We start from the raw sequence: 144,179 nt of genomic DNA on the forward strand, positions 1-144,179 counted from the left end.
TCGAATGTGCGCATGCGCTACGAATCTTTCCGCACCGAGAAATAGAGCATATCGAATGCGCGCACGCGCCAACTCTATTATTCAGGAATAAGGCACTCCACGCACGCTGCACGACCCTCGAAAATGACACTTTACATGCAGGTGTTACAAAAAAAAATTAACGCTATTTCAATTTCATCGGCCGAATAGCACATTGTCAGTCAAAGACGGTCGATCCATCCGATCGTCGTTTTGTCGCTGTGCGAGGCCAGGCGCTCCACCACACGCCGCGTCCGCCCGGCTCCACTACGCTAGCCTCGCGCTAGGCTCGCGCGCCCGGCTCTGTGGCGGTCTCCCATCTGCACCCTAATTGGTGAACTTCAATCGGCTCTAACTCGAAAACCGTTGCTTAAAAAAAGAATTTTCAAGAGAAATTTTAGTTTTATTTTTCACAAGGAATCCGTTAGTGCCCGGTGGTCCCCGGGTACTGAATCACCCTGTATTACGGACCCTATACCGAATTATATAAACCTTATGAATAAAACTGAAAAGTAATCACCGAGAGTGTCATCAAATCAATTACGCAAGTTGGATTCAATCTCTAAACTTCTGCACTGCACCACGAATGAAACCACTGCAACGACCAATCAAAATAGACACCTTGAAAATTCACTCAGAATCCTCACCTAAAATTAACATGAAACATGCCTGATACAGAAGAATTGTAACTCGGATTAACCGTGATTTCACTTATCCGTGAATTCTCCAGTCCTAAGTAGCCCGATTAATCGGGGTTCTACTGTAGTGTAATTTAATAATATCAACTTACCTGTTCATACCTGTTAATCCGGTAACAGGAACCAGTTGAAGATCGTCAACCTAACTTTTTCTTTTTTCTTCTACTCTACTCTCGATTAGTGTTGAATTCGTGGTGAAAACAAATGGGCGGGGATAAAAAAAAGTTTAATTATTTATAATTGAGGGTAGTTTGGACTTGATATCAATTAGCAACTCATCCACGATTTGTTTGTTTATATATTAACTTTAATAGAAAATACCTTTCATTAGGAAAACAGCTGAGTGTAGGTTAATTTTAGTCGGGGTCTTGCACTAATATCAATGGTTACACTGAAAAATTCCTGTACTCTACAACACATAGCTTACGTGACTAAAAATTGTTCCGACAAACGCCTGGCCCGAGTTTGAGGATTAGTAACTTGGTATTCCAATGCTAACGACAACTATCGAACGATTTATATACGCTCTTGCTTCAACTTTCTTCCAAAAGATACGTTTATTCTCGACTCTACCATAATGATGCCTTTTCTATCTGAAAGGTGAGACGAAAGTGGTATACTTTTCCCTCACAACATTCGAGGGAAAAAAAGTAGACTTCTCCCGCATTTGCGGCAAATATGATGGAATATGTTACAAATTGATATGTAACATCTTAGCTCTCGGTATGCGGCATTTGGTGGGACTGATTTCGTGAATGCGAGTACAACAGGAAGTAGGGGCAAGCGCAAGCTATTCAATTTATTGTAATATGATGTTTCAGTGCGGCCTTAGTGATTGTTTTGCAGCGTGTTATTCAGCAGAGCCAAAGAAGATAGACATTGAAGATAGGCGTACAATCTTCAATGGCAGAGCGAACACAAACGTCTGAGAGCGAGAGAGAGAGAGAGAGAGAGAGAGAGAGAGAGAGAGAGAGAGAGAGAGAAATATTTTGCATTTTTAGGAATGAATTTTTTCGTGTTAATTTACGTTCTCAATTTTGCAGCCAATATTGCGAGAGATGTATTGATTCCTTATTTTGAAATCTACAATGGGGTCTGTAACACCGGAATGAAGATCGACTATTTCCTTGGGTGATTCCTTAAACCCACCTACGGGAACAATCTCAGACTTTATTCCCTTGTTACATAATGTACTATTTGATATCTCAATATAAAACATTTTTCAAAAATTGAAACCTTCAGCCGAAGGTGTCAATTTGATGCACTCGCACCCAACATGCACAATAACATCACCCCATAATTTTAGAAGCAATAAAAAATTATCTTTGGAGTGGATGGTCAACAGTTGAGATCCGATTCAACAAAAATAACAGCTATTATTAGTACATAATACTAATAAATGCAATCAACTGGCATCAATGGAACAATCTGAAATTATTAATTGATATTTTTCTTACAGCTGGGTTTTATTCTTGAAGTCATTTTAACTTATAAAAGAAAATTTTTGAGAAAAATCATAAATTAACCATATAACAAAACTATTGTAAATAGCATCTGATTACTTTAATAAGAATTTCCAAAGAGCATATTACTGGAGCCTTCAAGATTTACCAGCCATCCAAAAGTATGCAATAAAATGCACTACATTTTCCTAACGAAAAGTACAAGCCATAAAACGAAAGAAGCCATCACTTATAAGATATAAAAGAAATATCCTTCATAATTTTTCTGCCATCAGTCCCGACTGTATGTATAAATTTTCAAATAGTGTTAAATTAATGTTTATTCAATTAGCAACGTAAAAGAACTAAAGCAAATTATTTGGGGGAAACATTGTACCTTAAGAAAATGAATAAAAGATTGATTGGGCGCCTAAATCGAATTCGTGATCGTCGATTATATAATATCCTAGCAGAGGCTTTGTGGCCAGACTTTTGTTGTAATTGCTTACTGAAATACTTTGAAATGGGCCTTGTCTTGCTGGATCCTAATCGCCTCTCAAATGAAAAATGCCAAGTTTAATGGTAAGAACCCAGCAACCGAAGTTGGTCATAAGGATTTTTTCTACCTATTCTATTTTTTTTCGGAGCAGACCTCTGAACTACTATTCCAATGAAAAAAAAAATGCCAAACAGTTAGGATTGAAAGCTGGGTTATTCGGCATGGGGGGCAAAGTTATGGGCATGTCCACTAATTATCGGCAACGACCATTTTTGTAAAATTTTTACATCTTTTAGTATGAGCTGAAATGTAAAAATCCCGAAGGTTACACATCGATAGCTCTTACGGTTCTAGAGAAACATGCTGATATTTTTATCGTCCTTATTGCAGAAAAAATTATATACCAAAGTTGTTTTCCATGCAGATAATTCTGATTTTCTTAATTATGAAATCTACACTAGGTCTTTCTAGATCTTTAGGAAGCGTAAAAAACATGTTTTTTCGCAAATGTTCCCCAATTTTTGTTTCCTCAACTTCGACATTTTTATATGAAAATTTCCAGTTTTGCACATGAAAAACACAGAATTATAATGTATTTTAGAAGGCGTAAAAGTTTTTGGTTCCGTCAAAACATTTGCACCGTTCTTGCATTTATAACACAATATCTTCGTCATATTTACATTAGTAGCAATATATCCCACTAAAAATTAGGGCTGTGCGATTAATCGATGACTTCAACTCATTGTTTTTTCAATGAATCGATTAATCGCACAGCTTTGATTTTATAGTGAAATATATTGATAGAAATGTAGATAAGATATAAATATTCTGCTAGAAATATGAATGCAGTAAAAATGTTTCACTGAAACCAAAAAGATGTTACGCACTACAAAATGAATTATAGCTCTTGCTATGATTCCATTTCCAGCATATTCCACCAATACGAGTTTTTCATGACAGTTTTCAGACGAAAATTTCAAGTTTGAGGCAGAAGTTGGGAAACATCAGAAAACAAATTTTTTGTCGTCACAAAAAAACTTTTTTTACGCTACAAAGAAATTACCCAGAAACAGATTCCATAATGGGATACATCAGACTTTCGATATCGAAAAACTCCTTGGATCATACGGTTTTTTTTTGTGATGAGGAAACAATAAAATCTCGAATATGAAAATCGGTTTTATCAAAGTTAAATAATTTATCACCTAGAGCTAGAGATTTGAAACTTGCAGGATTTTTATATTTTAACAGCACATACTTTAAGATATAAAAATTGCAAAAAAATCGAAACTACAGCCCCTAGTCGATGGCCAATAATTATTTATGAATTTCCGCATATATATGTACGCATTTCATCTGCTTTACTAGAGAATTTTTTATTCTCCGTTTCATCGTTCCCTAGTCAACCAACTCACTGACTTTAATCTGATTGTCAGTCGGGTTGAGGACTAGCAACAAACAGCATATTGTAAACTTCTGTATGTACGTTTTATAGCTTAGTTGATACTTCAATTTCAATCATTTGTTAGAATGTTTTTATATTATTTCTTTCTTTTCCCTAATTTGGGAAATGGTGTTGCAACATTATGAAGTTGACCAAATCACCCGCAATTTTAACATGGTAATACAAGACTGTCTATGAATTTTCAGAAAATAATAGTCATAAAGGACAATGCAACAATCCTCTTTAACCTGTATTTTAATTATTCACAATAAAATTTTGTGGAATCACTTGTCAACAAAGAAATAAAATCCAATGTCCTTCTCCCTAGTGATAGCTGTTAGCAAAAAGCTGTTCTACATACTATACAATACAGCTATATCTAATTTACTTTATTCAACATCAAATTGAGAGTAGTTCGAAAAATTGTAATTATTAGCATGTAATTACAGAGTAAAAACTGACAATTTCCGTCTGATTCCGTTAAATATCTCTACCAAAATCTATAGTATACTTTATAAATTATCCAATGCCACAGCAAAAGTTGATAAAGTATTTTGCTTGTTGATGTACGAAAAAAAAAAACTGTAATTTCGGTAAAATTCATTTCTAACTTTCACTGTGTCTATAACATGGGCTGAGCCGGATGTCCAAACTGGAAGATTATTTCGTATGTTTAATGAATTTTCACAGTTGGAATCTAAAATGTCACACTCGGACATATGCCAACAGGAATTATACAAACCGTTAAACAAAGCAAAGTAAAACAATTAAAATACCAAAACAGATTAATTTGTAAGCTCAAAAAAATAATAAAAAAAAAACAAGAAGTTATCAGATGATGTGAAAATCAATCCGAATTTGTCGTTCAATTGATTTGTAAATGGGTCAACGGGTTTGGTTTTTGTCAATTTTTTTAAGTTTGAATTGTAATACAATTTCAATCCGATCTAATCTGCAATACACGATCCTGTCTCTCTATATTCCTATTCAATTCTTTTGTACAAAATATTATACACCTTTATTAAATATGTACAATACGAATTAAAATATTCAGGGTGAATTTATCACAATTCAAACATAGAGGAATGGAAAAAAACTGCTTGTTCAAGCGTGAATAAATCTCATAAGAATGCTTGCATACTTATATTTACATTTTGCTATCAATGGTGTTTACTGTAACTATACATATAATAAACTGAAATCAAGTCTCGCAGTGCTCAAGCTGAGAAAAAGGCGTGATTCTTCATAAAAACAGTGGGGAAGGGGTAGGAAACCAAAATACTTGTAGTTATTCAAAAAGTATAAAAAGAAATCAATGATATGCCATTCACTTGATTTAGTAAACTTATTTCGACAGTGATCTTTCACAATATCATAATATTATTAATGATAATAACTATACCAATGGCTATTTGTTTCCTGAGCGGCTTTAGTTATCTGAGTAACATTCTCGGATTCACAGTTTTTTAAAAACGGTGTAATATGGTAAAAATATTGCATATAAGTTACTTTCACTATCTCTAATTTAAATGAATAATTACACAATTTATTTTAATTTATATAGATCAAGAAAGCAATGTGAGAATTAACTAACAAGTATTTTTTCATTTGGATTACATTTCACAAGGCTTTATCAATTTTAATTATTCAATGTGTTTGCAAATACTATTATTGTTTCGCAATATTTTTCCAATTATCCTAAATAATAACAAAGTAAATAACGTGATCCAATGAAAAAAAAGAAAACATTGATATTTCAAGACTTATCGGAAATATCTACACTCTTGAACAGATTTTTAAAACTGTCGGATACACTAAAATTCATATTAAGTTGACCAAGGGCTATCATGAGGAAAAATCGATTTTAGCCTAGGACCTTCTGCTTCCTGTTCACATTTACTATCGCGCTATTGCAGATCCCTCACGCTTATTCTCTTGTCATTAAAACCCGTTTATTTATTCATTCTATTACACATCATACCACTTGGAAAATTCATCCAACATGCTGCACGTTATTTTATTGAAACAAAACATATATGTGTTCTTATTTACCCAGAGTCCATATCATACAATATTATCCACTTACACTCACATGCTCCCTATTTAATATTTCAAGAAAAATGCTTCTGCACATTTCAAAGTTTCACCATGAAATTACTGGACTTTAAGTACAGTTACAGGTTTCCTTGAAATATTATTATATAATAGAATAATTTATGTGAAATGGTAAGACACATGAAATAAAATACTGAAGAGAATAACATCCAGTCAATTTCTATCGTACAACGCATTGAAAAACATCTAATAAACTAAAGAATTCTGGCAGTGCATAGTTATAAAACCATTTGACTGTTTTGTTCATATCCCTTCATTTAAAAATGATTACTACCTGATTCAGTTCAACTTGATGGTCTATAGAATCTGGGAACCGTAAGCAATGACTCATAAACACCGAGTGTCAGCCTAAGCTCTGATTCACTCACTTAACCCGTATACAACTGAATAACATTTCACTGTAAAATCTTTGTACCGTGCTAAATCAATGTTTTGTCAAAGATCACTCCACGATTTACGGATTAATTACGTTTTATACAATGCCTGAGAACTAAGGAAAGAGTAGCGACGCACTATTATGCATATTTTTCACATGCTTTTTATCTACGCTGCCAATGATCGCGCGAATGATTGTGATATTTGTAATGTGGAGGTCGGTAGTTGCTCCCGTGTCTGGGTCTATTACTAGACACATTGTAATAAGCTCTCCTGTGATAACCGCTAGATCGACTCCAACTTTTGCTCATTTGGTATTCCTGGAATGGATTATAGTCAGGATTCGCTCTATCCTTATACTCTCTATGACCTTTTACTTTTTTCATGCGACCTCGGTCGATTTCCTCTTCCTCAGAGTCCAGATGACGCTTACGCTCTTCTCGACGTTCCGTGCCAATCTCTCTTTCGAGGTGCGCTCGTCCTCCGTTCCAATTTGACACTGTGGACATTTTTATTTTTAGTGACAAGTCTTTCAGAAAAAATAAGAATATCAATTGATTAGATATTAAATTTCGAAAATATTATTCTATGATTCAAAATTTTAATTATAAGCTTTTCTTCGTAAAGAATCTCTAAGTTCTTTCAGAGACACACATTTGTGTTTTTCTTTTTTTGGACAGTTAGATCCGGCTTACATTTTTACATTTATGTGGAGCTGTTCACTGCAGACATGGATCAACGAGGATCAAGCTCAGATTGGGAAGGCGGTGGGTCATGTAGACAACTATCCTGACTATCTTAAGAGTGTCATAACTAACATAACATGACTATTAACTGTTCCACGCTAAACGTTTCGTAGTTTGGAGACCAATAATTATTCTATTCAGCGTGATTAGTGTTCCGTAAGACACGGAAAACTGTTGGTAATATCTGTTATAAAACTAGGATGTTTGATCTGTTTCTTAGAATGGCATGAAATCTAGTTTTGCTATTCGTATTTCAACTAATTTTGTTCCGACTATTCTAACTAAATAAATTTGTCTTTCAAACGTACCAACACCCGTCATACAATGAAAAAAATGGGAATAAAACTCGGAAATAAAAGTCAATTTCAAACCTTGTTTTCTAACGCCATTACTATTTTCTTTTTCAAATGTATGACGTGCTTGAGCTGTCTAATAATGAACGCTATTGTGTTTGGCGATTGAAACATGATGCGATTCGATGGCATGATACAATTCATGATGTAACTCTAATGTGAAGGGAGGAGGGTGACTCATGCCCTTGAATTATTATGCATACCATGACTGATCAATAATTGAACACCACAGAACTCAGAAATATCAATACAAATGTATTTCGGAAATACAAATTGGTGGAAGAAATTTTATAGACATTAATGAAGCCAGTGGTTGGCTGGTAAATATCTGTATCCGAAAGCCACCGGGTCCGTCCATAATACTTTTGAATCATTTTCAGAAACAGCAATAACACTTTTCAGATGAATATTTCTACCAAAATGAATTGCTTATCATTTCAAAACTTGAGGTATTTTTAATGAAGTAAAACTTCCAAAAACTTTTGGCTTAAAAATTATTTGTCGTAAATATGACATGAAAGCAAACATTCTTGGGATTCTATAATATGATAGTCATGCTTTTATTATGTACAAAGTTTATCTCAAAATTCAACTATTGATTATTTGAAAATGAAATAGTGGAATAGTATATTGTTTTACATGCGGAAAGTGGGCAATTTTCGTCAAGTATGAATTTTGCAACATGTGCCCAAAGCTAGTGCTACATTCACACGAGTATGAGTGCTGCAATTGCACGAGCCAGATATCAACCATCTGCACGTGTGATATATCCTACTTTCTGCACCACCCGTAGAAGAAAGTTTGATCTGAGAAGCACCGAAGTCGCCGTTGACAGTACTCAAAATCAAGGTTGAGTAACTTATGCTTACACACAGCACGTATAATAATTGGGTTGTCTGTAAGTGCATATGCGCCGAATAAAACCCTAGTGTGTAAATATAGAATTTCAATTGTGCACATTTATTAAATCAATACGCACTGTGTCGTTGTGCTTAGATTGTCTAAACCCAATTTCACGTGCTGTTAGTGGCACTTTCGGTGTTTTGCAAATCGAATTCTCCGCGCAGGTTTCGCAAAAATATAGTGTGTGACACATGCGAATAGGCGAGATCTAACTTGTGTGATTACAGCGCTTGCCTTGGCTCATGCCGCTAGTACTTCTGCGATTGCAGCACTTGCCTTTTGCTCGTGCCACCAATCTCGCATTCGTATTTGCGCCAATACGAGACTTGCCTTTGGTATATGCTGCAAGTTTCAAACTTGTCGAAGAATGCCCACTTTCTGCACTTGTGACACAATATACGATTCCGGTATGGTGGGCCAGGTGACTCAAAATGCTATAGGACAGAAAGTACATGATACCGGAACTAGAGTTTTGAAAAACGTCAAAAATAATATCTGCTGTTTTTACACGATTAATGAATAGCAGGCAAAAGTCTCTACACACTATATTTTCAAAAAAGGTCGACATACTAGAACTTACAATAGAATTGACTTCAAAAGAGTCAATATTATATTGAGAAAATATCCTTACTTGGGGCTTCTGGCTTCCAGATACAGAATCACAATGTATATAAATATAATATAAATCATTCATTTGTTATAAATCAGATGATTTTAAAACATGGCATGGTTGTAATTTTCATTTTTTTTTTTTTTTCACCTTCATCAAATACTCTGATATTCTATGTTTTTTTTTATCTGTATCTACTATACACAGTACACTCGTAATATGTACCGTGAGTTTTTGCTGACTTTGGATACTCAACATCCTACAGTAGGCCCAACATAGATGGATACGCGAATATGAGCTACCGTGGCACTCCTACTGCAGCGAATCCACTCCAAACCAAGCCTTATGCATGTCGTTTACACTCGTGTTGGACTAGCTACAGAACGTGAGATCTCTCAAATCATAGAAAACTCACGGTACATAGACAGTGATCAACACTTTTCCCCAACATGTGTTAATTGAGGTAAACGTAATTTGGACTTGACATGAAATCTTCCAACCCCAGTCAAAAGTTTTCTCTGATCGTTAGAAGTTGAAGATTTTGTAGCACCAGCTGATACAATGCTGATAGACTTCGGCTTAAGTTTGGCTTTTACAGGAATCTTGTTCAGATTTGAATCCAGTCCACATGGCGTCTTTACTTCAGAATACTCAAATTCAAGGATTTTATTTGGTTTTGAGCCATGAATGTTTCCTCTTTTTTGTAAGAATGGTACATTTTGTCTTCTTCTTGACTGATTACAGGGGACTTGTCTATTGAGGTGCGAATTCAATGTGCAAAGGATAGGCAGAGAACTCGGGAGGGATGCCTTTTTTTTTGTATACTGACCAGAAGAACTGCCATAACCTCGGTGGGACATTTTCAGCAGATGTGATACTGTGTCTGAACGATTCGTGCCGCCAAAGTTTCGGAGCGCAGCTGCACTTGGTGGTGCTGTATGGTGGTTCGCTGATCTAGTGGCATCTTCCCTGAAAGAGGCAATTTTTTTATATTGACAGATTCAGCATCGGAAAATTATCAAATATATCCATGAATGAGATAGAAACTCTGTGACTATTCCAGGTCTTGAGATTTTTCTTGGTTTCAATTTAGGAAAAGGGCCATAACATCCCACCCAAAGTTCAGAACAAGATGAATAGTTTAGATAACTTCCAGCACCCAGTGAAATGATTCTGAACGAATTCAAATAACACAGATAACAAAAATTGAAAATTCTCTGTCGACCAAAAAGAGCAAACTGAATTCCCAGTTTTTCCAAGTTTCATAAAATTAGGCACTCGGATGTTCTGGAAACACGAACAGCTCATAAACGAAACAATATTCAGCAAAATTTTTGTTACACACTAGTGCGTACTTCTTGGCAAAACATTTCTTATGTAATACATGTACAAACGACTACTTCAAAAAATTGATTGTACTAGATTCTCAATATCTAATTATTGGTAAACGATCAGGTGGTTAAATGCAATATGTTATTATGTTGACTGTCGTATGGAAATCCTCAAATTCTTAGACTTTTAGACCTTATTATGTACGAGAAGCACGCTGGAAAAAAAAGCTGAACCCAACTATGAATTCCATTTTTGGATACGTCTGTAAATTGTCTGTAAATGTTTCTGTGAATTTTTTTAAAAGGTATACGCCCGTATAAATAAAGTAAATAAGTCAATCAATAAATAAATGTCTACAACATTGCCACAAACAGAGACTGCAAAATTTCCGTATCTCACAGTATACGTACAGCTTTGAAAAAAATTGTAGCCAAATCAAAATTTTGGCACCAGCGTATATACACATAATTTTTCTACAATTCATAAGGCGATACGTGATTCATTCTGCAATGGTTTTTGACTTTACTTACACTGTATAGTCTAGGATGGCCAACGAGATCAGACTTGAGATCTACTGTCTACTGTCTACTGTCTAGAGTCTGTGCGATCTACAAATCTCAACTCTTTACTATAGAATTAAATGAAATATTTTCTAACAGAGTCATCTATTTTTCTTTTCCTTGTCACTATAGACTGGCCTAATAGCCACCTAATAGCCATCGACCAGTCAGCTATCCCTATTGTATACAATACCCGGTAAACTGTAAACACTGTATAAGGGTCTTCCATATCGAGTCGTCAGACTTTGTCAGGCGTTACTCAAAATTGTATTAAGCTTTTAAGGTGTTGTGATACATTTTTCAAGAATACGAACACTGATTTTCAGATGTTTCTATGCCATCTTTCGATGCTTATGTAATCATAAAAAATCGACAAAGTGGAAAAAAGAAAACGGAATTTCAACGGAACATATTTATTTTACTCAAATAAAAATATGAACAATTTTTCAAATCTTGGTGGTGATATCGAAAATTCCCTGGGTTTTAGGATTTCTAAAGTGAAAAAAAATTCAATAGTAACTCCAGGAATTTAAGGGTTTTCCAAACTAGTAGACATACTGTCGTTATTTCATCATTTCAAACTTATGTATCAATCATAAAGCTAAATATACTCATATTTTGCAAAGTGAATTGCTTGAAATTCGTTTTAAGGTTGCAAAATAGTGTAAATTTTCTTCCAATGATGCTTTACAATAATGTTATTATATTATTAAATTTCTGTTGTTTCCAACTGTATAAAAAATCAGATCATTTTATGGATTTTCAAATGAGTGAAATTACAGGTTTGATGGATCATAAACGGCTTTTTTCATCCTAGATCTCTAGTCTGCCAAAAATGTTTTTTTAACTGCAACTGTCAATTTAATTGGATTGGTTGATTCTTTGCATTGTTAATATACGCAGATTTGTAAATGTCACCTGACTGCTTTCTAAAGTGTTTCTGAAGATAAAGAAAATCAAAGTAAATGCAGGAAAAGTTCGAAACATTGAAATTGTGGACCTTTGAATCAATCAGATAAAACACAGAGATTCGTGAGAGTTGTGTAACAGTTTAGCCTGGTTTAAAAAATATCAGTCAAGTTATAAGCAATGTGTACTCACTTGTTGTCAGTAACAGACCAGCCATTGGGTGTAGTAGCCGCTGTGGGAGAAGGTGTATCCTTAGATATCTGCCAACCCTTAATACTGCTTGCACCAGCTTTTGTAGGCACTCGTTCCTCTTGATCAGTCCTAATTCTTGCAGAATTGTGTAACTTCTCTTTTCCATTTATCTCTGGTTTAACATTCACCTCTCCTTTGACAATTTGGGATTTGAACGAATTTTGAACTCCATTGTTTGTCGTAATAATCTGATACTTGTTACCTTGCAATGTTATATTTTGGCTGGCTGACTTTGAATTTGTATTTATAATTGCGTTTTCACTTCCTTCAACAGTTTTCTGTACATCTTTCGACTTTGCCACAAACTTAGGGGAATTCTCTTTGAATAAAGATCCCGTCTTGTATGAAACATTTGTCGAATTTTTCGTCGAGGTTGCCAATTTCGAAACAAGGTTGCTGTTTGGAAGTGTTGGATTTTTGATACCGTTTGTACCGGTTTCGTCTTCTTCGCTTGATCCGTCATATGGTACTAAACTATTGTCGTTTGAAACTTTGCCATTCTTGAGGTGCATGACTAGCCTAGGATGAGATTTATCTAGCAGCTTTTGGGGAAGCTGAGGGCCAATGAAGTTGGCGCTCTTCTGTGGTGGAAGCTGCGGACCAATAATTTTTTGTGGAGGCAATTGTGGTCCAATCACTCGATCCTTTGATTCCTGACGGTTTGCAGATGAGTTTATTATTCCATTGAGAGGAATTATACAAGAGGTCGATGGCTTCAAACTGACTGTTTTGCTTGCACAACCGTTAGACAGTGGGGACAAATTTTTCGTTGGCACTAATCCATTCAATTTTGCTGGCTGTTGATTTTGCAGCTTCGTTTGGAACTGTGACTCCATTTCAAATATCATTATATAAGCATTTGTACTGAGTACATTGCTCAGACTCGTCGGACGCACCTGTGTGAAACGATAAGGAGAGATAAGTGTTTGTATTCTTTAAAACTTTAACGGCTATTCAATTATTATTAAAATTAGTTCATAGCGTATGAAAATTCAATTAAAATGTAGGTCAAGGGGATACGTGAACGCTTGCTTAGAAATACTAATAAAATGATTTTCGTCAGAACTCTGAAGAATTTGAGTATATTATTGCTTATTGTTACACTTTTCACCGATATTGGGTTTGAAAAGTTGAATATTTCCAGATTTTTATGCACAAAATAAGGTCAATCTGTGGCATCTTCGTTTCTTTTTATCAGCGGTGAACATGATAATTATTGGCCCAACGTTCGCAACGTGAGATTTGTTCAGATAATAAGTGAAGTATGATTGAGCTTGCTACAAAAAGTGCTTTCAATGCAAAAATCCGTGATTTTTAGTCACGATCTGCTTCGAAACACGTTTCAGTACTCACACATGTGTTTCATTCCAACGCATGTATATGTGTGGACGTGCGTATATGCTTGTATGCAAAGAAAATTTTGTATCCTGATTTCGGAAAAAACGGCTTTATTGACTTGGATTGGAGTAGGGTGGAAAATCGAGTGATTGGTGAAAATGATCCATGAAATTCTTTAAGCTTCGACTGATCTCTATTGAATTGGACAAAATTTAAGGGGCCTTACCAGTGTAACCCATGAAAAATTAGGCGATTTTCAGGAATTTTTTTAAAAGAAAGTACTCGATAGAATGTTTTGAATTTTTTTTGAAATAATAAAGTATATTTTAAGTTTTTTTTTTTTTTTTTATAAAAATATTGAAAAATAACGGAGTTATTTGCTGTCTTCGGAGGTGCCAAAAAAAAAGTTCCCCAACTGCTGACATGATTCCGGCCGAATGAGTAGCTCAAACAAAAAAATTCAAAAAGGTCGTTGAAGTTGAAGGTATTTCCTATACAATGACCTAAGATTTTTGAAAAATATCAAAAATTAACAGAATGGCGTAGTTCTGAAAAAAGTGTCGTGTTTTAGAGTGAGAAAATGGTCGTTTTTTTAATGCCAAATTGACAATTTTCAACCAATCAAAAAGATCGTACGTCATTGTATAGTAAATATACTCAAAAATACTCAGTTTCATTTTGAAGTTGATCGGTCAATTTCTCTTTGAGTTATGATGTCAGCAATTTTGAAAAATGTCGTTTCGAGAAAAACGCGTTTGAAATAGGCAAGTGGAGCGGCTTATACCTGCGAGCGGTCGCTCTTTAGAACGCTGTCATTCAAAAACTATTCAAGATACGACCTTGCCGCTCTCACAGGATATTCTTGAAGATATAAACTATCGAATGAGCCAAAAAAAAAAAATTCGATTTTTTGAAAGTGTCACACTGGTAAGGCCCCTTAAGTGTTCGGTAGAGAGATGTCACCAAACTATTGAAACCTCTTCTACTTCTGGTTACATATATCCCGAGTTCCGAAGAAACGGCCAAATCAATTCAATTGAAATTACGGAGAAAAATTAATTATTCAATGGAGACAATTTTTTTTCACATCTATGACTTTCGACTACAAAATGTTACTCGGTCAGGGTTCAAAAAAATTTATTACATCCGTTTCTTTTTATTAATCTGTTAAATTTTTTGCGTACAGCAATTTGTCCTCGTCTTTATTGTTCGTATACCTAACAAATTAGACTGAGCTCTTAAAGACTAGGAACACAATAATCTTGACATACCAATTGCGAAAAAACTGGTTGTTCAAGTAGTAAGTAAAGTTCGTTTGTTTATCTAGCTTTCTATTTTTAAGAACGTCGAAGAAATATCATTTGATTCCTTTCACAACTTTAGCCATCTAGACCTTTCACTTTTCAAACGATACAAATGTGTATCTATTCAAATAGTAGTTTTTGTACCTAGGGTGTAAAGTTTTACACCGTGGTGTGAACAATATTTTTCGTCACAGTAGGTGGAGGGTATGCAACCAAGGTCGGAGGAAAGAGCATTTGTTGGAAAATGAATTCAAACGAATAAAAGGAGGAATAGTGAGGTCAGGGCGGGGGAGGGGATGCATGGGGCGAAACCCCTGTCAAAAGGTAGGAAAGGAGGGGGGGGGGGGGGGGGGGGGCAAGCCCACCCACCTAGACAAAAGTTATCTGCAAAAAATGGAAAAATAGGTAATGAGAGAATAAAAATAAATCAAATAAAAATATGTATTGTTGAACGAAAGAAAATGTTATTGGATATAATTCATATTTTTATTGGCAGCCGCGAGTAATTTCGCAGTGATAAAATCATCACTGTTTATACTTTGAACTTCCATAGTAGCTATTTAAAATCGTGACAATAACTAATTAAAAGCTACTGCTATGACGTTATGACACGAACTGCAAAGACACGCCAGCGGTCATTTTATCGTGCGATGGGCATCGGGATAACTTTTTATTCACTTGAATTAAAAATCATAATAATATGTTTAAATCCTTTAATTCGCGTTAAATCGAGCATTTTAACAATTTATCACTTTACGCCCGTAAATGTTGCTTAGTCCAGCATACTTTACGCCTACTATGACGAAAACTTATTTTTTGAACCACTAGACACTTAGAAGTATAGTCAAACCTTAGTTTTAGGTAGTAGGGCACACATGAAAAAATGTAGAATTTTTCCAAAAATTTCTAAAATCTTCTATCATTTCATTTTTATACATAATTTTGGGTGGATCTGGAAAATGTTTAATTGAGTATATTTAATACTGTCGCAGTTTCTGTGATTTTAAATGCTATACAAAGCAATCTACCTGAACTCGATCAGCTCGAAACGTTGTTAGCTCATACGACTTCCTCTATGTATTTGTCAATTTTAAGTCCAAACATTTCAGTTAACATGTACAGTTTGTTAGTTACTGTATATATTATATACAAATAACGCTGAAACTACTTGAGTTCGGATAACGCTCAAAAGGCTTCAGACTGAGAATATACTATATAAATACAAAAAATAGATTAGATGGTTTATTATAACGAAACCTTTCCGAGTTTAATTTCTTTGAATTATGACCCATGAGTAAAGAAGTTGAAGGAAAATACTTTTTCATGGCACTTTCAGATTCCAAGTTACACGCGTCCGACAATTTTTTGATTAAGGTATTCAGTGAAATATACTCTATACAGTGTGCATTACAAGTACCTGAACTCCTAAAGACTTTTGAACTTGTACAGCTATCGAAATGAAAGAGCTTAGCTGATTCAGTGTGTGAAAAGTGCCCTTGCTGGAAACCAATCTTAGTCTTCTACTGCTATCTGGATCAAAGTTATTTCATAAAACGTCATTTTCTGTATTCATGAAACGTTAACGTGCAAGTCAAAACTCTCATCATAAAAAAATTCGACGCATCAAAACACATTGAAGTTTGAAGGAATGGGAAGCTCATTTATTTGTTGTTTATCCAATTTTTTGTTGAACGGTAGCGCGACAAATATTTCCTCATGTGCTTCAAATGCCTTAATACGTCAGATTTTTTATGACAGCAGTTGTGAAGTACGCAAAGAACTTGATAGATACAGAAAATTAGGCTATTTCGTAATAATCTTGATGATTAAATGGCGACAGGTCGCTGAAACTCCAACTTCCCACAAATGCAACTGAGCAACAGGTACTTCAAACAAAGCGGAGAGAAAAGGAAGCTTTCCAAACTGTATAGTACTTAACACTTGACTTCAAATACATTTAAACATGGCTTTTCCAGTTTATTGGGTATTTTTAATTTTCGTTATAAAAAAAATGTACAGTATACCTCGAAAATTGAAATTGAATAACTAAACGTATAATTTATAATGAATGCATTAAAACTACACCAGCTGATTGAAATACAAATCTAAAGCTCCCTTTTCGAGTACCTCGGCCGGAATGGCTCCTAGTAGAATTTAAGGCGTTCAATGGAAAAATGCCGCTTTCGACCCAACTACTATTCTTACACCGTGCATATGACACTTAATTATAAGAAGTAATTCAAAATACAGTGACTCGCTAAGGAGCAGCAGCACGGCCGAAGGGCTGTACCTATATCTAAAATAATTTATATTCCGTTAGACGCCCATTTGGATTTACCACATAAATCAAACTGAAATTCAGCGAGCATATTCAGCTTATCTTGACCTTGAATGAAGCCGACACTCGAGCACCCTTGTCCTTGAAGATTATCACCCCATCCTCCATATATTCTCTCATAAATATGGGCGGAATTGTTCACCCTTCCAAAAAATATATTTTACTTTCCCATCCATATTCTACAGATTTCATTCCGATATCTGGGTCATTCCATGTCACAACAAACATTTTGCAGGTAAAATATCCATTAAAAATTTTAATTTACCTGAAATTTTTCTGATGCATTTTATGGTTGAAACAAAGAGATACGTGTTCGACAAAATCAATGTAGTATCCATATTGGCGATTTCAGAATATAATTTTCAATTTTAAATTTGGTCTACACCTCTTCTTTTATTAGCTATATCTTCAAAAGTAATGAAGAAAATTGAACGAACAAGAAGGAATCGCATACGTTTTTTGCCGGAGACTATCAAATTGATAATTCTAGAAAAATGTGGTTGCATACGTTTACTAATTGTACATTGACTCATTAATTTTGAAAATGGGCCTACAATGGGATCTTTTTGAAAGAATTCGATCTTCGTGCCTTATGACGGTATGCACGAAGGTATACATGGTTCCTTTTCAAATTACCGCCATTACAGCCAATATTAAATTTATGCTTTATACTTGATCTGGTTGTTAGATATATTGGAATAAAAAATTTTCTTGTGATGAAAACAAATGTTTCAAAAATAAGTACAAACGAATGATATGATTGAGTACCTTTAACGGCCTTATCATTGGCTTTCTCAAATCTATCATTAAGGTGCTTATAAAGACGCGTTGTACATCTCGAAAACGTGGGGATGCAAAACTTCTATACCGCTCGAGCGATCAGAGTGAAACTTAGGCAGTGAATGCCTTATTTTGGCAAAAAGTGGAACATATTTTTAATTTTTCAACATTTGGAAAAAAATTTTACAGATTGGTTACCACCCACAGAAATTGGCCAAATTTTCACAGTTGCACTGAATGGATCGAACTCTCCAGTATGATGCCACTCGGCGGTGATGAAACACACATTTTGAACCCAGTCCCATGAGATTTGATGGTGAAATGACGAAATGGCAGCTGATCTGGTTTTTGATTACGAAGAACACCGAAATCTCATTTTGGTGACATTTGTCGGTAATTTTTTACCGACACTACACGCATACATTATCGGCATGCGCGTAATGTCGGTAACAAATGTCGCCAAAATGAGATTTCAGTGTACTTCGTAATCGAAAATCAGATCAGCTGCCATTTCGTCATTTCTCCATCAATCAAATCTCATGGAACTGGGCTCAAAATGTGTGTTTCATCACCGCCGAGTGGCATCATACCGGATAGTTCGATCCATTCCGTGCAACTGTGAAAATTTGGCCAATTTCTGTGGGTGGTAACCAGTCTGCAAATTTTTTTTCCAAATTTTGAAAAACTAAAAAGACGCTCCACTTTTTGCCAAAATAAGGCATCAACTGCTCAAGTTTCACTCTGATTGCTTAAGCGGTATAGAAGTTTTGCATCCCCGCGTTTTCGAGGTGTACAACGCGTCTTTATAAGCACCTTAGAGCAGGTTTTTAATCATCAGCTAAGCCAGCTAATCTTTTTATTTTGTTATTATTAATAATGGAACATTTCTCAAATTTCGACGAGGTTTTTTTTTTGTGCAGAATTCATTATTAGCATTATCTTTTATGATTATTTACTAATGATGCTACGAGATATTCACCCACATACATTTAGCCATATGCAAATATCTCTTAATAGGTCAGAGTTAGGAAAATTCTATCTAAGTACTTTTTTTATAGATCGTGAAATTTACTAGAAGAAACTGTATCCAGATAGTTTATAAATCAAACCGTTTACCAGAAATATTTTGCAATTTTCCGATTTTCTACATGTTATTTAAATGGTAAATGGAAAAAACAAAACGAGCAACTCTGAATATTAATATTAAGAGCTCATATTTGGATGAGATATACTACTGGCGATGCTCTACCAACATTTTGATGCACGTTTGTTAAAAAAAAAATTTTTTTTGGCTCATGGGGATATACTCGATCAGGTATAGCAGATGTTGATAGTGATGGGATATTTTAGGGACGACAATTTGTACATGGGAGGTACCCTTCCACCATTCTTAAAGTAATCAGGAGTAAGATGTGACATATCGGTACTGTTTTTATGAAATATTGATGCTAGAGAAAGTAGATTACGATTTTTAATGATCTTCGAAAAGAAGCCATTGACGGCGACCGATTGCGAGTTTTGAGTTGGCGCGTGTTATGTCGAAAAAACCAATCGAAGAATAAAATATAATTTTGAATATTTGCAGAGTTATAATTTAAAAGATAATCCTATACCACACTGCGTACCGTCATAAGTCAAGATGGAATTCCTTTAAACGATGGCATCACAGGTCCATTTTGACAATAGATGGGTTAATGTTCAATGAGTAAGCGAATACAGCCATAGTTTTTGTCAATTACTTTATAATTAGCTGTCAATGGTAAAAAGTAAGATCAAAGAATTCAACCAATGCAATTCACGGTCAAATGACTATACAAAAAAAATCATATCACACTATTTTGACGGGTATTTCATGACATTTCCGATGTTTTCTTGTTTGTTCAATTATCGTCATTAGTTATGAAGATATAGCCATCAGAAGGAGAGTGTGTATGCTAAATTTAAGATTCGACATTGCATTCTAATATCAGAAATATGGATAAACATAAATATCTTTTTTCATTCGTAGAATACATTTAAAAAATTTCGATTAAATTAAAAATGGCGATAAATCGCGATTGAGTAGTAACTGAACTGCACCCGTTCAAAAGTTATTCAGGGGTCCCGATACTTTTCACGCAATCTCTATACAGGGCAAGCAGCTTCAAGTGTTACGCAATAGCTTCTCGGAGATAACTTGAGGCGCCGAAAACTTAGGCTGAAAAAAATCGGTGGCAAGGGCCGTACAATAAATAAAATGGATTTTTGTGAAAACAGTATCACCTGAGAAGTTTCAATTTTATTGTAATTACTTTAAATGTGAACCATCTTTTCAATATCCTTTATAATACAGTGCAGATTATAACAAATCGAAAAACAATCAAATGTAATTCTTTGACGTGTTGCGGAAAAAATTTGCTTGAATTTCATTAGAATAGATCTTGTTGCAATGTATTTGTCTGCTGCATTAGTCGGAAACCTTCTCTGACTAACGTACGTGAGCTAGTCTGTAAATTCCGGTCAACAATCATATCTCCAAGATTTGATTTTACTACAATTTGGACATATTATGGCGTCCACTAAAATGTAAAAGTCCTCCAATTTTTAGGCTATCAGGCTTTAACGTCCACGGGAGACCCGTCGATTGATTTTACCGCTTTTTGGAGTTTTTTTCGTCGAAATTTTAGAATTTCTTGTCCTTGGAAAAAAAATTGAGTTAATATGTTTACTTTCCAAAAAAACTCTCATCTGTCCGAATCTTAAATCTATTTTGGTCGAATTTTTTCAGGTTCCGCATACGAAAAAAAGTATTTTTATTATTTTATTTCAAGGCTGAGAATTTGGCCGTAGAGATCCTAGTTTTTCAAGGTAGTGCGATCATGTAATCGTCATCAAGCTGTATTTGTGTAAATAGTGCACACATCGCGTCGTTTTACGCGTGGAATGACTCGATCCGAAAACGGCTGTAAATAGAATGTGATTTTTTTTGTTGAGTATTTGTCACGTACATACGTCGCCATTGCTAAGTTCAGTCTAGTGTTATTGATCAAAAACTCCTTTTCGTTCAAAGGATCTTTCAAATTTTAACCGCATTGGATTCGCAGCCATATTCACGTCGCGTCACTTTATCCGTTAAACGTTGAGATGTGTGCACTGTTTAGATAAGCTTAGTTCAATAACGATCCCATGGTTCTATGTAATGGTATTATGTAAGAAGGAGATAAACTCGGTCTTTTCGGGCCACGTGTAAGTCTGCAATTTGAGTCGTAGGTGAGCATGCGTGCAAAAAAACCGTTACCTCCTTGTTGCACTCGATTCTTTATACAACAAAAGTACGTTACGCGTTTTTTCACGATGCGTGGAATTGAGGTTAGAGCCGCATAATGTCAGATTTCTGTACACCGCGCATGCACATTCGCAGACTCAATCTACCGTCATAGAAATGGGTACTTTGTGTATGGAAAATCCACATGATAAAACGCGTGAGTATACTCGTGTTATATAAAATAAATTTTTCCAACACCTGCTTGGACTTTGTTTCGCGAAGTTTGTGGAGCATGCGTCAAGTGCCCCATTTCCGAACGTGCGATAAAACAGCGGTAGTGCATACATAAAACTGGAATGCTCAATTTTACACACTTGGGCTTGCTTGGGTACGTGCGCACTTCCGGTTAACTTAATTTTACGCACGGCTTCATCCAGCGGAAGTTATTCAACCTCAATTTTACGCGCTGTCCGTGTGACTTTCGTTGGTTCACAAATGAAACTTTCTTTTGCAGGTAATAGAACAAATAGCGCGTGTCCTACATGTGGATAGACGATATCTGATTCGTGTAATTACCACAGACTTAGAGGCATAGACTGCTATAAGAAACAGGTTTAGTCAACAGTTCCAATACCTATTTGAAAAAAACAAAATATGTAACCTATGCATGATTCGTGCGTTTTTTAGATCTATCGAGCGACCCTGAGGTGACTTTTTTTTACCAACTCGAAAAAGTGGGTAATAATCAAATATTTTTGCCCGCTTTTTTGAAACGTTAGCAAAAACGACCGTATACGCACATACGCGCGTGCACATACACGCACACACACACACTTTTTCCTGTTGAAAAAATTCAATCTAATTGTACCGTAACTATGAGGTGCCGTGTCGAAAAAAGGTAACCTTTGTGCCGCTAATATGCACATAAAACGCTGAAATCAATACATGTGTTACAACAAATGTGGTGTGCACCACGAGCTAAGTGGGATTTTTGACCTCATGTGGTTGCAGTACTGCTGGTTTAAAAAAGCCCACTTTACGCCCTTCGTACACAATATACTAATATTGAGAACTGTCCTTTCATTTAAGTATGTTTTCGAGTGGATACAGTGCAACTAAAGTAGTTACAAAAAAGATGTACGTAATTGTTGTTCTCATTTCCAACATTAATTTCTAATTCGGTTTAGAAAAAAATACTGATGTTCGCCGAATAGTCTCAAACGTCATGAAAAATAGATAAGCTTAGTACCTATTAATGCAAAGTTGCATACTTGAGGATCATTGTGTCCACTGTGTAATGGACATCCAATGTACGTGCTAACTTATTGTAATGTATAAATAAAATGGAGTAGCAGTGAATCTTTTTCTCCGCTGTACTTTCATCTGTTACATGGTTTCAGTATGAATCTATAAGTCATTTGCTTGAATTTGATAATAAAACAGAAGCTACACGTTGCAAAAATTACACGAAATTACACAATATCAACATTTATCGTGTAAAAAACAATGTTTATTTGTGTTTCGCAAAAGAAAGGAAATGCTTTTATAATTTCCACACTGTATAATTTAGACAATTCTTTTTCCATGATTTCTGCGAAAACTTTATTTGGAATTCTTTATGTTACGTAGAATAAAATACTATAATTTCTTTGTGAGAAATAGAAGATGTATTACACATGTTCATGGTACGTATATGCATGAAAAATACATATATTTATTTAATGTGTACAACGTAACTGCAAAAAAAGATACGGTATTCAAAGAACGTAATTGAAAGGAATAAGCCTTCATGTTGGATACATTATTTCTATCGATTGGTCATCAATTCTCCGGTTTCAATATTTTTTGTCAATCACCAATATGTTTTCAAATTAATTAATCACCTAATTAAGCTTTCCAACTTCATTAATTTTACAATTTTACAATAATAATCCAAATAGTGATAAAAAGATGAAACTTCAATTTTTTCAAAATTTGGGGAAATTCTCAAAAACTCAGATATCTTAGTTGGAAGATACAGAATCGAAACACGTTCAAAAAATTTTTTTTCCGCTATTCATTTCTGAAAGGGTGTTGCGTACTGCCGAGCAGCGTTTGATACTTTACCTTGTAATCAAGAGCAAGTTATATGTATGTTGGAATGATAGAAAATAAAAAAATAACAATTTTTTTCCGCGTAAACAAGCTTAAAAGTTTCGTTTGGATATAAAAGTGAGTCTGTAAAAATTTGAGCTCTTAATATTAATATTAAGATGCTCCGCCTCACACTTTTCTGTATTCCATACGAATAACACGGGAAAGATGGTTTTTGCTCCTTCTGATTTTGATAACTAGCTAACGACGCGTTGTGCAGAAAATTCACGGATACATTTTTGTATGAAATTGAACGCTCTACAAAAACTGTCTCTTGTCATTTTTTGATAAATCTACTCTTTCAAAAGTTATAGGGGGTCAATTTTTGATCCTGAATAACTTTTGATAGAGTAGATTTATCGAAAAATGATAACAGATCTTTTTGTAGAGCGTTCAATTTTCTAAAAAAATATGTCTGTGAATTTTCTGCACGACGCGTCGTTATCGTTATCTACTTATAAAAATCGCAAGGAGTAAAAACCATTTTTCCCGTGTTATTCCTATGGAAAATAGAAAAGTGCGATGCGGAGCATCTTAATATTAGTATTAAAAGCTTAAATTTTTACAGGGTTAATTTTATACCCAAGAGAAATTTCCAAGCCTGTTTCGGCAAAAAAAATTTCATTTTTTTATTTGAATCACCCTGTGTATATACCCAAGTATATCAGAGAAATTCATTGACCCCGACCGTCTAGCTGTGACCAGACTGGGTCTGGGATGGATGAAAAAAAAGACAACAGTCTAAAAGTATAAGTGTTGTTTCTAGTTAACAAAGGGGTATTACTATTCAATCATCATTTTCAACGGTGAAAAATATTTGAAAGTTTAAAAATCTGTAGTAGATGTCCAATTTTCAATAATTTGTAAGTGAAATCTGAAAGTAACTGAGAACTTTAATCAATGAAAGAGTTTTTATTCTTCACTGAGAACAACGATAAGTTCAACGAGGGATAACTTCTGCAATCATACATTAATAACTCATCAAATTACATACTAAGAATAGACGAAAACTGGACATTTTTAGTTTTTATTGCATTTTGCACTTTACAGTTAAGCTAGTAATGATTATTAACTTTTGTAGCACCTAATTCAATATTACTTTGTTACCCTTCTTTCTGGCGAACAGAATTTTTACAAGAACTAATATAAAATTTACGACTCAAAACTCAATGATATAACACCCTTTTCAATTTTTCGTGTTGATAGTGGGAGTAAAAAAAATTTAGAATAATCGACATTGATACTTGCAACAGTGTCCGATCTAATACGCTCACCAAATTGTTTTCAAATCACTTCTGACCAGGAATCGTCAACAACGAATTTGTTCAACCAAACTGCTTTGGTACTGTAGTAGAGTAAGTAATGAATTAAAACTCAATTCTATGGAAAGCTTATGATTCACATATTTTTACACAAAATCTCAGGATGTTTTCTCGTGGGTTAGCTGTTGTACTTAAATTGCGTAACGCATTTAGGGTTATTTTTTTACCCCTACCACCCTCATGTAACAGACGGTAACAAAATAACAAACTCCTCTCTACCCCCTATGTTGAAGGGAATTTATCAATTCTTTTTTTTCAAATTCAAAATTTCTGGTATTCTTTAAGCATTAACTTCTATACTAAGTTGGCTGACTTGTACCAAAAATCGCCGCATACCACTACTATCAGATTTGCTATTGGGATTGTCACTTTGCAATGCGCCATCTCCTAGAAAAAAAACAAACTAATTCAACCAGGCTGACTGCTGATCATTGACTGTGTTTTTTCACGTGTGGATAGTAAAACAGGTGTATCACGATTACGTTTCATTAATTAATGTGACATGAGTCATTTGAAACCCCAAGAATTACGATTGGCCTTCATTGAAAATAAAAACTCAGGTTATGTGGTGATAAAATGGCGCTGACAACCAGACTCAGACATCATGAAGACATTTTCCAGCAGGCAAACTCTGGCGCGCCAAACTTAAGTCAAATTTTATTCGCCATCGCTGTAAAGTTTGATCTTCACTTCTTTGATTTTGATAAATTACGTACAAACGTTAAAAACGCTCTCCCCTGTACCATAACAAATAGTAACAAATTGGTTTGACTCCCCTCTGTCTCTAAAATTGTTACTTAATTTAGCCCTAGAATGCATGTACGGGGTTGTTAACGATCCTAACAGTCCTTTAAACTGCGATCTTAACCTAAAAATTGACACTATCGGGTGAGGACCGTGACCATAATGAGGCTGCGCACTGGTCATTGTGCAAAACAATTGAAAAGAAGAGCTGGTTCACTAACTTCCCCCCCTCTGTAGCTGCCGTTGGTGTTTTGTGAAAGTGAATTTTACTTTTTTACTCAAATGAAAATATTAATTTATTATTACGTAATTTAAGCGTCAGTAGTCACATATAATATTTAAAGCCATATAATTCACATGCCGAAGTAATTTTCTCCGCGAAGTCGGACGCTTTGTAAGAAATGTACGCCAGAGTATCTCATTTACGTGAACTGAGCAGCATCGTATAAAACCTATGCTATTTCTTACGCAGAAAATTGCCGAAAGATACAACTTTGCCATCTGCGAGGAACACCGAACGTGCATTGTTGCCTTTGCACTACCGCAATCGAATGAGTAATACGATTCCTTCCTGAATTTATTATTAATAATTAAATAAAATTTTTTTCATAAAATATATTGACAATATACGAAAACCCCTTACAAACCCTTTTTTGGTACTTTTTTATTGACTTTTTTCGTATTTCCGCATCTCGTATTTTTCCCATTTTCATATCGTGAAATAAATATGCTTTTCCAACCGGACATAGGCATAGCAATTTTTTCTTGGTAGTCCGAGGTCCTCTCCGAAATCACGTGAGGAATTTGGAAATCGGTTCATTACAAAAAAAATATGAGATTTTGTTCGAAAACTGCCGTCCTTACCGTTTTTCGCACTTTTTGGTAGTTAATTGAATTTTTCACAAACTAAAGTTCAAGTTCAACAAAATTGGATTTGCTCTTCACTATTAGTTCCTTATTGACAAACGAAAATATTTATGTACTTACAAGTCCCATTATTGCTTTTAGAATAATTTTACGAATGAGAAACGCGTGGAGTTGTTAAGGTGCCTGCCCAATTGACGAACTAAAAAACAAACGTTTTTTCAAGAATTTTTTTAATGAGCTTCAACTGTAAATATTGATAAAGGCTTTGATAGGCTTAATACACTCTCGAATTACATAAAAGAATTTTTTTATTGATTTTAATCACTTTTTAAATAGGCAAATCGTAGTTGAAAATCAGTCTGAAAAAGGTAGGTCTGCGGAGTCGAAGATTTCTCGGAGATGGTTAACCTGAAACTAAAAAATCGAATCATTTTAGATTCAGCATGTTAATGGCCTTGGAATGAATCATACGATTTTTTATAATTCCAAAATTAACAAAATAGCGTCCATTTTTCGAAAAAGTTGAAAAAGACTACGTTTTTTACCATTTTTTGCAAAAAAATGGAGTTAAAACCAAAATTTCGAAAAATGTATGATTCATTCCAAAGCCATTAGCATGTGTAATCTAAAAACGTTCGATTTTTTAGTTTCAGGTTAACCATCTCCGAGAAATCGTCAACACCGCAGACCCACCTTTTTTTCAAACTGATTTTCAACTAAGATTTTCGTGTATAAAAAATGATTAAAGTCAATTAGTCGCCGAATTTCCAAAAGTGAAGTGTGGTAAAAACGTTTTAAGGTTTTGTTTACTCGAACAATTTAAGCACGCGTTTTGTCTATGCTTACACAGAATCATTGATGCCAGGTCCGTAGAATAAACAAATCTGAAAAATGTCTAAAGCATCATTCTGCTGTTGCCTGCGTTTCATGCTAGCTTCCTATTTACTCTCGTACGCAGCTTTTTGATCAAAACTGAACGAGAGGCACGGTCCCTTGAACCTCTATAACTCCGTTAATTTTACTCCGATCTTCATGAAATTTTGACAGAATATTCTTAAGGTGTTGGCCAATTATAGAAATAATTTTTTTTTAAATGCAAAAAAAAAAAAAGAATTTTTAATCCATAGCCCTCCTTAACAACCCTACTCATGCGTTAGTAGAGAAGATAGAAAAGAGATACATGGGTTCTAGGGTTAAGTACGGCCCCTTATTGACCTGAAATAGATAGTGTTTGTTTGAATGGGTGTTCATTTTCAGTTCAATTTCATTACAGTAGGTGGGATGAGAAAAAAAGAGCAAGCATGAATGGCATGTAATATTGTCCATAGAATGCAATGGCTATATTACTTCATTTAAATCCACTTTTCTCATAACTTAATTTGTTTGAACAATCGATGTTTGAATTAAAGAGTAAAAAAATATCGTTTCAGAAATTGCTCTTTTTATGTTCGATGTTGAAGATGTCCCAGTGCTTTCTTTTTTGGCCAAATCGATAGTATATTAGACTAGATGGGTCGTAATGACAGTGTATCGAATTAAAAATACTACATGCTGTCTGCGCCAAAATAAAAATGTGGACCATGTTATTGCAATAAAAAAATAATGATACTGTTACGTGCTCAGTCTCTCTTTGCACTCACAACTCATTTTTCGTCTCTTTTATCTGGAAGCCTCCTCATATCATTAGACTAAACAATCTCTTACACATCGTGTACACACCTGACTATCAGTTCTCATTTCCAGAACCCTGATTTTTCAGTCTGTTTTCTACACTCACGCTTCGTTCTGGTAATTCCAAAGTCACTTTGCATCTGCCTTCTACACTGTACATTTATACTCCATCTTCCAAGCTAATCGCCTCAAAATAAACATCAAACTGATATTATAATCAGATCTACATTTATTAACCCCTTCCCGGTTAGTTCCGTAATGTAGGAGGGAATAAAGGAACCGAAGTCATATCGATACAACGATATTTAGGAATAGTATCATACTGTTCGGATCACACGTATGCACAACTTGCACAAGCATAACATACGTAACTCTGTAATTTTGGAAGATGTTGCCATACTAAAAAGTAAAACAGTTGTAAATTCACGTTTCTCCAACTTTAGCTAATAGCACACGATATAGATAAATGATCTCTACCCCGTTTTCAGATATAAAAGTTGGAATCATTCTAAGTAGTAACATTATTTCTGATTTTCAAGTTGGAGAATTTTTTCTCAGGTTAAATACCCACACTAGTGTTTTGACCAAATGGATTTTCTGCAAAAGGACCGTGCAAAAACACTAAGATAATTATCTGATTTTGTCATTTATGTTATAATTTACTAGAACATTTGGAAAAATCAAGAGATTTAACTGAAATGCTATTCCAACAATCAAACTTGGGTGAAATCTTACATTGTGAACTGAAAACCACTATTCGACCGTTTATCAACGATTTTCAATGCATCTTTGGCATCTGGAAATGAGGATCAGTCTGGAAGTTGTTTGAATGACGCCTATGGACAAGCAGGGCTGGGTAGTGTTCAAGATAGTTTTATTTCAAATATGCAGTTGAAGCGCAAAATGGTATTTTGCATTTTCTATTTCAAACAGATTTAAAAATTTGTATTGTATTTCAAATATAAAAACGTATGCCTCTAATCACTTGTCAAATGGATCTGTTCAAATTTTTTAAAAACTTTTCGAAAAATTTCGTGACCAGTATTCTCGAACGATATTCTCTCAGACATGAATAATGTTACAAATGTCAGGTCCTGGCTTAATTTTCAACTCGAAGACAGTCTATTTAGCAATGCATCAGTTCTTTCGCTCGAATAAAGTAGCGATACGATAAATATTTTGAATACACCTATAGCATGCATGAATGCCAAATATGTCTCTTGTAATCTCTTGTTCCATAGTGTCCGGAGCTTTTCAAATGGTATTCTACAGATAAGTAGTCTCATTATGTGTTTACAATATTTTTTCAATTACTGTACGACTATAAGCTGCATCTAGTAAGAATCTTCAAAACCGTAGTCTTTCACAATTATAAAACCGTTTTTCAGATAGAATACTTGTCCACCACCGTCTACACCATTTGCATGATTATTTGCACACACAGTGGAATACTAGTATATTCAATAAGATACGTCAACGACATAAGGTAATATGAAGAACTGCAGTTGCTTGTCAAACATAATAATGCATGTGCAACATAAAATGACAAGCATAAGATGGCATATCTCAATTATTAGAAAAAATATAATGATTTACAGTACACGATATATCATTTCATATTTTGTAACTCATTTTAAACGAAATTGCGCAAAGCATTTCCATTTGTCTCTTTGAATAATATTTTTATAAGCATTTGTTATTCTCTACTTTAAATGCATTTATGAAAGCATTTTACCCAGCGCTGCCTACAAAAAAGGTAAGCCACATATCATTCCGAATCTGAAATTTGATTTCGCATGTTTTACATGTTAAATTAATGTTACAAGTCTTCAATTCCAGTTTAAAATAGATTTGTTGACTTGCTATACACTACAGTAAATACATCGCTTATTACCAACTTTATAAGGGATAGTTTCAAAAACATAAACAAGGCGAGGAACATAGTCTAAAGTCATTACTCTAAAACATTTTGTTCAGATCGAGATAGACTAGTTCAAAAAACTTATGAATATAACCACGAAAACCCATTTCAGAATGGAAGTCAACAGTTTGGTAAGAGCATCAAACAGCACAACACAATATAGCGCCTATATGCCATCTGACAAGCAATGAATAAAATTATCTTACCAGCACGGTTTTCAAATTTCATATTAATAAAGAGGGAAACCCATGCGACGTGCTGAAAGGAAGGTGATTTGTAAGAATTTATAAGAATTTTTTCTAAAAACAAACTGTACGAGTGATCCTAGCAAAATTGCTAGGGTATTTTATGATAAGTGTAATCGAACAATATTAAATTTTTTTGTTATACAAAAAAGATTATGACAGTAATTATAAATTGATTTGTTTCGCGGGAAAATTTTCGTGCGATGATTGACGAGCATGATAACATCTCAATAAAGAATTCAAACCAATTAATTTTTCCAAAAAGTAAACGCATGATTTAAGCCTAATTTGAAATCAAAAATGCCAAATTGTATCAATGGCGAGCTTCGGAAGAAAAAAAAATACGATTTTGCTGAAAAATTTTCACATTAATTATGTAATTACAGAAACATAACCAGTCAATATGATTATAAATCTTGGTTCAAATTACGCGTATACTTTTTGAGACAAATTCTTGTTTTGAATTTTTTATTTCGGATGAATACAACAAGCGCTAGAATGCTCGCCAAAACATCGCGCCAACAGTTTTACGCCAAAGAGATACCAATAAAATTTTACTCCGTTCACTTAAACTTCAAATAAAATATACTAAAATTTTGAAAGGATCAATTGTTTCTTTAGAAAAAATCCTTAATAATCACCTGTTTTTCACCGCATTACACGCGTTTCCCCCCTTAAGGTTTTTTAGAATTCATGATTACTGTAATCACAATAACTCCGATATAATTGCAAATGATTAATATTTTTCAGAAAATACTGTTAGATTGCAGACGTTTTTATGATTGCAACGTGATTACAAAATGACTACAGAAAGGGGTGACACGACGACTGCTTTAGTGGTTAACCCCTTGGTAATACCCTGGAATATTCGTTCCTGAGGTTGTCTGTTAGATAATTTGTATGCTGCTCTGTGCTCGGCTCTGTGTCTTTAAGGCGCCGCTGAACTGGCTTACATTTTCGCAATTCGTGACGTCGTAAGCACTTACAGTGCTCTTAGACGTTCAATGGTAAACTAAATGACATAACTTGATTGGTCGGATCTAACGGAACAGGCCAATGAAATCGCTTAGTGTCGTATTGGCCATCGTCAATGGGCTCCTGTCACCTGAAACTTTCCTGGTCGAAATATGCCATATTTACGTAAAGCTAACCGAGGCATAGATTTTCCCGGATTACGTGTATGCTTTTATACATTTCTATCTCCCAGTCGGAAGTGAAAGAAATTCTGAAATTGTAAGAGCGGTGAACACTCAAATGGTCGGTAGTTTCGATCGGTCATGTTTGACGTGACGTGATTTTATTTATTTCATCGTTATTCATAATAAACATCATCAGCGATCTAGGTTAGCGATGACTGAGATAGAGACGAACACTTTTTTTCAAGCTACGTTTCAAATATTTTCCTCGTCAGATTCGGATCGTTGTTCTCGCACGATTCAATAGGAAAATTTTACTGCTCTTGACGTCACGAAATATACATATGACAGATGAGGTCAGCGGGGCCTTATGTGGATGCAACATATGCCCGATTACCTTGAGGTACAACTAATTAGCTTTACTTGAAAAAATTCTTTTACGTGACTACTTGATTAAATACTTAATCGAATCTAAGAGTTACGCCGACGCTCGCACCTGTACTTTGTGTTTTATTTTACCACACTGAAGGCTTCTGCTCGTGACCATTACAACAAACAAGTGAATGAATAACTTAGTACTTATTTTTAATTCACTTGATTTACCTGAGTAGTTTTTTCTCTTCAATGGCGAGTTTGGCGTGAAATGGTCTGATTTATCAGTAATATCGTTTCAAGTTTCTTTGTATTGCAACTTTTTCAGAAGATTTTCAAGTTCTCTAATTTTGTATTTGTCAACAAGATATGGATGCCAAAAAAGCTGCATTAGTTTATCTCCGTTGACGTGCTATTTATGTGAAAAATTGTCACATTTTGTGATAATGAAACACCCTGACAACTCGAAATCATCCTTTTCGGGGTGATTATCTGTAAGAAAATTCTGAGTTACGAGATTTTGTCTAAATATATGAGAATTATAAAATTTCGGAAGAATTAACTTTTAGTTTAGAGTACTATGTTACACCAATGTGATTTGGGTGAAACACGTTGAAGTTGGTAAATCATGGTCACATGTGTTTTGAAAAACCTTTGGTGAGTATATTTCGATAAGATGCTGTTGAAATAAAAATTTGAAAAACTTGACAATTTGTCACACTTATATCATAGCGATGAAAAATTTGAAGAAACATTATTATTCTTCAGTTTAAGCCACAAATGTGATGTCATTTTTAAGTGCGGGTAAAAACGTAAACAGATTAGACAATAGAGGTATCGCAAGTCTAGAAGATCTATTTTAGAGAATTTAAAAAAGTAGAAAATTGTCAGAACGAACAAAAATATAGCAATCCAGAACATAGAATCATCAGGATTCTAACGATTCTATGTTCTGGGTAGTTATACTTTAGTTCGTTCTGACGATTCTGTAATTTGGATTTTTAGATTTTGACCTCGACATATCTTGTCTCTTTCAAATTTCGAGTTTTTACGTTTGGAAACCCTGTGAAATAGATTTTGGTATCTTTGCCGTGTCGATATTCCAGCCATTCTGTTTGATCTTTTCAAAATTTTAACCCAACCCCAGTTTTTTAAAACGAATCCGCTCTCTCAGAAAAACAAGAACATGAAAAATTTAAATACATGTTCTCGATTATGCCTACAATAGATGCAAGCAAAATTTTAATAATCGACATAAATTATGGTTTCAATATAACAGAACTTTAAGCCAATTTTCAGCGAAATTTCGGTCAATCAAGCAGTATTAAACGTTTATTCTCGAACAATTGTAGTAGGACATTTTGCAAATGAGGAAAGAAAAAAATACGTAATATAAAAATGCAACTCTGCACGGTCGCAATTTTTGTGAAAAATAAAAAATCTACTATAATATTAAGTTTTACTTATTACCTATATATAAACCACATTTTAAAAATCCATTCAAATTTTGTGTCTCCGATCATCCGACATTGAAGAATGTTGGTCGCTGCGAATCGTGTCAGCAACGGACACAATTGATAACGACTCAAATAAACATGCTTTGTTTGCATAAATTTGCATTCAGAAAATTTCCAACTGTACCTCGATACACCTACTTCTGAATACAAAAACCCTAATCGAATTGAATAAATTTTTATAGAGATAAAAATTTCTCAACATTAAAAGAATTCCAAGTAGTCAATGCGATATCAAATCAAGGTCTATTCGATTCTGTCAAAGCCTATCCCTAATCCAGAGGACACCGGCACTTTAGAAATACAGCAATTTTCACTTTCGGTTTTACCATAAAAAAAGAATCTCACGAATACAACATATTTTGACTAGATTACAGTATTACAATCAACTTGCGAGTATTTCGATTATTCAATATTTTCTACATGTTAGTTATATCATTGGCAATAGTGTGAGGTGCAGACATGTTATAAAGTTCAGGTAATAAAAACTTACACATGAATCGTCGAACGTGTAATATTGTCCAGTAGAAACTTGGGCAACGGCGGTGTAATGGCCACAGTTGACGGAAGGTCCCATATGAGTGACGATAGACGTAAGCTTGTACGTTAAGGTACGCAGTGGCTCTCCTGGCTCCCGCCACAGATAAGGGCCCATGTCGACAATCTGTTTGAAACCAATGTGCCTGGAAATTTTTCCACCCAGAACACTGAACCGTTTTAGCTGGACACAAAGGACTTTTGGAGGACGTTCAAGTGTGAACTGCTTTGTTGCTGGTACACGCCGTTTACAAGCCTCACATTTGTAGTCATTATTATCAAGCTGCTCCCGGCTGAAGTAACTCGAGAGTGCCTCATCCAGAGTACTTGCTTTTCGAATATCCACCAGGAGATCCTAATGAGTAACAAAAACGAAGATTAAAGCAAAACAATACATGGTCAATTATAGAAATATCCATTATCGTGTCCCCATAATAATATGACACAGGAATGTGATAACGAATAAGTAAAAGATTTTACGTGGTTTTGGAAAACTTGAGACTTTTAAATTTATACATTTTAGAGTACTTTTCAAATTTTCTGCATACAATACTAAAACCTCTTATATATCAACCCTTCCAGTCACAGTGAGATGCTCAGCATGCCACCTCAAAAATGTCCATGTCCTAATCTGATTACAGTTTATTTACAACTTGAAATGATCTTTGTTACTTCGTATAACCCTAAAAAATCCCGAATAACAAGTTTCGGTCAGAATCATCGAATTTTAATAGTGTTTTTCGATTTTACGTCCGTTACATTGGACCTGCCATCTGACATTTAGAACTTATCAAATTCTGACTTCAGACTGAACTTGGACATTTAGCCTACTACTAAAAATTTCATAATATCTATCTCATTTGCTAAATAAACAATCCCAGCAAAATCCAAAAATCAAGTTCAACAAAATTCGGAGCTTTCTCAATTGTTTTCCAGCAAAAGGTTAAGACAAAAGTTTAAAGGGTGATTCGGAATCAAAATGATAAAAATAGTTGTTTTTTTTTTCACAAAAAGTAACTCCTGCATAAACACGGAATGCTACAGAAGAGAGAAATGCCTAACAGGCTTCCAGTGAAAATATGGTTCCCAAAATTCAAATATTTGGTGGCGCTTTTATAGTCAAGACCTCTTGACTTCCGCCGATTCAATATGATATGAGCTTCATACTGACACATACCAGGACATTACGCGGATGCCGATCATAAGGACTCCTGATTATATGCAGTCCACGGTACACATACACTCTGAGCAGAGCTCCGAATTTCAGATATTTGGATTGTTTATACGGAAGCTGCTAGCGCGCGGCTGATATCACCCGGGCGAAACTCAGAGCTCCTCAAAGTGGTTCTTATGGTGTGCGTCCATATAAAGTCCCGGTATGTTCATGTCTGCAAACAGGAAGCAGCGGATCCTCTGTAACTGCAGGGCTATCGAACAGTGAAAACAGCTAGAACCATCTCAGTACCGAAAGTTTCCTCCTCTCTGTAGTCCTGCGTGTATGCAACTGTCCTGCTCTGAGAGGGTTCCATTGTCTTACTTGATATTCGTGAATAAGAATAATCTGCTGCAATGCTTCATTGGAATCTGTTTAACGTCATGTGCCATAAAACAGACTATTGAAAAATACATACTTAACTCTATCAAATAACTTAAAATATTTATTTTAATTTATGTAAGTTTTAAAGGTGGTGACAAAAAGTGAATCATTATACAAATAACAAATTGCGTGATCTTGATTTTTGTCAGCTTGTAAGCGATCTATGGTTTTGATAACTACTTTGTTTTGCCTACATACTTGTAACACAATTGTTACTAACTTAGACTTCATGTCAAACCATGATCAAAAAACTTTGATATTTCTGAGATACATTGACATAAAGAAATATTATCCAATCTAACAATACTGTCTAAAACGAACAACCCATTCCTGTATCTATTATACTCGAAAACATGCAAATAAATGGATCAAAACGGACACCCCGATTGTCACTCCTTAGATTTTCTCGGAGCTTTGAGCACTGCGTTGTAATGACTTTTTATTCGTCCCAACAAAAGTAAACCTATCAATAACAATCGGCGTAGCTATCAGCTGTCACATGTCAAAGAAGCCAAGTACTAAGAGATTCGACTCGTCAGAAGACAAACATGGTGTAAGCATACCTCTATCAGAGGAAACAGCTTGAAACAGAACTCGAAACAACTCGCAGGCTGATCAGACAGTAATCTGACTTGCTATAAAACACGCTGGTAATACACAAGGCGTAAGGTGCCGCTGACCTGCGTGTCGTACATACATTTCGTGACGTCAGAAGTGGGGAAATTTCTTCGTCGAATTGTGCAAGAACGCGGGTACGAATCTGACTAGGAAAATTTTGAAATCGTAGCTCGAATAAAAGTGTATGTCCCTGTCTCAATCATTGCTAACGTAGATCGCTGATAATGTCCATTACGAATAACGATGACATAAATAAAAATAAGTCACATCAAACATGGCCAACACACAAAAAGAATCCCCAATGGACTGTTCTCTACAAGCCAATATCACCAAAAAACTTACTGAATGATCATTACCTGGAAATGTTGGAACGTAGTAGATATATGACGGCACTGCAGGCACTTAACTTCAGTGCGTATATACCCGCCGAATATTTGATTTACAGGTGTTGTTTCTTTAGAATAATTATCCAATTTGGTCGCTCTATGCCTGGACAAATATGCCCTCTCCATACCTTCCAACAGATAGCGTAAGAATTCGTGGGCATCTTCTTGTTGCCCAGGCACCATCGTTCTACAAATAACTGTAATAAAGAAGTGATATTAGAAAGATAATGTTGATTGGGATTTAGGAAGAATGATCGACTAAATAGTTTTACTCGCTAAAAAATGATCCTTGAGTAATAAACTATTACACTCAACAAGTGACTTGTAATTATTAGATTCTCAATTTCTCGTGTTTCATTGAAAGTAAAACTGTAATTACACTGATCTCACTGTCAGAACTCTGAGGAATGTGTAGTGTTTGGTGAAATGTGTATAAGAGGGCGACTTGATAGTTTTGGAAAATGTTAGTTTATGTTAGTTAAGTTGAAGTTAGTAACGTTAGCGTTACAAAACATAAAATAAAAAAAATCACTATTTTACAAATTTAGAATGATTTTTGAAGAAGTTAAATTTGCATTATATGAGTATGTTCTATTTCATTATAGTTCATCAAGTTCCAATCAATCCTAACGTTGTGAAGTAATGAGTGTTTCAACAATTGCAAAGTATAAGACAGATAATTGCTGTTACAATAAAATTAAGACAAACAATCAACAAGATCACACATCGTCATTTACACATTAAATAGTGACGGTTAAACAAGGAGAAAGGCACAGTTCTCTTAGATTCCTAAATTGAAAATTATGCGTCAAGACTTCAATTCCCATAAATTTAAACATTAGAACCAAAAACAGTTTTCATCAACCATCTATTGAATGTAAGTTAAGAAAAATCTCAAGCATTAAGCAGAGCTACAGAAATTTGAATTGTTTCACAGAAAATCATAACGCTTGCTGGATAATCAAAATTCTATTACGCAATCGTTATTGCACTTTGATCCAATAGGGATGCGTGCTTGATGTATAAAGACTCAAACTGTGATTTATGGCATAAAAAATGCCTTTGATAGCTGTCCTTCTTTGTTACTCTTCATTGAACATTTCACAGACACTTTTTTTACAACTGTAGCTGAGTTTATGTTACTAGATGCTTCAATTGACTTCATGAGTTCAATGAATATGTTTTTGAGTACATTTGAAGTGATTCACATATGCAAGTACCCTTGAGTTTGACTCACCACTGATCTAGGCAACTAATAATTCAATTGAATAATCTGGAGTCAAGATAGTGAAACAAAAATTACATAAACTGGACACTAATTTTCAGTTATCCTATATTCATTATACCTTTTTGTTATATCATAACATTATAACTTTGATGTACCAAGCAGAAACGTTTAAGGGAAGTGCCTGGTCAAATTACCAAGTCTGGCATTGTTTAATAGAACTATGTGCGCATTAGATTACTTATTTTCAGGTCTTAAAAACCACAAACAACCATCTCAAAACCGAAAAAATGTTTTGAGTAATGCATATTTCGATTTTTTATAGGTGCACAAATGTTTTTCCTGAGATACAGGTTCTGGAAAAAATTTACCGATGCTAGTATTCTTCGGATAAATCCTAGGAATACAATGAAAAATTGGAAGTTACGAATATTTGATTTGACGAATATAACACAAACATCGCAAAGGAAAGGGCAAAATATGGGTCTAATTTTTGTTCTCAGATTCAAGGTAAAAAAACAAAAATAAAAGCGGTCCTCAGCATTTTTCATATGGATGCTAGTAATCCAAAAAAAAAATCGATGTGACAGCCCGACATCTTGCTCAAGATGAAATGAGAGCAAGGTAATCTGGAACCTATCGAAGATCGAAACACGCATTACCAAAAATATTTTTTCGGTTTTGAAACAGTTGTTTGTGGGATTTAAAGCCCAAAAAGTAGCAGTCTCATGCGCGTTTAGCTCTACTGAAAAATGCCGGACTTAGCAATTTCATCGAGGACTCCCCTTAAGTGCGATTGAATCGTAATTATTCAAATGGTAGATCAAGCTTGTTAGACCGATTTAATAAGTCAGATATTATTTGTACTTACGCTTCAACTTATTATAAATGTAGAAAGGCTTGATGGCGTATCCAGATTTCTGGTGACTGAACTGCAACGTTTTCGCCATTGCACAAGTAAGACATTCTCCAGCTCCATCTAAAACTAACCTATTATCAAAATACCATACAAAACAATCTCATAAAAATTTTATGTTTGGTTTAATCAATCTTATGTCGAACCTAATAATATATAACTGGGGTGATGTATTGCGATATTCATTTCCAATGACCAGCCTTTTGTCTTACTACAAAAATGAATGAAGTTGAAACGAAACAACAGATTAAGGGATACACTTACAGTCGGGTGAGTCGATAAATTTACTAAGAAAAAAACTCTATCATTGGGAAAAATTTTTAGTTCAATTTTAAAAGGTGTCGATGGGTGTTTGAAATTTCCCATTTAAATAACATGCAAAACAAATTTTTTCATGACAAATGTTACAAACAATGAACCATTTGAGATAAAAAAAAAATTTCAGGCACATTCTTGTAGGGCATTAAATTCTCTAAAAAAAGACTCTGGAGTTGATTTTTTCAACTTAAAAATTCGTGTACTCACGGGCTGTGAAAGTTGAAGAAAAGCAGAAATATGCAGTTTTAGGGTTCTATGATTGCAAGCATCCATACTAAATGGAAAAACTTAAGCTCAGATGAAATAAGGTGTGTGAAAGATGCTGTTTATAAACTAGATATGTCAAAAGAGTAGAGTTTTAACTCATTTATTCATTTTTTATTGCATTCTTAAACATAAAACATAGTTTGTTACAATTAGAATGGCGATGTAATTGCACTATTTGCAAAATAAATTGATTTTGTTGTTAATTTTTCTAAAGTTCGATTATAATTTTGTATTACTGCTATCTTTGTTCGGCAATACTATTAACACATTTAATACTCTTAATAGTCTCTCAGCACGTTTTGTAGGAGTCATTTTCTTGCCAATATCCGGCTCAACACTTTTAAAATCTGACATTATAACTGAAAGTCGTTCAAAAATTCTAGCAATCTCTTCGTAATAAAATCACTGATGTCGTTTGAACTGATCGTGTCCAGTTGACTTTCAAGTAATACGATGTTTTTTTTCATCAATTTTGTCCTCGTCTTTTTTTGTAGCGTCGATCAATTTTAATTTAATTTCTAAACTTACACTAGAATCAAAAAACGATATTGCTGCAAGTTGTTCTGTAAGATACCATAAATTTCACGAAAATGTTGTTACAGTGGTGTTTGAAATTTTTTCGTTAATATTGTTGTTAATACAAAATTATAATCGAACTTTAACGAAAAATAAGGAACAAAAACAATTTATTTTGCAAGTAGTGCAATCACAACGCCAGCAATATCTTAATTGTAACAAACTAACTTTTATTAACAATTAAAAAGAACATAATTGTTTAAAAAAGCAACAAAAAAAACAATAAATAAATTAAAACTTTACTCCTTTGACGAATCTAGTTTATCACAACACAAAAATTACAGCATTTTTAATGGAATAAATTTTTTTTAAATTGAGTTAAAAATTTTCCCCAACGGGAGAATTTTTTTCTTAGTAAATAGGCTTTTTTATGACCATAAATTCGATAGGTTAGTTTTTCATTGGTTCACCCTAACCTACAAACATCTTGTTAGTATTATTGTTATATCAGTGTATGTAGTTCGTAACGTTCCAAATATAAACAAGTTAAATTCATCGTCTACTTCTTACAAGTGTAATATCTCTTTCACATAGTTTTTCCTGTATCGATCAAACTGCACATTTCTTTATTTATTTTCTTTCTGAAAGACTAGCAACAACATGAATAGCTTAAAGGCATTTCCAATCATAGAACCCTAAAACAGCAAATTTCTGCTTTTCACGGCCTATAAGTATGCGAATTTTCAAGTCTAAAGAATCAACTCCAATTAATGCATGAGACATAATTTGTAAGGAGTAGAGAATTTGATGGAAAACTTGATGACGCATTTCATCGAAATTTTCACAGGTGATTACACCTACTGAGAGGAGCTTTCACGATGTTTTTCGATTTTTTTCATTCATCAACACCAGAAAACTTTTGGCGGCAAATAAACGAAGTATTATATAGAAGATATGCTTTCATAGTTTACCAAAAGACGAATCAACTGATATTCTGAATAATTGGATTAATACAAGTTCTTAGGTTCCGGTACAGAATTTTCAAAATTTCTTTCGTGCCTTTTTGGCCTCAAATTTGATATACCCATGTAAAAAGGTAGATATGCCAACTTTCAGGCCGCAAGGACAAAAAAAAAAAATTGACCTTGGAATAGCGATTTGCAATGACAAGGATGTTTCCAGGAATTTTCACACCATTTTCCCATATTCAATGCATAAAATTTTCCCTCAAAAAACATCAAACATTATGTGTTCCCTGGTTGGTCGATATATCCACCACTCCCGCCATTAAAAGGTTAAGCTTGCAATGAAAAAGTCTTTCTGTACTGGTAACTTTGAAATAGACTAGTCCATTTAGTTTCAATTACTTGTTTATTACCATCTACACGCCTTACTAATATATTACTAGAAGATTAGTTGCCTATGGGAATGAATAAAAAAAAAAAAGGAAAATTATTTTGACAAGGCTTCAAATATATCACGATCAGATAAAATGTATTCAGACCGATGTGCAACGCTGTATTACATACGAGGAATGTATATTATTTCTATGGAAAATTTTACTATATTGATACTGGCTATTACATAATATCATACAACGCTAAAGCTAGCACCTTGAATTAGCAGGCCGAACATGTTAAACTTTCTGGAAATAGAAAAATGCAGTTCAGTTTTATACTCATAATTCTATTTAAAAGTATTGGGGGTTCAAGGTATTTCACAAAATTGTGATTTTCGGACTTCATTACTTTATTGGAATGAACATTAAAACTTTTGACTGCTAATTCTGGATGCTAGTTTCAGCCTCATCGATATCATCACTAATATATGTCCAGTACCATGATAATTTATCGTAATAAGAACGGTGGAGCTCTTTCTGGATAGATTCAATTCATGAAATAAGTGAAGCTTTTCAATTTGCAGTCTTTGTACAGTGACTTCAACATTTACCAACATTTCATTTTTCAGAAAATTTTGTAGTTTTTTATAAATATTTTCATATATACTTCCATAAGCTGGAAGAAATAATTGAAAAATCAATACTCAGAATTGGTATGTTTTTCAATTTCCACCAGCCCTGTTATATAGCATGGTTCGAACATACACACAGATAGGAAAAACAATACTCACTATTCTGTTCACATTTCGACATGTGATGTTGATCTGCCAATAGCCAATTCACAAGTGCAGGTACATGGAACAGCGCTTGCAGTGTGCTGTTGAGGTAGCAAGTATTACCAACATTGTACATTCCAGCTCCAACTGGCAAGGTGCCCTTCCAGCCAAGAATGATTTTTTGTGCAGGATAGAGTGTCACTGCTGGCTCTGGCAAACTGGGTCCCATTATCTTGTCCTCTCCTTTTTTCGACGAGTTATTGAATGAATTGTCTTCGTTTTGGCCAGACTGCGATGGATCAAGCTTCTGCTGTGGCAAACTCAAGACTATATATTTCGCTTTGAGCTGCTCCAAGACTGTTGTTTGATAACTGGCGACCTCTTCGTATTCTATCTGTGACTCGAGGATCCGCGATGCATTTGCCCCAACTGTAGCCGACAGATCGTCGCTCGATTTAGAATGGCTAGACTCCAGGGAATGACGGAGTGCAGCCGCTACTGGATCGCACACACTGACTGCAGGCATCACTGCGTCACCTTGCTACCCCTTTGGTTCAATTAGTTTCTTCAGTCTGTCAAATAAGGAATAGAACTGGTTACATCAGCATCATGTTGAAAAAAATATTAAAAATTCGCATTTTGAGATTTTTTTTACTCTAAGAATTGACGAAATTGCTAAGCCTGTGGCAAAAAATTTCTTAATATCTGTTATAAGAGAAAAATTGAATACTGAACAAAAAATTCATAGTGTGGAATTAAGGATCTCAGAGGAAGACATATGACTAATCAATATTTGACAATATCACTGAATAAAATCCTGAGAAAACTTAATATTTATGAATTTGCAGGCACATTACTGAGTTGAATCAGGTCTTATGTGGTTGAGAAACATGTGCTTCCAGGTTCCTATCTTGAACTGTATATCCCAGTCCAAGATTTTACTATTTGCTGACAACCTTAAAATGTATGAACCTGTTGGTACGTAAGATGTGTCTTGACTTCAGAGCCGCATCACCACTGTTCATTGTTTGCACCAGTCTAATGGTCCGAGTTTTAACGTTAATAAGTGCTTGTTCGTATCTTTTTGAAGATCAAACGGATTGGATATTAACTATGTTCTCAATGACTCGCCACTAACCCATCTTACTGCTATCACATATTTTGGTATCACTCTTGACAGTCGCTTAAATTTTGAGGCTCATGCGCAATTTGTTAAAGGGGGACTTTGGTGAAATTTCAATGGTGTTTTGTTTTTCAAATGACTGAAAAAGATATAATCAAAAATTCCTTCTGACAAAATCTAGATTATGGTAATATGTGTCCCAAGAAAAAATTTCAATCTCCTGCGATGAAAGTTTAAGCGCAAGGAACTTTTTTTTTAGGACAGATACTATCATAATCTAAGTTTTGATGGGAGGAATTTTTGATCACATCTTTTTTAGTCGTTTCAAAAATAAAAAACTCGATATTATTAAAATTTCACTGTAGTCCCTCCTTAAAAATAGGTCTCCGAAGAAGTTATACTTCATCAGTTGAAGAACAAAGATTTGAAGCAATTGAACATCATTAACCCTTTCGCTACGGCAATGTGCTCCGTCAGAGTGACACTGCTGAACGGGCCACCGCGCCGCCGGAGTAGCCGCACTGAATGGAGCACTGCGCTGAAAAGTGTGCATATCGCGCTTAGGTAAACTGGTGTTCGGACTTATATCTTTCGGCGCAGCCTTGTCATTCTCCTGATCGTACGATTCTTTAAGTTTTATACAACAATAATTGGAAGATTTTGCAATTATTATCAATAAAAATGTATTTGAAAAAATATTAGCCACAGACAGCTTGAAGGAGACTGGAGCGTAATTACTTCTCCGATTACTCCACAAAAATGCATGTATATATTTCGCTTGTTCAAAACAAAAGTAAACAGACCATAAAATGAGACAAGTGTGATCGATGTGCAGTATGCGTAAAAATAAAAACATCGCGGGTCTCATGGTCAGGTGATATCACCCTGATGTCGTCTATAGGCGACGATCGTAGCGAAAGGGTTAAGACACTCGTTTCACCTTAGTTCGTCAACTACTAAAATATGCGTCCAATAATTGGTGTGTTGAGCACAAATTCTGGAGTTAGATTATGGAAGCCGACGTCTGTCCTAGACGACGATTACGAGGTACCTAAGTTAGCTGATATATGCACCCTTAAATCCTGTATAAAATACTCAGATGCTTTCTTGCTTTTCAAAATTTTCAATCATTTAATGGACTATATTGAGCTAATTGCTAAATTCAATTCCTGTGTCTCGAGCATAATTTTTAAAGGTAACTACTAACATTTTTCCATACCAATATTCCATCCTAATCTTGCCCATAGGCCAGTCATAGAAGGACTTGGTGTTTTGGTAAACATAAACTCTAAATGCCTAAAATTATTCAGCTGCATTATATCTGTCTTTGAAACCACTTGCAACGTTGCTCATTTATAGTTAATGCAGGCTTATATTAAGCGTGTCATAATTTTCCTTGATTGTTATTCGGGCCATTTCGCCTTCATTAATTCTACACTGTTGTATTTGTGTTACCTGTATTATTATTCTACGATCTAATGGGGTTATTGCTTATGTTCTTGTATTAAAAAAAATAAATAAAGAATTATTTTCCCTGCTCGCCGGATTTAAAACCTAAGGGTTGAGAAAAGACAATTCAAAGTAAAACTCAATACACACGGTAACAAGTTATTTGTCAACTGATTTTTCCGTGTTTTAAGCACAGTACTGATTTAAGGTAGTGCATAGGTTCAATCGGGATTTATAAGGGCTAGCTTCACACCTCAAATATGGGTACGATGAAATTTACTTCAACATACGGGTTCATTTGATTCAACGGTAGAGCGCTTTGGTCTAAAAATGGGTCAATTCATTAAACAGAGTTTCAAAGAAAGTAATTATTCACAGACGTTTACCATTCTTGGGGCAGAGCACTCTTCCATTATACTAAATGAACAAAATATATGCAAGAGGAAAATACAATGAGACCCACATCTTAAAAGTAAAGCTAGCTCTTCTGAATCCCGTCTGAACTCATGCACCACCTCAAGGTGCGTTGTACACCTCAAAAACGCGGCGAACCAAAACTCCATTACCGCTCAAACAATCAGGATGAATATTGGGTAATCGATGCCTTATTTTGACACAAAGTGGAGCGACTTTAGAATTTTCGAAAATTTTGAAAAAAATTTACAGATCGGTTACCACTTACCAAAATTGTAAAATTTTTCAGTTGCACTAAAAGGATCAAACTATCCGATAAAAAATGTCACCAAAATAAGATGTCAATGTTCTTTGTAATTCAGTATATTGTAAAACCAGATCAGCTGTCACTTTGTTATTTTACCATCAAATCTAATGGGACTGGGCTCGAGGTGTGTGTTTCATCAACGCTGAGTGGCATCATACCGGATAGTTCGATCCTTTTAGCGTAACTGTGGAAAGATTCTCAATTTCAGTAAATGATAACCGATCTGTAAATTTTTTTCCAAATTTTCAAAAAGTAAAAAGTTGCTCCACTTTTTACCAAATTGAGGCATCGATGGCCCAAGTTTCATTCTAATCGCTTGAGCAATATTGGAGTTTTGGCTCGCCACGTTTTCGAGGTGTACAACGCGACTTTGTCAGCACCTTAAGAGTATTAACAAGACTGCGTCTAATACGTACTCAAAATTTGTAATCGATTTGTTATTTCATGTAATATTATCATGCCATTGTGTAGAGTACACTACGGCCAGCTAGTGCTGAATAAATATCATACAGATTTTTAATCTAGTTATTTTGCTTTGAGGTTATATTTTGAAAATTATTCGTTTATTAATTCATATGATAATTTATCAGGTCTGGCTGACCAGAGCCCACTCCCTAATATCTGAACAATCATACGATCATAAAAAATCAAAAATCGAACGAATGTTTTACGACCGAATGGAATCGAATCTCATAAATACATTTAAATCCGTCACGTGACTCCATGCTTAGAGCACTTTCATAATTAATTCTCAACGATAAAATGTAAGTTTATAACTGTGATTTGGCAACGAAATTCACAGGATTAAGGAGAGACACAAAGATGTAACTAACAAGCAAAGCTGACAGCTAAATAGCTTCAATGCAAGATTGTCAATCTAATTCCTGAAGCTTAAGACTCAGCTTATTAGTTTTCGCTGCTAGTTCCACCGTCGTATGACAGACGTATGCCCAAATATTTGTGAGGCCAGATTAGAGTGGATGATATTAAGAAATGTGCACAGAAATTATTAAAATTTCTATCAGCCGCGGCTGCGATTAAATCGCGGAGCGGCCATGTGCTATTGAAAACACGATCGTTCCCCTGTCAACAAAAAATTATCATTAATGTCTAGGGTAGTAGAGGAGAATAGAAAGATTTTACGCTGGAGTAAGAGAGAAGAAATAAATTTTCAGCTGATTGGCAAAGACGGACCGTGAAAGCGCGTAAAAATTGAACGAATTATCGATTCAGAGTTATCGCGCGTGCCGTGCCGCCGGACCTCACGGGTAGACGCGTGCTCGTCAATCGGTAAGTATTACATTCGGTTGTAATACGTTGTATTATGTAAATTTACCTTGGATATTATCCATGCGCGGCGAAGAACTCTGTGATCCTGCCAACAAATCACTTGTGTAACACAACCTGAACAACGCACGCTCATTCCGTGTTGATAAGCAGAAGCAACGTCTGTTCTTCACCGTGACTGCAGCCATTTGCAAAGTAAGTCGGAAGCGGTGAATAACAACCACGATACCAATTGACAACTAAATTTATCACATCCTTTTCATCTAGAAATCATTTCACAGAACGTCAAAACGCAAATTATCATATTTCTTGATTATAAAGTGTAAGCTGGTGTAATATGTGGGATGAGCTATTTTTTTACAGATACGAAGTTGATTTTTTAACTTCATGGATACGTTCAGCATCGTTTCAGGCAGTCATCTCTAGCCACTGCTCCCGCGGGTATGGATGTGTGCACGCGTCATGAGATGGAAATTGATTGAAAGGAGGTTATTTTACCATTTCTTTTTGACCTAATAGAAGGAGGATACCTGTTGATAAGAAAAGTTGATGTCAATCGCATAAATTTGATATGATCATTTTCATTTCAACAGTACCGTAAAACTGTTCATATAATTGTGCGATCACCTGTATTTGATTTAAATTATTGCGCCGGCGTGTGCATGCATACGCGCACATACTTTTGTATATGTATATACATGCAATGCGTATGCGTGTTTGTATGTACATACATCAGACGCAGGTGTATATATTCCGTACACTGAGCAATGTAACGTGAAGCGTGCGTCCTGTATAACCGTAATAAAGACTATCGTCACTGGTAAATTAAGTCAACATATGTTTGATCATGCCATGCATTGCCAGAAAATGGTTTGTGTGTATTGTAAGTGTATGAAAGGAGCAAATTTGACAGGTCCCATGGTGTAATGGCTAGCACTCTGGACTTTGAATCCAGCGATCCGAGTTCAAATCTCGGTGGGACCTAAGGTGGTCAATATTTTAAAATGTTTACAAGTCATAGCTTAGTCAATTTTTTTTTTTTCATAGAAAAGAAGTATGGGTATGTTTTTCGAATTCAATTTATTCATGTCATTACGATACTTTGAAATGAATTTAAGATCACGTATAGAGGTGTAGGAAGACGGAATGGGATATAAGTAAATCGTAAAACTGGCTATCTTTACATCGAGTACCTGCGTAAGAGTACCAAATTTCGAATCTAATATGGAATTTCTCCTATAAAGCTATTGTACGATTGGTTTATCGCTCAAATGATCTTACATTGAAGTGGCGTTGGAGTCGTTTTAAGCGCTTTGAACACACGCAGAACTATGGTTGACATAGTAACACTGGATTTAAAAATGCGTGTAAGTGACGCATTACGCCGGATACAATGGATTTACACGCGTTTTTAAATCCAGTATTACTACATTGGCCAAAGATTGGCCATAGTAAAACCGGAAAACACCAGTGCCTGAAAGTTGCCTTTAAGATGTATATTTTCAGATAACTTACGAAAAGATTAAAACTCGACTTCAAAATAACTCAACTAAGATACCCACTGTGAAGATACTTCGAAAAAGTCCGCTAGAAGTTACCGTCATAATACTAGTTATCTATAATGCAACCGATCAAGACCCTAGAATAGAAATGGTCCGGAATTCGTTCCGGATAGAAATCTAGTTACTTTTTAGCGCCAATCAGAGGCGTTCCGGACATTCCATTCCGTGTGCACTAACGACAGTTGTGATCTGTCCACGGTCTTACATACAGGTCTGGAAACTCCTATGCTGGGAGCCACGATTATTCGTGTCGCTTAGCAAGTGCAAATTTCGATTCTAGCGGCACCACCAGTTGTCGCTGCGGTCTAGTTACCAGGATAACAATAACCTCAATAAATACGACCTCCATACAGTTAGCCCCCCATGTGTGTGGATTGGATTAATTCTTTTTGCAATCGTTTGTCGGTCGTTCGTCGGTCAATGATGGACTAATCCGAACGTTTGTCGGTTATTCCTCGATTAGAAAATAATTTTTCAAAATTAGCATAAAAAATTTCTCTAGTTGGCCCCTTGACGGAACTGTTTCCGATTAATTTTGATGGTAATCGATCTAGAATCGTTTGTCGGTGATTGATGGATCATTCTCACATAGTAAATTTGAACAATTTCTACAAAATCGTAGAAACAAAAATCTAATCCGGTTATCTATTGCTAATCGCTGCGTGGAAACCTACCATTATGGCGGCGAACAAAATCAATTTCTTAACGTCGCTCTACGGCCATGCTCTACGGTATCTCTACGGTATTCAAAATGATTCATAAGTGTGAGCTCGGAAAAAAATGTGACTCAAAAATTGAGGTTAAATAACCAACTAGTGGATAATCAACGCTCCGGTGAGAATACGACGGTAGGGTGGGTCAAATAAAATGACTATTTTTTTTCCCCTCGATATAATGAAAAATTGATTGTATGGCATCTCAAAAAGGCTGTAACCGTCGAGGTTAGGAGAGTCTTTTTGGTACATTTCTGTAGAACTTTTGATGCTCTACAAAAAAGCTCTATTGTATCTAATCGATAGAAGTAACCGTTCAAAAGATAATCGCTGTTAAAGCTTGAGTTTCTTAGAGTTTGAGTTTCATCTAGTGTTTAAACTAGTATTCATGGTATAAATAATTGAAGAACTTTAAAGCGATTATTTTTTGAACGGTTACTTCTTTCGATTAGATACAATAGAGCTTTTTTGTAGAGCATCAAAAGTTCTACAGAAATGTACCAAAAAGACTCTCCTAACCTCGCCGGTTACAGCCTTTTTGAGATGCCATACAATCAATTTTTCATTATATCGAGGGGAAAAAAAATAGTCATTTTATTTGACCCACCCTACGGTCGTATTCTCACCGGAGCGTTGATTATCCACTAGTTGGTTATTTAACCTTAATTTTTGAGTCACATTTTTTTCCGAGCTCACACTTATGAATCATTTTGAATACCGTAGAGATACCGTAGAGCATGGCCGTAGAGCGACGTTAAGAAATTGATTCTGTTCGCCGCCATAATGGTAGGTTTCCACGCAGCGATTAGCAATAGATAACCGGATTAGATTTTTGTTTCTACGATTTTGTAGAAATTGTTCAAATTTACTATGTGAGAATGATCCATCAATCACCGACAAACGATTCTAGATCGATTACCATCAAAATTAATCGGAAACAGTTCCGTCAAGGGGCCAACTAGAGAAATTTTTTATGCTAATTTTGAAAAATTATTTTCTAATCGAGGAATAACCGACAAACGTTCGGATTAGTCCATCATTGACCGACGAACGACCGACAAACGATTGCAAAAAGAATTAATCCAATCCACACACATGGGGGGCTAACTGTATGGAGGTTAAATACGATGAGTGAGCGAACACTACGGTCTGTCTGGACCCCCCCGACCCCGCCAAGGCTGTTGATAAGATCGCAGCGAACCCAGTGGCGACTAGTGAACTACCAACACGGCTTCATCAAGCGACCTACCCCCTCCAATGGAGTTTCCAGACCTGTATGTAAGACCGTGGATCTGTCAAACCCACGTCCAGTGTATGTATGTATGTATATGTAACCCAAATAGTGTTTAAGCGCCTAGGTTAAACAAGTAGCCGTCAATAGCCCCTATGCAATTGAGGAGTTTCATTTTTCCTGAAATCTGCAGCTACAGTTTTTCAATTGTCTGTATTCGGTATTAAGAATACTGAATCTTTCAAATGGTTCCATATCTCGGTACAACCTTCTGCTACAATTTTGGAGACAGTATTGTGTCCAATCCGAAAGGCATAGGGTATAGAAGTCATACTATCACCTGATGCTAGGTAACGTAAAACGATTTGCAGTCGAGTTTTAGCAGGAAGCGGGTCACGAACCGCAGTTTGTTTTGTCAGGCCATCTGTCTAATTAAATTGGCACTTGCACCCTCCAGAAATCGATTCTCTTCAGTGAATATCGGGCGAACCCAAAATTTACGGTTATCGCGATCTTTTTCTGATTCCAAATTATCGTAAATGAAGAATAATGCTAACAATTTGCGGTGCATAATTTATCTCTGTCTCAGTTGTTTAACCGCTTTCCATTTGATCTGCACAGCCGCGATGGATAACAAAACGGTTTCAGCATTCATTTTTACGGCCACAATATTAAATTTCTTTTCCGAAAAAAGATAAAGCGGGAAATTTAAACATTCATATGCTTGTGTGGGTGATCTGTATTCTGGATCTCTATTTATCCCGTGTCCCATGATCCGGAATTCATGGACCCGGAACCGCTGACACCCAATCATAGCGGCGCATTTCAAATTTAGCGCCAAAGGCAACTGTTGCGATTTACCGGCGATCGTTCTACCCGTAAAAATTCCGGATCATGGGACAACAAAAGAAAAGTCACCCGGAACCTGTGAAGTCTAGCTAAACATCCGCGATAATCTCTAGTGGCAGCTTTGAGGAATTTTCGTGGAGTGCCGCTCCGACGTCACACGTGCAAGACCGAGAAAATGAACAGTAATGTTCATCGATGCATGCACTGTGGCTAACTTTATTTTTTCAGTTTTTGTTTCTTTTCTACTCGTATTTTATGTGCCTATGGCCGGTGAAACAGTTGCACAGGAGAAATGGGAGAAACCACGACGACAGCCTCTCAGTGCTGTCATCCATGTAACCTCTGAGATCGCGAGGGCACGAATAACCTCTTTCACAAAGTGCATAAGCCGTCAATTTAAGACTCGACGAATATATAAATATGATAAAATTAAATATTTATACTTAAAATTTAAGACTCGACGAATATATAAATATGATAAAATTAAATATTTATACTTAAAATGACGGCTTATGCACTTTGTGAAAGAGGTTATTCGTGCCCTCGCGATCTCAGAGGTTACATGGATGACAGCGCTGAGAGGCTGTCGTCGTGGTTTCTCCCATTTCTCCTGTGCAACTGTTTCACCGGCCATAGGCACATAAAATACGAGTAGAAAAGAAACAAAAACTGAAAAAATAAAGTTAGCCACAGTGCATGCATCGATGAACTGTACCTTATTATTCCCCTCTCTGTTCCGGTTTCCACTTACACGGAAGGGTATCTAGGCTGCCTCCATTGTATATGCTCTAAGCTTCTACCCTTCATTCCGTTACCGGCCACAGGACAAAATCAAAGATCACATGGTACTACATGATGGCGACAGGTAGAATAGCTAATTGTTTTCCAAAGGTACTGAACGTCAATCGAACGCCAAGTCGACCTAAGAAACGGAAAACTGTTAATCTAGTGTTCGACGAAGAAAAAAGACGGTAAGATGATTGACGTAAATTGTTACACTTAATCACGTTCGCGGAGTCAATCATCGCAAAACTTAGCCTGACCTAACCTAATTCAATTGAAGCCAGAAACATAATTTAAAATGATTTCAGCGAATTCTTGGGAGGTTTTCACAAGCGAAAATTACAGAGACAGAAAAAAGCTCAAGAGGAGTTGGAAAAACAACTTAAAGAAGAAAGGAAAAGAATCAAACAAGATGTAAGTATGCAGAAAATTTGTACTACTTGTTCAGCGTTAATTTTGCTCTATCTCAATTCACACAAAGTTCATCGACGATTGGGTACAACATTGTATCTTAAGATCTCGTTGGGTTTCGGTTCAACAACATTGTATTTCAGGATTCAATTTAACAGCATATTTCAGGATTATATTTGAAAACATCATACATAATGTATTTTAGAATATTTTTCGGAATCATCATATGTCCGAATCGATTGAAAAATACTGTATCTACGAATTTGTATGAAATATATCCTACCTTAGAATCTTGAACGAAAGACGTAGTCAGACTTGCAATTATAATACTTGCACCCCAGAAGCCGGTTTATCCACCTCATGTCTCAAGTGACTGCCGGGAACATAATTTTTGACAGAATCAGGTTGTTGGTCAACTGATAAACTGTGATCGCAATTTAACATTTCTTTATTCAATTATAACTCAGTTTCCGGGCGTATATATGCTTATATTTTCACGTGAAATATTAACTTTGTTTTATGAATTACTTATCAATTGAAGTTTCAAATTTAAAGCATCAATTCTTAGGTAGCAGTTTAGTTAAAAAGTAACTGGAGTGATTATATTGAAAACTTATCTAAATAATTAACAATTTTAATAATTTGTTATTATTGAATAATCATCATCCGTTATTCAATATAATGATGCAAAAGATTTAAGGTTATCATTAAGGCTTGTGTATTATGTTGTATACTCAAAGAAACGAGTAGAGTTAACCTACCAGGAAAATTTGACCATATGATAAAAATTCCATCACTTGATCCTTAACTAAACTACAAAATGCTTCAATAGAAGAATTACACACTTTTGGCAATCAGTTGTTCTTTGCAAAAATATGCTAGATCAGCTTCTTTGGATTACATAATCAGGTATTCTCAATTTATAAAACAGTCAATATTTACATGAAAAAATTTTTTTTTCTCAATGTATCGTTGATTTTATTTTTGATTATCTCCTTATCTCGTCGCTCAAAAGTTTAATCTTGTTGGTTAATAGTATGTTTATTATCGATCATGAAATAGCTGTTACAGTGTGCATTGCTGAAACTTTTAGTCAAACAGCCTGAGCACACAAGTGCAAATTAATTGTACTTGATTAAGGTATGAGCATCGGTTGATTCCTTGTGTATCATATTATACAAACACTGCTATTCGTATGTCGTGTGTTAATTCGATTTTGAAACTAAAATTTAAATCAAAAACTTTATTAGCAACTGACATATCAGCTGCTCAGAAGCCCCTAAATGTTAATACAGTTATAAATCTTGATATGGTTTCAAAGACTCGTGGTTTCAATAATTCAATAAATTTATGTTAGAATGCATTTGATTTTCTGAAAAAAAACAGCAAAAAATCTTTTTCAACGTCATAACCAAAACTATAATGTACAACAAGTAAATAATAGATATTTCATAAAGATTTTTTTATTTTCCAGGCACGTGAGAGTTACAAGAAGATGCTGGTGTCTCGGAGAAGTATTCCTGAGCTAGATGAGCTGCTTTCTAAGGAAGAATATGAGGTTGAAGGACATACTATTAGTGTCTTGGAGTTGAACGCAGCTGATTTAGCTGAGAAAAGTAACTGGATTGGTGAAAATAGAGTTTCACATCTCAACGAGGAAGAGTGTAGTGATGGCGGAACTGAGAGAGATTGTACTGATGCAGAAGATGAAGTCATAGGCATGGAATTGCGAACTAAGGAAACGGTTCCTAAAAAACAAGATCAATCCAGTGAAGCAGATGTTAAAAAACCTGATTTGCATATGAAAAAGACAGTAAAGCGGGTGATCAGACATCAAGCAATGAAGCAAGTACAGAAAAGCAAAGTCTTTCAATTAAAACAAAAAATAGAACGGCGAGCAAATAAGAAGATTTCGTTACAAAAAAAAATGTTGCGTGACAAAGTTGATAAAAAGAAAAAACATGGAGGGAAGGTCAAACGAAATACACGTCGCTAGAGAACATTTTCTTCATATTTAATAATGAATCGTTATAATGATTTACATATTCTGATTTATGAGCATAAAAAACTATTATATAAATAAAGTCTTGGTTGATATAATGTGTTACTGTCCAATATACGTACCGATGATAACATTTTATTTCTTGAGAATCACGTATTGGGTATTTCGTTTCTGGCAGTCCACATTTTGAACATAGTCATAGAATTTAGCATCCATCTGCGATTCAGTTCCCAGCCATCATTGCAAGATTAACCCCTAGTTGTAGCTCTATATTGAGTAGTTCAAGAAATATTGGAATTCTAAATTTTACAAAAAGTTTTTGGTACTTTTCAAACCAACATATATCTTGCGTTCTAATTATTGTAAATCAAAAGACAAACAGTGCTTTTCTTAATAACAATCTATGTATAACAAGTATTCTCTGTAATTTTTAGAGATTTCTTGTTGTTTTTTGTTTTGAGTGTATTTTTGACAAATAGTATTTTCAATATCCTTGGAATTTTTATTACTGTTTTCTTCTTTCTGACGTTTCTTAAACGAGCCATAAAAATAATTTTCATTTTACTTGAATTATATGGTTCACTTGTGTCAACGACTGTTTCACCATTTAACCCTTAGCGGCATAGTGGCATTCCTGAATGCCACCTATTTTGAAACACGTTTTTGCGATTTTAGAGTAGTTTTATTCGATTTAACCGGTTTTTTTTTGTAATTTTATGATCTTGATGTGTTAGAGGATCAAAGTTTATGTTCAAATTGTTTTTATGTTTCGTTAATTTGTTTATATAAATCAGAGTTACAAGACCTGTATAGAAGACCGTGCTTTCGTCAAACGAGTTTTTGCACGTTTGGTCCACCATATTGAATCCGCCATCTTGAATTTTCAAATTTTGAGTGCAGATTCGTAATCAGCGACCCCAAAAACACTCGAGTACAAAACTTCAAGTCGATAGTACGTAAGGAAAGATGTGTGCCGCTAAGGGTTAATTAACTTCTGTAAATGGTCCTGGATTTTCATTAACTCATATGAAGAGAATGACATTTTATCAAACTTGTTCACTTATAATTAACGAAAACACATCATTTTTCAACTTACCCTGACCAAAAAAATTGCAGTATGTACGAGAAGTTTAATGTACTTCTCGGCAAAGTGGGGCACACTCGAAATAGTGACAATTTTTTTTCTCCAATATGCTTAGACCATATGAGTTTCGAAGTCTCTGCAGCATGACTAAAGTCCGTATATTCGAGCAGTGTGGTAGATATTGGCGCATGCGCATAACTGAAATGCTCTATTTTTCACATCAGTGCTTTTTTTCATGCATGTGCACTTTCGAATAACTCAATTTTACGCACTGCGTCATTCAGCGTAAGTTACCTAACGCCAATTCCACACGCTGTCAGTGACATTTTCACTGCTTCTCAAATCAAACTTTTCTGCACACGTGTTGGGAAGAGTAGCGTTTATCACACGTGCGGATATCTGACTCGTGTGATGACAGCACTTGCCTTGTAACTATGGCCACCAAGCTAAAAATATTCGATGCATCGATTAATAGTCCAGTAAAAAAAAATAATTCAACACGACTCAATGGAATCGGTGAAAATTAATCGATTAAACGATTATTTCGTATTTTTTTTTAAATGATGCATATGAAATCGAACTTTCGTAAATTTCAGCATTTAGTCTTGTGGTGGAAAAGTTTTTTGATAATTTATAGTTTCATTCAAAATATTTTTTAATTTCAGGTGAAAATATTAATTTATCTTTTACTCAGTTTTATTTAATGTTACCCTTGGGATTTCATGGACTTCCGTTCCACGTACAATACAATAACATACATGATCTTCTTTATCCTTATGTCTATTTTACATTTCCTTACTCTTATCTTATCCTACATTTACCACTACATTTCCTGCACCTTACACTCCCTACCTTGCCCCCCTCTCTCTCTCTTGCCTTTTCACTCTCTTGCCTGCTCTTACCACTACTTCTTATTCTCTATCTTCTGTCCTTGCCTACATATAACCCATTCTTTCCTTAGGCACTCATTCCCCTCTACGACTTCCGTTTCTCATTGATTTCCTCTCATCCTCTTCCACACCTCTTGCTCTCTCTACTTCTCTCATCCATCCTTTCCCTTCCCCCTCTTCCCCTAGCATCTGTCTAACCACATCCTGCCAGCTCTTTTTTCCTTCTTCCCCGCCTACACATCCCTCCCATACGTGCTCCCGCGTCTCCTCTGCCATCCTACATATCCGACACCCTCTTTCCTGTATTTCTTCCGAATATCTGGCTTCTCTTACCTCTCCTCCCATTCTAAACCTTGCCACTCTCCTCTACCTATTCTCTCCCCACCCCTTTCTGTAATACCTCGGCACTCCTCCTTTTATCTCTCTGTACCATCCGTTATACCTGGATTTCGTTATACTTTCCCATCTCTCCTCCTTCTGCTTTTCCGTCTTTGCCTCGATCTTCAACTGCTTCATAGTCTTCTTCTTCTTCTTCTTCCTTATGGCTATGACTCCACGAGTAAGTGCCAATGTATGTACTCTGGGTTTTTCCTGAATCTCAAGAGTTCAAATTCTCTGATACACCCGGTATCTCCAGGTGTTTCTGAGTATAATGATTTTGCAGGAGGTGAAGAGAGTATCCAAATATAACCCCTTCTTATTAATTCTTGATGCAATTTTGACGTAAAATAGGTTAGGAAACTTGACAAAGACAACGTGTGGACGGACACTAAAACATAGAAAATTAGTATTTTGGTTGTGTTACATGGGAATATCATTTTTAAGTATAAAATCTGCAAGAACTAGAGTGATTTTTAAAAAATTTGTTAAAAACAAAACTTGTAAATCAGATCCGGGTATAATATTGTTTTTTCGGAAGAAATCTTTGAGTTTAACCCTAGGAATGGTAAAATACGGACATTCCCTAAACAAATGGTTAGGTGAAATATCAGAGTAACCACATCTGCACTCCTGTTGAACCACGAAACCCATTCTGGCTAAGTGGTAGTTTGTGTTGGTGTGATAAGACTTGATACGATTAATAACTGAAATCTTCTTCCTAGACAGTGCCAGGCCGTCAAACCAAGGATGGCCAGAGAAAGGACCCGCGTTTGAACAGAAATTGACCCCTTTCGATCTCCCTATATCCAAAATAAAGGCTTGAGAGGCGGTAATGGATGAACTTTTTGAAAATTGTTTTAGGTCGGCCCAATATATTCTATTATTAAATTCAGTTGGTCCATCGCCAACCGATCGGGCCGCAGAATCAGCTAATTCGTTGCCTAGAATACCTATATGGGCGGGGATCCATACCAATATACAATGTCCACCGTAAAGATGAATATCATAAAATTTTTGCTTAATCTGTATCAAAATAGGATTAATCTTATTAGAACTGATAGGATGCGCCAATGCAGATACGACACTTAAAGAATCTGTAAAAATGAGTGTATTGGAATAAGAATTGTTCCGACAAGAATTTAATTTTATTTCAAACCCCCTTTTTTATTTTCGTATGAATTTTGTTTTCTAATTTTGTCAAAGAAATTTCGCCTTCTTTCGTTTCCTTATGTAAAAACCACGTTTTAGTTCATTACCTCTTCCTCCAATCAGGAACAAATAAATGTAAAAATGAAACTCATAGATTTATTTGCTCTTTTCCGTTCGTTTCCTGGGTAGCCAAGAAGCCTAGCCGTGTCGACATAGGGTCGACAGGTCGCACAGGGCGACCAGCAGCTAGACCTAGGAGGGCCGAGAAGGCTAGCCGTGTCGACATAGGGTCGACAGGTCGCACAGGGCGACCAGCAGCTAGACCTAGGAGGGCCGGGACGGCTGATCGTGTCGACATAGGGTCGATACGTAGACCGTTCCCACCTCTGTACCGAATCAGGTCTTGATGAACGCCACGAAGGGCTTAGTAGGCAAAACAAAAACTTGTAAACACTGTGTAGCTGGTATCGGAGGGAGCGTCGGATACCGATAAGTTGTCAGTCTGGTCTCAGCCACGGGCAAGAGCACTTGTCAGCAGATTTCTGGCTACGTGCAATAGGCTGGTGTGTGTGTGTGTGTGTGTGTGCGCGAGCGACTAGAATACTACCTGAGGTTGGAAATAAATACGATCGTTGATGAACCAGTTCTGTGTAATCCGTTAATCCCCATCCCATGACGAACAAGAATTGTCAAGGATAAATTCTAAAGCTTTCAGAACCCCAAGGGCTTTAGCAGAAAAAATAGAAGATTTAACGTTCAAACTAAATTGGAGAGAACGACCCCGGTCAGGTGTAATGACGGCTGCTGAAACCATGGAAGGCGAGGTAGATTTAGAGGCGTCGGAGAAGATGTGTATAAAATTGGGGAACTCAGAATCACAGATTAGTTTTAAACTTAGATCAGGAGATGAGTCCTGTTTAATTGCAGATCCGATAGCAAAGTTAACCGGAGTATCTAAAAAGATGGCAGGGTAGTCTAAATTATAGCAAAGAGGCACCTTGGAGGACATAACCCATACTAAAAGGTTCCTGATAGAAAGCCAAGTTCTAAAGAGAAAAGACCCAGATTTATCTTGATTAAAGTTCCTTCTTTCCAAAATAATATCAATAAGTTGAAGTTTAGGGATGATCATGTTGCCCTGAATGGAACAGCTTCTTAGAATGTAGTAGTTTTTAGTAAGTTCCTGTCTTCTAAATTGTAAGGGAATGATACCGCTTAGATGGTGAGCAACATTGTTGGGGGTGGATTTGAGGCAGCCCAGACAGATCTTAATAGCCATAGACTGTACGGCATCGAGCCTTGCCAAGTGGCATCTTGAGGCACTACCAAAAAATTGGGCCCCCCAGTTCAAAATGGCCCTGATAAGCCCTTTATAAATGATGAGCATAGTGGAGGGGTGCCCACCCCACGAAAATCCAGAAATAGTTTTTAAAATAAAAACAGCCTGGAGGGCCTTAGACCTGGTATATTCGATATGCTTTTTACAAAGTAACTTTTGGTCAAGGAAAACCTCAAGGACTCAAGGAGGTCATGAATAGGTGAGTTTTGAAAATTGATAGAAATAGGAAAGTTATTGATATGATTCTTAGTAAAAATACAAAGTTGTATCTTCTTACGACTTACGGCTAAACCTCTGTTTAGCAGCCAAGCAGAGATGGTATCTGGAGAAGATGAAACAATCTCTAGAGCTGTATTTAATGTCCGATGAGAGGAGTAAATGACCACATCATCGGCATAGGTTATGGTTTTGGAATATGGCCCAATATTATTGAGAATTTGTCTGATGTAAAGGTTAAATAGGATTGGGCTCAGAACGGAGCCCTGAGGAAGACCGAGGAAGGTAGACCTGACCCCGAGGTCTGCCCCCTGTGATTTACCGTGAAGAACTCTGAACCAGATGACGTTACCAATGAACCTAACGAGTTTGTCAGAAAGTCCTAAATCTGCAAGATCTTGAATTAAAATTTTAGGAATAACGTTATCGACGGCTCCTTCAATGACTAAAAAAATTCCGGCAAGATATTCTCTCCGTAGGAAACTTAAGTAGATATCAGAGGTAAGAACCGAGATATTGTCCGTAACCAATTTCCCCTTCCTAAATCCGGAAAAACATTTTGGGAGAATGTTACGGTTTTCGACCCACCAAAGTAGTCTGAAGTTGATGATACGCTCTAAAGTTTTCAATATGACAGAAGAAAGAGAGATAGGCCTAAAGCCCTTAGATCCGGGCTTAGGAATGAAGAAAACAATGTAGTGTCTCCATTCCTCTGGAAAATCACCTGAATCAAGAATTTAATTAAATAAATTTAAAAGAAAAAGAACACCCGCTGGAGGAAGTCGTCTCAGCAATTTATTTGTAATTAAATCCATGCCGGGTGCTGAGTTCGGTTTGGAATGAGAAATTGACCATTACAGTTCCTCTAGAGTTAGGTCAGCATCCAGGACTTGATCGGAATTTCCAGGATCAGGTAAGGAAAATTTTTCCTCAGCATAATAAACGGAAACCTTATTGAAAGCATCAGCAATACATTGGTCATCAGGAGAATAGCATGTGATCGACTTAGAAATATGAAAACGCCTTTTAAATGCTTTTATCGGACCCCAGATTTTAACAAAAGAAGTTTGAGGACTTAAAGTAGAGCAGAAGTTCCGAAAACCCTTCCTTTTGGGTTCTTGAAGAAAATTTTTAGTCTCTTTAGCAACGACATTATACTTTTCCAGGTTTTGGGGGGTGGAGTGATTCCCGAACTCCCCCGCAGCAGCCCTCCTGGCAGCCACACGAACCGAGCATTCGGGAGTCCACCAGGGAGCCGCCGGAGGAGAGCGCCTCTCTGGAGGTGAAGGCTCAGGAAAACCCCCACCTGCGTCCTGAAGAGAGTCAAATAAAACAATAAAAGTTACCCTTTTGCGTATCCACTTTGATTTTGGTGGGAATATTTTTGGTTTTTGCTACAGAATTTATGTAATTTGTGTCACAATTTTAAAAAATTACGCAATCATTATTAAATATCATCTATGGATGATGGATCCAAAACTGGTGACAAAGCAGTCAGAATGTGGTGTGAGTGAAAAGAAATCGAGCATAGAAAACACTGAAGTCACTACACGATCTGTTACAGCTGAGAAACCTGTTGCACGTTTTGCGTTGGGCGATATGTAAATACCCTAAACAATGCGAAATTACCCACATAGATTATAACGTTATTGAGATACCCTGTTACTTCTGTAACCCTCATTCGAAATAAAGATAAAGATAATACGAGGATAAGGATGTAGTGTAGCTCTAGTAGAATGTGTAATGTAACTCACCGTATACGAGTAAATATGTCTCTTCTTCCGGTATTGCACAAAAATCTTGTCCGGTGTCGAATGTGACGTATTGCGACATTTGGGCATAAAACAATATTTATAGAACCCTTTTTAAGGGGGATTTGCAGTTTTGTTTAAGCAATTCACTTGGTCTGCGCGTGTTGGCATTGTAAACGATTTTGACAAGGTAATTCGTGACGTCATGCGCAGCTGTGTTCCGTAAAAGCGTTATCACGCATCAATCAAATGTACGATTTTGAATCATTTGTTCCTCAAAAACTGGGCACGAAAAATTCATGAAATTACAATTTTTCTTAATTCAACCGTCAAAAGTTTCGGAAAACTTTTTTTGTACCGTGAGTAGATTCTGCACAGTAACAATTATTGTAGCTTCTCTGGTAGCGTTTACAGGTTATATTCAATTTTGATTCACTAGGACAACTTTGTTTCATTGTTTTTCAAACATACTATCTATCACACGAATATTTTATATTGAGGGAAAATGACGACGTTCACATAAATGTGAAGAGTTGTTCCTATTCAGCTATTTATTTAAGCTTAATTGCGATAATCCAAAAATCTGACATTTATGGAGAGATTCATATACCTGTTAGTTAATTGGTATCCATTTTTGTAAGGAAACCAGCCCGTATATACATGAATGTACATACGTGTACATAAATTCTACATAAACAAAATAGAAAGAGTTAACGTTAACTTTATACATAAGACATATTTTGAAGTGGCATGTGATGTTAGGCGAGACACTTTTTTGACCGATCATTATCGATTTTTATCGCCACCAGGTATTTTGTACTTGGGATGTGAGTCTACGAATGGATGTAAGTCTATGAGCCAAGCCAAATGCCACTGCGCGATTTGGTTGGCTACCTACTTGAGAGAAAAAAGATATTGGTTTCATGTGCAGTTTCTTCTTCCGCGGCTCATGCTTGAGTTATTTGTAAAGCAAAAGAACCACCCATTTTGAAAATTTTTGTCTTAACTTCCGAAGTAAAACAAAACTTAAATATGAACTAATAGTTTTAAGATATCTTAAAAAATTTGATCTATTCTTGTAAAAGGGCAAATGTGTTCCTCGCATTCATTCCAAGTACTAGAGAAGGAATTTTTTTTCAACCATTTTTTTTTCATCATAGATTTCTTAGCTTTATTATAATAGACACTAACCAGTACATAATTCACTTGGCCATTTATGGTATACGCTGGGCACATTTTTAGCATTTTTTTTATAGACAAAGCAAAAATGTGCAATATATATAACTTCAGAGAGCGTTGTTTGATATCACACTTATTTTTCAGTACCATCTTATAGTCGCGTAGGAATGTGAGAGTAATATTTCGAAGGCCCGCGATTAGTTACAAGAATCACTCTTGACAGTTAAGCTTACCTTCTGAGATGTGAGCCAAGTAAAAATTGACGGCGCGTGAAAACAGCATTTGGATTACCTCGAGTGGGTAGCCAAACGTATCGCGTCCTGGCCTGTGGCTTGACTCATTGTCAGAGACTTACATCTACGGCGAACGGCGATGGTCGTTCAAATAAGTGGCTCCCTTGTCGTAAAAACGTCACAGCATGTATTCCCACTGTTTATTATTCACCTGCGGTAAATGGGACTCGACTAATTTTTTTACTGCAATAACACATTAGAACAATAGGTACACCTGGAAAATATTTCTTAAGGTATACTGAGTAATGGCACGAAGTCTCATCGGCGTAAGTCAATTGGAATCACCATTAGGTAGTAATTTGTTGGAAGAATGAATCACGTGATGTGAATCTATATCCTGATTCTTGTCGATGTTCATTTTACTTCGTTTTTGGATAATTAGTATTTGGTCTGACCTGCATGGGCGTTTCAAAGATGCGAAGTTCAATTTAGTCTGAAAATAAAATATATTACTTGGATAAAATGTTGAGAAATGAATATATGAGGCAATTAAGTGAGCACAAAATTTTCATTTTCGCTTAGGCTTTTCGGAAAAAGATAATTTGAACCCTTATCGTAAGCGTTGACGAGAGGTTTTCGAGTTTAAAAACGAAATTGATGATTCCTAAAATACACGATTTTTAATTTTGATGTCTTGTTGACGAAGAAAAAAAAAAATAGCAAATTAAACAAAAATTTTGAACCCTCACTTGATATGGGATGAATCTTTCTTGATTTATTATCTATTTTCCAATTAATACTAGCTAAAATGCAGAATAATTTGTATGAAATATAACTTCTGAACGCCAAATCCGGTCATCTGCACTCTGCAGTCTAACCTCTCGACAGTACCTCCCTCAATAGTTTCGCTCTTACTACTTACAGGATTAACCGCGAGCTCGGATTTCGTCAACCTACATAGTTCTGTTAGCCGAAACTTTTTTTTCTACAAGTGCCGATACCTAACTGTTTGTTTTTATAAGTTGCGATTCTACAAGCTTGTTTTTCCCGAAGAGTTCGTTTCTCGAAGTTGCAGTCCGGGAGAGGACCGTTTCTGCAAGTTGCGTTTCAACAACCAAGCGGTTTGTTTCTACAAGTTCGTTTCTCCAAGTGGCGATCTTACAATCGAGCGGTTCGTTTCTACAAGTCCGTTTCTGATACATTTAATTGTTTATTTCGTACATTTTGATTTAGTGAAAATTAATCTAATTGAATTCTTGAAATTTTATTTATCGAAAACCCTCGATTGCAGGCTATCAAAGGCAAATAATTTTCAATTTGTGTTAATATAAGAAACTAGAAATTTCGAAAAGAAACTTATCAACGGAAGATAAATACTTTATTACAGTCCTATTCTAATTTTGTATGATACGTGACACTACGAGGTTATGAATCTTGAAGTCTTTTGAGTTGGAGAACACATTGACATGAACTATATTTCCATTTTGAAGACAACCTATTTGAAACAAAAGAACAAACTTCTTAGTGATCGTCTCAGCAAACTCGACAGTGAGGTGCGGAACCTTAATGTCGAAGTGAGAAACACATCGTGTTCTACACTATGTATCTCCGCGCTTGCCAGCAAGATTTGTGCACTTACCTCTCAATAGTTTTGATCACTTTTATGCTTCAAATTACAAATGAAGAAAAAGTTTCGGCTGACAGAACTATTGAAAAGTAGGTTCACAAAATCCGAGCTCGCGGCTAATCCTCTGCGTAGTGGGGGAAGCACTTCGCGCATAAAACTTGGGAAGCGGAACTATTTGGTGGTCAAACCGTATAATAAGTTTCCAGACACAGATGAAGTTGATGGAGGTACAAATATACTAGTAATATTTTTAATTCAATAAATGTAAATCCTGAAGTAACTGACGAAGTCCCTCTTAGTCGTAAAAAGTTGTTTCTGTTTTTATCGATAGGTCAATATATGCGTACCATAAAGTAAACAATGAAAACTTATAATGAAATTGAATGAGAATATAGTCATCACTTATATTAAATCTCTGCGTTTGTATACATTTTTTCACTGCATGTGATTACAATCCCCCCACTTTGGCGTCCCCTTTCGGCGGTCTTCTTGGCATTGCAAGGTTTGATTGAGTGTGCGCTGAAGGAAGTTGTATGCGGTGTTTGTAGGAGCCAGGTCTCACTAACACACATGCAAAACCTCCATCTAGTATAATTTTACGTATGTCATCTTTGTTTTGAAAGCCGGTTGAGCCCCAGAAGACAAATCATAAGGAATTATTTGAAGGCGGTGATTGCTATTTAGAGTTGATGACGCCCTTTTTGCTGTTTATGGGCGTTCTGCTATGGAAATGAGAAACTTTTTCTGTGATTTATCGTTTCAGATACGTGAAGAGGGAAGATTGAAGAACCTCCACTTCTTTTCGTTTTACTCATTTTATACTCAATGCAATGGAGATGTCTGACAATGCACTAATACTATCTTCGTCCTTATTCTTATCAGTGTATTTGCGTAACTCTTGTGTAAGAACTCGTCCTCAAGAAGTTTTACAAGTCAGTACTTCGAAGTAAAATAATAATAGCTCTAAGGAAAGTTTTGTATGTGGTTTCGCGTGAACAGGCTTGCTAACAAGTTTGAAAGAAGTGCTGACAACATATGAACCTAACCTATCTTGACGTATGCTTACGCAGAATCTCAGAGTGCCAAAATTAGTAATCCTCGCAGTGCTTGCTTCAGTGAACGTAGAACGGCAGTAAACATTACGTGAACGTTTAGTGATCGACTGACTAGTTGACTATTCGTCGTACCTTCCGGCTCACCTATCATCATGGACTTACCTATCATAGTGTCGGTTGCCGACTTACACGGTGCTTTACCTAGCTGTCAGAATTGTAGGGATCCTTCGACATTCTTTTTCATTTTCGATATTTTTCTAATATTTTTTGTTGTATTTGCATGATCTTTAGTCTCAAGCATCCAATAAGCGTTTTCATTTCAATTTTTTTCTCGTTAATTCTCGATAATTCACTATAATTTAAATAAGTTTCAAAAAATTCCGATTCATTCTTTAGTATTTTCAATTAATTCAACTTAATTTTTTAATCTCGATTTAATTTTGTTTTCACTACAAAGAAATAATTCTACCACGAATCCAAATTAATCAGACTTAATTTTCCATAATTTACTTATCTCTCAGTTAATTCTCATTATTTAAGTTGATTTTTTTCCGTCACTTTTGATTGAGCTGTGATCCCCCGCTGCTATTTCACCCACAACAATTTTTAATGAGGACTCATTTCATTACAAACGATTCGAAAAGTATTCTCTAGTCTTCGAGAATTTATACCGAGAAATTCACTTATACGTATGAAGATGTGTTAGTGTCAGGTGAAATACTCTTAATTTGTTAGATTAACCATACTGATTTACTGGAAGGTAAATTTCTAGTATGTGTACAAACGCTCATCAAATGGACAAAAGTACCCAGTCTGTTGATAATTGAATTTTTGCGAATTGTTGTCAAAATCGTTGAAGTTAAGTCTTAAGATTTCATCAATTGATACTTATGAAAAAACAACCGACGCTCTCAATCGAATCTCAACGAAACTCAGAAAACTTTATGGAAGTGCATGCCCAACAATATTTAAACCAAAAGAAATTGACTAATGTTTTGAGCAAATTCAAAACTCGTTCAAAATCGAGATCAACAAACGTTTCGAGTTTGTGCTCGGGTATTTCTGGCCACGTTGCAAGACGACAGCAATAATCATATTCAATCACATATTTTCTCGATACAAAATTCACATATTGCAAGGAACTCGCACCGTGTTATCTTGAATAAGTTGATAGTCAGCATGATCATTCAAAGGCTTGATTCCGTAGCATTTATAGTCCAGTCATTACGCCGAAAAAAACGGGTTAGAAATGCAAGTGAACCGAGAAAGCTGCTTTTTAGATGTTGCGTGGGGGGAGAGGGCGCTTAGAAAAGCTCGGCTTCAAACTGTCGACCAAGATTTCCTATGCACATTCTTCACCATCTTGGAGAAACGGGTTAAATTTTGTTTTTTTGCAATAACCCGGCTCTCCGTCGAGATACGAAAATTGCGATCGCATACGTTTTTGATTTTTTTGTTACGCTCTACAATTTAGGTCATATATATTTTTCACCTAGCGTTCATCGTTGTTGAGATATTGAACGAAAAAGTTCAAAATTCAGGTAGTGAACTTATTTTTTTGCTGTTTTCTGCATTCTCGTGATAAGTATCAAAAAAATATCCAGTATCAAACTTGTAGAGCATGTTAATACCTGCAATGCCGTTTTTTTTTATTTTTTTTTTTTTAGACAAAAATTACGACTTTTAGCGCGCCGTAAAGTCGGTAGGTCCGTGCGCAGTTTCGATTTCGTAGCTCGCACGGTTGTTTTCATATGTCATAACGGATTATCGGTTGTTGAGAGAATTATTGAGGTACAATATAAAAAAAAAAATCTAGAAAAATTATAAATCACACTCATGAAATTCATTATGCAAACAACTTTTTTTTTTGTGTCGTAAAAAATAAAATTAAAGGAGGTCCGTTTTTTATATTTATACTTTTCTTCGTTCCGATGGTCCTGGTTCAAAGTGTTTCTCGGAATACTCATTAACGTTTTGCGATTCCACCGCTTCGCTAAGTCAATGACGAAAAATAAGTTGAACCACCTCTTACTACTCCCACCAACGAAAAGCGTAGTCCGCCCGCATATATGCCCCACGTATCTGCAGGTGCAAACATGGTTTGAATTTTACGAGGATCCTCAGGAATGGGGTTGGCGATGTACAAATCATGGGCTTAAACCAGTTATCAGCTGAATCCACTCCACCTGAACTTTTAAATCTCATGTCGTGCAAAGGGAAATGTGAAGCTGCCTGTGAGTACATAAAAGCAGTGATTTCTTGCTCCATTATTTGCCTCAATTGCAGTGGGCGACATTCTGCTTAACGACGACGATGATGATGATGATTCCACTATCGAAGCATTATCTCGTGTGGTTGAAAAATCTCCAGCACTCGGTGAGTATTCCGAAGAGGAACACTTTGAACCAGGACCATCGAAACGGAGAAAAATATAAATATAAAAAGCGGACCTCCTTTAATTTTAAATTTGACGACGCAAAAAAAAAAAATTGTTTGCATTATAAATTTCATGTGTGTGATGTATATCTTTGCTGGTTTATTTATTTATATTGTACCTAAATAATTTCCTCAACAACCGTTAATCCGTTATGACATATGAATACAACCGTGTGAGCTACGAATTCAAAACTGCGCACAGACTTACCGACTTTACGGCGCGCTGAAAGTCGTAATTTTTTTCTGAAAGAAAAAAAAAAAAATTACGTTTCAGGTATTAACATGCTCTACAAGTGTGATAATAGACATTGTTTCAATATCTATCATGAGAAAGAAGTCAACGGCAAGAAACAAGTTCACTATCTGAACTTTTTACTTTCTCGTTCAATATCTTAACAACGATAAATGCTAGGTGAAAAATTTATATGACCTAAACAGTAGAGCGTAAAAAAAACAACAAAAACGTATGCGATCACAATTTTCGTATCTCGATGGAGAGCCGAGTTATGCAAAAAAACAAAATTTAACCCTTTTTTCAAGATGGCGGAGAATTCATATAGGAAATCTTGGTCGACAATTTGAAGTTAAGCTTTTTTAAGCCTCCCCCCTCCCCCGCCTCCCACGCAATATCCAAAAATCAGTTTTCTCAGTTCACTTGCATTTCCAAATGTATACCTGGAATGACTGAATCATTAGTTGAATCATACGAATATTACTTGACTCGAATAATCCTTTCCATCCGTGTATACATCCCCTATAGCCCGAGTCTCGGGTATTGCGAAATTATTATTATTAATTAAAAAATAAAGTTTGTGTTACGTCCCAGCCGATAATTACGGCATCGGCCTCTCTGTACTCTAACTTACTGACATGCAATTACCACGAGCGAGCATCATACGCTCATACCACACATTTAAGATCTACCGGGACCATCTCTAGAAACTAAACAGGAACTGCGCATGCGCGAATTTAAATCCGCCGTCCGTGCAGTCTGGCCACCCCGAGACCCTGCTGTCAAACTCTGTTTCTGTCGGCGATGTAGTTCACATGCATTTTTGAGGTTAGAATCTCAAGTCATTGAGATAGTCACTCGGAAAGGCTTGGGAAGCATTTGTTATTGAAAATTGATTGTTCAAAGAACGGTCGGAATTTAATGCTGATGCTCTTTGAAAATTCGTCCTATTCGATTGAAACAAGAAATCTGTTCAAATGTTGGGTGCTTGGAAGAAACGAAGCAGGTAGGTGGGGACAATTTATTCAATCATTTTCATTACTTCATACATTATGAATAACAATGAAATTTTTTTCTTTCAACAGAAAATACAGCCAAAATAATAGCATCTCTGCTGTTAGCTGATGTCTTCTCTTCCCATTCAATTCGTGACACATGCAGAGATCATCGGCCACTTTTGTTGGTTGGAAAAGGAAGTTGTAGATCTTACGGTTTCTTTCAATTTCAAATCTAATCTAAAGAAATCTAATCCGAAGAGTAAAACTCAGAAACATTCTGTGACACAAGTTAAAAATCAACATTTTCAAAATGTGCCTCAGTAATTAACTTTAAGGATAATCATGTTTTAGAGTAATGTTCAGAACATTCATATGAAAATATTGACTTATCGGATTCAACATTGTACCCCTTGTTCCTTTGAAACAAATGAATATCTAATTTTCACTGAAGTTCATGAAAATATTTACTTAAACCTAAATCCAATACAATATCTTGTTCATAGTGCTCCGAACATCATCCAGTAACATGAATATCCGGAAGGAATCCCTCTGTCGCAGAAACCGTTATAAGGTTCTTTGTTTTTAACTTGTGCCACTAGATAACTTTTGCATTGCAGATTCCATTTCCAATCTTAGGATGAGATTTTTTGTTTCGAACAGTGTTAACATGGGATGCAGAATTAATTGTAATAAATGGAGATTCACAAACTCTCAGTTTCAATGAAGGACCATTGTAAGAGTATAAAATTGAATCTGGTTTCAAGCTTTCAATAAGTTACCGGATGACTCCCTGATAAAGATTCATCATAAAAAAGTTAGCCAGCAAGTAAGTCCTATTGTAGACAAAGTGATCATTTGTAACGTGTACTAGTAAGTGAATGCATTCCTTAGACCTTGCTGGGGTTGAACGAGGCTCAAGCACGGATGTTAGCTGCAACTAGCTAGTCAGATGATACTGTCGATTAATATTGATTTTAAAGACATTTTCAACTGAAGTTATCCAACATTTTTAGATTGAGATTGGTTCAGTTTACACATCAAAATTCATCCTTGGAATATGATTTAACACTTGAAACACTATTCATCTGAATTGAATACCAAGAGAGTGAAAAATAAAATATCAAAACTGCCGAAAATAAAATTTGAAAAATAATGCGGGCCAATAATACTGCTTGGATTACAATGGTGCACGGAATGATTGCTCTGTAAAATTAGTTAGCAGCAATTGTTGAATAACAAACTTATTACTATTGGCTCGATAGATCTAAAATGATGGAATATTCAAACACCATGATCTGTAGTGTGTCGTGCTCTTCAATTTTGCCACGACTGATGTTCAGAAGGTGGCGATGACCAGAAGAAATTCCTTCGGATACCTGTTGTCTAATGGAACAACGGAACAACCAGGTTCGATGGTTGGAACGGTGGCACCAATCGAGAAACTAGGGTCCTAGCCACCAAAACGTTTCGACCATCAGGTAAGGTATGATTTTCATCCTATTATCCAAACTTGAAACTTCAAGTCTGTCAGAACAAACGAATTTTATCATTGAATACATGTGAAAATATTGTAATATGCAAATATCATAGTATCAGAAATTTACTTACACGCTTCAACGCCTGACAACTTTAGTCTCGCTTCGATGATGTTTGTTTCCCACATGAAAATATTAAAAGATATTATCATCAGACAAGAGCTTCTAATTGTTTTGAATACCACTAATTTTCAATAAATTGCGACAGAAAAACGAATTGCTACTTTTTGTACTCCTAAGCTTTGTGTTTCAAGATACACTATTTCTTTTATTCCTTGTTACTGATTTTATTTTAATATTTCATGTTCATTGGCACTGATTACTGGCTTCCGGAGCACTGCACTGTAACAAATTTACTCTGGAGCAACCCTCTACTGGGTTTCAACAATCCATTTATTTTTAATTTTATGTAAATAAAGAATCTGTTTGAAATAAACAATATTTTTACTTACCTGCCTCAGTTTGTCTAGACTCCCACTCGTTGATGACGTTCCACATTTAATTTCAGTTTTCTTCTTTCAATAAATAACTGATCCAATTTCTGTAGCTTTTGATATTTGTTTCTCCATTGACGCCTTTATTGTGTCGATTAAATATCTGCTAATATCAACTACGGTATTGCTGAATGACACTTTTCTTAGAAAATTCACGATAAGTAGGAATAAATAACAACCTAACCTCAATACGCTACTTTACGCGCGAGATATTCAGAGCCTTGTCACATTTCGTGTACGTTGGTCGCCTTGGTTAGCTGACGAAAATTACTCCGCGGGGCAATTTCGCTGGCCAATGAAATTGAATCATTTGGCGCATGCGCAGTTCCTGTTTAGTTTCTAGAGATGGTCCCGGTATATCGACCTAGATTTAATTAACATCTCTGTACGCATCGGTCCTGCACCGACAACCTGCATATAACATACCATCCGTCATATTGCAACCGAGCTTACACTTGTGTAATGTTACATGGTACATATGTTGTTTTCATTACTAATTTCGTATGTTTAACTATAACACACATATAGACAATATATATATAATATATATATATAATCAAAATTCACAGAATTTAAGTTCGTAAACCTCACTGACAGAGCTTGAAGAACGTGAGGAAAGAAAGGATAAGTAGTTCACAAAGTATCATTCTCAGAATGCAAAAATGCATTCTTGCAATTAACTATCTCGTCAGCACTGCACCGATTGGTCTCTTCAAGGCCAATCGTCTTGCACTGACGTTTCTAAAATTCAATCAGAGTCTCTTCAAGACTCCCACTTCAAATCAAACTGGTCCAACCAAGAATCATTCTTCAAACACCAGAATCATAATTAGAAGAGAGAACCAAATCAAACGTCAAAAAACACAGAACTAAATTCAAGCTTGAAGCAATCAGAGCCTCTTTAGACTTCAGACAATTGCGAACTCTTCGAAATCGAGCACAGCTCATTCTAAATCATTGATCGCTTATATTCAGAATCTCCGAACTCAATATGACTAACTAAGTGAACAAGAACATCACTGTGAAACCAAATCTCTAAGTCGGTTACAAGAACATCTCATTGTTAATAAATGTGTATTTCGATTGAAGTGTTGTGTAAGAATCATTATTTCGATCACGCATAGTGATAGTTGGCACGACCCACAACAACATAATTCCAGATTTATAGAGGCTATACGAGAAATCATACGAGCAGATCATCAAGATTCATGAACCTGGACATCACAAGGTTTGTATATCCAGTTTGAACAGAATATCACACAGCAAATCAAAGATTTCTCGCGATGTTCTCTCCAGAACGTAACATTTGGAAAAAAATAGGGCAGAAAATTAACTTCTTCTTCAGACGGTCGCTATTTTTTTTTTATTGAAAGTTTTGCCATAATAATGAATTCTCAATGAATAATGACATTCTTATGAATTGAGAAAATTAGTTTTATTTCCGTTTCGGATGAATAGCAGCATTGCAATCATATCTTCCGTCTCAACCCGTTTTTACTAATCGTGATATTTAGAGGCCCATAACTTATGAATTATTATTTTTTTTATCACCAATTTTTTTTGTAAGTTCTTGAAACATCAATAAAAAGACTGTAAAAAATTGATGATACAAATTTTTTTTTGTTTCTCTTCATCATCCCACCAAACGCCCAAAATTTGGGGCTCTAGACTAGAATACTCTCTTAAATATTCTATGGTTCTCGTATTCAAAATGATCCAGTACAATAAAGTGCAATTACTAGTTCTTTTGATGCTATATCCGAACGCGGCGCTGTTATTAATTTATGTATTACTTATAGGGGCTTCGCCCCAGCGCGCTTCGCGCGCCAGCCCCACCTCGGCGCTACGCGCCTCATTATTAGTGCATATTATTCATTTCATCATTGAAATGTCATTTGAAACGATCAGAGCTGCTAACTCATCACAGGTTGGCGCATTGTACCGTCGTCTATCGTCTTCCTTGAGTGCAACAAAGTTTAATCTCACCAGGTTTTCTCCCTTAACAAATCGCTCGTACAGTGTTTCAAAATTTGCTGCATAAGGATTGATATCTATTTTATCAGTCTACCAATAATTTGTAACAGGTTTTCTCTTCTTGCGTCATTTTCTCTCAGCGCTAGCTGAGTTTGTGCGTCGTAGATGTAAATTTGTCCATATCTCGTTCTGTCATTGTTTGCGGTCTCTACACTTGTAGATATTTTGTAACTCACATCCCCTATTATTTTCATCACATATGATCCTCGATTTCCCAGATCTGCCACGGTGCAATTGAATGATGCAAACGCAAACGCGTCATTATATGATCGTATATGTTGTCTGAAGTGTCTTGATACTTCGTCATTCCCTTTTCGCAGACGTTGAAGTACATCAGGATATTCCGTTAATGGTGGTAATTTAATTTTTCCTCCATGACAACAATTACTTGTCACCTTTCCTGTTTCATATTTGAACCTTTCTGCATTGCGATGTTTACATTTTACTTTTATTTCACCGATGTCTTGTTGCTCCACAGTTTTGAAAATGCCTTTTTCAATATCCCCGTTGTAACGATGCTCAGCAATGATTCTTAGGCGAGTTCGCTTAGAAAGTACTGGTTCACTATTCATTGCTTCCACTCGTTCTCTGTTTCTGTCTAATTCCAACCTGTCTCTGCTATCTTCTATTGTTTGGCTGAATACAGACAGTTCCTTCTCCATCGATGTCGACGTATCACTGTCACTTAATATATCTTCACAAACATGAATTTCAGATACGTTATTTTTGCTCACAATTCATTAATACACTTCTTTTTCGTCTGTCGTTCCATCTACTCGTTGTCTCTTGCTGTCCAGTTCAATCCCTTCTGTGCTTACTTTTCTTTTTTTAATCAATCTAAGCTTCTGTTCGTTGGTTGTAAATTGGTGTTCCTTCTCCATTGATATCGATCTATCTCCTTGACTAATTGATATTTCTTCACTCTCCTCGAGTTCTGTTTCATTACTTATGCTGACATGTTTGCCAGTATGATATTTTTTGTTCGCTTCCCTATATTTTCGCTGCTGTTCTCGCCGTCTAATTATTCTCTCTTCTATGTCCATAGTATTGGTTGATCGTCCTCTTGATTTATTTTCCAAATCAATAATCACAATCGATTCTTCTAATTCTTCGACACCCTTCGCTGAATTATTTTGGCTACCACTCACCATTGCTGAATTTTTGCTACCGCTTTGCCTGTTATTCTCCAAAATCACCTTCTTTATATTATTTTTTTCTCTATATTTGCGTTGCTGTTCACTCCGGAAAACACCTATTTCTCTTGTGGACAACATAGATCCTGGTCGTCCTCTTGCCTGGTTATACGAATATTTGTTTAATATTATTCTGTGGCTTATTTGGTTATTCGCATTTACAATTTTATTTTCCTTTTTCTTTTGTGATACGTCCGACCATCCACCGTCTCCATCTCCTTGTCTGCTGATTGAAACTCCTCCTTTCTCCATTGCCAACGTAAATCCTGGCTGTCCTTTTGACTGTTTGGTGATATATTTAGATTTGTACTATAATTTGCTTGTTACTTTTGATACTTATTACTCACTATCTGAATTTCATTTTGGTTCTGCAAAAGATCAAAGTGCCCACTGTCTCCGTCGCCGGTGAAGAGTAGCGAGAATTGTCTTTCATCTTGGGATCCGATTTGGTGTGGACGAATTTGTTCTCCGCAATATACGATTGAACATATCTTAAAAATTTCCGCAGCTGCAGCTAATTCTGCTTCTCCCCCGTAAATTCCATTTTTATTCATGTGTGATTTGTAATCACCAGGTGACCTAATCACGGCACGGTTTGACTCATTACCTGTAATAAGACCCGTAAATGTAGACCAATTATCAACTATATTTGAAACGATATTCAATCTCACCTTTGCGTGTCGATCTTGAGTGCCGTGTACACAATACGCCAGCGCGCTAAAAAGACAATTCCCGTCGGGAATCAACTTGATAATTCTCGTTTGCATATTTATTTTTTGTGTGTCATAAACCGATAACTATAAAGATATTTGTCAAAGACTGTCATAAACAGCCGATGACAGCTGTCAATCACTTGACACTAACTTCATAGCAACAGCAACTTTATTATTAAATGAGTTTATTTGAAAATACTCCACGTTCGACATCTCAGCGTACATCTTGTTATGAACATAGTAAGTTTTGTTTGCTATATGCTTTCTGTTTTGTTTTCGGCATCTCACCCAACCGCCAACTTCATCCGTATACTTTTGTTATTATAATTTTTTTACCTGTTGCTATGCGGTACATGACTTTTTTATTAGATAGAGAGAAACTTCGAATAGCTTGTCTATGTGGAACATCATTAATAACTACTCACACTTCACTTTTTTTTTATCATGACTTCTTTCGATAGGAGTTGTGACTGTAGGTGACTCTAGCATTGCAAACTTATCTACGATTCTTTTGGTATGACTATATTAATTCAGAAAACTAGAATCATCATCCAAACGAGTCACATGAATCCCGTGATGAAAATTCAAATTCTTAACTATAAGATAATCCATAATAGCGGCACAGTAAAAATTGAACAAAATTGGTAAACTGTGGTGCATTGGACACTGCTAAAGTTAACAACAAAGCTAATTCTCCATTTTTTTCTTACGCATTTAATATTCTTTCACAATCAGGCCGTGCTTAAGGCGGTATTCTGGTCTGGAGGCCTAAATTTGAGGCATTTTTTAAAGTAAGATGAAAAAAAAAGAAAAAACATTTTCATCATTCATTTTTTCATATAATATTTATTGACATTTTAAGAACAGAAAAAAAAATCAAAAATTCTTTGAGTTACAGGCTGGTTAAGTGGGGGCTACGAAAAAGGGTGCATCCTGCTTGACGTGATTTAAACCCTTACAGTAGTTTGAAACAAACAAACTTGATAAATTTTTAATTAGTAAAGATGTCGCTATGGTTCAACGCTTGGAGAAAAAAAAATCAAGAAATGGCGACGACATGAAAAAAAAAATTTCTTTACCCGTTTTTTTCTGACCTTTCCGAATTTTTTAAAAATACAAAAAAAAAAAAATTTCTCTAAATTCAAGTGTCAAACTATAGAGGGATATATAAAGAAGATTTCCACCAAATTTTGAGAGAATCGTTCGAGTAGAACTTGAAATATCACGTCGACCAGCTTGAAAAAAATAGTTTCGAGAAAAGCGCGTTTTAAGATTTGTTCCGGCCGGACCGGTTTAGTTGGTGCGTCACAAAAATAACTGTTACTCCCAAAACAATTTGAATTTCCATGAATCCTCTTACAGACTTATTCTTAAAGGTCTAAACGTTGAAAATGTGGAGAGAAAAAAATCGATTTCTTTAAATTTCTCGACCAGAATACTCCCTTAAACGCTTCCGAAATCACGAAAACCGCCACAAAATAGAATTTGGTCAATTTCCATATCTGAAACTATACTCAATTCGAATAATCTGAACTCAACTAACGAGCAAAAACACACATACGGCTTCCCCAAATTTTTGGATTGGAGTTGAAAAGAAAAACTATTTGAATAATCTGTAAATGCGTACTCAAATAAGGGCTGCATGATAATTGCCCTGATAAAGCCTGTTTTCCCGTCTTAAATAAGCGGGGTGTTCAGAACTGATTTTCAAATCATTGAATGATGCATGATGATTTACAGGTAATGATTTTATTAACAGGTTGTTCAATATACATGGTATGAAGTGATGTGATTTTTTTAATAATCTTTACTACTGTGTCTTGGCAGTATGGCATCTATCAACAGTCTGATCTCAACTACGTTTTATTGTGGCGTGAACTATCCAGTTACCCCCTCTTCACGTCAGTGTTTCCTGTTTGCTTTGTAGAAGCCTCGCAGTGAGCATCAGTGGAAAGAGAAAGCCTACATTCGAGTCAGTTCAAGTCAGTTGCCTTTGTCAGTTGCCCGAGGTAACTGCGGCACACAGTTGTCTGTGTGATTGAAAAGGAACGGTTGCCGATACGTCAAGTGTGAAGTCGTGTAAACCATTGAAATTATGAGAATAGCAATGAAGAGTAGTAATAAGTTGTTCCTCGTCATCATCATCGGTATCATTATCTACGGTAAGTAGAATGAAACATTGAATACAATTCTTTGTGGTCCCAATTGACACGGGATTTGAAAATTTCAACGCCAAGCAAATGAATATTTCAGTTTATTTTGACGTTTAGGTATATACAGTTTGCGGTATTAGGCCACTCGGAACATCTAATTTAGTAGTGCGTGTAGCTGATGTCAACTTTACCAATCGCCGTTAAGTTGTTTCTCATACTTTCACTTATATTCTCATACTTTTCGCAGAAAGATTTCTAGAAACATGGTTCCTGCATGATCCGTGAATCATTCATTATATTCTGTTTAAGCCAGTGTCCCGCAGACGATGCAATGTTGCCACGTTTGGCATTAGACTTCAGCCATGAGATTAATTGACGGTTGTTCACCTACCTCCTCTTTGGCAGGCAGATACAAAATCGTCACCATATATTGTATCGAGTTGAGATTTGTGCAGTAATTACAATTATAGGGTCTTGTTATTACCGAAGGAGAAACTTATTCGTGTACAATCACACACAAAGTACACTTATATCGTAAGTATTAGCGGATGTTACGCAGTTAAAATTTTGGCTCCTTCCACATTTATAAGGATGAATTTGTTTCATCAGTAAAAATAATTATGGAAACGATCGGAAAATCAGCACTACTGCAGGTAGTGCAAAAATGGGGGACTAGACAAACCGGTTTATTTGATTGCAGTGAGATTATCCTCATTTCTCACATTAATCCTGACCCTTGAAATATTGACTTAACACACACTCAAACAAAAATTCTTGTGCATTTGTTTCGAAACAAAAATACTTCATCCAATAATGAACCTGGTAAATAATTTACTTGGCGTAAGCGAGAAAATTCTAATTCATTTGATAGAAATTTATTTCAACCCAATAAATCTCTTTGCAACTAAACAAATCTTCTAATAAGATTGTATTCAAATGACCATTTTTTCTAGGCAGTACTATATTGATAGATGTGCATGAATTCTTTCACATAAAATTGGGATATAGGTTCCTACATGAATCTACAGTAGGACAAATATATGCGGCGACACATTTTACGTAATTATATGCGTGGCACTTTATAGAATGTTGATGGAAAATTGAATCTTGGAATATCATCGAATCCGAGAATAAAAGTCTACTATTTCGTAATGTGATTTTTTTCACGACTGCAACATTTGTGCTAACATATTATTCACACTTGTTCTTATTTCTCCAGTAGGATAATATAATTGATAATCGTGAATACTTTTTTCACGTTCGCTCAAGTTTCTGGTGTTTCATTTATGTTCATGTTCTGATAGTTCAGGCATGTTAGTCATAAATACGGCTTCTCTTCGAAATAAATCGGAGCTTCAATGTGGTTTTTTCATCGCTTCATTTTGACGTTCTAAAAAACATATTAAAAATCGAGAGCACAATCCCATTCGCGTTAATAACCATTCAACGTCAAAGGTTAAAAAATCTGTTTTTTTGCGAATATCTCTGTTCCTATTGCTCGGAGACGAATTGAGAATCAAATTGAAATTAAAGATTATAAAATTTTACGCAAGAAACATTCTGTTCATTTTCGACGTACAGTGGACCATCTACGTGATATAGAGCGACGAATGTCCATAGAACGTGCGTAGTGTCCGTTTCCGCACCACCTTTGAGGTAGGATACAAGGCGCGTTGTTTTATATGGTTTCTCCAGTAGGCCTAATCCATATTAAGGGGGAAGGCCACTGTGACGGCCGAAAAAATGATCAATTGTTAAGACTTTTTTTCACAGGGATAAGTAATGAATAAAGGGATCGGGTTACTGGTATTTCATTGAGTGTAATCAACTTATTTCATGAAAATTTCGATTAAATAATATTTAAAATTAATTAGGGATATGCGTCTTGACTTAACGACTAATAAAAAACTTTCTCTCCGTCGTGACATTGATATCTCGGTGAAGGATTATCTGAAAATAAGAAAAGTAATTCGTACAATACCTGATGAATGTAGCTATTGTTGTATATAGCTTTTTATTATTATTGGTGTTGTTGTCGTTGTCGTTGTCGTTGTCGTTGTTGTTGTTGTAAAAAGTTACTATTACAATTTTTTTTTTCAATTTACACTCGATAAAATAACAAAAACTTTATCCCGATATTAATTGGTTATCCCCGAAAAAAAATTCTAAAACGGTAATTTTTTCGACCGTCAATGTGGCAAACAAAAAGTATGTCTCGTCTTCGTCGTCGCCTATATCTATTATATACATATAGGTATAGATATTCCGTGGTCCTGTTCTTCGCCAATGCCATATGTTTGCTACATATAAAACAATTTTCCGTCATTGCGGTTATCAACGTAACAACTACATGCGTAAAATATGAAAACACAGGGAACACGAATATTTTCAAACTGCGTCAAATCAAATCACAATGCTGCTTGGGTCGCTGGCAGATAGAAAATAATGGTCAAACCGTCCTCGCCGTACAGCTGCATCAGGGCTTAGACCTACCGGGGGAAGCCGGAGAGGAGGGCGAACCAAAGTTATGGTCATGGGTGCGTGTTGCGCAGAAACTTCTGAGCACTTTTTTTTTAATCTAAACGGTTTACTGTACGTGAAAAATGCACAAAGTGTTTCTTGCGTGAAATTTTATAACCTTTAATTTCGATCTGATCCTTAATTGGTCTTCGAGCCACAGAAAGCGAGATATTCGCAAAAAACAGAATTTGTTAACCTTTGACCTGGAATATTTATTAACGCGAACGCGGTCTCGTTCTCGATTTTTAATATAATTTTGAGAACGTCAAAACGAAGCGATCTAAAAAAAAAAATTAAAGTTCCAATCTATTTCGAACAGAAAACCTAAAATGCCAGGACTATGAGTCTTCTGGCCTTGTGTTCCTCTTTGCGTTTTCCAGAAGGTTGGACCATGACAGAATTATGTTAAAGAATAAAAGACCACGGCTTTACCCTAGTTTAACGTAAAAAGGAAAACTTACAAGAAGAGTACCAAACCTCTAAATCACGGATTCTATCAAAACTTCTAGAGGTGTTTTTTTGACCCAAAATATAGAGCTTCTGATGCCTAGTTTCATCTGTTGTACATTTCATCGCTTAATTTACAATAGATTCAATGGTCGAAAATTTGCAGTTCATACTTTATTATGGCATTGAGATAACAATATATTCATTTAATACATAAGACCTTGTCATGAAAGGAAATTAATATTTAAGACAAAAATACACAATAGGTTCATTTATTATAGCATTTCACTCGTGAAACTGCTAATATAAACAATTTTATCCGAAGTGTAGAGATGCCTATAAGATCAAACTATATATATCTCATAGTTTTATTTAGAGTTGCTTTTTTAACATTAATAGAACGAAAAGTTTTAGGTTTAATTCAAATTCGTAAAGGTCCTAATAAAGTAAGAATTTTAGGAATTTTACAACCTTTTTGTCAGATTTCATATTTCAGGTCAACAAAACAACCTTGAAAGTTTGAACAGAATTCACGATCTAGAAGTCTGATACTCTTCTTGCTAGTTTCGGTAACAACACGGACGGGATGAATTAATTGATACTGAATGTAACAGATAGCCATCTTAATATTCGAAGGCCAAATTTTGAATCATCGCGTTGTACCAGTAAGGCTTAATTTTAAACGCACGTCACTGCGCAGCTAGGGTCTCAATCGGGGCTGCATACGTTTATGCTTGTCTAAAAAAACTGAATGAAGTTTTTTGTAGCAAATCTGGGGTTAGGATAAAGATGAAAGTCTACTTTTTGCACCTTTCAGAACGATAGAAAGTTACCCTGTCGCAAAACACGTGATTACCGATATCAGATATTATCTAATATCGTACTTGTTCAAGGGCATCGAAATTCGAGAATATAAGTATTTGTGTGTTTACTACCTCGAATACCTACACAGCATGATTATTTTTAAGGATGTGAATTCTAATTCGAGTCAATCATATTAATAACGTATTTCACTTGTTGAAAGAACAAAAAGACTTGACTTTCAGTGAGCTGAAAAAATGTAAAAGTTTTGATAATATAAATGCAGATACGATCCCACAGTCGCTCAACAGGCGATTCGACTTGTGATATCGCTAGTTCCTATGTTAGTCCGGATTTCAATTACAGCCTCTGCTACCTTTTCGTAATTACCCAATTTTCAACTAGTCCGAGACCATCCACCTGCATTTGAGAGTACAAAATGGATCTGCATCTATTGGTGTATAATGTCACCACACTGATTCACATAGGACCCTTTGAAAATTTTGAAAATATTCTAAGGTACAGAATTTAGTAAACCTGTGGAAATCCATGCATTACTTAGTCCATGAAAATCCTTTCAGTTCCAGAACGTGATTTATCTAGACATAACAGTTAAAACGGTTTAAAAATGTTGCGCAGGCGCGATGATTACATGCTATTACGTAACGGATATATGCTTTGACAAAGGTATAAATAATTCATCTGCAAGTAAAAATGAAGCTATCCACCGTGCGAATTTCTATGCTTTTGTTGTTTCATGTGAAAATACGCAAAAATTGCAAATCAGCCGTATACCCACTTCTATATAGTACGTATACATTTCAAGGGGACGTACGTTCAAAAGAATCACTGAACAAAATCGTACTTCCTCTGTGGTTCGCTGCGTACGCGTCCTATGACTGCTATGACATTATTCACTTGGGCTTATTCACTACAATTTATATAATCTGTGACCGTGTTACTTCTAATTCGCAATTGATCCTACAGGGTCGAATTCAAACGTGCTATATAAGTCATTACAGTATCAGTTGATCCTCTTTATAAAAGTCTCCATTTTGTTATATTGTATTGCATTTCTGATTAAAGTTTGTTACTTTCTGAAACTGAACATGGAGATTAACGAAAATATTGTATTGAGGACTTGGATATAAATTATTTTAGCAATAGTTGAAATAGTTCGAGAAATTCGACAATACAATACTGAATTATAAGAATTAGGGTTATCGAATAGTATTATTTTAAATTTTGTATGTTATAATCACACGTCTATAATCAATTTTACTTACAGCATAGTAACATTTTCATATATCTGTGAATAAACGAAAACGCGCCGTTAGTATACACTCGATACTACACATAATTATACTACATGAAATTGTACTACAAAAAATCATACCATACAAAACTGGAATACACAAAATTATACATCTTATACACTGAGAAAAAAAAGTTATAGAACCAAACAGCTGAGTTATTGGACTTTTGATATATTTAAACCAACAATTTTTTAGTTGAAACAATAATATTGATGCATTGATTTGAATGGTACATGCTTTTGCGTATAATTTATTTCAAGCAATTACATATTCACTTCACAGGACTAAATTACAAAGAACAACTTATTTTCTTGAATCAACTAATTTCATGTAATTCGTGAAAGAATAGTACCTCGAACGCTGAACACGTCGGTTCAGAAGTACCAAGAGATTGAAAACAGTAATCCTACGTTTGTTGCAATATTCAATTTATTGCCAGATGCTATGTTCGGCTCAATGTGATCTTTGTTCGACATAATAAATGATAACTCTGATCAAAAAAATGTATAATGTGTTGAAATAAGAATTTGTTTCATAAGGCAAATTTTGATTTTCATTTAAGAGAATTATATTGTTAATCAGATTGTAGTGTTACTTAAAAAAAAAGAAAAATCATCCAAGCAAATGAGGATATGTTTCAGTGGAATTTAGAAAGAGTTCTTGAATTTCTTTTACTTTTAAACAATCACGTGTAGTTGAAAATTGCAAACATACGCTTGGAATGGATTTCAACTACCGTCACTATTGCATATAGGCGCTTACAACAAATAAGTCATTGACTGTACGGAATGTATATCATTTTGTTAAAAGAAATGTTGATGCTGATACGACAGTCAAACGATTTTTCGACATACAGCATTTGTCGTTATAATTGCGGCATAAACGTAATGTACGAAGACCGGGGCACGACGGACCCCCTGAAAAGTTTTGAAAAAAAATACTTCTCTTGATATTGAAATACTATTGAAGTATGAAACATTCTATTAGGCGACAACATTTTTTTTTACATTAAAAAAACTATATTCTAGACAAAGGCTATTTGCTCCGGTATATAAATTTTTATATAACGCGAGTATGTTTCACGCGGTTTTTCTTAGGTGTTTTCGGTACACAAAGTACCCGTTTCTACGCCGGTCGAGTGAGTCTGCGAATTGCGCATGCGCGGAGTACTGAAACGACCGCTTTTGACTCCTAGGAGTCAAAGTTGGTCATTTCTGTACGGCTCTCAGGCACTGACGCGACAAACACAGTAAATTGATCTCACATTTCGCGACCCTAACCTCAATTTGGTGCTGCGCGGAAAACCGCGTAACGTACTCTTATTATATAAAGTATCGTGTATAACATGGAGGCAACGGTCTTTGCCTCCTTGTTATACAATGTACTATTTGGTCATACATATTGATATGAGATAATCAGTGAATCATGTGATCCAGGTAGAGTCAAAGAATGCAGAGTCATTGGCAAGTGAAATTCAAAAAACCTTTTATCATTTTATGGAGGGGATCCGTCGTGCTCCGGAAATTTTTTTTCTTGATCATGGCAATTTAATGATGAATTTGTTCGAGATAGATCTAAACAACTTGTATCCGGTGCTCCGAAGCCACAAAAGTATTTAGTTCTGTGAACCAAATATTGGTCCGGTTGAAGAACGGGATCCGTGCAGTCGAATACGTACAATCGCTTCAACTAAATATTTATTTGTCGTAAGAGAATTCGTTATTCTGCGGAATCAAATTTGATCCTCTTGAATTAATCCGTACATGAGATTTGATAGAAAGCAAATTGATGTCGTCGAGCTGAATGATTTTTATTCTTACCGTTCAAACTTATATATTGTTGAATATGTATCGTTGAATGAACTAAATGTGCCTTTATTCAGAAACTTTTGATGGTCGACAGAATCAAATTAAGTTTCCGAGCCTAAAGAAATCTACATCTTGTGCGTACCATTTGTTTCGTTGATCCAAACCAGCGAATATAAATCGACTAACTGCAAATACTATTGATTTAAATGTATGTATCAGTCAAAATAACAACGAAATTGTTTCCACACACATAGTTTAATTCATTCTGAATCTATCTGCAATCACGAATAGACTAATAAACTTATTGTTAGCTACTTTTGAATATTTTGGTCGTCGAAAGAAAACCACAAAACTCTGACGTGTAAAGCAGCTGGGAAAAAAGGCAATGAAATCCAAGTTTGCATTTTGTTAGTCCAATGACATAAACGAAATATTTACTTCAAATAAATATTTTGTTAATTGCGATCCTTTCATTCATTAACTGAACTGTTTCATTGACTTTTTCACTGCTTTCAAATTGTTAAAATACTGATGAAATCCTTGCATTTTTGTACAAAGTTTCTTCACGTCACCTGACCTGAACTTTGCACCACTAAGATAAATATATCACGTCATCTAAATGAGTAAAAGTTGACCCTAAGTCTGCGCGATAGTTTGGCGTAGTGGATAAGATGTGCGACTAGGTAGGATGATAGAAATTCGTGCGAGCAGTTTCCGGATCGAATCCCGAACAAAATCATGCGGCTTCTAATCGGAAACTAAAAATGCGTTCATCTGACTCGCGAACAACTACAATAAGTTACTTGCGTCACAAGTTACTTGCGTAAATTTCAATTTTCTTTTTTTTAGTTATTAACTCATTTCAAACGTTATCTTGTTAAAATAATTGTACGTTTGTTTGAATTGACGATTTTGAAACTTTGTGCAATTAAGTGTCATTTTTGGAGAGAGTAAATTTTCGTCATCACAAAAAAATAATCCCTACTCCGACAGAAATATTTCTTCGGATCGACGATGACTTTTCTTCATATACTTCTATACTATACTACAAAATACTTCGTTATGTTAGAAAAATGTGCAATTTCATTTAAAACATTTAAAACAACTCTCTGACGTGAGTGACATATTTCATTATTTATACGCGTTGTCGGGTTGAATAAGCGATCGTTTCTGATGAATTTATTTCATTACATACAATGTCATATCGTCTTCGATTAAAAAAATATGCCATTGAACCTTGTAAATATTATATGAGTGAACAAACACTTCATTAGATATAAAGCATTTAGCGTTTGGATAAAAATACTAAACTAGAAGAGCAACTCAGTCAAGTTTGTCGCTTAATTTCTATATAATTCAATTGAATTATTTTTCATTTGACTTAAATACGGAATTTTCGGATCAAAAAGTACGTAGATTGTCGCTTTGAGTAGATGTGCTCTCAGGACTATACATACGCATGGATTATTTGGATCTATTAATATTTACTAGATCCACTAACTTTTTTTTCTCAGTGTAATATACCTATAATTTTGTGCAATATAATCTCGTGTAGCATAATTTTGCGCTGTATAATCTTAATGTGAAATAATTTTTCAAATAAATTATGCAAAAATCTTGGACTAATTCCAGAATGAGCGTCGAAATTAATGAGCATGACAATTTATTGATCATCTCTAAATAATTTACATGAAACCATTCATCTGCTTACATGAATATGTGAGCGCGTTAGTAGCGTGCGACACCTAGAAGCTTCATTGTACTGTACTCAGATTGGAACGACAGTTCCGTATGTGCCTTTGTAGACAGTCGTATGTGGTATACGTATTATATACCATCTGAATTATAAACGAAACGCAATACTCAACCGCGAGTCTTTCTTTAATGTGTAGCACCCCACCACTCTGCCCATCTAGCAGTTATATGCTAAACCTCTGCTTGGTGCACAAGTCATAGTAAATAGAGATTTCAGGAAATGCAACGATATTGAACTAACCCGTGCGTTACAATAAAACAATAAAAATATTTTTTTCTGACTAACACAGGTGACGTGGCATGTGGAAAGAAGTCACGAGGTCGCTCATCTCGACCTGTGTCTCGGACAACATCAAGACCACGAACAACATCAAGACCACACACAACACCAAGACCACACACAACAACCACCCATCGTAATGATCATGGTAAGTTGATTATGTATTAGGGTGTCCGTTATTTACCAAGTTAATTATTTTTCCTGAGACGCCCCGTAAATTTTCAGGCTACAGCCGCCAACAAAATATCAGAGCAATATAAGCACTTAATATTCCATTTAAATTACATGGGAATTTGCCACTTTTTACAATTAATTTTCTTTTTCTTGAACACGTTCGTATACAGCAATGAGAGAGACTTACTGCCATAGGAAATTAAATGCTTTACAAAATAGGTCTCTTATAATTTTTCGATTAATTTACTCCTTCAAAAGTTATTTACGGTTGAAGATGAACTTATTGTAAATTTTCTGATTTTTTTTACTTTTACGGCAAAATTATTATTATTTGGATGAAATTTGGTGTTTTTTTCGAAAAATGTATAGGTAATTCTGACGATGTAAAGGTAAAAAGTTGAGAAAAGGTTGAAAAATATATAAGTCAAGTCAAATTCGTACCACCGGAGTATTACTATTTACATATCTCGCGCCAACTGCCAAAAGGGCATATTACAGCAGAGAGTTTTGTGCCAAAAGGGCGTAAAAATTTTTATTTTTGCCATTCAACTTAGAATCGTTCAAAACGTGAAACTCCATAGAAATTTTTTTTTGATGTACTAACGCCAAAAAGGCGTATTTCAAGACATACACCCTTTTTAGGCGTATTCTTTTTTTCTTAAGGCCGAAAGGGCGTATAAAAAAAATTCAGGTTTCGCTCTGAAACATGAAAAAAAACCATAAATGAAGCTACATCTAAAAAAAAAAAAAAAATGAAAAATGGGAAATTGAACTATAGGGAGAGTGAAGAAGGGAAAAAATGGATAAAAGCAAGAGAAAATATTGAAAGATTTAGACGAAAATTTTATTTCTTGGAATAGTTTTTAAATTGTCAACAATTTGTTTCATTCTCATTCTACTATACACCTATGTATAGCAGCTTAGCACGTAAGATTATTTCTAGAACATCACTTTATGAATTTAATGATTGTACGAAAGAAAATTATAGCAAAACTTGAAGAACTGAAATTTACCATGAACGCTACTTTAACCTCAAATAACTTTCAAAGGAGAAGATTTTTCGAAAAAATTATAAGAAACCTTTTTTGGAAAGCGTTCAATTTCCTACAAGTATATGCATCGATCATTGCTGTACTGCAATTTATGCCGAAGATGAAAAATTAATTCCAAAAAGTACAAACATCCCATGTTATTTAAATACGAAATGTAACATGATTGCGGCACGGTTTAGAATGAAAATGAAGAGCTTTTTTGGTATGATATTTTTTTTAGAGCATAAACTAAAATTTTAGTGGGTGGCAGCAAAAAAAAGCCAGCCTGTGAAATAACGGACACTTCGCTGTACAGTGTCTTGTACAGTCAGGTTAGTAAGTTATACAATACAACCGCTGATATAAACTGATGGAAAAGTTTTATCACTTCTGTTATTGGTCTTAAGAAAACAAAGTGACAACTTCGGACCGATTGTACAGGAAAATTTGTTTAGACCTGTTAATGCTTATATAGGAGCATCGAAATCTCGGAAACTTACTTCAGGTATAAATGTGACATTATTTTTATTCAACATTCTTGTTCGAAATAGTTGCATTCATATCATCTTATTTAATTCATGTTCCACTGAGTAGACCCCGCAACAAGAATGTTATTCTGAAATTAATACCAATAGGAACGACAGGAAAAACTCAACCTCTGGATGTACAGAGTCTTAGAATTTGGAAAAATTTCGTGCGGTACTTTCTAGTCAGCGCCACACTGATGAATCACAACATTAATTTACATTTACGAAAAAACATCCCAAAATTCCAATCTTTTCTCCACAATAAATTGGCCTCTCCGGAATAGAATAATCTTTTCAAACACCTTAGATATTCTGGATACATTGATGGTAGACCAGAAAAATTCAAAAATCCAGTTGAGTTCAGTTTCGGAGATTCTTGTAAGACGCATTGTGAAATCCAATACTGCACAAACGTTGCTGTTATTCAATGTTCAATGTGTAAAAAATTTTTGCGCTTCAAGCACTTTTTCGACGACTATCGTTATTGTTCAAGAATCTAAAATTGATAACATTTTGTATAAAGTTATCGTAACGATAAAATATACGAATGAAACGTATTGAAATTTAGTGAAACAATTTGCCTTGGTTCCCGATGATTTATTTTTGAGTATTTCATAATACAAAGAGAAAATAAAAACCGTCAACATGTTCATACGCAATTTTGACCACTTTTTGCATACGTGCAAGATAAACAGCGTTCGGGGGTAGTTACTCCGTCCGATATTTTTTTCAGTAAAATCCGTAAACCCGTAAATTTTCATTTCTGTTCATGCGCAATATATATATTTTTCAAGATTCTTACACCCAAAATTTGACTATTTTTCGCATAAATTTAATCAGATTTAAGGGTGGTTCACTCCTTTAATTTTTTTTTTTCAATTGGAAAAACGACATTTTCTGTTTTTTGTAAAGAGATAATTTTTTCACTTGGTTTGATCAAAAAATGTTATATTCTTATAGGTAAAATTACAAAATTGATGCCTGCATCTTTGGAGGGCTGTTTCACCCACTTATAATGTTTCATGGCCGATGAAAAAAATACGTGTCACTTAATTTTTGATGCACTATAACATATATGAACTAGATCAATATCGGAGAGATAGAACCGGGATAATTTCCTTGTAAGTCATCATTCCTCCGGGCATCATTCCTCTAATGAATTCACCAGTATTCGAGATATCACTTCTAGAGAAAACCTTTTATAAATTACTACGCGAAATATCTGAATCAAATTAAGATTACTTGTGTAAGAATAGCGGAGTAGCAAATAAACTTGAGTGCTGGTAAGTTCGGTTTATTATATGTAAAGTTTACGTTAAATAAAATATCCACCTCTTGCATCGTATATACGCGTACACCGCCTCATTTCTTGATTTACGCATGAGGCTCTTTTTTGCTTTTTTGAAAGACGTGGCACTAACAGAAACCTAATAATATAAACTATAAGCGGCGCGGATTACGAATTGCTGTTCAATATCTCACTCTTGTAACATCCTTCGGTGTGAAAATCGAAATTTCCGGAAACTACCGACCTGAAAAATTGCAAGAATTCATGAGGTGCTGTCTTTTTCCGTAATCCTCGAACGAGAAACAATATCTTCAAAAAAACTTGTGTATTTGAAAATAATAAAAACTAATGATTTCATAGTGAACTGGAATCTACACAAAATACGATGTATAATTTTTATGAGATTACTATTGAATATTTTATTTGAAATTTCCAGAGGTAGATCCAAACAAAATTGGCTGGGCAATTCCAGAAGCAAATTCTCGCAATACACAAAATAGTGGTAATCACTATCCAAAACCATCAGCCCCACTACCAGATCAAAACTTTGCTACAAAGTCGAACGCACCATCCTTACAGTCAGGTAATTATGTCTTTATCAAATGTGCGGAGAAATTTGTAAACCAATCGAACGTAATTCAATTAGAGCATAGCCAAGACTGAGATTTTATGTTAAAAAATTTCGGCCAACAATACCGTACTTGCATCGATATTAACTCTAATATGAATGCTTTTTTTCTTGTACTCAAAACTTATGGTGCAAAAATCCGATCAAATTAGTATTCTGAGAATTCTATTATTATGGATGTTGTGGTATATGTCTAAATAAGTGTTGAGTCCGATATACTTTTGACAAATGAAGTGTATTAATTTGCCTATTGTCATCACGCGATACTTATTCCTCATTTTACTGGCAATGAACACACTCTGGAAATAAATTGAACACGAAAAGTGAAAGGGCTAAAACGGCTGAATAAGGTTAAGGCCAATTTATCAACTTATATGAATCTAGAAAAATCGGAATTATAGTTAAGCAAAATATTTTCATTCACCAACTAATAAATTGCAGGTTCTCCTGGGCAAACTCAACAAAATGCACATATCGGGCAGAACCAACCAGTCAGCCAAGGTTATAATCCACCGGTTGGACAACAGTACAATCACCCATTCAACACGCCTGGTGGATCAATGTACCAGCAGCCTGGTAGCCAGTCGTACAATCCATCAGTCGGTCAAACTTATCATCAACCTGCTGGTCAGCATTACAATCCTCCAATCGGTCAGAGTTATCAACAACCCATCGGACAACCGTATAACCCGTCAGTCGGTCAACCCTATCATCAACCTGTTGGTCAGCCATACAACCCACCAGTTGGACAAACTGTGATTTTAGCACCAGCTCAAGCATCATCGTCAAATCGCGGATTAGGACAAATCGCTAAAGAGGCTGTAGTGTTTGCTGGGGTGAGCGCAGGTGTAAATGCTGCAGTAAACAGATTACTTCCAGGCGGCTCTCGTGGAGGAGGAACCAATACTCAGATAACATACAATAATTATTATAATAATCAAACGGATAGTCAAGGACACGTTGTGCCACCACCTACCACAGGAGAATCTAGTAGTACGGCTAAGCCAGCAGAAGGCTCAACCTCTGCCCCCGGAACCGCTATGGCGCCGCAAGTTGCAGGAAACTCGGAAAGCAAGAGCGTTCAAACCAATCCTAGTCCTGATGCACCGATGAGCGTTCTACCATCAAATACGGGTGCCTCGGTGACTGATGTAGGATCGGGTGCCGCCATAGTTCAAGCTTCAGGAAATCCCATGGCTCCACCAATGCAAACAAATTTAGTCTCTGACGAGGAGCTCATGCGTTTATCAGAAGAACTTTTTGAAGCTGACGCCAATAACGCATTCAAATATATTACTTTGAACTTGCAAGGTCAGAAGATTGATGACAGTATAACAGACAGCGCAATGGAACCGTAAGTACATCGCACAAAGTTGTTTCACTTGCACGAAAAAACAAATTCACGCAGTGAAATTAAAAGATCAAAATAGAATCTAAGACAATAGTATAAAATCGTGGCTCGTGCTTCGTGAAGAATTGATGCTACATTAATATTTCGATATGGGTTCTCAAATTTCATGGATACGCGGCAAACATTTCACATTTCTGTCGAAATTTTTATCATTCATTACTTTTTGCATGATTTCGTATGATCTCAAATGATTTCAAATTTTTCCAATAATGACGAGTAGGGTTGTGAATTTGTCCAACTTATCGTAAGTGAGTTTATGTATTTAAAAGAAAAAAAAATGTACCGATTTTATTGTAAGATCATCGCTTCGACAGATAAATTTGACTTTGTGAATGTTTTTTTTTCTTTGAAAACAATCGCATACTTCAGTTTCTTGCGGAACAAACGTAAACATGAGATAAATCGATCTACCAAGTACGGTAGAACCTTGAGTAACCGAGTCTCCAGTATCCCAGCTCTCCAGTAATGTCAACACATTATGTATGTAAGGATAACATAAAAATACGTGCGTCGTATTTCTAATATTCTCTAATTTTCTAATAACTGTCTTTATTCAAACTTTCGTTAGTCCGAACTAGGCCCCGTCCCAAGTGATTCGAATAATTCAGTTTTACTTCAACACCCAGTATAATCATCATGGGCATCAAACCGGAATGAGCTGGCTGCCCGGAAGTGCGAGCTCCTTTTACCCTTATATATGTTACGTTTTATTTAGACAATTCGGATACTTGTCATATGTTCTATTGTTTATCTGAAATTCTTTGCAAAAAATTTAACGGGGTAAAAAGTAAAGGGCTACACAATAGAAATACGAAAAAATCACATTTGCCAAAAACCCAAAATCTAATTCATAGAATTTCAGAGCGTAAAAGGCCAACCGAAATATCGGAAAGTCAAAGTTCAGAAACATTAAAGCGTAGAACGCCGATACACAGAATCGTCAGAATTGATAAGGATATAACAAGCTAAAAATATAGAATCGTCGGAATTCGGACGGTTCAATACTTCAGCTTTCTATACTATAGCTTTCTATACTTTACTCTTTTACATTTCGGAATTCTACAAAACAGATTTCAGAGTCTTTGAAAATTTGATATTGGGTTACGTTTGATAAACGTTTCCTTATAGTATAGGCCAATCAATAGAGATTTTTTCGTTACGAAAATACCAATGGGAAACCGACTGTGCCATCACATGAAATACAGTCTGTATAAGTTATATTCTGTTATGTTTTCGCCTCGCAATTATCACTCATTAATTTTTCATAAACGTTTAAAAGCAGAATATCGTATTTTTTTCGTGTTTTGTTTGTAAAACCTAAACTTACGAAGAAATCTTGATGCTTTGAATTAACGAATCGTAGAGAATTAAAATACAAAGAAAATGAGCATCGAAACGACTCGATCGGATAATTACTAATGGAGAAAAACTGGCAAAATTAGGGTTTTTTCAAAAATTCAGAACGCTGCCATATTTCAAGTTCTAGCGTAGGATTACATGAGGTAGTAGTGATTAACAGGTACTGTATGTGTTCACAACCCATCCGCTGTCGGATAGTTAATTTTTGTATAATTATAATTTGGATTTTTTTCTGCACTATTTTCCAGGGTGCATTTTCTGCTCTATTAATTGGCCTAGGAGGAGAGCACTCTATTTAAATATGCGGGGATCATCTTTTTAACTAGGGAAACGATTCATTTCGAATTAATAAAAAATCGAACTGTAGAACGAGGAATCGAAGTTAGTTTTATCAGTGTAGTGAATTACAGTACCCCACTAACGTATTCTAATTGTTTACCAGTAAATGTTCATACTTTGCAGTACTGACTTGTGCTTACCTATTCAGTAATAAATCCAATGCTCAAGATCACTGGTCATTGTTAGTAATTTCTGATAAGGGCATTCACGGATGCGAAGTATATAATTACATCAGTGTACTACTACGCAGATGTACTTATAATTGTAAGTATTATTTTCGATACACCTTGATATATCATTCAAACAACCATTTCTCTGATTTCAGTTTGCTGACTGTCCAGCCTGAGGGATTAAAAATTCCGACGATTGCTTTGCTGCGTTCTGTTTACGACAAATACGAATTGGATTCAGGAGTAGCCGAAAAAATAACCCCAGAAAGACGTGATGGGGAAATAAATATGATAAATGAGTTCCTGAAAACACGAGTAATGATGGAGGCCATGAAATTTATCGCAAAGAAAGGTTTGATACCCAATGATGAGTACGAATTTAAAGATGCCTTGAAACGGATTTGGTTTTCTCAATATGCCCGTGAAAATGACATAATATCAACTAGCGGTTTTGAAAACGTATTCTTGGCCGAAAAAGTTTACACGGATATCACTGGGTTACACAATTGGATTTACTTCAACGAGCAGGAGTCTGCTGGTAAAGCAAATTATTTGGGATACATTCGAGAAGCTAAGCTTGGGAACGTGAGTATTCCGAATTACGGCTTTTTAATTTAATTAATACCTTCGTTTTCTTACTGGAAGTTACAGCGTAGTTGGTTAATGAGTCAAAAACGACATATTCACATGCTCAATCCTCTCCTAAAAAAGCAATGATTAGGTAATTCATGAGAATAAATTGGTAATAAGACATGAAGATCGCTGGTATCTGCTCTCTTAGAAAATTTTCATCACACGCAATGTATTTTGGTTTTATTGAATATGAATGTTTCATTCATTTATTTAACAATTAATTCAAGTGTTATACCAATAAAATATATTTTTCGGTTCAGTCAACGATAAAGTTAAATATAAAATATTGGAAAACATGTATTGCAAATAACTACTTATAGTCGAAGAATTTTTTGTACTATTTTATGGATACAATTGTAAATCTGTTGTCGTCAGTTTTACCCTTAATAGTGAACTCTCTTCATCAACGTTACGATAACTGTAACATTATTTATTTTTCAGAATGCTGTCATCGTCAAATTACGGGCAACTCTGAACGATATCGTAAGACCGGTCACAACGATTTTCGTTGGTACTTCACCTGAACTAGAAATGGCTCTGTATACGGTTTGCTTCTTTATTCGCCCAAATGGTGCATGTCCAGTATCACTGGGAACTACCCCGTTTACAATATTCACGAACAAAATAACTTACTTCGGTAAAGAAATTCTCTTTTCGGCTTATCCAGAAATATAAATTTTGTAACAGCTACTTGGAAAGCTCGGATTTCGAAACCTGTGTAGCGTGAAGTGCCGCAATGCCAAATAGTGCGGAAGAGGAACGTTGGTGCATATGCACAACTGAAATGCTCTACTTTCCACGCTAAGACTTTCTTTGGCGCATGCGTACTTTCCAATCACTCAATTTTACGCAATGCGTCATTCAGTGTAAGATACTTAACCTCAATTTTACGTATTGTCAGTCGCTCCTTCAATGCTTTTCGAATCGAACTTTCCACGTGAGTTCTGCAAAAATATCATGTGCGACACGTGCGGATGTGTGACATCTGACTGGTGTGATCACAGCTGTCGCCTTGGGTTCATGTCGAAAGCCACATTCGTTTAGATATTACCCATTTTCCGCCAATGTCACACAATATACTATTTTATAACTGTTTTTTAAATTTATTAATTTCCAAGGGTGTATTCCGCTATGTAAGTATACGTGGTATAATCGCTTGATGCAAATATCTGAAAGTTAGAAAAAACTTTTCATAAAACTTGGAGGGTTTCAAGGGGGGAAAGATGGTGCTGATACGGGTTGACTTGTGGATTGCGCCATTTTGAAGAGTTTGCAGGTAACGTTTGATTTTACATGCAGAACACGTATTTTGGATAGAGCAGCTAATAGCGAAATCAAAGCTTTCACCTTAGCCTCCACACTTATTCATTGTTTTTGATTCTGATCAAAAAGTTCATTACCGTCATTTATTTCCCGAAGCAAATTTTTCAAGAAGTAGTTCATTGTATGACTATAAACGTAGAAACGTAGATTCGATTATTCATACTCCGCCTCTTCCTTCGTCTTCTGTTTGTTCAATTAGATACTTCTTCTTCCAAGGCACTTTTTTCGTCTAGGAAATTTCATAGTGTGGACATTTTCTCATCTGGACTTTTTTCGATTTGCAGAAAATTTCGTCCGGAGGTTTCTGCGTTTTGAAAATGTTTCTTCAAATTAGGTAACACCTACCTATGGCATAATTTATTTCATACTATGTAGGATCACAGAATAGATTACATGTAGCTTAATTTATTTTAGTCTTCAGAGGATTATCTTATGCATTCCTGTTAGGGGCTTGAATCTTATGGTTTCAAACATACCACTCTCCACTGGAAGCCTGAATTATTTTAACCTTTTTAGAACCACAAATCCTACAAAACCCGAGTTACCTAGCGTTTCGGGTGTCACAGATTTGATCGTTTCAATTGCCGCTTGTTTTGCCCAATCTCCCCTATATACCGATGTACGTGTTGGGAAAATATTTCTTCTAAGTTTCATAGACGAAAGAGTTTCCTTGTCCAAGGAGTATTCTAAATGAAAAAATTCTCTCGAGACGTGTCTAAGAAAAGAAGTGTCCAGATGGGAAAATGTTTCGAATGAAGGAATATTTTGGATGAAAATGTGCCCGAGCAAAAAAACGGGAGGTGAAAAAGTGGGGTATGAATAAGCGTCGTATGATGAATTACCTGACTAGCCGTGCAAAACATTCTCGATCGTGGCAGAAATCAAATCGGAAACGATTTATTCAGTACACCTCGTAGTAGACGCTCATCTGCAGCTCAAAATGTGCGCAGTACAGGATATTATACTGTCTTGCTTTTAGCGTGTACCGCACTGAACGTAATGAAATTGATGAATGGAATAAATGTAACGAAAGTGATGAAAATAGTATATGCAATAAAAATAATTAAACTAATGGAAATAGTGAAAATAGTAAAAATTATGAAAATAATGCAACTAATGGGAGCAATTTATTATATTGTAAGTATTGATTATAATGAAAATAATGAAAATAGTTATGATTGAATCCTGGGTATCGTAATCCACGCTCAAGACAACCTCAAGCACAGCAGCTACGATGCGTGACTTGTCTTGATACTCGGAAAATCTGTAGAAATTTTGGAAACTTTCTAGAAAAATGGACGAACGAACAGAAACTCAAAGTTGCCTATTTTGTATCCAAAAAAAAGTTTTTAGTGAGGGCGAGGGGAAATGAATACGTGCAGAAATTGAGCTAAACACACACTCAAAAAGTATATTTAAAAAAAAATCTCTTTGACATGTTTGGATCCGTCTTTGATATTGCTATCAGCTGATCATATTCAAAATAAGTTTTCCGTATCTAAAATCAGATGTCACATACATAATCTCCAAAATGGCACAATCCTCAAGTAGTCACCACAAGTTTAGTGAAAAACTTTTTTTATATCTCTTTCCGATTCTGAGACATTCACATGTGACTGTTAAAATCGGCCACCTCATGTATTTCATTTTTAGAGTATTATTTGTTCAGATTATGTACAATGACCATACGGATTTATTGAGAAAAGCCTTGCTGTATTGGAAATATTTTAAAAGCATATAAGAATACACACTGGTGGTGACTTTGTACCTAGCACAATGTTTCTAACCCTAGAATGACTAGATAAATTCGATCAATCTCTAACTTCTTTTACTTTACTGGGAAAAATCTACTGCTTGACCGAAGCCTTCGTTATATGTATATGATCAATTGATTATATAAATCATGAATAATAAACTACCATTACTTTTGTCAACTTTTGTGGTGTACATCTTGTGTGTTGACGAATGTTACCGATTTGCATGATGATTAAGAGTCGACCAGATTGGTTTTTTTTTTTTGCAATACATATTTTATCCACGTACAAGTAATTTGCGTAGACTGAATTTCTGGAAATTAGAAAGTATTTGATGAGAAAAAAATTTCATTCGATATGAATGCTTGGCATTAAATAACTTCTTATAATTTCAGATTTTGATTATCGAGGAAAATATTGTTTCTTACGATATTCATCAGCCAGATTAGAATTTAGGCGTGAAATAAAAATGGCTGCTCTTGAATATGTTAAGAATTCTATTCCAGCTCCAACAGGTTTTCGAGCCAGTTGGACATGAAATGTAATTTCACGCTAAACAAAAGCTAGAGTTACTGATTGTGAAGTATGAATACACCTTCGACTAAATTCAAATAACCAAAAATTTTATCCGCGAAAATCATTTATACGTATAACGGGGAAAGTGGAGAAAAATGCTCCACCTACCCCCTCAAGAAAAATTAATAACTACCATTACTGTGTAAACCCGAGTGAGAAAACACGGTATACAGTGTTCACTGAAAAGGGTCAGCAAGCGAGAGGGTCGAATAAAGCTACCCCAAAAAAGGACATTCCTATACAGGGAAAACGGACTCATTGGATTGAGTGAATATTGTTTCACTCACAAGTAAGTAAAACGTTTCGGAAATTTTACGGAAAAGGGAAGGAAAATGGTTGATGATACATCAAAGTGTATACCCGCAAAAGATAATTGAAAAGTTTCAAATGACACATGTGAAAGCTGTAAGCATACCGGCAGACCCGCATGTCTGCGGCGAGACTAGTTCCGTACAAGGTAGGAAAAGAACAATTGAGTATGTGCCGCATCGCGAGGCAGTGGGCTCGTTGGTCTTGCAGCAGTAACGTGTCCAGATATTGCTTTCGCGATAAACACGATCAGCAAGACTTTAAACAATCACACGAAGGGCTGCAAAAAAATCTGCATATTTATGTAGAATTGTTAATCTTGGCATCGAACATAGAAGCGGCGGTAGCGAATCACAGCTAACAGGTTTCTTAGACGCCGATTATGCGGGAGAGATGAGACAAAGAGATCAGCAACGGGGTACGTTTTCTGTCTGGAAAATAGGGCGATCACGTGGTCCTCTCCGAGGCAGAAAATAGTAACACTTTCCACGATAGAAGCGGAATATGTAGCCACATCAACTGCGACACGAGAGTTGGTTTGGCTGCGTAAACTCTGTCAGATATTGAATGTCCTTGTAAAAACAAGACGACTTTGTTTATAGATAACCATAGTGCAATCAATTTAGTCAAAAATCCTGTATTTTATAAAAGGACTAGGCATATAGACGTTGACTACCATTTTATTAGAAAAAAGACTGATGATAGTGTCGTTGTAGTAGAGTACGTTCCATTCGAGGAACAACATGCAAACATATTAACGAAAGCTGTACCAAGAGATCGATTTAGAAGTCTGTGCGAAAAATTAAAAATCAAATTTGCTGTAACTCTAACGGTGGTAGTACTAAGAAAAATTGGACGCATTTCGCCAGCCAGCTGGTTCTCTCCGAAGTGGCTCGGACATGTTCGGGCGGCCATTGTTTTATGCCGTCTGTGTATTCATCAACAAATTGACTTAAAGGGAAGTGAAAACAACATTCATTGGGAGAGGACTTTTTCTACAAGTTTGTTTCTACAAGTGCCGATACCTAGAAGTTCGTTTTTACAAGTGCTAATCCTACGAGTTCGTTTATCCCAATTTTCTCCGAAAGGTTCGTTTCTACAAGTAGCGGTGAAATAATTTGAAGTAAATTAAATCAAAATGTACGAAACTGACAGTTAAATGTATCAGAGATGAACTTGTAGGAACGCCATTTGTAGAAACGAACTTGTAGGATCGTAACTTGTTGAAACAAACCTCTCGGTCGTAGGGTGCCGGTCGCAACTTGTAGAAACGAACCTTTCGGAGTAAATCGGGAAAAGCGAACTTGTAGAAACAAACTTTTAGAAACGATACCCTTTCCGTTCATTAACCTAAAAAAAAACAATCCTTCCGACATCTTTTCATCACTTAAATCCATCCTGCTTCGACACATGACGCAGTTAAATATGCGTTAGCGCCTCATACGCCTTCAGCGTACCTTCACAAGCAAAGAAAACGTGCCTATAGCTGTGTATACATACAAAATCACCATGCAAGTTTTGTCAGGCATCCACGTTAGGCGGCGCTGACGGGTGTATACGTACACAGGTCTCACGTACACTAATACGTGCTTGAAAAGTACCCTGGAGGCCTGTAGTTTAACTGAGGGACACGTTTTTGATCTTGAAAATGTGAGGGTCTTAGGAGTGGAACAAAATTGGTACAAAAGGATATTAAAAGAAATGATTCACATTTTTAAGAACAATAATATTACTTGCAATAACGGAACTGATGTTCAAAACCTGAGGCATCTCTATTTCGATATTTTATAAATTGTTTTGCGGCGTGATCACGGGGAATGTAAATGACACCATCTTATAATCGATCATCAGCAGCATCTAACCATACTGTAACGATAATTTAATCGATCAATCGATTAATTTCAAATTTAAGGTCCAAAAAAGAATTCACTTCCTCACATAATGGCGAGAAATGGCTTCTTGTCCATAAGGTTGTCGCTAAATTTGTAAGTAATATAATTGTAAATCAAACCTTGATTTATCGTTATTTCAGAAATTATAGTAATTAGCCTTACTGTACATATTGTAAAAATTGTTTCATGCCTAATTTATAATTATTGCTCGAAATTCTCTTATATCAATTGTCTTCTTTTAATTTCCCTTGTATGAATTCGCAATCACCAATGTAATCATTCAATTTCATTATTCAATATCAATGAAAAATATTCAAATATAGCCAAAATCGCTACGGGGCTATATCTAGATAATGAAATCATTTTATGCAATAATTAATTCCTTACCTTTAACATCGGCATTTGGATCTCTGATTGCTTAAGCTCCAACAGTAAAATCACAGACGGACGACCGTGGGCACATCGACTTGGTGCCTTGGTATGTATCCAGGCTTGTATAAGTTTGGTGCATTGGTCGATGTCCAGCTTTTCTCCGAATTTTACTGCCCCTGAAAACATTCTTAGATTATTCCAAACCTACACGGGCCTACACATACACGTAGAGCTATTCAACGTAAATCCAACACGGTTTAGGACATTACATTCGGTGATCTCTATAGACAAATAAACTGTTCTGAAGAAGCTGACAAATCATGATGTTAGTCATTAGGAGACGCCCGCATTGAGAACCTATGAATGAACGATTATGAAGAATATTCAACCGTGCAGAATTTCTCTTATAAGTAGCCTGATCTCAGAGACCTGTAAAACAAATTTGAAACGACCTCTGTCTATCAGATATAATTTTTGAAATTCAGAAGACTGGCCATTCTAAAAATAACTGATTATCGAAATCGAAGAAGTTTTTTTTTCAGGCCACGTTATCTAGAGCCTTATGCGATTTGAAGAATACGAGAATTTCATGACTGCTATTAATTTTTTCAAATTGAAACATGGTAAGAAGTTCATAGAAATTGAATTAAAAGTCATAATAAATTTAGTATTTAATTTTTACAGTCTGCGCTTGAGTGAAACCCAAAATATTAAAATAATAATAATCTAAAAAAACAAAGTGATAAAATAATTAGCAAAGCGAGAAGATACCGAAAATTCCATCCGTGGCACTTGGAGTTTCGCTGTGCTTTTGTCGAAAGTTGAAGGGCCACGGAAGGCTCGGCGACTCATCAAGTTGAGCGCCGTTACGGTACGAACAGTTCAGTAGGATAGTGGTGGAGGGGGCTGGTGACTATCCCGCCGAAGAGGAAGTAAGTGACCCTTAACGACAGATGTAGCAGCATACCGGGTCGAACACATGGACGTATCAAGATCGGCGGTCACTGATCGCGGCAACTTCATTAACCTTAGAATGCATGTACGGGGTTGTTACGATACAGGGAACGATCCCAGCCATTTTTCAAACTGCGCTCCCGAGCTAAAAATTGACATTATCAGGTAGGGACCGTGACCATAATTCAGTTTCACTATCTGTCCGCGAGATGAGGTTGGCGGTAGCTTCAGCTGCTCGCTGGTCATTGCGCAAGACAATCGGAAAGAACAGCTGGGGTCGTCAACTATCCCGCCTGTAACTGCCGTTCATGTCTTCTGGAAGTAAGTGAAATTTACTCTCTCGCTCAAATGAAAGTACAGTAGAACCTCGATTATCCGAAACAATCGTGGCCGAGAATAGGTCGGATAATCACAAGTTCGGATAATCGAAACGTAATTTTTTTGGAGAGGGGATCATAAACAACACTTTTTTACATAAAGTCAGCAGATATGTATTAAATTTCTACATTTATATTAACGTGAGCGACAATGAATCTTTCGTCCCAACATTCGCATAATCGAGGTTCTACTGTAGCTATCACAGTACAGCCAACACTGTAGTGTTGATAGTCACATATAGTAGTTAAAGTCATAGGTATACTTCACGTACCAAAGCAATTTTCTCCGTGAACTCGGAAGCTTTATAAAAAATGTACGCTACTTATTGTTTTTACGTGAACTCGGTGGTTTTGTATAAAACGTATGCTATTTTACACGCAGAAGATGGCTCAAACATACAGCTTGGCCGTCTGCCAGGAACATCGAACGGTGTATTTGCGCTACCGCAGTCGAATGAGTTATACGATTCCTTCCTCAATTCAATATTACTAATCACATACTATTGTTTCAATAACATAACTTGAAAGTTTACGAAAACCCCTTACAAACCCTATTTTGGTACGTTTTTATTGACTTTTTTCGAATTTCCGTATCCCGTATTTTTTCAATTTTCCGAACCCGAAATAAATATGTTTTTTTTTCAACAAAACATAGGGATAGTCATTTTTTCATGATAGTCTGATGCTCGGTCTAATGTATCCACTTCGAAGTCGCGTTAGAAATTTGGAAATCGGTTCATTACATTTTGTTCGAAAAATGACATTCTCACCGTTTTTTTGCACTTTTTGATAGTTAATTAAATTTTTCATCAGGTAGACTCAATAAAATTGGATTTGCTCTTGACCATTAGTTTTCTTATTAAAAAACGAAAAGATTTATGTACTTAGAAGTTCCATTATTGCTTTTGAAACAATCTTACGAACGAAAAACGCATGGGGTTGTTACCAAACCCCACTCATGTGTTAGAAGCTAGAACAAAAGATACATGCGTTCTCGGGTTAAGAGAAAAAAAGAACGTGCGCGAACCGACACACTATCTTTTGTCGCAAAAAGAAGCCTTTAGCCTCCTCGCAAACATATTATCACATCTCCCCTCTTACGATGAAATTCGCCATTAGATACATTTCACACGCTTATAGATTTTGGTAGCTTTCACTTGAGCCCTATATCAATACGATCGATGCACGGAGAGTCGAAATATAGCACCTTTCATATTTTCAACATTGTCGAAATGATTACTCTGATCTCACGAATTTTCATCGACCGCCAACGGCTTGACGACTAAATATATGACGTACGCTTTTAAGGTGGCGGTGGGGGGGTACACCTCGGACGGCCTAAAATTATACTTATTTTTAGGAGTTTTTTTTTTAAGAAAATGAAAATACTTGGAGCAATTTGAGTTTGAGGGCTTTATTATTTATAGTCTTAAAAACAATTCAGAATTTCTTCACTGAAATTATTAAAAAAAATTGTGACATGGTGCATATAAGTAGCGAACAACCACATTTTCCACCCGGTGGCGCAGATTCTTCGGTCAATTTTTATCCGATCAACTTGAAATTTTTACACAATCTTTAAAACTTGTTCATCGACTCGAGCTCATGACTAGACTTTTGAATTTCAATCCCAAATTTTTTTTACACAAATTCTTTCAACTGTTTTTTGGTCGAAAATTTGAGTTTTTTGTTCATAATCGTGTTACGTCCTCCAGACCTTATATTTTTTGCTACAATCTTATAGTCATTTTAGATCCTGCATCCTCTCCTTATCTTCACCAAGTCAGCAGGTATATCTCTGAACTGCAACATGCTAATCTTCTACCTTCTCAAAACATTTCACTTCCATCCTAGCTTTCGCACCAGTCACTCATAATTGTATCTCTCAAGGCCCAATTCCAAGACGTTGACCACTACTATAAATCAATCACTTAATCATCCATAATAAATCAACCATACCAGTTAAATCGTCTCCTTAATCACTTCCTACATTGGAAGTAGCCGCACGCAAGTGCATAATCGACGTGTACGAAGCCTAAAATAACCAAATAACACCTGGGCTAGGCGTAGAGTAGATTCGGTTGTCACTCATGGCAGTCTACGCGTTCAAACCCGTAACAATTGTAGATGTTTAAAATAAATTATTTTTTTTTAACCCGACCCCAAAAATCCCCGAGTACCAAATTTCAAGTTGATAGTAAAAAAAAAGTTGTCTACCAGAAATGTCCACTTCACTCTCAAATCCTTTACCAGTGAAGGGGTTAAGAGTACACCGTGTGTCCATGAGCAAAGCGAGTTCGAAATTCAAGTCGTTCGAATTTTTTTGGCCAACAGATACCACTTAATTGAGCAGCCGACGCAATACCAATCGTGGCCGTCAGAAAATGTCCCTAGGAGCCCATAGCTAACGGCATAAGGCACGCACTTTCCTCATGGACACACAGTATAGATATACAGTCAGTAGTAAAACGCGGTTGTCCGTTTATATTGGATCGGTGGAATAAGGCTCGATCTATGAGTAAAAAATTTCTCTAACTCAGAAACATGTAAGGTAAGTGTCCCAGTTATTGACATGCTTAGACCCGAATATTGATCCTTATTTACCTAAATTATATATCCACGTCGCATATTGTGAATTTCTCGATTACTAAAACCAATTCCTAGAGGGTTAGACACTGGAAATGTATTTTTTGTAACTTCAGAACTAAGGATCAAACAGATACAACCAAAAAAGTCAATAGTTGGTACACTTACCTTAGAAATAGCGCAGGTCTATGCACCGAGCTGAAGTCATAATAAAAGAGAGGGAGAGAGAGAGAGTTAGGGAGGGTGGGGGAGCCTGGTACATCCTTTCATGTAAGTGGAAAACGGCATAGAAAAGGAAGTGGTAACTCTACATCCCTTCTCTGTCTCGGGGGCTACGATTAGCCGACCTACGCCACCGCCGCGCTACCAAGCGAATATGCGATACGGGGAAAGTGGCGGTCCGAAACTTGCATTATTAAAATACAATGTTACAGTGCATACAGGTATGGCAATCAAATTTTTGAATGCAGGCCGAAACGGCATTCGATATCCCAACAACTTACCAATAGCGATGCCTAAGTTATTCATTCAGTCACTCATTAATTTTTTTGATTTGTAATTGGAGTAAATGTAATTGTCCATGGATTATGCAACACCGAATTCAGAATTCTAACTCTCAAAATGGCCAGCAACAAAGTGACATGATGTGGATTTTAATAAACTATAAATACAATAAGTTACGGTACCGTGACAAGCTTCCGTTGCAATGGCATGGTGAATAATCATTGGTAGATTAGCATTTGGCAGGTAATTGCAATCCAAATTATCCACTATCTCGAAAAGAAGCTTCCGAACCGTATGCTCCAATTCAGCACGACTATGATTCAACATTATTCTACCAAAGCATGTTGGTATACTTTTTACAACTAAACGATCCTTTTCTTCTAAGTTCAACGTAATTCCAAACGTCTCTATTTCTTTTAGATGTGTTGTGATTCGCTCCGTAAGATGTCTTGGTAAGCCGTCGATGATCATTGGTATGGCCAATTTGGTGAATGTAAACGATCGCTGGTTTTGTACGGTGTAACCTGAAAGTAATATCAATTTATGAAGAAGTTGAAACATTTTGGACAACAGTACAATGATGACTTGAATAATACCAAAGGCATGAACTGAAATTGCTTTGTGCTTTTTATTATTATATGTATTATTATTATTATTATTATTATTATTATTATTATTATTTTCATGGCCATTACCAATATGATTATTATGAATCATCCTAAGAAGAAACGGTAAAATATCAGATGTTTTTGTAAAAAATTATGCACCGGTTATCCTGGAGTACAGGATTATAGAAAAATAGTTTTCAATTCTGAAAATTGTGGCGTGGTATTTATAACATACAACTTATGCGACTTCTTTCAGAATTATTAAATGCAACTCTGTTATATATTGCTATAATTATAATATATTATAATAAGGATAAATTGATGCTATACAGATCAGTTTTTGACCATCTTACACGGAAAATTAGTCAATGCAGGTATCTGTTGTAACGATCTTGTAGAGGGGCCCCTTAAATTCAACTTGCCATAACACGGAAATTCTAATAAGAATTCGATGCTGGGTATTGTTAATGCTTAAAAGATATTTGTAATAACCATTCAGATTTGCATATGATAATGATAGAAGATGTATTTTTTCTGAAATAAACGTACATTTTAAAAATATCACTTCCCCGTGAACCAAAACGAATTGGAACAACGGAATTCAGAAGAATTCGTTGCGGTATCTTTCCAATCCATATGTCTTGAAGATTTGAAAAAGTTCCTTCTCCTACTGTCTTAGGCTACTCCCCAATATTGTAAATGTTTGACATTTTATGGGTTAAATGTAATTCACATGAATTTGAATCAATATGGATACGAATCGTCTTGACATGATTCATTCCAAATCAAACAATGAAACGATTAGTCGCATTCGTTCAAAAAATAAATCTATCGAAATCGTGTCATTAAATTTTGTACGTGTCGTTATTTTCAAAATAAAATTTAAAATTAGATTCAAAGACTATTTTTAAATTTTGATGTCTTTTTTAGAAATGAACTTTTCTTGGGACCATTTCGTTTGGACTTTCTATATGAAACAGGAATGTCAGTATATAATTCATTTTTGACCGCTATAATGTTGTAACTTCTATTCGATTTTTATGAATAATTACTATACTTCGATTTTCATCAATTATACTTCTAATATACATTTTAACAAGTCCACTTCTATTCCATGTTCCAGCGAGAGATACTATTCCAAATAATGTCAAGTTCACTCTTATTTAATCTTTCATAAAGACAATTTTCTCTATCCCAACTCTTATCAACATGTGTCTATTTCTTAAACGAGCAAAACATCAACTTTCATATTCGTTACCAAAATTTAAAATCCCTTCTGTACTGATATGCAATGCCACACGTCATTTTACTTCTTGAGAATTTATCATAATCTACTTATACAGGGTGTCTCATTTTAACATACACGGCTAAATAACTCAAAAAATTGCGGACCAACCAAAAACTGTATCAAATAAAAGTTGTCTGGTATCGAAGGGATGACCTAAGTATGACCTTCACTTTGGCCTTGACCTTCATTTTGAAGGTTATTTGAAGGTGAACTTTTGTTTTTCAAATGAATACACCTATTTTTGACCTCAGATTCCGAAAAAAGAAATTCGATATATAGATAATTATTCACACTAGGAGTCAAAGTGACCCCTAGGGGCCATTTAAAAGTAAAATTTTCGCTTGGTGCAGGAAAGCTGGTAAATCGTGATACTGCTGTTTGAGTCAAAGAATGCCATACATCGGTGACCTTGACCAATGATATGTATTCTTGTTGTGGGTCGAAATGGTCCAAAAGGTCAAACTAATGCATTAAATAAATGACGCATTGCATGACCCAACCACTTAAGGCACAAGTCTACACAAAGACAAAGATTGAAACGTAATTCTTACACATGGCATGAAAACAAGTGCGTGCAAGCATTGCGGATTATCAATAAATTCTTAAGTGGTCGAGTAATTCAATGCGTCATTTAACGCATTAGTTGCGGGAAATTAAATTTCCAACAACTTTGGATTCTACCATTTTCGCTCTAAAGTTGTAAATTAGCGAGTTATTTAGGAAAAGCAAAAAATTTCACGTTTAAACCAAGTTGGCGGCGAACGCAATGGCAGAATTTTTCCGAAAATCAAGATTTACACTTTCAAGTATCCCCTCTGGAGTTAAAAAAAAAATCGCTTCCCCTAATTATTTCCAGGTTTAGCTATTTTTAGGTCCACCTCGACTAGACTATAGTTTCATAATCAATTCTTCAATTGAAAACTTGATTCCATTGCTCGATTGTTTTATTTTCGCTAGAGATGTTCAAACATTCTGAGAGCGATTCTCACAGACATTAATTAGAAATCTAGTAATTATTCATTACTTGATATACGCTTATTACCTATTGGTCGTATTTATTTTTACAATCCTAGTGATTCATTACTTCGGTATATTAGGCCACATTTATTTATTTTTGTACACTCACAGGAGTATTATCTTATTATTTTGTTCATAATTACTTCTTTAATTTATATTTACATTTCGTCATTATTTGGTGTATTAGTTATGCTGCTACAGCCACGGATTTGAGATAAAAACAAGTTGTTGTTATTCTATTCGAACACGAGAGGAATCATTTAAACCACTGCCATACCGGATTATACCCTTGAACTCAAAAGTACCCGAACTAACATCTCGCGTGGGTATAGAGCTAGTTCTGATTTCCACTCGTCAATAATAAATTTCTTTCTCAAAATAGATACAGTATACAAAACTTTGGAAAGTTCGTATTTTCGAAAAAATGCCATTTCCATTTCTCATTATTTTCCAAATCTCATTCGAATTCAGGGTAGATAATTGCAATTAGAACCATTGAAAATGAGCTTAACTGCCATATTTTGGAATGCTATGTACATCACTCAGTTTCATTTCAAATGGTCTTAATCAGCAAATTAATAATAAAGTAGACCCTCGGTAATCCGGTCCCTGTCTAATCCGGCGTCCTCTGGTAATCCGGCATGCCAATTATGTATGCGTAGTATCGATTTTAATTCGCCATTTTCATAATTTGTCGGATTACAAGGTACTTGTTTTCAAAAAGTTTCGGACTACAAGGGGTCGGTGGTAGCACTCTATAGTCCGACAAAGATAATCCGACACCGCCTAGCATAACATTCGTCGTATTACTGCGGGGCGACTGTAAGTGAGAAAAAATTCAAACCATACATAACATATATTGAAGACTTTCATATTTTCATGTATTTTTTTCTTCTTCAAAAGAACATAAAAAGTGGAGTTGGTTATCAATCTTCAATTTTGTGTTTTGATTCGAAAATCTGCCGTAATTGTTTACGATGGTGATTAAATTTTTTTTTTTTAACTTTAAGCGGAAATCGATTAGTTAGTCCTCAGAAATTATTATGTAAGAACGGGTCATTTTGAGTTTCAAATCTCATAAGTTATTAACTGATAATTATTTAAACACTTATGATAATTGAGTAATAAGAAACAGTGAATACAGAAACAAAAACAAAATGTATAACGCTTCAAGATATTGCTTTGAGGAAAACAGCGTGTCTTGGTTCCTGCTCACGTCTGCATTTATCGTAACTGTGATAGAAATCGGTGATTCAGATGTTGCAGATCATTTGATGTATGAGAATAAAATAACATACTTGGATATATATTAGAGTATGGAAATGTATTGAAATGTAATGATAGATTGATTGCAAATTGTAGTGGTTAAAATGTAGCTGAGAAGTGAAGTTAGGTATGCAGTTCGAAGAGTGAGCGAGTACAAAAAGCAAAGTGCACGAGAATCCTTGCAGAAAATTGTATGCTCCAGGCTCAACTAGCCCCAGATCGTTACGTGCACAACTTGTATCGTTGTATGAGGATCAACTGCAGTGTCAGCTTCATTTTAAAGAAAGTTGAGGATATATGCTTCAGCGAAAGCAGAATTTACCAATACCTTTGAGCAAATCTTCATAGCGAATCCTTTCATGAATTGCATGCTGATCAATTAATAGCAAGGCCTTGTAATCGTGGTTGAGGGCAACTGCAGCTATGAAATTATCGTTGATTTGGTTCACAACCTGTAAATTTTAGGGAAATATGAATACTTTATTTTCACCTCGCAAATTCTTGGATTAGAATCACCATCGTTATTTGTTACCTCTATTACGTTGAACAACTCTTTTTTGAATTTAAATTCACAAACATTGGATCCACGTAAGCATGGCCTCACTTGTACATCTTGACGTCGGGGTAACGAATTGATATCATTATTCTCCGCAACGAGTCCTGTGTGAGTTAGGAAATAATATGTTTAACGCAGAAAGGTAAAGGCACATGAATTTGTAAACAAGTTCTATGCAGATGAGGTTTTATCGATACATTTCTTGAAGAATTAGGCAAATGTATCATTTGCGCTGTAAAATCGTGTTGTAAATATTTTATTTTATACTTTAAAAATTGGAAAGTGAGAAGAAAACTACAAATATTTTGTGAAACAAAGAATCCTTAAAATTTAGGTTTAGTGGAATCAAAATATATTATAAAATGTTTCATTTCATGTTTGAAAATGAGGATTGTAAATATCTTCTTTTATTGTATTTTCTCAATTTTATACCAATATCCGCAAATCAAACTGTATATTCATACATTGATCGAATTATTTGTCAAAAAAAGTGTATAACTTTAAAAATGTAAATGTGAATTGTCTTTCTTTCGTTAAAATTGTCTCTGATCTATCGGTGTTTATTTCAAAATAGTCTTTCTTTAATTTTCACATCTTTCGTTAAAGTTTTTACTTTTTAGTGTAATCAATTGTTTTCTGATAATAACTTCTCTGTTGATGATAATGAGTGAGGGTCTTCAGTCAATTATGCTAATAAGGGCGACACGTTCGTCGAAAGCGTATTATCTATTTAGTTTCGTTTCATAGGATAACTCAACAAGCTTTTTTAATTCACGTCACATTGACTTTGTTGTTATACATTGTCTGATTTTAATCAATCCAGTCTAAAAGTCTGAGTATAAACAACCGAAATGCTATCGCAGTCGTTTCAGCGGCAGCCACGTTGATATTGTAAGAGTGTGAATGAGTGTATCAACGGTCAACGGAATATTTTATAATAATTTTTTTCGATACTATCAATTGAACTGTAATCTCCCACTGCTATTTCATCCACAACAATTTTCAATAAGGAATCATTTCATCACAAAACATTCGAAAAGTATTCTCTCATCTTCACATTTGTACGTGTGCATATGTGGTAGTGTCAGAAAAATAAAAGACATCACCGTGGTTGACTCTAAATTTCCTAAATTAGGTATTTGATTTCTAAAATTTTTTAGTTTGAATTTTTATTAATTCAAAATTTTGTTATTTCAAATATTTCTTAAAGAATTTTTGTTTATTTGATCAGCAACTTTAAAAATAACATGTTATTGGTAAGCCGTATTTACGATAACAAATTACCAAATTATCAACGCGTGTCGCGCTATCCGGAGAGCTGTACTATTATCCAAAGTAGACCAATTTCAAATGAGACCTCAACGGTACATTGAGGTATGCAAAAATGTTTTCGAACATTTATTAATTGAATTGATGTATAATTATGTAATTGGTGATCGGAAATGTGGTTTACAACTATGGTTTTATTTTCAAAGTTTCCGATGAAATAAACAAACATCCTTCTAAAAATAGTTGAAATAAGGAAATTTTCAACTAATAAAAATTCGAACTTGAAAATTTTTTCAAATTAAGTAATTTAGAAAATTAAAGATAAGACTTGACAAAAATATGCAAATACCCTTTCACAATCAGATGCCGTTGAAAAAAATTTACTGCTCTATTCAAAAAAATCAAGTTGACCTTCATCTGACCTTGGCAGCTTTACTTACGAAAAATCTGATTCCCTCATCTTCTTTCCTTCTTTGAACCTTACAACTTTTTTCTGAGAAATTTTTCAATGACACTTTGGATTTTCGAGATATTTGACTGGATTTATCAAAATGAGACACCCTGGATAAGAGAATCTTCATCGATATTCTCATATTAGAAACTAGTTATAATTATTTTCAATATTTATTAATTAAATGAAAATTGTTACTAAGAATTTCGGCACTTCGTACTTCGAAGAGAGTTTAACAAAGAGAGCGAGTCCGTGAGAAGGCGGATGGGAATTATGCGTAGGTGTATACTACATGATTTGCACTTATTGTTAGAGTCAAGTCTTACTTGAATATTACTTTAGTTTCGGGGGCGGGGGAGGGGGGGGGGGCATATTTGAACCCGTACAGTGTTTCAAATCAATTTGGTTTTGGTGTTGGGTGGTGTTCAAACTTACACAAATGAATATGATTGGACAATCAACCAATATTAAACTCATGTATTTCCTGCATATATTACATCCAGTGTATTGGAAAAAAAAAAAATTATTTACATAACGCGAGTCCGATTTACGCGTTTTTTCAAGGTTGTTTTCCGTACACAAAGTGCCCGTTTCTATGACGGTCCAGTGAGTCTGCAAATGCGCATACGCGGAGTACTGAAACGGCCACTTTTAACTTCTAGAATTTAAAAGTGGTCATTTCTGTATAGTTTTCATGCGCTGTCGCGACAAACACGGTGAACCGATCTGACGGTTCGCGACCCTAAGCTCACTTTTGTGCTTCGCGAAAAAACGCGTAACATGCTTTTGTTATATAAAGTATCGTGTGCAACATGGAGGTAAGGGTCTTTTTACCTCGCGTATTTGCAGTATTCGTCTACGGCTTCTTTTCTACTCGCCTTCAACTCGTATGCGTGCTCACCTGCGACTCATATAGCAAACCTACGCTCGGCCCGAAAAGATCGTGTTTGCCTCCTTGTTATACAATATACTATTTTAGTTAGACTTTACACTATCCTTGACCACTTTATACATTTTTTGTTCGGTTCCGAGGTGAAATATCAAGATTTCCTTCGAATATCACGTACTGCCTTGTTAAAGAAAGTTGGTGAGTCAAGAATCGACCATTTTTTCGCTCACTTTATATCGAGATAGTCACATATAGAGGAATATTTTCCATCAATAATAGGAAAAAATTTGTTTAACTAGAGCCTAGATGAATAGATTTCTAATTGCAAACCGATTTAAAATGGTTGAAATCCTAATGAATTCGTTCAATTTTACTATTTATACCTTGTTTAAGGCGCCGCTGACCTGACTTGAAAATATCAAATCGTGACGTCATAAATACGTGCAGCGCCTCTGAACGTTGAACGGTGAACTAAGGCCGCTGATTTCATTGGCTTGTTCTGTAAGATCCAACCAATGATGTCAGTTACAGATCGGAACATACTTCTTGTGGACCATAAACGGGCTGCTGTCACATGAAAAACGTCTATACGAATCGAGCCATGTTTACAAAAAAATAACTGATAGTACAAGTTTTCCCGGATAACGTGTGTGCTTTTGTACGTGTGAATCTCCCTGGCGAGGGTGAAAGAAATTGTGGAACAGTACAATCAGTGAATATTCAACATGCGGTAGCTCCGATCGGCCATGTTTGTTGTCGCGTGATTTTATTCACTTCATCATTCTTTATTATAAACATTATCAGCGATTTGCCTGAGCAGTGACTGAGATTCACACGTACACTATTATTCAAGCTACGATTTAAAATATTTCCCAGTAAGATTCATACTCTCGTTATCGCAGGATTCGTATAGGCTTTTTCACCCAATTTCCCCGCTTCTGACGTCACGAAATATATATATGACATGCCAGGTCAGCGGGGCCTTAAGTCTACCTGTTTCCCCGTCAAGTCAGTGATTAAAGTAAGAGGGTCGGCCCCAGCTGCTGCTTTCTTTCTGTTGATACGCTTTCATTTCGATGGAGAGACCACGCAGTCTGTCTCTATAAGTTTATGGGAATGCTCTACATACAATATAACCTAGCCAGAGTCGGGGCAGGATCGTTTCTACAGAAACCGTTTCTACAGATATCATTTCTGCAGAGTTCGTTTCTACAGGAAATATTTTCTACAAAGTTCGTTTCTACAGAGTTCGTTTGTACAGAATTGCCGGGGCAGGATCGTTTCTACAGAATTCGTTTCTACAGAATTCAGGTCTGCAAGTCCGTTTCGTTTCTACAAGTGGCGGTCAAATAATTTAAATTAAATTAAATTAGATTAAACTAAATTAAATCGAAATGTACAAAATTTACAATTGAATGTATGAGAAACGAACTTCCACGACCGAATCCTGTAGAATCGAACTTCCAAATCTAAATTCTGTAGAAACGAACTGCATGTCGCAATTCTGTAGAAAATTTTTCTGTAGAAACGAGCTTTTCTCCTTTATTCTGTAGAATCGAACTTTCTAGATAATATCTTGTGTAGAAACGAACTCTGTAGAAAAGAACTCTGTAGAAACGGTGCTCTGTAGAAACGGTGTTGACTCGAGTTATCAACAGAATCTGTCTGTCACCTAAAAAGCAACATCATGGACATATTTATACTTGGTTCATACAGTGCAAGATAACTTGACAATGGTACTTAATACTATTGTCAGATTGATATTGTTAGATTATCAGAACAGCTCTCTATAGTATATTGTGTAACAAGCTGTGGTAAACTCAGTCTGTTCGGGCCGAACGTAAGTTTGCAGTATGGGCCGTAGGTGAGTATGCTTGTGCGAACCGAAAACGAATATTACAAAAATGCGAAGCAAAGAGACTGTTGGCTCCTTGTTGCACACGATTTTTTATATCACAAGAGCATGTTACGCATGTTTTCACGAAGCACAAAATTAAGGTTAGGGTCTTATAATGTCAGATTTAGCGAGCGAGAGAGATAGAACACAAGGTGGCGGCTAATCACCGCACAGAGTTCATTTCCACGCCGATAATCCAATAAAATGAGTAAAAGTGCAGGTGATTTTGTGTCAGCACACAGAAAAAAAAGAGATGAAAACATCGAGAAACAATAACATCACCGAAAGTAGTCACTTCTGTCGCGCGTCCCACGAAACACACTTTTTTTTGTACATTACGCTGTATAAATACATAAGTTACACAACGAACCTTATAACTATATGTAAAAAGTGCAGGTTGAAGTATCAATATTTTAGCATGCTAACCTTCTGTGCGGTTGCCAACATATTTCAGGACGCCAACATTTTGATATAAATTGGGGATGGCTGCAGCCATTTTCTGGAATCGTCGATAATCCATGTAAATGTTAGGATGCTTAAAAAATCAAAAATTTACTGAATATTTCCCCTTCCTTGATCCAAATTGTAAGTTTATCATTTGACACTTTGTAACCTGGCTGATATCGTCTACAGTTACCTATGCTAGCAATGGCTGAACTTGAACAGTGTTGCCAACAGGGAGATTAAAATACAAGAGGACGATCAGGCAGGTGTCGTGTAGAGACAAAAACGGACAAAGAAGTTAGTAAACTTTTTAGCCACCAAGCAGCGCTGCGGTCACGGTTTTACTATGTAATGCGGGCAGTTCAAATTGATAATTAATTTTTTCAGCTTTCTGACAGCATCTCGTTCACTCAGCAATCTTACATTACACAACACCGAACCATTATAATTCGATGATGTACGCGGATTGCCACAAAAATTGGCACTCGTGTGCATTGACGCACTGACCTAGGCTGTGTGGGTATACACATATTTGCTTCAACACACTGCAGCTCCGTACTTCAGGTAGGTCACTGCCTCTAGCACATGAATTTTCAACAAAAATATACAATTTTGACAAAACGCTCCAATACGGAAAGCACAGGGGTTCCGATCGGCCTTCCGAGTTCTGTACTTGAGGATTTCTAGCTACCAGCTAAAAAACTGAATGATGTGCTTGTGCATATCAAAGCGTATAACAGTCTAGAGTGGACGTTGACCCTGTCACGGGCGCTTGTGCTACCTGTAACTTAAAATCAGACTATAATGCTATTATAGAACTGTACACTGGATTAGATATTACCATATCTACAACCTGTAAGCTCGTGCGTGCAATTCGTCGTGTGAGTGAGTATACACGGTGTGCCTAGATCTCGTACTATACGCCCCTTTCTTCGAGATCGAAACCTTTAAGTAATTTTGTACCAACTGTCCAAAGATATCCCTGTATTGTTGGGGAATTATTTTTCTGGCAAATGCTACCCTGCTCGGTAACGCCATTGCGTAGAGTACATATACACAACGGTCATTACAGTTTGACGGTTATGTATTGTGCAACATTGAGGTTATTCGTGGTGTGAATCGAAAATAGATTATTTCAAATGTTCATCGCAGATAAATATTAAGTTTATAGCGGAAATGGTGCATTCGAGTATTTTGCAGTGTCCAATGTTATCACTGTTTTTTGTAAAAACTTTTTGACATTATTATTATTGAAACTTATTGTTCTTCCAATTGTCAATAAGGTAAAAGAGCTTTTATCTGTACAATAATTTATAAATCTCATTACAATTGAGTTTTGAATGTGATTGTACATTCTTCAACGAGGCTCAGTTTTTTTTTTATATATACTTTGCTTAAACTCGAGATAGCCTTGCGAAAATAGAGTACTGTTCATTTATTAATACATAATAGTAATGACATCGTGCACACTGCGTAACACTTAATTTTCGCAATTCAATTTAATGTTTGATACGTTAAATGAAGAGCAAATCTTTTTTTTTTTTGAAAGTATATTGTTATTTACAATAATTTGATGTAAAAAGTTATTTACTTATACGACGAAAAATATTAATTCAATTGTAATTTATTTGTAATTTCCAAAAGAAGTATTCAATTTTTCAAAGTTTCCACATTATTATCCTTTATACCACTGTAAACTGAGTTCGGTACGGATTATTAAAAACTTTCTTTAATGCTAATTCAAACATTAGGGTATCACCATCTATCAATCATGCATGTGGAGCTTTAAACACATCAGAAATGATTTGAATTAATTCATGAGGAACTAGGTGATTAAAAACTTCATATTTACTCAAAGAATATGATAAATATAAAAACTTTAGATGCAAATACGATGTATCGTTCTGTAAAGAACGTCGCGAGGAATTTTTGGTTCACTGCGTGGTTTTAGACTTGATATCAATATCGACCGGCTGTTTAACGATTCACGGCACTTAGACATCACTTGATTCAATTTCACCCACTACAAAATAGCAACGCGAATAGATTAATTGCAACTCCGTTGTTGGTTAAGCTCTATGTACTGATATTTTACCCCGCGAAAATTCAGTGATACAAGATGGCGCCACCACTATAACTTATCGGTTCGATGTTGACCCGGCGAGGCCGGAGCCGAAGGCAAATTTCTGTGGACCCTATCCTGCAAGCCGCCCCGAAAGTATTGAGCAAACCATCTTTGACTTGTGACAAACGAATCATACTGAACGTGCGGTTTAGGTAAGTATTCAAACAAAAGATGTGTAACTATTTATATTTATTATAATTTGGTAGATCCTTGTAGTGACCATATGAAATGTATATCAATTTTGAATAACTTGTGAGGATAACGATATGGAATGAAATTTCCGCGTACAGCTTAAAATTTATCATTCTTTACCTCTGACGAAAATGTCTCTATCGACGCATAATTGGATAGCGATAATGAGATCCCTTGACAAATTACTCTGAAGTACAATACTCATTGTCCTATTTTTTCGATTTTGTCCTGATTTCTAGAGCTTCACGAGAGTTCGAGAGAACTCTCGATATTGACTCGTCTCGCAGACGAGAGTCGAGACGATATCGAGACGACAGTCACATGTGAATCTCGATCACGAGATCAAGAGAGGGTTGGGCGAGATATCGATCTCGACGAGAGTTCTCGAAAGTTTTCTAGGATTACCTCGACAATACACCTACCATTACAAAATAATTTATACAATTAAAATTCAATAAAAAATAATTTATCATTAATTTACAGAACTCTTAATAGAACTCATCATTATACAGAAAACTAGAAATCAGGATCGCAAATTTGTGTGTAAAGTGAACTTTTTATCCATCCGTTCAAACAAGTTAATGCTCTCAGAGAATCGTTGTGCAGTGATGTTCTCTTCAGAGACATCACCAGACCGCCGACCGAAAAGAGTCTCTCAACCGAAACCAAAGAAGCCAATATGATACCTATATCGTGCGATTGTTGACTGTCTCAATGCATTACTAGATAGTGTAGTATAGTACCCAAATAGTGGAGTACTCAAAAGTGAAAGCTGTAATCTTAAAGTGCTCGTGCTTTTATATCGATAAAAGAGAAAAGAAACAAAAAAAGACGAATTTAACAAAATTATTTTGTTTATTGTAGAAAAAAGAAAGATTTCCGAGAGTCTCGATTCGAGACGACAGTTTCTAGCTTCGAGATCGAGACGAGAGTCTCATTTTCAACTTCTCGCGAGATCGAGATCGAGAGCCAAGTAAAATCTCGTATCGTCTCGCTCTCGTGCAGCTCTACTGATTTCCCGACCTTATCTTGAGATGGTGTTAAGCATTAAAGCATTGAAGGAAAACCTACGATGGTGGTAAGCATTTGAAATTTAATTCATGATTGATGACTTTGGATTATGATATGAAGGTTAACAATACCGTGTGATTATTCAGATGATGACCAGACAGCCACTTTGGATTCTGATTGCTGTTAATGGATAATACCTCGGCTATGGAAACCTAATATAAATTCTACCATTGTTGCGGTTCAGTTTTTACCTTTCGTTAAAAAATTTTCACCTCTTTATCAGGTTTATCAAGTAATTATACTTAAGTCTTCTTCAACTATTTATTTTTTTTGTAGAAGAATATTTAGTCATAACTTTATTCACAATTAATATATTTTAGTTTTCTGAGGGGGCCCCCCTCAGGGCCAAATCGTCAAATTTAATTTTGACTTTATTGACTTTCGACACTGAGAAATTCCCAATTCGCACTCATTAGTCATTACTTGATGTTGGCGATCAATCATCGTCATTGAGTTTTTTAGTTTATCTCCAATATTCGAAGAATTTTTCAATTTTTTTTTGTCTCTGATTTGGAGACAGACCTTTATAAGATGAGCATTTTAGGGACCACCCTAATGACATATTTTTTTACAACTACTTTTTAAAACATTTTTTTTTCAAATTTTTGAGACTATGATATGGCAATGTCGTAATCGTAAGATTCATTCATAATCATAATGTATGAAAAAGACTGTGATCTCTGCTAGAAATATAGTGCAATAAAAAAAATTGACCAGTAATTATCCTGTATATTTCGATAAAATGTAAAATGCGTACTTCTGTTCTGTTTTAAAATATTACATAAAAAGGTAACCTAGCTTCTGAAGTACCTGGAATATTTATTTATTTATTTAGGTATACAATACAGGTATAGGACCTAACGGAAGAGAATACAGGATAAATAATAAACTGTCGAAGCGAAACATAACATGGCGGGCAGAAAAAATAAAAAACTATAGGTTTCAAGCAATGGAATTTTCAAACCTCCATAATCCGACTAACATCACGGTTATCGTATGACATAGGAATATTCGAATAATAGGACGCAAACCGCAAGAAGCCTCGCTGAATCCTTTCAAGCTTATCTTTACCGACAGCAAGGTTTGGGGACCAAACAACACTAGCATATATTAAAATCGATTTAACAATAGTATTGTAAAGTAAAACAAAGGTGGAGACTACCTTAAATTCTTTGCACTTATATTTGATGAAGTCTAGCTTTCGAAAAGCTTTCAACGCTATATGTTCACTATGGAAAGTGGAGGTTAAGTCCTCTTGGAATATAACGTCTAGATCTTTCATGCTCTGAACTCTTTCAATAACTTGACCGTCAATAGACAGGGTGTAGTCGAAGATGAACATCGTGCACCTAAGACCATGGTGCGACATTTATTTCGATTGAAGACTAATTCCAATTCCGAAGCCTTCTGGGTCACAGAGTTTAATTCATTTTACAAAATAATGATGTCTTGAAGAGAATCTACGCGCATAAAGATTTTAAGGTCGTCAACAAACAACAGAAACTTAGCTTTTGACAAGCATTTAGCAATATCATTAATGTAAAGATTATAAAATATAGCAGTCCAGTTCGACCCCTGTAGAACACCTGATTTAACATGAATATTTTTGGAAGTGGTATTCAAAACCTTAACAATTTGGATGCGATCGGTAATATAGCTTTTAAACAGGCTAAGCAGGTTACCATGAAAGCCTATGCTTTCAAGGTGTTTGATTAGTAACAATTGGTTGACCTGGTCAAAAGCCTTGGTAACGTTGATGTAAACAACTTACAATATCGATTTCTCAATAATAACACTAGCAGCATAATCTTTGAAAGCGACCAGGTTCGTTACGGTAGAATTTTTGTCATGGCGCCATGTTGTTCAGAACTATGTGTTTCTGAAGGTAAAAGCATGTCTTGTTGTAAATAAGCTTTTCGAATATTTTAGATAACACATTAATGATTGAGATAGGTCTATAATTATCAACGTTATTCCGATTACCTTTTTTGTATAATGAAAGTATAAAACTAGTTTGCCATTGACTGGGGAAAGTGCCGCAGGTCAGAATTAGATGGAATAATATCAAGAGCAGTGGAAGTAATTCATTATGACAGGGCTTAACGGGACCCGTAGGAGAGTTGATCCGTAACTTATTAATGACTAGGTCAATATTCTCACAGGTTATATCGACCTGAGAAAAGGTATCAAAAGAAACAGAAGGGACCAGCAAAGGATCCAAGGATTTATTGGTGTAGGCTTTCTCAAAGTCGACTGCAAAAAGGTTAGCTATGGCTTCAGCAGTGCAGGCCACATCATTGAAAAAATACATGTAGCATGGCTATCCTTTCCGGATAGGTTTCACCAAATTTTATGGGGGTCATTATAATGACATTTTGTTCAGATTTACTCAACCTAGCCTTATTATCTCTGTGGTGCAACTGCTTGCACTGACGTCTCAAGTCACACAATTTCATATATAGGACTTGAGTATTATACCTTTTGAACAAGGCATGGATTTTTCTTTTGCATTTAATCAATTCAATAGTGAACCAGTCCGGAAAATTCTTACTAAGAGTTGAAAAGGGAGAAATGTGGTCAGCAATATCAGACCCAAGAGTTGAGTATATCTTGGATAGATAGAGGTCAACAGGCACAGGCGATGGTAGGTCAAAAGACCAATCAACTGTAAACAGATTTTGCTTAATCACCGAAAAGTCGGCATTCAAAACGGTGACAAATGCTTGTGGAACCGGCATGTATTGTAGGGGAAGAATCTTAGTTGTAATGCAGGAAGCATCGTGAGCACTATCAATGAGGGATAAAGGGTCAATCACCCCGCAGGATGTAATCTCTCTATTGCTGAAGAACAATTCGAGGGTGTTTCCACACTTATTAACATACTTATTACATTGCATTAACTTTAATAGATTCATGAAATTAGTTACGACCCTGGCAGCTTGCCCAACATTATTAGAAACGTGCCACCTATGGACCGGATAAAAAGCAGACATATTAGGCCACTGATACCTGGGGATATTGAAGTTACCGAGGGATAATAAATTATTTACGTGATTAATGTCGATAAGTGAAATTAGATTTTGAATGCCAGTTTCGTAGTATTCTAGAGGCCACGTTGGTGGTGTATAGACGAGCAAGAAAAAAAACTCAAAGTTAGCAAAACATATTAGAATCTCAAAGTGTTCATACTCATTACTAGTGCACTTCAAAACTTTACTCTCCAATCGTCCCTAATGGCGAAACATACACCCCCACCTTCAGATTTAGCCGTGACATCACCGTCTCTATCACATATAAAGATGAAATAACCATCAAGCCTCACAAGATAGTCGGTGATTAAGAAATCAAAATAGGTCTCGGTGAGGGCGATAACATCATATTTTATGTTGGCAGTGTCGACGTTGGTTATAAATTCTTTCAATTTCCGGCGGCTCTTGATGCTTCTAACGTATTGATAATATATATTGCATACGAACGACTCTAGTTTTGTGTCTCCCTGGCTTTTATCGGGATGATCTTAGAAACACCTCGGCGATAGGATATCCGGAGATTTTTGTCACAAACCTTTCTACGCTCAAGTTCGGGTTTAAGTCGTCGATATTCCTCTCGTTCAATCGTTGTTTTGTCGTTAGAAGTGTAGGCATGTTGGTGCAATTTAAGGGATATAATTTTCTGATTAGCCAGTACCCATTGAGCACTTTCAACTGACGGAAATTTTATTTTCAGGATACGATTTTTCTCAGGGTTGTAGCGACCAACTCTGTAGACCTTGAGATCGTTAGGGTCAAAGGAAGCATTATCTAAGGCCAATTTGACCTTATTAACATCATCGCTGATATCATCTTTGTCAGGCATTCTCGTTTCGATTTCAGGAATAGCTTTATCTTCAACATAGACCAACTTGCTATCAAACTCGTTCATCAAGTCAGTTATTTCGGAGATGCTGTCAACGAGCTTTTTACTTTCATTGACCTCTCTGGCAAAAGACTCAAAGTCAACTAGCTTCTGTCTTGCATCAGTTATTTTTTGATTGAGATTAGATATTGTATCTGACTGTTTAATCACGTTCTCAGTGGCATCTTTGAACACAGCTTGCTCCTTGGCAGGTTTCGTGCATTTGAGGCACCTGTAGAACACACATTTGCTCTTGGCACCAGCTGAAGCGTTGACAAGTCTAGATTCATTAGAGTTAACACCGGCACAGTCGGGGGATTGCCCTTTGATTCCGCTGGCTGAGTATGAGGAATGAAACATTTCAGTGCAGCACATACAAGAAACGATCATAGATGAAGGATCAAAACCTTCAGAGCAGATCGAACAAGTATAGACGTGTTGGTAATTAAAATCGAAAATTGATGAACGGGAAGAAGTTGAGACGCCTCCGGGCAAAAACAGGTACAGCAGGTAGTCGGAGACAATAACATTGAGTGAGGGGCAGTCATAGAGCCACAACAAAGACCTAGCTGAGAGAGCAAAACACATCCAGACAGACTAACGAACGTAACCTCACACTAGGTAATTAGCTTAATAGCAAAATCGCACTGCACTTCAAGGGGGAAAGTACAAACGAAAGGAAAGGAGGGTACGATACCCAGACTTGATCGAAATAGATAATCGGCGGAACACTTTATTATAATAATTATAAAATGAGTTACAAATCACAGTGAAATTCTCATAACAATCAAGCCGACGCCATGTTGTAGTCTAGTCAACAAGAACCTTTTTTACGATTTTCTGTCGGACTTCTCCGAAAAATATGGTTGAGGTGTCATTCGATTCGGAATCGCGTCCAGAAATTTTTTGAAAAAATTCAGTGGGGAAAAAAAAATTGCAAAAGTTATCAACAATTTAGTGAATTCAAAAGAAAGGATTTCGTTTTTCGCAAATATCTCAAAAAACCACTGCAGATATCGCAATTGTAAAAAGAGATTCTTAAAGAGCGGGAAATTTACAACAAAAAAGTTCTGACTCCCGGAACTCTACCTCCAATATTTATAATTTTAATTTAGAGCTGAAAATAGGGCTGAAAACGGGCGATGTGACGACCGTGCGCTCGGCACGATTCGCTCATATTTACAACAGAAATTGTTTTAACCCATTAATTATTAATATTAAGGAACGGAAAAATTCAGGTACCATTTCGATACATAAATGAACAATAATCCGGTGAAAAAAAAATTTTCCCTCTTTTTTCAATTAATCGTACTCTTTTGAATCAAGTAATTTTTACAATTTGCAAATCAACATAAAAAACCCCGTCATTTCCAAACTAGAAACCTGAAAATTTTTTCAACTTCTGGAATCCATTCTTCAAAGGGTTTAAAAGAGATCCCCGTTTATGAACTTTTTCAATTTCGATTTAGCATTGTTAAAAAAATCAAATAGAGCTACCAAAAAAAATTTGAAAAGTCGATTTCAATACTCCAGTTAATTAATTTAAAAAAAAATGGTTACATCTGTGGATTGTTTGATTTATGGACGTTTTTTGAATACTGCACCATTCCAGCGCATCAAGCAAAAAGCGATTAATACGTTAACTTCTTTTAGTAAAAAGTTAGAAGATGATAAATACACTTTCTTAATTGATAAAACTGAAATAGATGTTCATAAAAAGTGTCGAGATAATTATTCTTATTCTGCGAAACGTCGTTCCGATTCTTGTGAACCCTCAACATCTCGTTCATTGCCACGTGGTGTTGACGATTTTCATTTTAAACAGTTATGTTTGTTTTGTGATAAAGACTGGCTAAGAAAGGAGAAAAACAGATTTCAAATCAGATCTGATGAAATAAAAAATAAACTTCTTGAAATAGCACGGCGCAGAGACGACGATTTCGGTAAAAAAAATTATAAATCAAATAACCGGTGTCCAATCATTAGTAGAAGTCGGTGCTCGTTATCATAAATATTGTTATCGTGATTCCACTTATGAAAGTAAACCAGAACCTACCGGTATTAAAAAAGAACTGCAGGATTCATTCAATTCCGTTTATAATTTCATTGAAAACAATGATGATTATCAATTTACCATACGTCAATTATTCGACGTCATGAGCTACAAACCAACGGAAAAAACATTATTGAGTCATTTGAAAAATAAATATGCCGATAACATCAACATTTTCAACTTACCAAATGAAGATACAACAATTTGCTATTGCGGCAAAGGTACAAAGACGATAACCGATACGTGGTACATGCGTCGTGAAGCAGATGAAGACGCCGAAAATATTCGCATTATTAAAACTGCTGCGGAATTAGTTAGAAAACAAATAAAAAGCACAAAATACAACAATGAAAGTTATCCTTCTGCTATAAATTATCTTGATTCTGTCAGTGCTGATGTACCTAAATATCTTAAACAAATTTTGGACAAAGTTATATTGTTTGATGCTAATAAAAAGAAGAAAAGAAAAATCGCTAAAGCTACGAGGAAGTCCGATGGATCTCGTCATAGTGTCCTGACTGATGACAGTCAACTTCATGATGTTTCTTCTGCTGATACTAATTTTACCACAGAATCTGGTAATAAATTATCTGACAGTGATGAACAATAATCAAAGACGTAAAAATTAAAATTGACCACATAGGTGCATCAATTATACAAGCTATTCGTCCCAAATCGTTCTTATCTCCACTTCACTTAGCTACTGGAATTTATTTAAATCGCAAATGCGGTTCAAAAACTGTAATAAATATTTTGGCAAAATTGGGTGTCTGTGCATTGTATTATAGTGTATCTCTGCAGGAGATATCAGCTGTTAAATCTCATGTAATTAAAATTGTACCTAGCGCTTTCGTTCAATATGTATTCTACAATGCTGATCATAATCCATCTGCTCTACCACTTTTATTATTTTTTATGGTTACGATGATGAGTTTCGTAATGTAAAATCATACGAAAGACACAGGCGACTATAGAAAAAAATTTCACCCGAAATCACACTTTGGTGTGCACTCTCATTTTATTTTTCCTGAGAAAAGTATTTAAGGTTTCAGTTAGAGAAACAACACGTTTTTATCTTTAGCTCTCGTTCATGGCGTCAAGCGGGAAGAAGGCAATTTATTTAGTTACCAACGGAGAAATACAACCAACAGTAGTACCAACCAGAGAAAAACAGAATACACTATGTCAATGTTACCGACATGAATTAACATCACATTCGAAACCCCTATGAAGTCAACACAAAAAATAGACTTTTTTTTATCGAATATAAAAAACAAATCACGATTCATCATCAAATTAAAAAGCACCCCATAGCAGATACGAACTTAAGTATTAAATAAGCTAAAGAAGATGCAGATACCTTGATTATCCACACAGCAATCGATCTTGCACGAAAAAATCCGGATAAAAAGATTGTTGTTGTTAGGACCGACATCTTATTATTTAGTGTGCGTAGGTTTCTCGGTGTCAAAGGTCGCTCATCAAAAAAACATCAACGGAAAATTAACGTTTCGACCCTGAGAGGGGCCCTCCTCAGAACTACAATTTATTAAACAACTTGGTATAAACACATGAAAAATTTTAGTAAATGCTCCAGAGTAACACAAAAAATAAAGAAGGTAGAAAGAAATAAAGAACTTACATTAAAATACAAAAAAACCTCAAGTCGAGGTAAAGATTCCATGCGAGGAGAATAGAAGGTACACGCATCAGATCAATAAAAACAGAAAAAGAACACAAATCCTCCTCCTAGCCAAGGGATGTAGAGATGGACTACAAAAAGTAAGGTTAGGTGTTAAAGGTGTAAAAGTTGAACTCGCTCGTTGTGCGTGAACGGGGCTTACCACATTTTTACAAATTGGTGTGGCTCAAATTTTATCGGGCTCTTTGGGAGACATGATAAAACCGGAACCGTAATAGGTTAAAATAAACTTGTCACATGTATAAATAAAATTGTAAGTGTAAAAGTAAAAAAGTAAAAATGTAGAGTCTAACAGGTAAAATTTTGTATCGCGAGCTGGCGGAACGTGCCACACTTAGAGAGTAAGAGACAAGAGAGAGGGAGCACAATTTCAACGGTCTATATCGGAGGGGAGACTCACTGATTAGGAAATTAGAGAATAAGTACTAGAACGAAACACAGTGTCTGATTTTGCCGTTGTGGCGCCAACGAATCCGCGTTAGGTTTAGACCAAGAAAGTTAGATCGTTACAGAAAATTAAAATAGTTAAATAAGGTGTAAAAAGGTTAAAAAGTAAGGTGCATACTTAGTCCTGAAGAGGATTACTTGTGGAGTTTGTGCGTGATCAAGTTGTAATACACGTTACTAAGGCTCTCTGTGTCTGATCTCAAGTTAACAGAATCTCTGTCCTCCAGGATACTGCACATTTCTAGGACCAACCGCTTTCTATAATCTTTTTCAAGACAAAGAATGCTAACCTTATCATAATTAAAATTATGATTATACTCCACTCTGCGTTAAGTCAAGGCTGTTTGTCTGTCCAGGTCAGCAAAAATGTTATGTTTGTGTTCATTTAATCTAGTTTTAAGGCAACGGCTTGTTTGACCTATGTAACATTTGTTGCAATCTCCACATAGTATTTTGTATACCAGGTTTGAACACTTTTCAATGGGGACACGGTCTTTTGGTAAGACAAACAGCCCTGACAAATTGTTGTTGTTTTTGAAAATACATCTAATTTGGAATTTTTTAAGGGCTCTACTAAGGCATTGTGACAGGCCTTTGACATTAGGAAACGTCATAATAGAAGCCCCGGTAACTACATTGTCAATTGTAGCGACTATTCCTTGTTCCCCATGCGCCTTGTCCCTAATCATCGATAAACGATTGGTAATGCACTTATCAACCAAAGAGGGAGGATAATCATTCCTTAACAAGACCTCTCTAATTAACTTTAAGTTCTTGGCATAAAACGATTCGTTCGCCAATAGGACACCCCTGTCCACAAGATTGTAAATGTTGGCAATTTTTTGCTTTGGAGGATGATGGGAAAAATAATTCATGTACCTTTGTGACCAAGTTGGCTTCGGGAACCAATCTGTCAGAATCACGTCCGAACATTTTACTACGGATACGTCAAGAAAGCTAATTTTGTTATTTACTTCAAGTTCACTAGTGAATTGCAAACGATCATGAAAGCTGTTGAACGTTGACAACACCGTATCAATGCTGTCAGAGGGAATGGTAAGCAAAGTTATTATTTAGTGGTGTATAAAAAAGATTTGGAGTGTCTGCCGTATTTTTGATAGTTTACAAGTTATTCGTACCGCAATGACAAATAACTGCAAAAAAATGGCGAGCTCGTGGACATGAGAATATTTAAAGTTATGTAAAAAATATGAAAAAAATGTTTTCATGAAAAAGTCATGGATTGCTGTATTTATTTTTTTTTTGATAGTGTTACGTGGGAGGGTATACGTGTAAAGAGCAATGAAAGTTTATGACTATTAAAGATAATAATCAGTTAGGCACTCACGTAACAGCACTGAATAAAAATTAAAACTAAGAAAGACCTACCTTTCGGTACACCGGTATTTGTAGGATCGTGTTGCTATAGTCCTATACAGGTCTGTGAGGTTTGTTTAAATAGTTGTGGCTAATTTATAATAATGATAATTGAATCCTGAAATTGGGGAAGGTCGTCGTTCAAAATGAATGGTTTATATGATTCAACTGGTAAAAGATAAAATGTATTCTTCAATCGATTTGTGAAATGGTGAAACAATAACAAACGAATAATTCGAGGTAACAATTAAATTTGCAAATGATATATAATGAAGGATGTTATGACAATTCGAAAAGAGGAAACAATCTAAATTTATGATAGTTGAAGTTATATAAGAGATTACATAGAAATTGTTATTATAAAATAAAATGATAAACTAGGACCAAGAACATCTATAATGAACGCGCATTAAATCTAGATGGTCGTTTTAATGATTTTCATGATCGTCTCTCTCTCTTTATCTAAATAATGGTCTTAAATTATATTGTAACATACAGAATTGCTCAGAAATAATTCGGCTCTACTCACCAGCTTACAATGGATGATTTCTAGTTCTGTAAGCTTTGATAGTAATATCACTCTTTCTATTCCTTTCGATCTGAGTTGATCGCAGTTCCGTATTCTCACTCTCTCTCGATTCGTTTGATTGTATCTCTCTCTTTATCTAAATAATGGTCTTAAATTATATTGTAACATACAGAAATGCTCTGTCAACCCGCGGAAACACACACACTTTTTTGGTTTAATAACAATTATCCTTATGAGTAGGGTTTCGTCAGGAGAATAACTCTTCGGTGTGTCCAGGAGGATCCACGAACGATAACCTTACTAGACAGAAAGATCCGGGACGATCAATATTTTATCCAATATTGACTGATCCCGTGAGTGTGGTTCCACTGCTCGAAATGAACACGCGTATACATATATATATTTATGACTTAATGGGAAAACTTGTGATTTTGAAATATTGTTGAATCTATTAGGGGCCGAGCTGAAAGCTGGAGAATAGCTCTCGGGATACCTAAATGATCTTGACTTCAAGTTAGGCACCAATTCTAGTGGTTAATTTAATACATGACTGTTTTTGTCGAAACTTTGATGAGCAAAACGTGGTGGTTGAAGGGGTGGCTAGTGAAGCTTGCCACCTATCATTGGATCAATTATTGAAAGGCAATTTCTTAATAAATTGGTGAAGTTATAAAATCGCTTATGTTGGAGTGTATGCTCGAATTGACTTATCTTTGGATGTGATGACGACGAGATTGAGTGCCGTCGGATCGTGTCAGTCAGTGTCAATGGTCAACTGGAGCAGAGCCTCACCTCAGATAGAAACGAGTAGTTCGGGATTCGAAAATGTTATTTAGCGAATTATTAATGTAATTTAGCGTGAAGTTATTATTAATTATTTTAGTTGAACACTTAAAATTTACTTGATTCTTGGGAATCAGGGCGGAGCTTGATTTGATTTTTATTTAAGGAAATGAATATCGTAAAAATGTAAGAATTTGAAATAAGGTGATAGTGAGTCTCTTCAATTCACAGTTTTAAATTGGGAGCTCGAGTTGACGAAATAGCGCGGTACTTTAGGCTGGTCAAAATTAAGATTTTCCGAACACTACTATTGATCAGAAGGACTACTCCGGGTTGACGTCCACGCACCTCGCGACTTGACAGACCAAAGACATAGTCCAGTCGGAATGTACATGAGTTCTATTCAACAGCCGTGCCAAATCGCCATTTTTTTTGTAGGTAGTTTGGACCTCAAAGAATATAGTGTGAAATTTGAGGTGTCGAGAAATGACGGCTTTTGGCCGAAAAAATTATTTGAAAAAAAAATCACTATTTTGATGTTATTATCTTTGGAATGAGATTTATCGAAAAATGTTTCCTACAAAAAATGTGCGCCGTAATGAAATATACAAAATAAGTTCTATGCAAAAATCACGTATAATTATTGGTTTGGCGGTAAATCACTGTTAAACAAAAATTTGTCAAAAAATTTATTATTGTATTTACGTGGTTTATTTATAAAGTACTGTTCTGAAACTCATCCATCCCCGAAAAGAAACTGTCCCGAAAAGATATCGGTAAGTTTTATCCAGCCATGTTATACAGTTTAGCAATAATGACCAATTTTCGTTAATCCGGCGTGTCGATATAGCACTTGTTCCACAAGGCCGAGAAGGTGCAAAAAAATCAGGGTGATTCTTTTCAGCATGTACATTCAGGATTTAACTGAGAAGAATAGGTTTTTCAGAAAAAAAAACCATGTTTTTCGAGGATATAAAATTTTAGCTGATAAACAAATAGAAGTTACGCCTTAAATATTCAAGTTATTCAAAATGTTCTTCAAGATCCTCATAGGTCTTAGCAAGACGCGTAATCTAAAAAAAAAAGTCTCAATATCTTCATTACAAGCTGAGATACAATCATTTTTACGTTTGTTTAATTTATTACTGTTTGAATCAACATTTTCGCGAAATTCAAGTTCGGGGGCATTCGTAATAGTGTTAGGCATAATATTTGATATTATAGAAACCGTTTTGAGCATTAATCTAATGGCAGATCATGACTGCATTCGGTCGCTCGGGCGCGGAATATACGGATGGCAGCGTCGGTGCCGCCGGGTGGCGTGGTGGGGGCTTGTGTCTCGCCCCGCGGCTCCTCTCGCTCGGCTTAGTAAACTATCTCCATATCTCCCTTATAAATTGTTGTAAATTTGTAAAATTTTGAATTTTTAAAAATTCTCAAAATTGACGATGGACAATAAATTTTTGACTCAAATTCTTGTATACTACTGTTACGGTACAGGGGGACGGCAGTCCATGTACCCACCCGATGGTGTTGGTTCGGGTGCTATTTTTGTTGGTTCGTAGTCGTCGACGTCTTCGTTCAGGGAACGGAAGGGAAAGAACAGTAATTAGAGAATGATTATAACTTTTATTTTGATTTGGAAATTGAGTGAAGTCGATGAGGAGTAGTTGAGGGAATGGTTTTGGGGAACGGGAGTTGAAGTTGAATGTAAGAGGTAAGAGCGTTGGAATAAGAGTGAGTCTTTTGCATGATAAAATGAGCGAGGATACAGGGTAGAGGGGGATCGAAATAGCAAGGTAAGGGCGATAGCGAGTGGTGTAAGCCAAGATGGAAATAGGATGACAAGATATGGAGTGTGGGAATGGTAGGTAAAGACAAGCGTCGAGGAAGGTGGGAGAAACGTGAGGCGGGACGTCGGACGTAACACGCCCCCCCTTCGGGAAGAACATTCGGTGAGGGTACAGAGCCGAATGTTCGAAGGAAAACCGAATTTTTTGGGTAATGTATCGACACACTTACGAAAGATTACAACATAGTTTGCCTTAAAGAGTATAGCGCCTAGGGTTAATGCGCGTTTAAGCGGGTTAGTATACATTTTTAGCAGAAATGTTTTTTTTTTTTTTTTTTTTTTTTTATAGTTGGTATGTTCTTATAATTTAAGCGTGTAGTAGTTACATATTATAAAGGTACAATTATAATTAAATTATAATTTTTTAGGGTTTTGATTGTAGATAATATAGATACACTCAAAGTTAAATGACAATGTCAGGGGTATAATTGTAGATAGTATATATACGATTATAGTTAAATTATAATTTTTAGGGTTTTGATTGTAGATATTGTAGATACAAGTCAAAGTTAAATGACAATCTCAGGGGTATAATTGTAGATAGTATATATACGATTATAGTTAAATTATAATTTTTAGGGTTTTGATTGTAGATATTGTAGATACAAGTCAAAGTTAAATGACAATGTCAGGGGTATAATTGTAGATAGTATATATACGATTATAGTTAAATTATAATTTTTAAGGTTTTGATTGTAGATAATATAGATACAATCAAAGTTAAATGACAATGTCAGGGGTATAATTGTAGATAGTATATATACGATTATAGTTAAATTATAATTTTTAGGGTTTTGATTGTAGATATTATAGATACAAGTCAAAGTTAAATGACAATGTCAGGGGTATAATTGTAGATAGTGTATACGGTTATTATAATAGCGTAATTTGAGACATTTTTATTGAATGATATTTGGGCATAACAATGGATATGTTCTTATAAATATGTAGTAGAGGGCTTAGTCTGTCCAGATGAAGAGGGAGTCGGAACTAGCGTCAAGGCTCTGATCGCGGGGCAGTTTACGTGGGTGTTGTCGTAGCTTGGACATTTCCATCATTTCAATTTCTGAATGAGCTCGGGGCAGCGACGAAGTGCGAGGAGACAGGTCCTTACGGAATGACCTATTTTCTAGGTGAGGGTGGGAAATGGCATGGTGGGAAAGGATTTGGGGTCTTGGATGACGTGAGTCGAGGTTGTGGCGTATTCGCCTGGATTTACAGGAAGAGTATACTTTTGAGATTCTTCTAAATAATGAGAGTTTGTAGCAAAGGAAAACTGCTGAGAGGGACGCGAAGACGATTCCGCCATAGCTGAGGTTGGTGGTGAGGCGATGCATGTTACTTTGAGTACGATAGTGTGTGCTTAGATCGGCTGAGCGTTGAAGCACGTCATTCAGGGCATGAGGCGTAATATGATGCAGTTACGGGTAGATTGATAATATACGGCTGTTGGCTTCTAAAGGTGGTTTAATTTGAATCACTTTCTTCCTGTGCTAATTTGAGTTTATTCAGATGGACAATTTTGGTCTTATGGGGGGTGATGAAAATTTCGGCATTGATATCGTCAATTATGCGCTTGATCGTATATGCTCCTTTATAGTGGTCGTCAAATTTAGATCGGGTTTCGTTTAGTAGATAGACCTTTTGGCCTGCTTCGAAATTTTGGTTGTTGGTACGACGGTCGTAGTACGTCTTGGAACGGTGCTTTGCTAAGATGAGGTATTCGATAATATCAAATTTCTGTGGACGGGGCCTCATAACTATATCTGGGTCAACGATATTATCGTGGGCAAGTTGTGATGATATGCCTTTAGTCCAAGAGCAGTCTGTTGATATAAAGTGTGCATAATTGGTTTTGAGCATCAAAAGACCATCATTGGTGTCTTTGACATTGTCAGCTACCGGTATGTCGTCCAAGTTGTCAACAAAGTTCGTGAAATCGTGGGAGGTATCGGTCAAATCGTCGTCGACATTGGGGTCAATGTCATGGTCAGAGTGTATGGTTTCCATATCGGAGTCGGATTGTCGGGCGCATGTATGGTATTCGGTATCCGTGAGCGAGTTGGAGCTGTTGTCGTTATCAGAGGCCAGTGTGGGCAGTGAGGGAGGAGGTGGAGGGGTGTGAGTAGTAGAGTTCGCTGGCCTGGGGACAGCTGTTGGGCGTCTCTTAGCACGACGCGGGGGTCCTACAGGCGGGGGCATGACGACGTTCGTGGCTGGGAGGGGAGGTGGGGTCGCGAGAGGTGCGACTGATTTGGTCGGAGGTCGCGGTTTCTTACGCGGCAGACGAAGAGAGGGAGCGGGGTTACCAGATGTGGAAGGGATGGGGTCAGGTGAGGCGTTATCAACGGACACCGTTGTGTCGTCGTGGTGTGTGGGGGTTGAAAGCGGAGGGTCAAGGCGACAAACGGTGATATTAATTTTTGAATCTTTGAAAATATAGTGGATCATTTTGCGCACCGTGCTCCATTCTAGTTTGTCGAGTCCGCAGCCTATTAACGGGATTGAGACAGATCTTACACCATCTTCTTCCAAGGTTTTCCTAAAGTTGACCAAGGTATCAAAAAAAACGTGTGGTAAGGGTATGTCATTGTACACTAGGTTATAAATTTTTCGGTTTCCGTGAGTGGTAGAAATAACGTCAGTCACAGTCGGATTGAATTCTCTAAGTTGTTCGCGATTTATGAATTTACGTTCTCTTAGCTGTGACGCGATTCCTTTTGACATTTGGCAATCAGCTGATATACAGTGAGCTAAATTATCTTTTTGCTGTAGTAGGTCGGCTTTTATTTCTTTAATATATTTATTACGCATAAGAGGGAACGTGTCGCATTCTATAAGGAAATCGCTATAGGAAGGGTTGTGAATGTGAGGGGAGCTAGGTAAATCGGTAGCCGAATTAATGTCATCAATTTCTGAGTTCGTCTCTGGGGTTTGTAGGTCATCTGAGCTAGTTGAAGTATCCGAAAAATAGCTCAGCTGTGGTCTCTTACGTGGTCCAGGGTTTGTAGAGGAATTCGTTTCTCGATGGCGTTTCGGATAGGGATGAACCGGGTGCGGACGTGGGATGGAGGGGGGAGATTTAAAAAGCATTGCGGTTTCTTTGTCGCTGGATTCGTCATCTGAGAGATCAGAAGAATCAGAGGGGTATATCATTTGATAGGTGGGTTGTGAGATTTTTGGGCATTTTAGCGGGGCCGGGTTCGTAGATTCGTCTGTGGTCTGTCGAGGGTGTCGGGGGTACTGATGGGTCTCTTTGGTGCGTTTTTTCGGTCTGCTGTCAGAGGATTCGGTCGTGGGACGAGGGCGTTTTGCATCTATAGGAAGGATTTGTGCGACGTCAGGCGGCGTGTTTCTTGATAGAGCATCGGCGTTGACATTCGCTTTTCCCGATTTATGTTTGGTATCAAAATCGTATTCTGCTAGTTCTAGACTCCATCGTAATAAACGAGAATTAGGCTTCTTAACGCTTTTTACCCACTTGAGGGGCTCGTGGTCTGTAACTAAAGTAAATTTCTGACCGTAGATGTAGGGGCGGAAGTGGTTGATGCTCCAGTAGGCGGCTAAAAATTCTTTATCGGGCACCGAGTAATTTAATTCAGCGGATTTGAGTGCTCGGGATGCGTACGCTACTGGTAAGTCGGCACCGTTCTTATCTTGACTCAGAACCGCACCGATGGCGAATTTTGACGCGTCGGTAGTGAGCGTAAACGGCTTGCTGAAGTCCGGGTATTGGAGAATTGGTTCTTTGCATAAACAATCACGTAAGGTTTCGAAGGCAGATTGGTGTTCGGATGTCCAAATGAAAGGGGTATCCTTCTTGGTTAGGTTAGTGAGGCATTTTGCAATTTTTCCGAAATTTGGGACAAACCTGCGATAATAACCCAAAAGACCGAGGAACTGTTTAACATTTTTGGGATTTTTCGGGACAGGATATTCTTTCACAGCTACTAACTTCCCGGGGTCAGGTCTAACTCCTGACTCAGTGATAAGGTGACCAAGGTAAACGACTTCTTTGCGCAGGAATTGGCATTTGTCTGGCTGCAGAGTCAAGCCGGCTTCAGTTAGTCTTTTCATCAATTTTCTGAATTTAATTTCATGTTCTTGTAAATTTCGAGCGTAAATAACTATGTCATCCAAATATACGAACATCTCATTGCCTTGTAAACCTAGCAGGACTTGATCCATGAGCCTTTGGAACGTGGCAGGGGCGTTTTTTAGTCCGAAGGGCATTCGGGAGAATTCATAGTGACCCCGGGGCGTCGAAAACGCAGTTTTTGCACTGTGATCGGGGTGCATGGGAATTTGATGAAAGCCGGAAGCAAGGTCGAATGTAGAAAAATATTTAGCTGAGCCAAGTTGATCAAGAATTTCGGTGATGTCGGGCATTGGATAGGCGTCGCCGATTGTTTTTTCGTTGAGCTTTCGGTAGTCGATCACCATGCGCCATCGTTTATTACCGTCAATATCGGGTTTTTTGGGGACGATCCAAACCGGAGAATTATAAGGAGATGCGGAATGTTTAATAAGGTCTTGCCGAAGGAGTTTATTGACCTGGGATTCGATTTCATCTTTGTGGATTTTTGGAAAACGATATTGTTTGGTGTGAATTGGTGTGTCGTCTGTCGTGGGGATAGTGTGTGGGTTAGATTGGTATGGCCTAATTTATCTCCCGGGAGATAGAAAAGATGGTTAAATTCTGTTAGCAGGTCGAGTGTTGATTGTTTTTCGGTGTCATTTAGATGATCGAGGCACACACTATTCTTTAGTGTGTCCAATCTCTCTGACCTACTGTCAGTTAAGAGTACTGTTGCGGCGCCACGACGAGGTGCACTGTTATCAGGTATGCGGGGCTCAGGTTGCTGATGTGCGAGGTCAGTGAGCTGGCGGGGGTTGGAGGGGGGGTAATGGGGCGGACGGGATATGTGATTATTAGTGGAAAGAATGAATGAATTATTATGAGAAGTGGTTTGGGTAGGAAGGGGGGATTTTTGTCCATTATTTTTGTCAGAATTATTCGGCGGGGTAGGCTTAATTTCGGGCATGGCTGTGCTCAGTGGTTCGTCGAATTCTTCCAGGGTTGCCGTTGGACATACTATCTCTACGACAGATTCGTTGCAATTGAACACGTAGGAATAAGCGATGCCGTTCTGATTTCGAACTATTGCTTCACCACAAAGAACATTGTTGCCTAAATTAATGTGTTTAAGGTAGCCTACTTTGATATCTGGGTTTGCAACTATTATCGGGATGACCTTCGCGGTGCGGGCCTGTATTGTGATAACACGTGCGGTTTCAGGAGGAGGTTGTTCGATTTTGTTGAAGTGGATTGGCAATGAGGATCCAAGCATTACCGAGTTTGAGTTGAACGAGATAGTTGCTTTCTCTTTTCGTAAAAAGGGTTGGCCTAAAATACCGTCATGTGGGGCTGGGAATGGATCAGGGACCAAGTGAAAGGTATGGGAGTTGTTATTGAAGCATATTTCCGTTTTTGCGATGGTTTCCGTCTTTTCGTCCGTTATACCAGTCAATGTCAAACGTTCGTCTGTGGTGCGTCGTACGAAGGGCTTAACGCAACTTTCTTTGATTAAGTTTACGTCTGCACCGGTGTCGATAATAAATTTAGAGATCTTTGTCAATTCAGGGGTATCGATTGAAATTAAAGGGGGATCAGCTGAAGCTGTTATTAAGATGTGTCTTGTGGATCGGAACGCTAGTTGTTTGCATAGCTCGCGGGCGCGTTCTCCCCGCGGGCAGTGTTGCCGTTTAAATCTTGATTCGAACTTACATGGTTTTGGTTATCACGCGGGGGAGATCTACATTGGTCTGATGTGTGGCCTCTGCGTTTACAGTTATCGCAGTACAGTTTGTCGCTTCTGCTGGGTTGGCTGCACTCATTGTAAAAGTGGCCCATTCTGCGACATTTGGTACAGTATCTTGTATTTTGCAGGCGATGGCATTCCGTGATCAGGTGACCTCGGTGGTTGCAGAATTGGCAAATAGTCGGCGAGGTCCTCGTTCGATCTGCGGGAGGCCCGAGGGTGCTTGCACCGAGCGCTTGCTGATGCGCGTAACCAGGTGTGGGCAGTGACATTAGAGGGGGGATGAGGGAGGGGGTTATGGACACCTGAGGTGGAGGGGTATCGTTTTGGCAGGCAGAGACGGAAATTGGGGGATACATAGGTGTAGGAGGAGTACAATATTGTGCAAAGCGTTGCATTTGACGGTTATTTAACTCTGTCTCCTCGCTTTCGGCGACGCTGACGGCGATATCAAAGGTAGGGAGTGGTCTGATGGTAGCTATTCTCCACTCTAATTCTGGTCTAAGCCCTCTAATGAATGTTCTAGCAGTGTCTTTTCTTAAGTCATTTAGCAAAGCGCTTGCTATGTCTGGCGGGTATTTTTTTTCGATAGCTTTGCTTATTTCGTTTGATATTACTCTTATTCTGCATGAGTAATCGATGACGCGCTCACGCGGTTGTTGGGTAATTCTATCTAATTGAGTTGATAATTGACGTACGGGGATGTCTGGACGGTATGCTCGGCTGAGGGCCGTTATAAGGTCTTCGACGTCGTTGCAATTAATGCCTACTAAATATTGGGAAGCGGGACCGGTAATTTTTGATTGTGCAAATTTAGCAAGGGTCATTTTGTCTGAAGCTCTAATGAGGGTTTCCACGTGGCGCAATTGTTCCACAAATTGGTCAAAAGGCATGTTGTTGCCATCGAATGCAGGGATCGTCGGTAAGACGTCTTTTACTGACCAAAAAGATGAACCGGTCTCATTAGTTGGTGCCATATCGATTTTCGTAGATGGGCAATGGGTACGGGGATGAAATATCAACTTATTACTAAGGATTACAACGAACTTACAGAGCAAAGATGAACACAAACGCAAGGTACAGCATGGTTGTAGGCGGCTGAAGGCAGGTGAGACTTGAAGGTGTGATGCACGTCGTCCGTCGGCAAGGGGAGGGTGTAGGCGGGGAAGTCCGTTGCGTGTTGAAGAGTCTCGGTTTGGTGTTCCAGGTATCTGAGTGATGCCAATCTTGGGTCCAAATTCTTGTTCCAGCGTCGCAGGCGTCCAGAAACGGGTGGGGGCTAATCACAATTTTGGGTTCCAAAAGGTGATGTGTGGTATAGATCGGCTGTCGTCCGTATATTTAGTTCGTTCCGGGTTCTGAATTCGTCAGGTTCACACTTGATTTGCCGGCGAACACTCTCTACGTGGCTATCACTTATTGATATGATATCGGGAGTTTTGCGTATTAACACTTTTCTTGCGTCGTATATTTCCATTCGTTGCACAGTTCGTTGCGGGTCCTGAATTTGTCAGGTACGCACTTGATTTGCCGGCGAACACTCTCTACGTGGCTATCACTTATTGATATGATATCGGGAGTTTTGCGTATTAATACTTTTCTTGCGTAGATTTTCCGAAGCACTGAACAAAGGGTAGGTCGACGGCAAAACCGCTGCCACCAGAATGTTACGGTACAGGGGGACGGCAGTCCATGTACCCACCCGATGGTGTTGGTTCGGGTGCTATTTTTGTTGGTTCGTAGTCGTCGACGTCTTCGTTCAGGGAACGGAAGGGAAAGAACAGTAATTAGAGAATGATTATAACTTTTATTTTGATTTGGAAATTGAGTGAAGTCGATGAGGAGTAGTTGAGGGAATGGTTTTGGGGAACGGGAGTTCAAGTTGAATGTAAGAGGTAAGAGCGTTGGAATAAGAGTGAGTCTTTTGCATGAGAAAATGAGCGAGGATACAGGGTAGAGGGGGATCGAAATAGCAAGGTAAGGGCGATAGCGAGTGGTGTAAGCCAAGATGGAAATAGGATGACAAGATATGGAGTGTGGGAATGGTAGGTAAAGACAAGCGTCGAGGAAGGTGGGAGAAACGTGAGGCGGGACGTCGGACGTAACACTACCTTGAACCAATCTTAAGAGATCCTGAAATTTTCGAAACTGTGTTTTTTGATTTTTTGAAAATATGAATTTTTGAATTTTAATAAAAAAAATTAATTTCTTAAAAAAAATTTTTTTCCATTTCTATCTCAAATGTGTTCAATAAATCGTGTTATTTTGTAATTTTGAACAATTAAAATTTTATTTAGTGGCATATTGATGAGCAATAAGAACATTGATGACATGTGTTTATATTTATTTATTAAAAACCATCAAATCTCATGGGACTGGGCTCAAAATGTGTGTTTCATCACCACCGAGTGGCATCATACCGGATAGTTCGATCCATTCAGTGCAACTGTGAAAATTTGGCCAATTTCTGTGGATGGTAACCAATCTGCAAATGTTTTTTTGAAATTTTGAAAAAGTAAAAAGATGCTCCACTTTTTACCAAAATAAGGCATTAACTGCCCAAGTTTCACTCTGTTTGCTTAAGCGGTATAGGAGTTTTGCTTCCCCGCGTTTTCGAGGTGTACAACGCTTCTTTATAGGCACCTTAAGGAGATAACTTTTTGATCTTGCTTTGATCTTTGTCTCGCACGATTCCTAACCATAGCTTCACTTGGTTTTTTGCCCAGTTCATACATCATGGGCACTCTTGATTGTAGAGTGTCTGGGTATAATTTTACTACTGCCACCAACGACGGTCATTGAGGTTACAATCCTTATATACACATAAAAGAACAATGTAACATACTAGGCAAACTGTCGTCTAAATTTATGTCTGTTGCCATGGTCACCCTGGCAAACGGCGTATCGGATTGTACCGCGAATCAGTTTTAATTGTTTCAAAGCTCACTGCATATATGATCGTGAAGATTTGAAAACAAACGTCTTTATAAATTCTAGGTCAATGCAAAATTTGTCACACACAAACACATGCATTTACGTTTAATATATATTTTTATTTCGTCAAGAAATTAGATGGCGGGGAATTGCAAAATACCATTCCGGAAAGCGAGCTTAGCTAAATTTATGAAGCACGATTTAAGTATGAAAACAATTTATCCAAAAGTACATTTTTCCATTTGAACCATCATAATTCCCTGACTTTTACCAATAAACGAAATTACCTGAGTATTCCCGGTTTTCCCGATCTGTCGTCACCCTGGATTAGTATTCATATAAGATAATGAATTTTGGATTGATTAGATTTTCGGGAATTCACGACATTCGACTAATATAACTAGCATTCTAAGCATTGCAAATAATTACAAGATATGTAAAAAACTTTTTTACAAATTTAAAATTCCAGTGGGCGCTGCGATTGATTTGGCGTAGGAGTGCCTCGTATCGTAATTCGGCCTTGCTTATTGTTTCGCGTTGTATGAAACTTTTGAATACCTCTCTTTACGGTTGCCTGTATAAGACAGCAGCTTCGCGAACTTCTTTTCGATTTCGCCATAAATTTCTATTAGCTATCTTATTTTTTTGTTATTATGAATGTGTCAAAACCACTACTTTCCAGCCCACGTTCCCCTCTACCAAACACTCAGCAGCCGAGTATCCCGATGAATGTAATGCCTATCTTTTACTAACTAATTGTAGTACTAGCAAATCTCATGGCACTAAGTGCCTGACGCCCAACAATTACTTTCTTTCAGCCTTTCCAGCTCTTATTGAGACTGCCACGAGTCAACTCAGTCAGAAGAAACTTCTGTTTCATTGGAATTATTCCCTTACGTACTTACATTAAAGAAAAAAATTAATAGAACTGTTTTGCTGCATTTTCATGAAGTAATCAATTAATTTTACAACTTTACACGAATGTCGGCGTAGTCTGGTACAGTGTTGGGCACCACTAATTACTTTGTATAATTAATTACATCGAATTACTAATTACATTCGTAACTTGTAATTAAAAAAAATCGATACTAATTACATTCGTAATTCGTAATTGAAATTTTTCTGATTACAAATTAAAAATTTAATGAGTATTGTTTACTCTTCTAATTACAAATCAAAATTGTAATCAGTCATTTTCTTTCTTTTAATTACAAATTACATTTGTAATTAGTAATGAGGACATAATTTATTAAAAAAAATGCCCAACACTGCTCTGGTATAAGTGTTATGTTCTGGGAAGAACGTCCTGAGACATCTTTGATTCAATGCATGATTTTCGACTTAATCTCGATTTACAGACTTTGTGGTGTCCAGGTTCACGAACTTTGATGATCTGCTCGTATTAAATTCTTGTTCAGCGTGTCTCAATCAGGAATTATGTCATTCTGGGTCATCCTAACTATGAGTGATTGAAATAATTCTATTTACACAACATTTTAATTGAAATACACATTTATTAATAACAAGAAGTTCTTCATATCGATTTGTAAGGTTCAGTTTCACAATGTTTTTATACCCTTATATGAATCACTAATGGAATCACGTTAATTATATCTAAGTTTGAAGTTTCTGAATAAGAGCGCTTTATAATTTAGAGTGATCTGCACTGCTCGTAATTTCGATGTGTTCTTGGTCCTGAATTTAATTAAGTTTTGTTTCGTCTGGTGTCTGAATTGATTCTGTTCGTTGAATCAGTCTGATTTAAAAAGAAACTTCAATAGTGGGAGTTTCGGAAAGACTCCTAATTGGTCTTTGGCTATATCAGTGCAAGATAATTGGCCTTAAAGAGGCCACCAGCGTAGTTCTGACAAAATGCTTGATTATAAAAATGGTTATACAAGATATGAGAACGAAACTTTGCGAATTGATCATCCTTTATTTTCCCACGGTCCTTGCGTTTAATCAGCGAGGGGCTCGTTTTTACGAGCAACCTGAGCTTTACGAATTTCAGTTGCAGACCGTGCGATCTGTGTATGGGTTGAGACCAAAGATGTAAAGTTAAGTGTGAAAATGATGTATACTGCAGAGCATTACATACTGTAAAATCGCTTACATTATATCATAACGAATGGTATATTGTATGCAGATTGTTGGTGCAAGACCATTGCACACTGACACGGAGTCATGTTAACTCTACATAGATCGATATGGATCGGATGTTAGAACTACGGTATGAGCATGCGGAACTCTCTTATGGTAATTGCAGGTCTGTAAGTTACGATAGAGAGAGGGTACTACCATAATTATCGACTGGGACGTAACGTGAGAACCATCGAAAGTGAATTGAAAAAAGCAGGATGAACTGTTCATTTTGCTGAGTTCAGTTATCTCAATGTGTTCACTTCAACACGTAAATTTCATCCATTATCTATGAGTTATAAAGTGTTATTTTTCTTCTATGAAATCGCATTGGTGGTTTTTCCACATTCGACTTTATCTACGTCTGATCCGCGGAGTTTCTGCAGTTCCTCGCCCACTTCTTCATTACGTGTGTTGTTCCAAGGCTGTAATTCAGCAACCCCAAACAATATGTACAACGCACCAGTGGAAAACATTATTGCAACCGTGATGAGGAATACCAAGCGCCATTGATCAATCGTTTGCTGAAATAAATTCAAAACTATTAGGCTACAACTTGCGAGATAAGTGACTCAGAATAGTACTTTATGTGGCATTCCCGTAAAGTAAGAGGTTTTAGTACAAGAATAATGATTTCATCTGAATCTGAAATCATTATTCAAGCCAAAAACACTTTACGAGCGCTCCGCAGCAATATCTTTTCTGGCACAGTTTCTGAAATATCACTTTGTCGCTAGTTGAGATCCCCACCTTTAATCGCGCAACAGAAATCAGAACTGCCGTAAAAAGATTTTTCAAGGCAGTTCTGAGGTTAACGGTATCACGTGATCACTTTACGTATCAGGAACAGGTGGCAAAAGTGATTTTTTCATGCCTATGCCGAAGAAAGATTATTTTCACGGTTCGTTTCTATAAGGGTTCTTCCACGCCAACTAGACCAGTGTTAAGCCTCGACCATTTCAAAATCATTTCATATTTTTTTCTAACATTCTACTCGGTAAAAAACGCGCCCTGAATTTTTTTCAAATTTTCATATTAAAGTGTTTATTTTTTATAAATATTTGAAGTCGATTGCGAAAGCCCACTTTTCTTCTCAAAAATCCAGTGACTGACACAAAACACCCCTCGTTAAGGAAAACGTATGCCAATTTTTTTTTCTATTTTATTATCACCTATTTCATAATTTTCAAATTTATAAACCCAAAATTAACATAGGATCAAATCGTAAGCGTCAAATAAGGGTCAGTTTACTTCTAATGTTCGGTTTCACCAATTTGATGATGCGCTACTCTAGTTATTAAAAGATATCTACTTACATCGAGAGAGTGTAGCAAATTTATTAATCTCATGATAATGTTCGTTATTTGTTGGGTGCATGGACATACAGCTAGGCTGCGCTTATGTTCCTAATTTCCAAGAATATTAATCACGGTGCCATATTTAAACTGTCCCACTCCGATTCAACTAGACCAGAAATTCGCTGCACTCCTCGGTAGAATAGTAGATGTCTTTTACTAACTAGAATGGCGCATCATCGAATTGGTGAAACCAAACATTTACAAGTAAATTGACCCTTATTCGACGCTTACAATTTGGTCCTGTAGTAATTTTGAGTTTGAAAATTAAAAAATTCCTAATTAGGTGATAATAAAATGGAAAAAAATTCAGTCCACGTTTTCCTTAACGGGGGGTGTTTTGTGTCAGTCACTGGATTTCTGAAAGTTTTTTCTGATTTTTAAAAGTAAGCATTCTCAATCGACTTCAAACATTTATGTAAAATGAACGGTTAAATGAAAAAAATTGAAAAAAATTCAGGTCGCGTTTTTTACCGAGTAGAATGTTAGAAAAAAACATGAAAAGATTTTGAGATGGTCAGTGCTTAACACTGGTCGAGTTGGTGTGGAATACCCCATAAGCTTACATTATTATTAGTCAGAATTCCGACTATCATAGGAGAGATGAATCCAGAGCTTGTGGCAACGGTGTTTGTAATACCGAGAAGCACGCTTGCGTGATTTGGACTCAAGTCGACAGTGCATGCGAGTGTTCCAGCAGAATTAGCACCGGCGGCAGTCATCCCAGCAATCATAAATGCTGCTGCTAAGATCGGATGACAGATCGTAGATTTTCCGAAGCACTGAACAAAGGGTAGGTCGACGGCAAAACCGCTGCCACCAGAATGTTACGGTACAGGGGGACGGCAGTCCATGTACCCACCCGATGGTGTTGGTTCGGGTGCTATTTTTGTTGGTTCGTAGTCGTCGACGTCTTCGTTCAGGGAACGGAAGGGAAAGAACAGTAATTAGAGAATGATTATAACTTTTATTTTGATTTGGAAATTGAGTGAAGTCGATGAGGAGTAGTTGAGGGAATGGTTTTGGGGAACGGGAGTTCAAGTTGAATGTAAGAGGTAAGAGCGTTGGAATAAGAGTGAGTCTTTTGCATGAGAAAATGAGCGAGGATACAGGGTAGAGGGGGATCGAAATAGCAAGGTAAGGGCGATAGCGAGTGGTGTAAGCCAAGATGGAAATAGGATGACAAGATATGGAGTGTGGGAATGGTAGGTAAAGACAAGCGTCGAGGAAGGTGGGAGAAACGTGAGGCGGGACGTCGGACGTAACACTACCTTGAACCAATCTTAAGAGATCCTGAAATTTTCGAAACTGTGTTTTTTGATTTTTTGAAAATATGAATTTTTGAATTTTAATAAAAAAAATTAATTTCTTAAAAAAAATTTTTTTCCATTTCTATCTCAAATGTGTTCAATAAATCGTGTTATTTTGTAATTTTGAACAATTAAAATTTTATTTAGTGGCATATTGATGAGCAATAAGAACATTGATGACATGTGTTTATATTTATTTATTAAAAACCATCAAATCTCATGGGACTGGGCTCAAAATGTGTGTTTCATCACCACCGAGTGGCATCATACCGGATAGTTCGATCCATTCAGTGCAACTGTGAAAATTTGGCCAATTTCTGTGGATGGTAACCAATCTGCAAATGTTTTTTTGAAATTTTGAAAAAGTAAAAAGATGCTCCACTTTTTACCAAAATAAGGCATTAACTGCCCAAGTTTCACTCTGTTTGCTTAAGCGGTATAGGAGTTTTGCTTCCCCGCGTTTTCGAGGTGTACAACGCTTCTTTATAGGCACCTTAAGGAGATAACTTTTTGATCTTGCTTTGATCTTTGTCTCGCACGATTCCTAACCATAGCTTCACTTGGTTTTTTGCCCAGTTCATACATCATGGGCACTCTTGATTGTAGAGTGTCTGGGTATAATTTTACTACTGCCACCAACGACGGTCATTGAGGTTACAATCCTTATATACACATAAAAGAACAATGTAACATACTAGGCAAACTGTCGTCTAAATTTATGTCTGTTGCCATGGTCACCCTGGCAAACGGCGTATCGGATTGTACCGCGAATCAGTTTTAATTGTTTCAAAGCTCACTGCATATATGATCGTGAAGATTTGAAAACAAACGTCTTTATAAATTCTAGGTCAATGCAAAATTTGTCACACACAAACACATGCATTTACGTTTAATATATATTTTTATTTCGTCAAGAAATTAGATGGCGGGGAATTGCAAAATACCATTCCGGAAAGCGAGCTTAGCTAAATTTATGAAGCACGATTTAAGTATGAAAACAATTTATCCAAAAGTACATTTTTCCATTTGAACCATCATAATTCCCTGACTTTTACCAATAAACGAAATTACCTGAGTATTCCCGGTTTTCCCGATCTGTCGTCACCCTGGATTAGTATTCATATAAGATAATGAATTTTGGATTGATTAGATTTTCGGGAATTCACGACATTCGACTAATATAACTAGCATTCTAAGCATTGCAAATAATTACAAGATATGTAAAAAACTTTTTTACAAATTTAAAATTCCAGTGGGCGCTGCGATTGATTT

General features: G+C 36.1%; 4 protein-coding genes, 1 long non-coding RNA gene and 1 other non-coding gene across 8 annotated transcripts; 4 read left to right on the top strand and 2 right to left on the bottom strand.

The window, feature by feature from the left end:
• Positions 1-6,385: 6,385 nt before the first annotated feature.
• Positions 6,386-46,535, bottom strand: LOC124416573 (ubiquitin carboxyl-terminal hydrolase 36). 3 transcript variants are annotated; one of them, XM_046897767.1, is made up of 8 exons: positions 46,310-46,535; positions 41,696-42,252; positions 38,420-38,533; positions 36,294-36,520; positions 33,679-34,077; positions 12,197-13,152; positions 10,033-10,172; positions 6,386-7,090 (listed from the first exon to the last, which is right to left on the bottom strand). In XM_046897767.1, exons 2-8 carry the CDS (start codon positions 42,204-42,206, stop codon positions 6,756-6,758), a joined length of 2,682 nt encoding a protein of 893 aa, XP_046753723.1. In that variant the 5' UTR covers positions 42,207-42,252; positions 46,310-46,535; the 3' UTR covers positions 6,386-6,755. The 3 variants fall into 3 exon arrangements, with proteins under 3 accessions (XP_046753723.1, XP_046753724.1, XP_046753725.1); XM_046897768.1 differs by having other exon boundaries at positions 38,420-38,527; positions 46,310-46,534; XM_046897769.1 differs by lacking the exon at positions 38,420-38,533 and having other exon boundaries at positions 46,310-46,534.
• LOC124416577 lies at positions 46,244-71,149 on the top strand. Its single transcript, XR_006930780.1, has 4 exons — positions 46,244-46,255; positions 59,731-59,740; positions 69,205-69,207; positions 71,034-71,149. It is a non-coding gene; the product is annotated as an uncharacterized LOC124416577 (long non-coding RNA).
• Trnaq-uug lies at positions 47,173-47,244 on the top strand. The gene has a single exon. It is a non-coding gene; the product is annotated as a tRNA-Gln (tRNA).
• Positions 51,448-53,820, top strand: LOC124416576 (nucleolar protein 12). Its single transcript, XM_046897773.1, has 3 exons — positions 51,448-51,586; positions 51,707-51,812; positions 53,284-53,820. Exons 1-3 carry the CDS (start codon positions 51,468-51,470, stop codon positions 53,803-53,805), a joined length of 747 nt encoding a protein of 248 aa, XP_046753729.1. The 5' UTR covers positions 51,448-51,467; the 3' UTR covers positions 53,806-53,820.
• Positions 62,203-113,409, bottom strand: LOC124416575 (DNA mismatch repair protein MutL-like). The gene is made up of 6 exons (XM_046897772.1): positions 113,305-113,409; positions 108,349-108,476; positions 108,145-108,268; positions 103,820-104,161; positions 99,232-99,392; positions 62,203-62,526 (listed from the first exon to the last, which is right to left on the bottom strand). The coding sequence occupies exons 1-6, from the start codon at positions 113,396-113,398 to the stop codon at positions 62,365-62,367; spliced, it is 1,011 nt and encodes a 336-aa protein (XP_046753728.1). The 5' UTR covers positions 113,399-113,409; the 3' UTR covers positions 62,203-62,364.
• On the top strand, positions 76,323-94,126 carry LOC124416574 (endoribonuclease CG2145-like). The gene is made up of 6 exons (XM_046897771.1): positions 76,323-76,512; positions 85,441-85,578; positions 88,887-89,033; positions 89,520-90,432; positions 92,513-92,942; positions 93,432-94,126. The coding sequence occupies exons 1-6, from the start codon at positions 76,446-76,448 to the stop codon at positions 93,663-93,665; spliced, it is 1,929 nt and encodes a 642-aa protein (XP_046753727.1). The 5' UTR covers positions 76,323-76,445; the 3' UTR covers positions 93,666-94,126.
• Positions 113,410-144,179: the final 30,770 nt, after the last annotated feature.

The sequence above is a fragment of the Diprion similis genome, chromosome 2, assembly GCF_021155765.1.
Source record: "Diprion similis isolate iyDipSimi1 chromosome 2, iyDipSimi1.1, whole genome shotgun sequence".
Lineage (NCBI taxonomy): Eukaryota > Metazoa > Arthropoda > Insecta > Hymenoptera > Diprionidae > Diprion > Diprion similis.

What these genes read in the sequence shown, in the direction of transcription:
- LOC124416573 (XM_046897767.1), bottom strand. Translation starts at nt 42,206, where the DNA reads ATGCCTGCAGTCAGTGTGTGCGATCCAGTAGCGGCTGCACTCCGTCAT. An exon ending in GTCGAAATGTGAACAGAATA is followed by an intron (nt 38,534 to 41,695) that starts GTGAGTATTGTT and finishes ATAATAGGTTAG; the next exon opens with TTTTAGATGGAGCTGGAGAA. An exon ending in CTACGTTCCAACATTTCCAG is followed by an intron (nt 34,078 to 36,293) that starts GTAATGATCATT and finishes GTTACTCATTAG; the next exon opens with GATCTCCTGGTGGATATTCG.
- LOC124416574 (XM_046897771.1), top strand. Translation starts at nt 76,446, where the DNA reads ATGAGAATAGCAATGAAGAGTAGTAATAAGTTGTTCCTCGTCATCATC. An exon ending in CACCCATCGTAATGATCATG is followed by an intron (nt 85,579 to 88,886) that starts GTAAGTTGATTA and finishes TGAAATTTCCAG; the next exon opens with AGGTAGATCCAAACAAAATT. An exon ending in GAGAAGCTAAGCTTGGGAAC is followed by an intron (nt 92,943 to 93,431) that starts GTGAGTATTCCG and finishes TTTATTTTTCAG; the next exon opens with AATGCTGTCATCGTCAAATT.
- LOC124416575 (XM_046897772.1), bottom strand. Translation starts at nt 113,398, where the DNA reads ATGGATTATCGACGATTCCAGAAAATGGCTGCAGCCATCCCCAATTTA. An exon ending in AGTTGTTCAACGTAATAGAG is followed by an intron (nt 108,269 to 108,348) that starts GTAACAAATAAC and finishes TAAAATTTACAG; the next exon opens with GTTGTGAACCAAATCAACGA. An exon ending in CTATGAAGATTTGCTCAAAG is followed by an intron (nt 104,162 to 108,144) that starts GTATTGGTAAAT and finishes TATTACTTTCAG; the next exon opens with GTTACACCGTACAAAACCAG.
- LOC124416576 (XM_046897773.1), top strand. Translation starts at nt 51,468, where the DNA reads ATGATGGCGACAGGTAGAATAGCTAATTGTTTTCCAAAGGTACTGAAC. An exon ending in TTCGACGAAGAAAAAAGACG is followed by an intron (nt 51,587 to 51,706) that starts GTAAGATGATTG and finishes AAATGATTTCAG; the next exon opens with CGAATTCTTGGGAGGTTTTC. An exon ending in GGAAAAGAATCAAACAAGAT is followed by an intron (nt 51,813 to 53,283) that starts GTAAGTATGCAG and finishes TTTATTTTCCAG; the next exon opens with GCACGTGAGAGTTACAAGAA.